Raw genomic sequence first — 122531 nt, forward strand, 5'->3', positions numbered from 1 at the left:
CCTGCCCCTTTAAGAGTGGGCACGAGCATGCGGGCGCACCCTACGGGATCCGGCTGAGGTGAGTGGACGTGAGCGCTGGCGTCTCCTGAGGAGGAGGCTGGGGCCAGCGCTTGCCGACACGTGACTGTGGCTGTCAGGAGGAGGTTGGATCTGACGGCCCGCAGCCATGGACATTACAACTCGCCTGTTACACTGCCTGGCCCCTGTCAATCAATGAAAGAAGGGAGGCAGAGATGGACTGGGGAAAGAAGACAATGCATTTTGGAGCAACTGTGATACCCTCGTGGCTCCAAAATGCTTATATACTAAATAAAACTACTTTCTCTGCAAAGGAGGCACCCATGTGAAAAAGGTAATAAACGTTAGATTCAGGTGAGCCTACACTATATTACTCTGTTGCTAGTTTGATAGGTACATTTCTAGTGACAGACTCCCGTGAACTCAGCATTAGAAAGTTTCAGCATGTGCCCATAACCTGCTCTCCATCTGCTCTCTAACCACCAGTCGGCAACTACTCTGGGAACTGGGCTTTAGGAATTACAGTATCTTGCAGCGAAGTCCACATCTTGGAGGTTGAAGGGTGAAATCCCTTAGGCTGGGTTCACACGACCTATTTTCAGGCGTAAACGAGGCGTATTATGCCTCGATTTACGCCTGAAAATACGGCTACAATACGTCGGCAAACATCTGCCCATTCATTTGAATGGGTTTGCCGACGTACTGTGCCGACGACCTGTAATTTACGCGTCGTCGTTTGACAATTGTCAAACGACGATGCGTAAAATGACTGCCTCATCAAAGAAGTGCAGGACACTTCTTTGGACGTAATTTTAGCCGTTTTTCATTGAATTCAATGAAGAACAGCTCAAATTTACGGTCGTCAAAGACGCCTCGCATAATGCGAGGAGGAGAAATTACGTCTGAGACGACGGAGCTGTTTTCTCCTGAAAACAGTCTGTAATTTCAGACGTAAAAGGCAGCTATTGTGTGCACATACCCTTAGACTCCGCACTCCAGATTAGTCAGTGCCAAGCTGAATGCAGTTCCAGCCATCTCAGCAGGTGAGCAGAACATAACAGTATTGTTGTCATTGGAGATTTTACACTGTATGTGTATAGAAAACGAAAATCCATTACTTCCAAACCATAGTCCACGATCACTATTAATCTTGGTTCTGTACTTATTAGGTACCATCTGTGCTATATACTGGTGGTTATAGATCTATACTTGGCCACACAGGGCATAAAGTAACAATAGTGATGTGTGTAACTAGTGGAGACCAAGCTCCTTGTTTTTTCTATTTTGTTGCACTACATCCTTGAATTAAAATCGATTTTTCAGTGGTTTGTACCATTTGATTTACACATCATACCAACTACTTTTAACCCCTTCCCGTCGTAAACAACTGTCAGATTTTAATTTTCGTTTTTTCCTCCCCACCTTCCAAAAGCCATAACGTCTTTATTTTTCCGTCGATTTAGTACTATGAGGGCTTGATTTTTGCGGGACGAGTTGTAAAAAAGAAAATTTATTTTGAGTCGCCAAATTCCGAGAGCCATAACTTTTTTATTTTTTCGTCGATTAAGTGGTATGAGGGCTTATTTTTTTGCGGGATAAGCTGTCGTTTTTAATAATACAATTTTGGGGTTCATGCGACGGTTTGATCACTTTTTATTTCATTTTTTTGTGGAAGATTAGGTGAGCAAAAAATAGACATTCTGGCGTTTACAATTTTTTTTATTACGGCGTTCACCTTGCGGGTTAAATAATGATATGTTGTAATAGTTCAGACTTTTATGGACGTGGCAATACCAATTCTGTTTATTTATTGAATTTTTTACTATGCTCTAGGGATAAAATGGGAAAAGGGGGGTTTTTTTAACACAAAAAAAAAACTTTATATAACTAATTTTTACTTTTTTTTATTAGTCTACCTAGGGGACTTCAACCAGAGATCGTTAGATCGCTTGCACGATATACTGCAATACTAATGTATTGCAGTATATCGTGACTCTGAAAGGCCTCTATTATGCCCTGCCGGAGGCAGGGCTTAATAGGTGTACAAAGATGGCGGACCCGGGGGTTTTCATTAGGCCCTCAGGCAGCCATAGCAACTATCGCCCCCCATAGCAACTATCGCAATCGCGGGGGGCGAGATGAGCTGTTAGAGGGGGTCGCCCCCCTCTTTCTAACAATTTAAATGCTGCGGTCGCTATTGCCGCAGCATTTAACGAGTTAAACGAGCGGGATCGCGCTCAAGCCCGATGCCGCTCATTACTCTGAAGTGTCGGCTGTAACATACATTCGACACCAGCATCGTATGGAGCGAGTTCACTCCGTGAGCCCGCTCCATACTTCCCCTACCCGGCTATGACGTAACTGTATGTCATATGTCGAGAAGGGGTTAAGGCACAAAATAATTTTTACTGTAACACAAACAATACTTAAGACAAAAAGAAGAATTTTAATGTGTATACGTATTCATCTAAAGATCGATACTTTGTGGAGTCAATTTTTTCTACAAATACAAAGTCTCTTTGGGTTTGTCTCTATTAGCTTATCACATCTACACTGGGATTCTTGCCCATTCTTTCAGTCAAAACTGCTCCAACTCCTTTGTTAAATGGGTTGCGTTGGTATACAGCAGTCTTCATGTCATGCCACAGATACTCAATTTAATCATGGTCTGGCCATTCCTAGACATTTATATGTCCTCTTTAAATGACTCCAGTTTAGCTTTAGCAGTATGTTTAGGGTCATTGCCATGCTGGACGGTAAACCTCTGTACCAGTCTTAAAGGAACAGTGTCATCACAAATTATTTTTTTATATGTTAAAGATGTTAGTGCTTTATTAAAAACGTTTATATTTATTTGTGTGTTTGTGTTTTACTTTTTCTTATTTTTACACTTTTTCTTCCCTATGGGGGCTGCCATTTTTTGTTCCATTTCTGTATGTGTCGATTAACGACACATACAGACATGGAATACGGCAGCCACAGTCCCATAGGGACTGCGAACGGCTCCCGTCCCATTCACTTGTGTGTACGGCGTCTGTGTGGGAACTGCGCATGCGCCGCTCCCACACAGTCCAATTTGAAATTGGCGCCGTCCGGCGCCATTTTCCTGTGGACCGGAAGTCGCGGCCGGACAGTAATATTACTACTTCCGGTCGCGGCTTCCGGACTTGTGCACTTGGACCAGCGGCAGCAGACGGAGCGGACAGGCCGGAGGGAGCCGCGGCGGCAGGAGCAGGTAAGAGATTTCAATGTATGTTCGTGTTTGTGTGTGTTTACTACTGTATGTAAACCTACTACACTGTGTGTTAGCTCAAAAAATGGCGACACACAGTGTAGGAGGTTACACCGTTCAAACCCCTCGTTTATCCCGGCACTAGCCAGGATAAAGGAGGGGGGGATGCTGAGAGCTCACTAGAGCGAGGGCTTTTTACCCAATTTTGCAATGCTGCAATTTTGGGAATAGCTCCATCTAGTGACCAGAAATGGGTAATATTATAAATTAGAATTAATTTATAATATTTCCTGACAGTTGAAAAAAATAAAAAAAATTTGAACAATGTTTAATCACCCACACACTAAATGTTTAATTAAAAAAAAAAAAACATGTTTTTCTGGCAACACATTCACTTTAAATCCATGGTGGACTGAAATAGGTTTTCCACAGGAATTGTCCAGTGTTTACTGCCATCTATCTTTCCTTCAATCCTGACCAGTTTTCCAGTCCCTCCCCATGAAAAGCATTTCCACAGCATGATGCTACCACCACATTTGTTCTTGGCGTGGTGGAAAGTGTTGGGTTTGTGTCACACATAGCAGATAACCAATAAGTTACATTTTGGTCTCATCTGACCAGGGAACCTTCTTCCAGGTGTTTCGGGAATCTCCTACATGATGTTGTGCTAACTCAAAATGTGTTTTTTTATGGGGTTTTTTAATCAATGGCTTTTTTTCTGTCCACTCTTGTAGAAAGCCCCACTCTGTGAAGCGTATGATTTATAGTGGTCCTATTGACAGATACTTCCACCTCTTCTGTAGATCTGTGGAGCTCCTTCAGTGTTCATTCATTGGTGTCTTTGTTGAATCTCTGATTAATGCCCTCCTTGCCCGGTCTGTGAGTTTTTGCGGACAGCCTTCTCTTGTCAGGTTTGTAGTTGTGACATATTCTTTGCATTTTGTTATAATAGATTTAATGATGCTCCGTGGGATGTTCATGTTTGGAATTTTTTTTATAACCCAACCCTGATCTATACTTCTCCACAACTTTGTCTCTGACCTGTTTGGAGAGCTCCTTGGTCTTCATATCGCTTGCTTAGTGGTGTTACAGACTCTTTCAGAACAAATGTATTTATACTGACATCATGTGACCGATCATGTGACACTTTGATTTCACACAGGGGATCTTATTCAAATAATTATGTGACTTCTGAAGTTAATTGGTTTAACCCGACCTAATTTAGGGGTTTCAAAGCAAAGGGGTTACATATGCACACATAACTTTTTATTTAGAATTATTTTTTTTTTTAAACAAGGTACTTGTTTTATTTCACTGTAACAATTTGGACTATTTTGTCAGGTCCGATATATATAAAATAAAATTTAAAATCCATTTTCATTTCAGGCTGTAATGCAAGAAAATACATTTTCACAGAATCAATACCGTAGTCGACTAAGGTATTGATTCAGTCAAAACAATAGAAGCCTTGCACAGCGGAGACAAACGGAAACCATTTGCACCAGATCGGTAACGATTGAAATGGTGATGCAAACGGAAACCTATGGTTTTCGTTTGTTTCAGTCTGGGTTCTGTTCCGATGGAAAGCTCAGACGGAACGTCAGACTGGAGACAGACAGATGTGAACGAAACCTCACTTGTACAGTATGTATCAAATTTACTATTGTACATACAGAATGCCATAAATGTCTTTGGTGGGAATGTATAACATCCATGGCCGCGGACCGTCGGGATTACTCACCCCTCGACGGCCGCAGCCATGGTCTGGTGAGTGCTGGCCGGCATCTCCTCCCCAGGAGACGCCAGCGCTCACTTTCGCTCCACTCTGCTGTGTCCTGTAGGGTGCGCACGCACGCTCACGCCCTGACTTAAAGGGCCAGTGCGCGCAAATGTAAAACATTAGTAATTAGCCCATGATCACCCTGGACTATAAAAAGGGCCCTGCCCCTTTGCTCATGGCCTGAGCGTTGTTGTGTTTTCCTATGTTAGTCTTGCAAATGGTCCCTTAGTGTTATCCTGTTCCCAGTGTTCCTGTTCCTGCTACCTGTATCCCGTGCTACCGTTGTTCCTGTGCCTTAAAAGTTGTGTTGTGTCTTCGGTCATGCTTGCTGTGTTACACCATGCCTATTGTCATCTGCCACGCTTTGCATCATCTTCCATCTGAAGTTCCATCTGTGCCTAGGCACTGCGACTATCTAGACTATTCAGGTACCCTTGTGCTGGACTTTGTATTTATTGGGTAGTCTGTTGTTTGGCCAGCTGCCTCCCTGCTACGGCGGTGCAGCTTAGTGGGTCCACATAACCACAGATCATGACAGAAAGTTCCTCTAAAAGCAGTTTTGGCGGCCTGGAGAAGACCCGTAATGACCTGAATAGTCTTTAAAAAGTAATAATCCTGTATATTATTGGTAATTTGCAAAACATAGCTGTTTTCCATGCAGGTGTAATATTTTTTTTGTGGCAAAAAAAGACACAAAACTGGCATGTGTGAAAATACCCCAATTTACAGCTAACAACTCTTATTGAAGCTCTAGGCCTCAGCACAAGTGACAATGACTACAGTATCTCTTTACCAGGTTTACAAATGTAACATTTTAAAAATCTGCTCACAACGCAATACATTATTATTCAGCCCCTGTATGTCACTTCAATTACTACCCGTAAAATACAAATCCTGCCAAATTAATGTTTTAAATGTGTGATGTTACCTGCAAAATATTTTTAATGCAAAAAATATTATTAATAAAACCTGATAAAACCTGACCTTTTATTAGTCATGTGCAATCATTGCTGTAAGCTGCAAGCTCGTCCTGTATGAGTGACCTTTCTGGAATTATTGTTTATGATCTCCCAGTGTGTATATGTGTATGTGAGTAGTTGTGCTAAAGTAGAGGGAGAGGATATTCCAATTTATTTGAAAGGTTACAGATGAAAGCTGAATGTACAACTATATCATCATATTGTATCCTTAGCATCTCAAAGAAAATAGTAGATTAATAACAATCAGATTATTTGTTTCTTCTTGGATTATCAATTCTAGAAAACACAAATAATATGAGAGTAAACAAGAAAGGAAAGGTTTTTCAAACATAATAATATTTTGTAACGATGGCAAATACAGATGTAGCAGAAGAGCTGATTATCATTCGACAAGATGTTTTATGATATCATGATATGCAGGGCTGGGGTCAGCATCAGACAAATCTGGGAAGTTGCTCTTGGGGAGCCTGTGGCGATCTGAATATATATGCTCTATAAATGCTAAGCCGAGGGTGGGGTAGACGAGGACCCACTGTGACTCTGTCACCTAATGGCTCGCATATACCTGGAGCCTTGCTGATGCGCTGCCAGTCATATCCCATAGGACTACAGTTTCTTTGAAATCAGTGAGTGCTACATCTGTATATAGTAAAATATGTTTCCATAACTAGTAATCATTAATATTTTGTATCAGATCTCTTATTTGCTAAGCTGCAAATACTCTGAAAATATTGAATTGTAAAATATATGATTAGATATTTAGATGTTGTCTTCTCTAATGATTCCCTGGAAGGTGAATTAGCCTGATTCAATGTGAACCTCCAACCTGTGTGAGGGTTTAGCATCAGGAGAGGTTGGTACAGCGGTTTCTTAGTAGCCAGAGACAGGGACACCGTGCATTAAAGTTCATAACAGGGCTTTGCCTGTGTTTTATTCTTGTCAAAGAAACAGCCTCTTGTACAACAAGGCAAAATACAAAATAAATCCTGCTCGTCTGAGCACTAACTAAACCAGATATTATCTAACTATACCAAGTGCCTTCCTACCAGGCACTGGACACAAAGTAACACAGGTCTTTACTCACATAGAATACAGGCTACTCCAGACTTAGTAGTCTCCGGTCTGGGTCAGGGGTGAGACTGACACACACTGTGTCTGCACCTTTTTATACACAGGCTGCAGGTGCAGCTAATTGAGCAGCAGCCTTGTCCTACAAACAGAGATGGACTAGGGATTGGGGAACCCGCCCTGCTCTTCCCCAATCCAACTCCAGGCCCTTTTTCCGTCTTTTCCTTAAGCCGAGATTGGAAGCTAGAGCTTTCTATTGCAAAAAATACTCATTCCCTGGAGCCTAGGATACATATGACAGGATTCTAGGGGAAATGTACCTTCCCTCAATGACTTTACCTGTCACTGTCTCACATACCCTCTTCCTCTGTTCGAGCCCGTGGGATCGGACACATTTAGCTACAAGGCAGTGTGTCCTAGACAAAGCATCAGCATTGCCCTGCAGTTTTCCTGCTCTGTGTTCCACAGTATATTTGAAGTTCTGCAAAGTAAGAAACCACCGTGTAACTCTTGAATTTCTCTCTTTAGCTTGACACATCCACGTAAGAGGAGAGTGGTCTGTAACCAACCTAAACCGACGACCCAATAAATAATATCTCAGGGACTCAAGTGCCCACTTAATGGCCAAGCACGTTCAACTATGCTATAGTTTTTCTCAGCCGGGGTAAGCTTTCTGCTCAAATAGGACACAGGATGTTCCTCACCACCCACCTCTTGTGACAGAACTGCTCCGAGCCCCACATCAGAAGCATCAGTTTGCTCAACTTAGCGATCCCACATTGGTAAAAGCCAGGGAAAATACTAAGATATTAAATGGAGTACCTCAACATCCAGGGGCTGATAAGGTGTTTCCACACATGGCGGTTAACCAGGATTTGCTGTATCGGATAGATAACATATGTGGGGAGGTTGTTGAACAGCTGGTGATACCCCAACCGTATCGTAGAACGGTGTTGGACCTGGCTCATAAACACGTGCTGGGTGGACATCTAGGTTGTGAAAAGACCAGAGAGCGTATCTTACAACGATTCTTCTGGCCGGGGGTATATACGGAAGTTCAGAGGTATTGCGAGTCCTGCCCGGAGTGTCAGATAACGGCTCCTATACCACATTTTAGGTGGTAAGGAGCAGATATATTTGTCAAGCACCACTCTCTCCACGACCTGCGCAGGGGTTGATTCCTCTGGCTGTAGCCATTTCCTTGCAAGATGGACAAGATCATACATTTGTGATCGGGCAGGTAGGTGTTCCACAAAAGTCCAGTTGTGCACCCGTCGAGCACGCACATTCATATTAACACCCAGACGGGCAAGGATCTCACCCTTCAGCTTGGAGTAATCCTTGGCATCCTGCTCATTGAGATCAAAGTACGCCTTTTGCGGTTCTCCGGTTAGGAAAGGTGCCACCACTGCTGCCCAATGATCTGAAGATAACTTCTCTCGTTCTGCCACTCGCTCAAACACCATGAGATAGGCCTCAACGTCGTCGGTGGGTGTCATCTTCTGCAGAGATGTCTGTACCGCTGCACGAGTGGATTGGCGCAAACCATGAGGCCCCGCTGACCTCTCCACTGAGGCCTGAATTTGGTCTTGCAAATGGCGATTAATTTGCTGCTGTTCTTTTAAGGCCAGTCTGTGGGCTTCACCCAGCAGAATATTGGTTTCAGCCTGTGCACGCATGGCTTCCTCATGCACCATTCGCTGAGTCGCGCTGGCTTCTTGCAGAGCTGTGCTTATCTTCCCCTGGTTGATATTAGCCTGAATCAGCTGTTTAAGTATTTCATCCATTTTAACAGTCTCTTTTTCTAGCCCTGTTGCCGCCTTCACCCAAGACATACACTTCCAAGCACTCTCGGGGGGAAAAAAAATTGCGTTGTTGCCCCTAACATCGATTTTCCGCTTGGAGCAGCAAAAGTCCTTTTAAATAGGTGTATGTCTCTTTAAGACCGTGCCCGCATCGGCCACCATATGTGAGGGTTTAGCATCAGAAGAGGTTGGTACAGCAGTTTCTTAGTAGCCAGAGACAGGGACACCGTGCATTAAAGTTCATAACAGGGCTTTGCCTGTGTTTTATTCTTGTCAAAGAAACAGCCTCTTGTACAACAAGGCAAAATACAAAATAAATCCTGCTCGTCTGAGCACTAACTAAACCAGATATTATCTAACTATACCAAGTGCCTTCCTACCAGGCACTGGACACAAAGTAACACAGGTCTTTACTCACATAGAATACAGGCTACTCCAGACTTAGTAGTCTCCGGTCTGAGTCAGGGGTGAGACTGACACACACTGTGTCTGTACCTTTTTATACACAGGCTGCAGGTGCAGCCAATTGAGCAGCAGCCTTGTCCTACAAACAGAGATGGACGAGGGATTGGGGAACCCGCCCTGCTCTTCCCCAATCCAACTCCAGGCCCTTTTTCCGGATTTTCCATAAGCCGAGATTGGAAAGCTAGAGCTTTCTATTGCAAAAAATACTCATTCCCTGGAGCCTAGGATACATATGACAGGATTCTAGGGGAAATGTACCTTCCCTCAATGACTTTACCTGTCACTGTCTCACACCTGGCAAATGAGTTCTACCATCTATGTTCATTATTCACTGCGAAAATATGGAGGTTACTAATATGCAGTCAAGGAACTGAGGGAAATGTAATGGCAGGGGGTAGGGAGACGGACAAGTGAGCCCTAATCTACCCGCCACTCTGTCCCTGCCTACTTGCAACGACCCGCCCTAGGCGACGGGGTACAACTGGGCGGCGGTCCCTGCGCTCAGTAAGTGCACGACAAACACGACAAACATACAAAGGAACACAAGCAAGGAAAAGGGGCCGTTGCCCACGGCAACACCGTGAGCAACCAGAGTGGTGAACGAGCCGAGTCAAGCCAGGAGTGTGCGAGGTACAAAACGAAAAGCAGAAGAGTAGTCGGTAAGCCAGGGTCTGTATGGAGCAGGATCAAAAATAGCAGGAGCTGTAGCTGGGCCAGGAAACCACAAGGAAAGAATCACAAGCACCGAGGGACAGGAAGTGCAGGCTTAAATAGACCGAGGGCGGGAGCTAGCTGAGTCTGGCCAGGTTACGATAGGCTCTCCCACTCCTAAGCCTGCCAGCCTGAATGGTGGAAGCAGGAGTCAGTCTCAGGGATGTATTCTCAGGTGCTGACTGATTAGTTCTGGGAGTTAACCCCGAAGCTGTGCCTGGCAGATCCTTTACAGGAACTTTGCAATACAGACCTCTAATTAGGGGTATTTAAAGCTTGTCATATTGTAGGCATTGCAGAAAAGTGTGCCAGCATATGGTTGACCAGTCATTCATATGGTCACCCAACAAACATAAGAATTTATCGCACTTATCCATTGAAGTTGTCATATGGATGTGTTTATTCAAAAACATTAAATGTGTTCCCCAGCACTGATAGACGCGGGTCTCGGCTCTCGGACCCGCACCTATATTGAAATATCGAAAGAAGTAATCAACCGACCCCTGTTATGCCTCGTGAGGCAGCCGCTGGCTACCGATTCCAGGCAGGAACTAGTGTAGAGGGGACCATGCATGAGCACGGCTCTTTCTATTCTGTTCTATGGGAGTTATGGAAGCAGTTGAGCAGCCTTTGCACAGCTGTTTCCACAACTCCCATAGAACAGAATGGAGAGAGCTCTGCGCATGCTGTGGCCCCATTTCCACTAGTCCCTGCCTGGAATTGGCACCTGAGCTGGGACCCGCATCTATCAAACATTTATGGAATATCCTGTGGACATGCCATAAATGTCTAAGTAGGGAATGCCCATTTAAAGGGGTCACCTCACATAAGAAATTGATGGCATATCAATAGGTTAAGCCATCAATGTCTTATCAGTAGGTGTTTGACCACTGTGGCCCCCACTGATCGCCAAAATAAAGTTGCAGTGGAGGTAGAAAAGCACCATGGACTTTCGCTCCTGTAGTTTCCTCTTGGCTTTTTGGTAAGCCGCATGCTTGGACCCTTAAAGTCAATGATCAACAATGCGGCCTCTGAATATAGCTTTCAGGAGATTTCCTAGCGCCATCATCATTTATTCAACTGATAAGTGGCGGTTACAGTGGTCAGGCCTCTACTGATCAGACACTGATGGTGGTATAATTTAGCAATATACCATCAATGTCTTAAGTTAGATAAAATCCCTTTGGTTGCTATTTATGGTCAGATTGTTTATTATTGTCATGTCTATGGCCATCTTAAAGGGGTTATAGCGTCCACGGCCGCGGGCCGTCGGGTTTACTCACCTCCTGACGCCCGCAGCCATGGATCTGGGAGACGCCAGCGCTCACTTCCGCTCCGTTCGGCTGTGTCCTAATTGCGCGCGCTGGCCCTTTAAGGCCGGGCGCGAGCGTGCGCAATTAGGAAATCGTCATCATCATCAACTGCCATGATTTCCTGGTCTATAAGAAGGCCCCTGGCCTTCTAATCCTTGCCTGAGCGTTGTTAGTTTTCCCAGTCTGTCTTGCAAATGGTCCCTTAGTGTTTCCCGTTCCTGTTGTTACCCGTGCCTTGTTCCCCGTTCCTGTTTCCCATGCTTTGCCTTAGTATCAAGTCGTGCCACGTCCTGTGTCATCTGCCACGTCCAGACGAATCTGCCACGTCCTGTGTAATCTGCCACGTCCAGAGGAATCTGCCACGTCCTGTGTCATCTGCCACGTCCGGAGGAATCCGCCACGTCCTGTGTCATCTGCCACATCCTGTGTCACCTGCCACGTCCGGAGGAATCCGCCACGTGTAGCGCAACTTGCGTCTCCTGTGTCATCCGCCACGTTTGGTGCCATCTGCTGCACCCATCTAATCTGTGCCAGAGCTGCGGCCACCGTCTGGACTATCCAGGTACCCTTGTGCGGGACATTGTATTTCTGGGGTTTCCGGTGGTTTGGCCAGATGCCTTCCCGCTACGGCGGTACGGCCTAGTGGGTCCACTAACCCGCTCCGTGACAGGGGTTGTCTTATGATGAAAACCAATGTCCATATGCACCATTCGGGCATAGGGAATTCATAGAGAGGGTTCAGCTGATTTCCACGGTTATGTTGTCTCTAATCTCGGTGACTTTTTAGAAAGGCGTGGTCTTTGTGAGACAACCCTTTAATGCAACAGACATGTTCCACAAGCAAAAAAAGATTGTGATTGCTGTTAATATAGAGAAGCATACACAGGAGAATAACATGTATTGCAGAGTTCCACTAACTAAGATAGAAGTAAAACAAACTGAAAGTTTGTTGCTATGTCACAAGAAAAAAACAACCAGCCTGCTGGTATAAATAGATAAAACGTGTTTATTCCCGATCTACATCTGTCTGCTGCTAAACTCTTCTCCTTTGTCAACTAATTTTACATTGTTAAACCTTGGTTAATAAAAAGGTATTTGTATTCCCCTGCCCTCCATCACAATATCGCAATCATCTTCCTACCTTATAATTTACAGTGTGACAAAGACATGCTATAAAAACAAAAGGATTTCTAGTTAGAACAGAATGTTGCACATAACAAAAACACGATGTAAATGACGGGAAAGAACGTGCAAAGAAATATACATGTGACAGTAAATGAGGGGCGGAGGTGAGTGTGAAATTATTATAGTTATGAAAGTTTGTCAGATTGCTTTGGGTGATCTTTAACTGGAATCCAGCTCATTAGAAATGTCCAATTAGCAATTGTAAACTCACTTCATTTCTTGAAATACCTAATTATATACATACATGTATCAAAGGTAAATTAGTAATTGTTAAGCATGGTGGTAAGAATTTTATACAACAGCAGCATCTAGTGGACATTGGCCGCATAAGTGAACACCAAGTCTTCGTTTCTTAACCGTTTTCTGTTTAATATACATTCATTTCAACTAAATTAATCTCTTGACGTACAATCTCAACATGTCCATAGTGTTACATTAGTCCGACCGAGGCCAAAAGAGTGTCCTTTGGGCCTCCATCTGGCCGGTATATGTCCTTATACCACAAGATAAAGATATGGAGAAGCGTAGTAAATTACGCTACTACGCTATTCTATGCAACAGTGTCCAGTAAAAACAACCTGTATACCGTGCAGCATTTGTTTTTTTACATTGGGAACCAATGGGTGGAGGATGCCTCTGTATGGCATGTGTCGGAGGCATTCGTTTAACGTATACAAGCTTGTCTTGGCGTATACATTAAACAGAGACCATAAATGTAATGTGAACAAGGCCTTAGATGCAGTAAAATTACTTCAGCCCAACTTGCAGGAATCCCAATGACCTGGCATCCGTGACCACAAGGTCAGTTTAAACCTGATGAGCCGGAATTGTGAGGGCTCAGAAACAGACGTGGTGGAAACAGAAGGAAGCAGCATGAAACATTTTTGAACATAATAAACTAAACATAAAAATTTGCCTCAATCTCAATTTCACCCAGGAACACATACAGAAAAAATACAAAATTGTACATGTTTAGTAGCAGAAATCAAGAATGGGAGCATCAATAAGGAAGATACAACAGGAGCATGGGACCTCATTGGCGACAGTATGTGTGATGTGATCTCTGTGGAGCCCCATGGGGAGAAAAAGGAACATAAGAAGAGGGTTGTATCCAAGGGAACAGTTTATTCTGCTGTTATTAGGGCTAGTAATTTTAGCCAGGTGATCCATAATTTGCAATGTACTGTATGTTTTCATGAACTGTATCATTATAAATAGTATAACTGTTATTATTTAGATTGTAAGCTCTTATGGCAGGGATCTATCTCCTTTTGTCTCATTATTTGTTCATTTGTTTTGATTACTTGTCATTTTACGTGTTTGTTACTCCCCAACTGTGCAATATGTTGGTACCGTAAGTCCCCTACAATTAGTTGTTAGTGCTGCATATAAAAGATAAGGGCCCTACAACAACAATAAAGAAATGGTTTCCTATTTGGCGATGGTTTAAGCAACCCCTTGCTCCTTACACGACCGAGTTCGGGCCATGAAAAGCGGTCTGTGTGCCGGCTGGATTTCCCGGCCCGACCACGGTACAGGTGAACAGGACTCCTGGCATCATAGACATTTTATGATGCTGGGAGTCCCTGCCTCCTCATGGAACTGCTGTTTCGTACTGAACACATTTATACAATACGGAACAGCAGTTCCACGAGAAGGCTGTTGTGACTCTGTTGTGATTTTGGATGTATGTGCACATTGGGGAAGGGAGGTATTTATAGGTAATGACTACCATGATTTTCCCCCATGAGGTTTATGTGTGTGTATATTATTTATTTAGTGCCACCAACTTCCGTTGCACTGTACATAGCACAAAATTGGATTAACACATTGTAACATTACAAAAGACTGTGTAAGGCTTTGTTCACATCTGCGTTGGGGTCCCGTTCTGACGTTCCGTCGGAGCTTTCCGTCAGAATGGGACCCTGAACAGACACAAACTGACACAGACGGAAACCAGAGGTTTCATGAAAACATGATTACAGTACGGGACAGTTGTCCCGCAGCGAGGCAGGGACTCCTTGCGTCGTACATAACTATGATGCTAGGAGCCCGGCTCCCTGCAGTGTGTTCGGTTCGGCATTTCCGGCCGAAATACGTTCCGTCCTTTATGAACCGAACATGCTCGTGTGAATCCAGCCTCACACAAAATCATATAGCATTTTTTATACAAAAATATGGAAGAAAAAAAAAACAATTACTGGGCTTTATTTTTTTTCAGTTCGTGACTATTAGATACAATAATGCATTGCGATTTCAGACCATAGTATACAGTGCATTATCTCGGGCACTCTAATGTATAAAATAGTGTTCTCAATCAGAGCTTCAATCAATAACCCCAAACATCAAAATCCTTCCACTAATCACAATGAGCCCAGATACTAACAAGACATATAATCCCATATGTACAATAACTGCTGGTTGCAGAGCCCTTTGATCTCAGCAGTATTCAGGCCCCTTCATGAAAAATACACGTAATCATTTTCATTGCAATATTAGTTATGCCTTTTTTTCATGTCATGTAATCATAAAAGATACAAGGAAAATACACTTATAAGATAATGTCGCTGGATTGAAAACTTAGATGGATACCAAAGAGATAAAACATTCAAACATGGGGTATAGTAAAATCGTGATATGACAGAAGACAAATAAGCAATACATTCACCGGTACTTTGTAGCGAGCCATACTCCTGTGTGATCCTCATATGACCAGGACAGATTTTCATGGAAATAAAAAATTGTCTTCCTATTCTCTGACAGCAAACATATATCTTAAAAACTGTGCCGAACTGATAAAGAAAGTATTACAAAATAGCAAGAAAAAAAAAGGCATTATACAACAAATTAGCTTTTTGCCTAAAACCAAAAAAGACCTCTGTAACAACAGGGTGGGTTCTTATAATACTGTATATTGATAGGAGGATGATAGATAGCGACATAAGCTGTCAGACGAGCTTACACAACAATTACACAAATATTCCTTCACATCCCCTAGGTCAGTAGCATTTTTATTTAGAGTAAAATGGAGAGCCCATGCGGTTTGACGGGAGAGAGGGCTCTTGTAGCCTTTAAAATCCTAAATACAGGTTTCTTGGCCTGGAAAAGGGTTGCGACTACAAAGGTTAGCTCTAGTACAGAGATATGTCTTCTATGATTCATAAACTTTTAGTTTCTGTACCAAGAAACACCTGACCCGGGTGCATACCAGAACAAATAGGTGAATGGATTCTTGGCATGTCTGGTGTACTTGGTTGGACTGCAATGGCTATAATACGCTCATTTCAAGATGTACAATTCTGTAAATCGTTCATTATAGTTCTTTGCAGTAAACCACATGCCTGTCCTAGTTAACTCTTTTCAAGGAGAGATTTATAAGTTTACTGCAAAGATCAGAATGGCCCTATAAAAAGAGATAGGGGATGTGGCTACATGATATTTGTGCACTAGTAAGGAGGTGAGCAAACATTTTTAAGCCATGGTGAAGATTTAGGAGGACTTAGAGGGGATTACTCAAGGTTTGACCGAAGTTAAATGTTAATAATATTTTTTTTTTCTCACCTCGAAAGGTAAATTTCATTACAATGACACTATATAGAATATGGTGTACACATCCTAAAGGGTTGTATGCAGCACAAGACAGGTCCTCCAAAGTGAGAGACACTCTTTGTAATCGCTCTCCACTCTGGTCAAGAGATGGGGATACTGGAGAGAGGACCCCCCCCCCCCTATATTAACTCAGAATACTCTAATAGGGTAAATGAAAATGGGTATTCTAAACAGGAAAGTCAAACTCAGCCAAACCAAGAGATTTCAGCGTCATTGTATGGGTATAGCTTGATATCAGAGGGAAAAAGGGTTGGTCATGTTGAATTTCATCCTTTGTTCTGTCAGGAAAGAAGTAATCACCAGAAGCATCTGGCAATGGCTTACTCTCTCTCTCCACACTGAAAAAAACATAAGTGCTCAGCAACATGTGTATGGATGGCCTCAGGGGCAGGGGCATAACTAGGCCTCATAGCAAACTTTTGACTGGGCCTACCCCTAGGTGCCACACGCAGTCCCCCTTATAGATAGTGCCCCCTGTAGATTGTGCCATCCAGCCCACCCTGTAGACAGTGTCACAACCCACATGTAGATAGAGTCTCCACCTCCCCCTTGTAGATAGTGCCATACAGCCCCCCCTGTAGATATCGCTATAAAGCCCCCCTGTATATAGCGCCATGCAGCTCCCCCTGTATATAGTTTCACACAGCCCCCCTCCCTTGTATATAGTGCCACACAGCCCCCCAATAGTAGATAGTGCCACACAGACCCCGCCTTAGTAGATAGTGCCACACACAGACCCCTGTGGATTGCGCCACATACAGACCCCTGTAGATAGCCCCACAGCCCCCCTAGCAGATAGTGCCACACAGCCTGACCTTAGTAGTGCCACAAAGCCCCTTGTGTATAGTGCCACACAGTCCCCGCTTGTATAGTGCCACACAGCCCCCCTCGTATATAGTGCCACCCTGCTCCCCCTTGTATATAATGCCACCATGCTCCCCCATGTATATAGTGCCATCTTGCTCCCCCTTGTATGTAGTGCCACCCTGACCCCCTTGTATATAGTGCCACCCTGCTCCCCCCTTGAATATAGTGCCACCCTGCTCCCCCCTTGCATATAGTGCCACAAAGCCCCCCCCCCTCCCCAAAAAAATATTGTACTTACCTTGCCCCGTTCTTGCGATGGACAGAGCGCTGCACAGGCTCTGGCTGGGACACATGCGCAGATGAGCGTGATGCAGTGACGTCATCATGCTGGCTTGCGCAGGGAGTCTTCCCAGCACCTAATGTGGCCTGCAGCCTCAGGACCAATTCTAGCTTTCCTGCTGCCTGAGGCCCAGATTTTGATTGACATCCCCCTGGCTGTTCTACATCACTACCAGCCTCCTCAAACTCTTGCTATGTGCCATTGCCTTGTACTCCCCTGGCATGCGCGGTGCAGTGATGAAGCTGGGCAGAGTACACCTCACTGCACAGTGCGTGCCCAAATAGTACAAGGCAATGGCGCATCCGAGAAAGTTGTATCAGCATGGGGGATGTAAATCAAACTGTCACGACGAGGGGAGTGGACCCACTGGGCCGTACCGTGTAACGGGATAGCAGCTGGCCAACTAGGTACAAAACAATGTCTATAGTCCAGAAACAGTACCTAAGGCAATGTACACAGGGGCGGAGACACAATTTGACTTTCACGGTAGATGGCACAGTAGATGCAGCGGAAGACACGACTTGACTTTCACTGTAGGTGGCACAGAGGCACGATAGCACGGGATACAGGGTACAGGCAGCAGGAGCGGGTAACACTGGGAACTGAAAAACACTGGGAGACCATTTGCAAGACAAACTTTAGGTATACAACAACACTCAGGCAAGGAACAAGTGGGCAGAGCCCTTTTTATAGCCCTGATTATAGACAACTGGATGCGTACTGGCCCTTTAAGGCCATGCACGCGCCATGCGGGAAACAGTCACAGAACCCGGAATTGCGTGCCGGTGTCTCCCTGGAGGGACATGCCGCCGAGAACACAGACGTCCATGGCCGGAGCTGTCAGATGGTAAGTCTGAACAACGGTCCGCAGCCATGGATGCTACACAAACATGGAAAGTGGGTTTGGAGGCAGGACGATGTGACTCTACAGGATAGCGGCACCGCCCCATGACCCTTTAATGAGTAATTAGCATATAGCGTGTACTGTTTCAAAAGTTAATTTTATAGATTTTGCTGCACCTGAAAGAAACATTCATTTGTAAATATTGTCAGGTCATGTATTACCGCATCGTGGCGGTTCAAGGGGTTAAAACTACCAGACAGGTTCCCATTAATATATAATGAATTGAAAACAATTCCACCTACCCTGCAATTTTGTTATTAAACATATATCCTGTATAATTACAGCTCCAGAACCAAGCTCAGTACATAAATACAGCCCCAGAACCAAGCTCAGTATATATATACGGCACGAGAGCCAAGCTCAATACATATATACAGCACCAGAACCAACCTCAGTACATAAATACAGCACTATAACCAAGCTCTGACATGTATACAGTATCAGAACCAAGCTCAATACATATATACAATAACAGAACCAAGCTCAGTACATAAATACAGCCCCAGAGCCAACCTCAGTACATAAATACAGCACCAGACCCAATCTCAGTACATAAATACAACACCAGAACCAAGCTCAGTACATAAATACAGAACCAGAACAAAGCTCAGTACATAAATACAGCACCCGCACAAAGCTCAATACATATATACAGCCCCAGAACCAAGCTCAGTACATATATATGGCCCCATAACAAAGCTCAGCACATATATACAGTACCAGAACAAATACAGCTCAATTTGGTGCAACCCCTTTGTATGGCATAAAACTACAGCTCCCAGTAGTGCCCTAACAATGGTAAGGATATGCTGGGAGATGCTGTTTCACAAAAAAAAATCATATCATAATCAAACCACCCATCATCTCGCTGCAGATCATACAGTGATTACATTACTGATTAGAGGCAGAATAAACATTTATATTAAGTGACTCACCGGTGACGTCTCAGATTCTAACTATTTTTCTCTTTTCTTCTCACTCCGTTCCAGCCCTCTATGATGATTTCTCCCGGCCACAGCTTATTTCTGCTGTTTTCTGCTCAGATCAGATGTCTTCAGCTTCTCATTTATGCACCTATTAATGAAGATAAAATTCTCAACACCCCTAAATATAATAGCACCATACACTGCACCTCTAATTATAATAGAACCATACACTGTGTCCCTGATTATAATAGCACCGCACACTGCACCTGTAATTATAATAGTGCCATACACTGTGTCCCTGATTATAATAGTACCATACACTGTGTCCCACACACACCGTACCCCCCTGTATAGTGCCCCCATAGCCCAATGTAGATAGTGACCCCATAGAGCATCTGTAGATAGTGCCCTACATACAGCTGCCTGTAGATATTGCCCACAGATGGACTCCAGAGCTGCAAGACAATAGTGCTAACCACTGAGCCACTGTGCTGCCCTACATATTGCTCTCCCTATTGATAGTGCTCCACATATAGCCCACCTCTGTAGATAGTGCCTCACAAATAGCTTCCCCTGTATATAGTGTCCCACATATAGCCTACCCCTGTAGACAGTGCCCTACATATAGCCCTCCTGTAGGTAGGGCCCGTAGGTAACCCACCCCTGTATATAGTGTCCCACATATAGCTCACCCCTGTAGACAGTGCCCTACATATAGACCCCCTGTAGATAGTGCCCCACAGGTAACCCAACCCTGTATATAGTGCCCCACATATAGCCCACCCCTGTAGAGAGTGCCCTAAATATAGCTCCCCCTGTATATAGTGCTCCACATCCCTACATATAGACCCCCCTGTAGATAGAACCACTCAGTTTTATTAGAAAAAAAAGCTTTGGCTGAACGACGCAAGTGGCGCAATTACGTCATCACCCCGATAGCGTAGTTGAAAGGCGCTGATTAACAGGGCAAAATAACTTGCCCCGCCAATCAGCGTCATTGTAAGGCGCTGAATGGTCGGGCACAGAACGTACCCAGCCATTCAGAGCTAATGCATGTATTTGTATCTGCGTGTTGTAGACGCAGGTACAATTACTGCAGGAGGGGGTGGCGGCGGCTGGTTTCAGTGGCGCCGTCGCCCCCTCAGAGAGGCAGCAGCAGCCTATTATATTCATTTGTATCTACATCCAGAGGACGCAGATACAAGTGAATGTGGCTGTCGCAAGCACCGGGGCCCCATAACGGCTTCTAGCGGCGCATGCCGCGTGCCCCATAACAGCTGCTACGGCTGCTAAAGTGGTAGTTACGCCACTGCTTAAGGGGGTAACTAGGAAACACTGGCCCCCAAAGCAAACTTTTGACTGGGCCCTCCTCCCCTCCCCTTGGTACTAAACACAGCCCCCTAGGTAGATAGTGCCCCCTGTAGATTGTGCCATAGAGGCCCTCCTGTAGACAGTGCCATGCAGCCCCCCTGTAGACAGTGCCATACAACCCCACTGTAGAAAGTGCTATACAACCCCGCCTGTAAACAGTGCTATACAATCTCCCGGTAGACAGTGCTATACAGGCCCCCCTGTTTACAATGCTATACAGGTTCCCCTGTAGAGTGCTATACAGCCCCCTGTAGACTGTGCTATACAGCCCCCTGTAGACAGCGCTATACAGCCCCCCCTGTAGATAGCGCTTTACAGCCCCCATGTAGAGAGTGCTAGACAGCCTCCCCCTGTAGACAGTGCCATACAGCCCCCCTGTAGACTCTGCTATACAGCCACCCCATAGACAGGTGCTATAGGGACCCCCGTAGATAGTGCCATACAGCCCCCTGTAAATAGCGCCATATATCGCCATCCCAAACAAAAAAAGTTCTACTTACCTAGGCCGACGGGATCCTTGCGTAGGCAGGCGTGATCCAGTGATGTCATCACGCCGACCTGCGCAGGGATCCCTGCTCCTAATTGGCTGCAGGCCGAACGTGAGCTGTAGCCTATGGCAGAGCAGGGAGGTATCAATAGTATCTGCGTCCTAAGATACTATCGAATGTGGCATCGCTAACGCTGTAGAAGACATAACAGCTGCTAGTGGATTCACAAGCATAAGGGGGGCTGCTACAGCGGTAGTTACACCACTGGATGGCCTCTTTGGGATTCCCAGGTAGATGTTGCTAATCCAATTGTAGCATCTAATTGGAACGCACATGCAGCCATGTTGATGAGCCATGTAAGAGGGGAGATTTCTCAGGGGTCTAAAGAGTTGACATGTAGTGTTCAGTCCACAGCCACACCATATAATATACTGTAGATACATTGGAGAGTCAAGTCTGTGATTGTCATTAGACAGGTGATAATAGATGTTCATTTTACTTCTCCATATTTTCATGACTTTTCCCATTAGGCCTTATTCACACGGGCCTGTCCGATTTGCGTCTGCAAAAAATGAAACGTTTTTCATGAATATGAATGTCCGTGTTTTGTCTGTGTGGTATCCGTGTGTCATCCGTTTTTCTCTTCTGTGTTTGTCCTCTACAAGCACTTCCTGGTTTTATTTTTATTTGCATTTTTTTAGCAACTTATCTTGGAAAAACAGACAGCACGTGACTGTCGTTCGTGTGCCGTTAGTTTCTTTTTTACGCATCCATAGACTAAAACGGACCAGAATTGGACATGCTGTGAGTTTCGCGCACACAATGGATGTGTGAATAGACCAATTGACTTGTAAAGGTCAGTGTGCCGTCATTGTTAAAACGGACAGCCCACAGACAAGAAACATATTTGTGTGATAAAGGCCTAAATATCGTTTCCTGATCAAACTTTTGAACCTCGTTTTATTTTTTGCTTATTGCATAGAGAATCACGAGTGTAAGGGTATGTTCACACGGCCTATTGTCGGCCATTTTTTGGGCCGTAAAAGCCCGAAAAACGGCCGAAAAATCGGAAGCAGAACGCCTCCAAACATCTGCCCATTGATTTTAATGGGAATACGACGTTCTGTTCCGACGGAGCATTTTTCGCTGCGTTTTTTTACGTGTAAAAAAACAGCCGCGAAAAAGAAGTGCATGACACTTCTTGGGACGTTTTTGGAGCCGTTTTCGATATACTCTATTGAAAAAAGCTCCAAAAAAGGCCGCAAAAAACGCAGCGAAAAACGCAGCGAAAATCGCGAGTGGCACAATAAACGTCTGAAAATCAGGAGCTGTTTTGTCTTGAATACAGCTCCGTATTTTGAGACGTTTTTGACTCTGCGTGTGAACATACCCTTAGGGCTAATTCATACGAGCGTGATTCTCGTCTGTGTGTTGTGCGTTGAAACAATGTACAGCACACAGACCCATTGATTTCAATGGGGCCATTCAGACGTGCTTTGTTTTTCACTTTTCACGCAGCGATTGTCTGGACTGCATGTCCTATATTGGTGCGTTTTCGCACACCTAGTCGCCCATTGAAGTCAATGGGTGCATGAAATCCACGGACAGCACACGGACACACATCCGTGTGCTGTCAATGTTTCACGCATCAATTACCTGGAAAAATATATAAAAAATTACTTATAGAAAATATAGAAAATTACTGATTACAATACACCATTATTGATGCAGATCTTAAAGAGTAAGGCCTCATGCACACGACCATGCATTTGTGGCCGCATACTATCCGCAATTGCAGATAGTATAGAACACATGCTATCCTATGGGCCAATGCACACGACCATGTACATTTATTTTCAAACTGACAAGAAATGTACATGTGAGAAGCCACCAGAGAGCACATGTATCTTCCAAGTACTGCACTGATATCTATGATCAATGCAGCGAAGAGAGAAAGGAGCTGCCATCTAATGATGAACACTCCCTACACTCTATCTGGATGTCAGTGTCCTAATTGCTGGGGGGCACTGAGAATGGCATAGTGGGCCTCAACTGGCCCCCAGGACACACTTTGTGCACCCTTACTCAAAACCCTATGTACTCAACCATTTTATATGTAACTAGGTTTTGTCCTCACGTTGTGGCGTTCTCATGCTTAAGAATAGTCTTTCTTGGCTACGCGTTTCAAGGCTGGACCAGCGTCTTCCTCAGGCCATAGATACAAACAGGGAGAAGAACACAGCCTTTATAGTGCATACACTTATGTAAAACATGTTCCAAAAGAGGCCAATACTGTAGCCGCCCAAAATGGGGTAGCCAATGACGTGTGGTCATGGGGTTAAATGTAATAGGCAGGAGCTAGGAATTTAAAAGCAGCAGAGATAAGATTAAAAATCTATTTGGCCATATAAGAAAGCGTCATGTACGATCATAATGTTTTCTTATATAGCCAATTTGACTATTCTTATTCTTAACATTTTGGCATGGTTTTTTATCTGATGACATCGGCGCGGTTATTGAATTTCCTGTATTTTATTCATTGTTGATGTTACATTTTGCGGTAACACTATTGTTCACCGGTAAGAGAATAGCTACAGTTGTCATCTCCATCCACTACAGTGTTTTGCCTGCTGTTTGCACAACCCCTCCAGGTGAGCATGGGTGGCCTGCATCATGAGGCGCTGTGCAATTTTTTCTTTCTTTCTCTTTTAGATTTATACCTTTGTTATGGTAGTAGAATTTGGTGCCCTAAAATTTTGTCCTTCGTAGCTGAGTAGATCGTTTGGATGGTGCATTAGCAGGGCGTCCGTTAGATACACTGTTACTGTGGAGATTATCTCCGGATCCAGTGGACTGCTCCCTGAAGTTATGGTGATAGACGCCATGCCAGCCGCAGCACATACAGTCCCAGCTTAAGCCGAGTTGCTATGGCGACATCCAAACAATCCGGAATGTCACTTCCGGTTTAATTGGACTGGGACCTTACCATGGTAACGAGGGACGCTCTGTCCTGCTGTACGATTTCAGGAGGACCGTTACCCCCTTTGGGGGAATGGAGTGATGTTTTATAAACACCTTAGGCTGTTTTATACTTCTTTAGTAGATGTGTACATTTTACTGTTCTGTTTTTAAGTCAAAATTCATCTGACCCTTTGCCCCAGAGAGGAAGTATATATATATATATACTCAAGCTTTGACTACTGGAGACATTCTATGCTGATATACGTGTTGTACCGACAGTACAACACCACACGGTGAGAGTTTATGACTACCTGTATTTACAAACCACTCCTATTTCCTCTAATAAACTAGGTGCGCTCCTTTGATTTTTTTCACTATTTTTTTTTTATCAGCTTTTGCTTTAGCCATATGATTTGGGAATGTCTATTCCTTAAGCATTTTGGAGTGTTAAAAGTACCTGTGCCCCTTGACACAAAAATATGCCTATTTGGAAACTAAGACATAGAGCAATGGACGCACTATGTCCGTATTTTACTAAGAAAAACACTGTTTATGGCAAGATAAGCCATCGCGCTAGGTTAGGCAGATAAATGAACCCGAAATTGCGCCATGTGCTGAAAAATGTCAAAAGGTCTGGGGCAGTTGATGTCTATCACCACGCACATTTTACACCAGACAGGCCCTTTCTGCTTCTAGCAGACAATTTACCCTATAACCTACTCATTAGTAAACATTGCAATTTTGGAATTTGTACCCCATGTTTCATATCGGTAATCTGTATTCTAATAAAGAAGTATGATAACAACTTTTTGTCTGCTGCACCCTTGTAGTTAAAGATATATTGTGAAACCATTACTGCCTATTTCTAGGAGTGACGTTATACCAAGAGGATTGATAATGACACAGACTGTTACCATTTATCCCTATGGTATGTATAGAATCCCGTCTGTATACCTGACCATATTTATTTTCTATAACTGTACGGTTTTTAAACCTTTAGTAAAACGAGTAAGGCTTCGTTCACATCTGCGTCAAGGCTGACTGACACAAACTGAAACAAAAGGTTTCCCTTTCCATCGCCGTTGATATTAATGGTGACGGATCCGGTGCCAATGGTTTCAGTTTGTCTCCGTTGTGCAGGGGTTCCGTCGTTTTGACAGGATGAATACTGTAGTCGACTACGGGAAGCTATTGCTCTCTGGGATCTGTCACCACTGGTGTTATATACTGCCCTATGAAGCACTATGTTTCTTTTTGTTCCCAGGTGCAGCATCATTTAAAGGAGTCTGTTTTATTGACAGGTTTACTTTATGCAGTTTCAAAGTGTCACCGCATCTCTACACAAACACATGACTCATGCTCTATGATACATGGCTCCGTTATCTGTGCACATTATGTGGTCTTTTCTTTTGCATGACACAAAATCTGCTACTAAGCTTTTTTTGGTTTAATCAGAAGAATTATCTAATTGCTTATCTCTGCTCTGACACCTGCTTTCTGGTCTTGTGACATTCAACATTACAATGCAGTTCAGTGTTGGAAACAAATGTCATCTCATCCAACTTTCTAGATTATTCGATGTCAGATTAAAGGGTTATTCCCACCTTAGACATTTATGGTATATCTATGGGATATGCCCTACATTTCTTGTCGATGTGGGTCTTAGCTCTGGGACTTTCAGCTATGTCAAAAATAGGGGTCATCTGACCCCCGTCCTTCCTGGTGACCCCTATTCTAAAAAAAGATGTGGGTCCCAGAACTGGGCCCGTATCTATAAGACTTTTACGGCATTTGCTGTGGATATGTCATACATGTCTAAGGTGGGAATACCCATTTAAAGGAATGTTACTGTATATTCTATACAATATAAAATAATATTTTGGAAAGCCATACAAATGTAAGCTGCACCTCCACAACATTCATTTTACTTGCATAGGCCTCAGACTCAGACAAAAATGTTAGGAATGTCTGAAAAGTATGCCGTTCAAGTAGGAGTATATAATCACAAAGTACAGAAGAAAAGATACCAGTCATAATAAGATTAAAGTGTAACTGTACACAAGAGCTACACCAGTCACTAAATATATATATAAGAGAACTGCTTATAGGACGATTTCCTAATATAAGTGTATTATGCTGATAAGATCCATTTCCGAAACCTGGTGTCTCAATGCACTGACTGAGAAGAGGCAGGAAATGAAGGGGTTGTACAGGGTTAGGCCCCATGTACACGACCGTATTTTCATCTATCCGTAAATACTGTCCGTAAATACGGATCCTTAGTCATCCGTATTTTGTCTGCATATATGGACCGGTGTACGCAAATACGGTCCGTAACGCATCTGTATTTGACCCATATATACCGATCCGTAAAAAAAGGGAGGTTGCAAATGATATCACCAACATGTTGCATAGCAACGCTTCTGTAAATACGGACAGTTTACGAATGCACATCCGTAGCCATCTGTATTTACTGTGCCGTAATTACTAGATTAAAATTATATCTATTTTTCTAGCATTTTACCAAAAACGCCAACATTTTTTTTACATTTAAAAAGAAGACAGGCAGCTAGCTGTATGTCGCAAAGATTGTTATTGAACTCTTTTACTGACGGAAAATGTGGGTCCTGTACTTCTGTATAGTCAGAAGATTATTTTTGTTATTGTCTTTCCACATTCGTAGCCATAACTTTTTTAAAAATGTTACGTCAACTTAACTATATAAGGTCATGTTTTTGCACCATTATTTATTTCTGTAACTTTACTGAAAAAAAATAATTAAACTTTTACTTGTCACCTTTTTTTAATCTATAATGTACAGACCAGAGTGCAGGGTCCCTTCATTGTGTAAATGTCCTTTGTAGGTGAAACTACACAGAACGCAAGAATATAGAAGTGTCCTATATCGCTTTTCTACTGTCCTGTGTCAGAGAAACTACTTGTAATGCAGGGCAGAGAGCAGCATTGGCCCCGGCGGGTGCTGACGCGGGCCCTAAATATATGCTATAACATTATGATTGGTGCGGGTCCAACCTCTAAGACCACTGCCGATCCAAAAAACAAACAGGCCAAGGTACCTTCAGCTGTTTTCCTGCACAGTGGTGCTTACAGCCACTCACTGTGCAGGGGACTGCAACACCGCTTCATTCAATTGAAGGGAACGTTGCTATGCAGGGACAAATGGTGTTTCTTAGGATCAGCAGGGGTTCTGGCAGTCGGACCCCAACTGATCCTAGTGGTGTATGTCATTACTTTATATTGAAGGAAAACTCAGGAACATCTCCTAATGCATGCATAGTAAGAATTGCCATAAAATCATTTTCCTAATATAGATAAAAGTGGAGAAGCTATTTTTCCACTGATTTCATAATAAATATTCAGAAAACAATATTAGGCTGGGAAGACACAGAGTTTTCGAATTTTGAGGCAGATTTGGCTCTGCCCTGCACGCCGACTTTCGTGGCGTTTTTCGCTAGCGGCTATTGAGCGCCGCAGGCAAAAAACGCCGCGAAATACGCTTTCTCTGCCTCCCATTGATGTCAATGGGAGTTCAGAGATGTAAACGCCCGATGATAGGGCATGTCGCTTCTTTTTCCCGATAGATAGACAGACAGACAGACAGACAGACAGACAGACAGACAGACAGACAGACAGATAGATAGATAGATAGATAGATAGATAGATAGATAGATAGATAGATAGATAGATAGATAGATAGATAGATAGACAGATGGATAATAGACACATAAATAATAGACAGACATATGAATAGATAGATAAATGATAAATATATATAATAAATAATCAGTTTACATTTTCCCAGATTATACAGTGTATGTAAAGCTGCCATGTACTAAAATTGTCCCTGTCTTTGCACAATATGAAGGTTACAAACACAGTATGTGGCTTTCCTTGCTTTGAAGGGCATTGATGGAAATTATGTTGACTAGACAACTTGGAAGCAGAACCATTCACTACCTAATTTTATCGGCAATTAACACACAGGAAACATTAAATCGTGCCCGCTCGCCTTCCAGACTACTTTAGGCTCCATTAGTTTCTGCCTCTTCCTCAATGTTTCCATACTTTCATTATTCTTCTGGGTTATGTCAGCATTTCTTCAAGCAGCGATGTTGTGGGGCTCTTAACAGTCTGCTTTTACGACACAGAACACAATATATATAAATATATATATATATATATATATATATATATATATATATATATATATACAGTGAAGGAAATAAGTATTTGATCCCTTGCTGATTTTGTAAGTTTGCCCACTGTCAAAGACATGAACAGTCTAGAATTTTTAGGCTAGGTTAATTTTACCAGTGAGAGATAGATTATATAAAAAAAAATAAAAAAAATACCATTGTCAAAATTATATATATTTATTTGCCTTGTGCACAGAGAAATAAGTATTTGATCCCTTTGGCAAACAAGACTTAATACTTGGTGGCAAAACCCTTGTTGGCAAGCACAGCAGTCAGACGTTTTTTGTAGTTGATGATGAGGTTTGCACACATGTTAGATGGAATTTTGGCCCACTCCTCTTTGCAGATCATCTGTAAATCATTAAGATTTCGAGGCTGTCGCTTGGCAACTCGGATCTTCAGCTCCCTCCATAAGTTTTCGATGGGATTAAGGTCTGGAGACTGGCTAAGCCACTCCATGACCTTAATGTGCTTCTTTTTGAGCCACTCCTTTGTTGCCTTGGCTGTATGTTTCGGGTAATTGTCGTGCTGGAAGACCCAGCCACCAGCCATTTTTAATGTCCTGGTGGAGGGAAGGAGGTTGTCACTCAGGATTTGACAGTACATGGCTCCATCCATTCTCCCATTGATGCGGTGAAGTAGTCCTGTGCCCTTAGCAGGGAAACACCCCCAAAACATAATGTTTCCACCTCCATGCTTTACAGTGGGGACGGTGTTCTTTGGGTCATAGGCAGCATTTCTCTTCCTCCAAAAACGGCGAGTTGAGTTAATGCCAAAGAGCTCAATTTTAGTCTCATCTGACCACAGCACCTTCTCTCAATCACTCTCAGAATCATCCAGATGTTCATTTGCAAACTTCAGATGGGCCTGTACATGTGCCTTCTTGAGCAGGGGGACCTTGCGGGCACTGCAGGATTTTAATCCATTACGGCGTAATGTGTTACCAATGGTTTTCTTGGTGACTGTGGTCCCAGCTGCCTTGAGATCATTAACAAGTACCCCCGTGTAGTTTTCGGCTGAGCTCCCACCTTCCTCAGGATCAAGGATACCCCACGAGGTGAGATTTTGCATGGAGCCCCAGATCGATGTTGATTGACAGTCATTTTGTATCTCTTCCATTTTCTTACTATTGCACCAACAGTTGTCACCTTCTCGCCCATCGTCTTACTTATGGTTTTGTAGCCCATTCCAGCCTTGTGCAGGTCTATGATCTTGTTCCTGACATCCTTAGAGAGCTCTTTGGTCTTGCCCATGCTGTAGAGGTTAAAGTCAGACTGATTAATTGAGTCTGTGGACAGGAGTCTTTTATACAGGTGACCATTTAAGACAGCTGTCTTTAATGCAGGCACAAAGTTGATTTGGAGCGTGTAACTGGTCTGGAGGAGGCTGAACTCTTAATGGTTGGTAGGGGATCAAATACTTACTTCTCTGTGCACAATGCAAATAAATATATATCGTTTTGACAATGTGATTTTCTTTTTTATATATATATATATATATATATATATAATCTATCTCTCACTGGTAAAATTAACCTAGCCTAAAAATTCTAGACTGTTCATGACTTTGACAGTTGGCAAACTTACAAAATCAGCAAGGGATCAAATACTTATTTCCTCCACTGTATGTATGTATATATATATATATATATATATATATATATGAATACAGTAGATTACTATACTGTATGCTATAACAAAGCTACATTGGTTGTGTAAATGCAGTCTCAGTTATTTTTAACTTTACTCAATCAATATTACCTATTGTACGTTTATGTACTGCAGAATCCAATACAACATTAAGATGCTAACAGCTCTTTCATCATTTGAGATTGATTTATGTTAGTCCACTAAGCTATAAATATACTCCCTCTATTCTGCTATGCAGCATCTTCATTTAAAGGGGAGTAGTGACCAGACAGGCCCCTTTAGAAGAGACCTTGTATAAGATGTGGATAGTATTGTGCTTCACAGCTGAACATCAAAAGTGAGCTACTTATGCTAGATATGGCGCCTTTCAACTTGATTGGCTGAGAAGCCCCATATGGTCGCAGCTGTGACTCCTTTCCGGTACACAATGTTGTGTCCGGTAAAACTCTCTAATAAAATGGTGACAGATTTCCTTTAACCCCTTCAGGACTGAGACATTTTTTGATTTTTCACTTCCCGCCTTCCAAGAGCCATAACTTTTTTCTTTTTTCGTCAATAGAGTTGTGTGAGGGCTTATTTTTTGCGGCAGGAGTTGTATTTTTTATTGGTAGCATATAAAATACCATATAATGTACTGGGAAACTGAAAAACAATTCTTTGCGGTCTGAAATTGGGAAAAAACTGCGGTAAAAACAACCACTTTATTGTGTGGCTCATTACAATTACGGTGATACCATTTTTTTATTTTTTTTATTTTTTACTACTTTAGAAAAAAAACTTTTTGTTAATTAAAAAAAAAATCTTTTGTTTCACCACATTCTGAAAGCCATACCTTTATTTTTCCGTGGAGAAACGTGAGCGGTGTGAGGGCTTATTTTTTTGCGGGACGAGCTGTAGTTTTGTATCGGTACCATATTTTAGTATATACAACTTTTGATCACTTTTTATTACATTTTTGTTTAGAGCCAAGTTGACCAGTTGACCAAAAAACAGCAATTTTGGCGGTTTAAATATTTATTTTACAGAGTTCACCGTGCACGTTAAATAACACGATATTGTAATAGTTCAGACTTTTACGGACGCAGCGATACTAATTTTATTAACTTTTTTTATTTTTTACATTACTTTAAACGAAAAATCGGAAAAGGGGGGTTTTGAACTTTTAATATTCTTTTTTTTTTTTACTACTAAAAACGTTATTTCACTTTTTTTTATCACATTTTATTAGTCCTCCTAGGGCACTTGAACTAGCGATCATTAGATTTCTGCTTCAATACACTGGAATACTAATGTATTGCAGTATATTGTAATTTTACAGGCTTAACAGAGTCTTCATTAGGCCCCTGGGCTGCCATGACATCCATCGGCACCCCACGATCGCGTTGTGGGTGCGCCGATGAGCTGTCAGAGGGGCCGCCCCCTCTTTTTAACATCTCAGATGCTGCGGTCTCGACCGACCGCAGCATTTGAGGGGTTAAACAGCCAGGAACAGTGCGAACGCTGTTCTTGGCCTTTAGTCCCGTGTGTCAGCTGTAAAACACAGCTGACACCCGCAGCTTATGGAGCGCGCTCTGCACGTGAACGCACTCCATACATCACCCACACACCAGGACGTAAAGGCACGTCGTGGTGCGCAAAGGGGTTAAGGTTGTATATTTGTATAATGACTATAACTAAGTAATTAGTTATACGATAACATATCCATACTTTTCTCTAGATGATGTAGTGTACTTAAATGGAACCTGTCAATATCACAGATCTCTTTAATACCTTAACACGCTGAGCCATACATAGACAGCCGCCAACCCACTGCAACGTCCAGGAACAGTCCTTTAATCTTTTAAATGCTGTGGTCAATAATGATTATGGCACCTACTATATGGGTAAAGAAAATAAGAGGGGCTCCCTTTGTCACCCCCCTGGCGGCCTGATGAATACAGAACTTAGACCCCCTAGAAAAATACAGGCTCCAGACAAGACCCTCTAAATAAATGCAGAACCCAGACCAGACCACTTAAATACATACCTCAGAACAGACCCCCTAAACAAATACAGACCCCGGAAAAGACCCCTTAAATAAATACTGACCACAGATCAGACGATAAACAATCACAAACTCGAGAATAAATACAGACACCAGACCCCTTAAAATTAAATAGACCCCAGACTAGACCACCTAAAGTAATGCAGACCCAAGCCCAGACCTTCCCTAAAGTAAAACAGACCTCCTAAATTAATATAAACACCAGACCTTCTAAACAAATACAGACCCCAGAATATGGACACCATACCCCCTAAACAAAAACAGAAGACCAGACCCCCTATAGTAATACCGACCCAAGGCCAGACCCCCTAAAGTAAAACAAACCCCCTAAAGTAATAGAGCCTAAAACCAGGCCCCCTAAATAAATACAGACCCAAGACCAGACCCTCTAAACCAATACAAACCCTAGAACAGACTCTGCAGATCCTCACCTTTCCGGCGGCTGCTGGCCATGGTGTCAAGATGTTGTCCCCAGTGGCTCCCAAAAGTGAAGAGGACTGCAAGAAAGTATTTAGAGAGAACGCGGGGCACCCCGGATATCTGCCTGCTCTTTTTGGAGTCTCCCAATCTTTCCAGGAAAGTATGAGTTAACAGCTCTGAAAAGGATAATGTGACATATACTCCACAACTCAGAAACAGGAGTCATAGACTGGATCACATGACCCTGTTCAGAGCGACTCCACAGAGACAAGAAGAGTTTCTCTTTTCATGGTTAGGAGATTACTTGAACAGGTCCTAGGTTTTGAGACTCCTTTATCATTTCTTTAATATAAACTTAATGTACCTCCAAAATCAATGTCTTGGCACGTCGCCAGGTTGCATCTTCATCTCCTCACTGCGGGCAAATATCTTATTACCCTGTTCTGAAAAAGAACAGATACACCATCTCTGCAGGACTTACTCCACCGTATTGCTGATGTCAGATCAATAGAATTTCTTACTGCAAAATTGCGGAATACTTGTGAAGGGTTTTCCTATAATAATTATTTATCACCTATGCATTAGATAGGTGTTAAATATCTGATCACGAGAACATGATTACCTTGCTGTTCCTAGGAGCCCTATTAGGAATGGAGCGGTAGTGCGCATGCTCGACTACCGCTCCATTCTTTTCTATGGGGTTGCCGAGCGCTATCTACGGTAGCCCCATAGAAATAATGATTATGGGAAAACCCCTTTAACTCTATATGGTCCCTCTAGCCATTTGTGTGCAAACACGGACACCCGCTCAGCTAACTACTGAGGCTCTTTGGGTACTGCATCTTGTCTTCTGGTTCCCTCAGGAACATGTCCCTTGGTCCTACGCACATCGGTCTAAGTTTCTTTTCTTCCATGTTATAGTACTGGTACGTTTGCAAAATGATACCCCTTTTTCTTTTCTTTTTATTTTTTCGGTCTTTACTCTCTGATGTATACATATTCTCAAGTGTGACCTGAGCCTGAAATGTGATTACATTGCTTATTCTGTACTAGATCTGCTGACTGCTTGGGTCATGTGACCTGTTCTTGCGCATGTCTTTTTTATTATGCTTTGAAAAAGTTAATTACAAATTACATTAAAAAAAAATATTTTTTTAAAAAATTCTAATAACAACTCATTTAAAGGGTTATTTCCAACTCAGAAATTTACGACATATCCACATGTTTTGCGGGGGGGGGGGGGGTGTGAATCGCCTGCTTTGCCACCTCTTAAATCCACCGATGATTAAATAGTTATTCCCATGATAGAAATTTATAGCATATCCACTGGATAAATATATGATAGGTTTCGCCGGCTTCGTCTCGCTGGCTCTATCCATTTATTTCTTTGGGAGTTATTGAAACAAGCGTGAAGGTGTGCTTGGCTGTTTCTGAGACCGGAAGCTATCAGACATTTATGTGATATCCTGTGACTATGCCATACATATTTACAAAGGAAATACCCCTTTAAGTCAGTGTATGCCCAAAGGAATCTTGATAATTTTACATTTGCTGATTATATACCCAACGCTTGTGAAATTGGGGGCTTCAGTTTAAAGCCTTTGAATAGCCCTAGTGATTTCTGTTCTGCATTTGAATCATTTGGTTTGCAAACAAAAGTTTCCATCAGTGCAGTTAAGATATAATTTTAAATAGTTCAGCATATTCAGTCATCCATAATTCAGGATATTTGCAAAAGGTATTAAAAGCACTTTGTAATGGAAAATTGATTGAATTCTGAAACCACATCTTCCTTTGGAGCGCTACTGTAACAGCTGCCAGCTATAATGTCACCATTCGGCAGCACTGCGTCTTCACAGCATTCAGAACATAAACCGCCACATAATTAAAGGCCACTGCTGACTTAGATGCAGGAGGCACAGACAACGGCTCCTTTAATTCTGAACCTAACAGACAAGGCAACTGGCAGGAGAAGCTTCCGAGATGCTTATTGCCTGTGTGTTTCTCTTAAGAAAAAGTAATTACCATAAAGGTTTTACCAGTCTGCTGACACTTGTTACGACTGCATATTTGTTACCATTCTTCACGTAGAAAAAGTATGCTTATAATGGGATTAGCTCCGCAGAACAATAAAGAACAGCAGAGAACAAATGTGGATGCAACTTTCTTGCAGCTAGTATTATCAGCATATAAAATAAAGTTTATTGTTCACCTGCTCCAGGGCCCGATGTACAGACCTGATGCAATATTTAGACCCTTTAGTATGCAGGAATGAAGGATTTGTTCTTGGCATTATTGTAATGCCAGGGGCTTTCCTGTGGGACTCCTGCCATCATTTTTATCACATACTAGTAACTGCTGAGGGGGTGCCAGGTCACTCCTTCCTCAGCTGTTCTATGTGTCAGACTACACCTGCCCTAGCTCTCTTGTATCCCAGACAATTTCTTCCTTAACCCTTCTATGTGCCAGACCGCACCGACTACGGAGCTTTTCTATGCCAGGCCATTTCTTCCCCAACCCTTCTATTTGCTAGACTAAACATATTCCAGCTCTTCTGTGTGTCAGACCACTTCTACCCCAACCCTTTTATGTGTCAGTCCACGTCCACTCCAGCTCTTGTGTGTCAGACCACTCTTACCCCAACCCTTGTATGAGTCAGTCCAAGTCTACTCCAGCTCTTCTGTGTGTCAGACCACTCCTACCCCAACCCTTTTATGTGTCAGTCCACGTCCACTCCAGCTCTTCTGTGTCAGACCACTCTTACCCCAACCCTTGTATGTGCCAGTCCAAGTCTACTCCAGCTCTTCTGTGTGTCTCACCACTCTTACCCTAACCCTTTTATGTCAGGCCACGTCAAGTCCAGCTCTTCTGTGTGTCAGACCACTCTTACCCCAACCCTTATATGTGTCTGTCCAAGTCTACTCCAGCTCTTCTGTGTGTCTCACCACTCTTACCCCAACCCTTGTATGTGTCAGATCACGTCCACTCCAGCTCTTCTGTGTGTCAGACCACTCTTACCCCAACTCTTGTATGTGTCAGTCAAAGTCTACTCCAGCTCTTCTGTGTGTCTCACCACTCTTACCCTAACCCTTTTATGTCAGGCCACGTCAAGTCCAGCTCTTCTGTGTGTCAGACCACTCTTACCCCAACCCTTATATGTGTCTGTCCAAGTCTACTCCAGCTCTTCTGTGTGTCAGACCACTCTTACCCCAACCCTTCTGTTAGTCCACGTCTACTCCAGCTCTTCTGTGTGTCAGACCACACCTACTGCCAGTCCATTTCTTCCCCAGCCCTTCTATTTACTAGACTTAAAGGGAATGCGTCGCTAGAATTTTTTTTTTTTTTAGTTAAACAATTAATATTTAAGTGATTACACATTGTTTTAATTTTTTTAATTTTTTCACAAGTGAGGAAATATTATAAATTAGATTCTAATTTATAACATTTCCATGTGCTGGCCACTAGAGGGAGCAGTTCCCAAAATTGCAGCATGGTCAATGTGGTAAAGCAACCTCATTGCTTTATGCTGCAAATTTGGGGTAGACACACTCTCTCTAGTGTCCTCACACAATCCCCCCTCCCTTATTCTGGCTATTGCCAGGAGGAGGGGTTTGAATCTTCAAACCTCCTACACTGTGTGCCGCCATTTTCTGAGCAACTGCACAGTGTAGGAGGATTAGATACAGGGCTCAGCAGAAAGTATCACACGAACATACACGAACATAATACACACATCAAATACACGAACATAAATTACCTGCTCCTGCCGCCTCCACTCCTATTCCTTGCGCCTTTGCTTCCTTGAACATATGGCCGGAAGCCGCGGCCGGAAGTCGTCATCTTACTGTCCGGCAGCGGCTTCCGGTCCACAAGAAAATGGAGCCGGATTTCGCTCTGCAAACGAGCTTCGTTTTGGTCTGTGTGGGAGCAGCACATGCGCCGTTCCCACACAGACGGCGTACACTGCAGAGAATGGAACGGCTCCCGTTCGCATTCTCTATGGGGTTGTATGTGCCGCATTCCATCTCTGTATGTGTCGTTAATCGACACATACAGAGATGAAAAAAAATGTCAGCCCCCATAGAGAAGTAAAAGTAAGTACAAAGTAAAAAGTAGAACACGAGAGCACAAATAAATAAAATTTATGTTAATATCATATTAAAAGCAATATGATAAAAAAAAACATTTTCATGACACCTTCCCTTTAACTCCTTCCCGACCGCCCACTGTCTTTTGACGTCAGGCGGTGCGGGTGCTTAGTCTACAGAGATGTCTTTTGGCGTCGCTGTAGATTAGGCTGATGAGCGCTCGTGAGAGCGCTCGTCCTCTAAGCAGGAGCTGTAACTAACAGCTCCTGATCTTAGAGCAGCCTCCTGAACACAGCTGGGGTCGGCAAACATTCGGACCCCAGCAGTTTAACCCCATTGATTACCGCGGTCCGTGACCGCAGCATGTTCAAAGGGAATTCCCCTCTTTGATTGCATCACCGGGATTCCAGTGATGCGATCAAACACTGGGGAATCCCTCTGCAGTCAGCCTTGGGGACAAACAAAGGACCCCAGGGCTGTCTGTTCCGTGTGCCTGCTGTTCGGGCACACTATGTGCTGCCCGATCAGAAGCCTGTGTCCAGTGGCGTAACTACCGCCGTAGCAGCAGTAGCGGCTGCTACGTGGCCCGCGGCATGAGGGGGCCCGTGTCGCCCGCTGGCACGGGCCCCCACCATGGCCGGAGGCTCCGCTAGCAGCCGCTATGGCTGCTACAGCGGGACGCCACTGAACAGTACGGCAGAGCAGAGAGTGATCTCCCCGCTCTGCCATTAAACAAAAGACATGTATCCCCCTATCCACAGGATAGGGGATACATGTGTGATCGCTGGCAGCGATAGGGAGAACGGGGGACTGAAAGTCCCCTGAAGTTCTCCATCACAAACCTCAGACTTCCGGGGTCTGTGTCGGCAGCTCCTTTGAAATGAATGGAGCGCCGGTCCCGCTTGTGCGCATGCGTGACCCGCGCTCCTTTCATTTTTAGTGAGCTGCGCAGAAGCAGGAAGTCAGAGGTTAGTCATGGAGAACTTCGGGGGACTTTGAGTCCCCTGTTCTCCCTATCGCTGCCAGCGATCACACATGTATCCCCTATCCTGTGGAGAGGGGATAAATGTATTTTATTAGGACACACTGTAGGTCGCATTTTTTTGGGAGGGGGGACGCTGTATGGCGTTCCCTACAGGGGGGGACTGCATGGCGTTCTCTACAGGGGGGGGGCTGTATGGCGTTCCCTACAAGGGGGGCTGTATGGCGTTGCCTACAGGGGGGCTGCTGTATGGCGTTCCCTACAGGGGGGGGCTGTATGGCGTTCCCTACAGGGGGGGGCTATATGGCGTTCCCTACAGGGGGGGGCTGTATGGCGTTCCCTACAGGGGGGGGCTGTATGGCGTTCCCTACAGTGGGGGCTGTATGGCGTTCCCTACAGGGGGGGCTGTATGCCGTTCCCTACAGGGGGGGCTGTAGGGCGTTCCCTACACGGGGGGCTGTATGGCGTTCCCTACAGACCCCCCCCCCTGTAGGGAATGCATACAGACTCCCTGTAGGTAACGCCAGATAGCCCCCTCTGTAGGGAACGCCATACAGCCCCCTGTAGATAACGCCATACAGTCCCCCCTCTAGATAACGCCATACAGCCCCCCTGTAGATAGCGCCATACAGTCCCACTGTAGATTGCGCCATACAGCACCCCCTTGTAGATAGTGCCATACAGCCCCCCTTGTAGGGAACGCCATACAGCCCCCCTGTAGGGAACGCCATACACCCCCCCTGTAGGGAACACCATACAGTCCCCCCCCGTAGATAACGCCATACAGTCCCCCCGTAGATAACGCCATACAGCCCCCTCTGTAGATATCTACAAAGGGGGCTGTATGGCGTTATCTACAGGGGGGCTGTATGGCGTTATCAAAAGGGGGGGTTTGTAAAAAAGACACTATCTACAAGGGGGGGGTTGTGTGACACCCGGGGAGGGGGGGCCCCAGTCAAAAGTTTGCTATGGGGCCCAGTCTTTCCTAGTTACGCCCCTGCCTGTGTCATAGAGACACAGTGTAATGTATTAGCGTACAGAAGTATGCTAATACATTACAAGTAAAAAATAAAGTTACAAATAAAGTTATCCCTTGATGGGATAAAAATAAAAAAAAGTCCCAAAACGAGTCTTTATTTTGCATTAAATACACTTTATTGCCCCTACACTAAATAAAAACAAAAAACCTACGCATATTAGGTATCTACACGACCGTAATAACCTGAAGAATTAATCTAATGGGTTATTTAGCATGAAACGTGAACGGGATAAAAAAGAAACAAAAAAAACTATTCAGAGAATCGCTTTTTCCTATATTCACGTCGTAAAAAATTTTTTTTTTACCCCCAAACTGTGGGGAAAAAAAATACTATTTCTCTCGCATAAAACAAGGCCTCATACAGCCACGTCAGTGAAAAAATAAAAAAGTTATGGCTGCTGAAACGCAGAGAGGCAAAAACAGAAAAATCTTTTCAGGCCCGGTCATTAAGGGGTTAACATACTGCAGCTCTTCTGTGTCAGACCACTCCTTTCCTATTATCTCTATGTACCAGACTAAACGTACTCCAGTTTTCCTGTGTGCCAGACCACATCTACATCAACAGTTCTGTATGCCAAAGCAACTCTTCCCCCAACCCTTCTATTGCCAGAATAGACGTACATAGCTATTGTGTCAGACCACTCATTCTACCTCCGATATGTGTGCAACTGATGGCACAAGAAATCCCTGCGAAGTCAATGGGGATGTTGACAGAAATTTTCATTGACATTTTTCTGTAAAAATAACAAAAGATGAACAAAAAAGAAAAGAGAAAAGCATCTGTGTGAACTAGGCCTAATTAACAGAATAGATAGATGATAGATTAGATAGATAGATAGATAGATAGATAGATAGATAGATAGATAGATAGATAGATAGATAGATAGATAGATAGATAGATAGATAGATAGATAGATAGATAGATAGATAGATAGATCTCTCAAGGGATTGCTATTTATGCAATTGACCACAATTTTCTGGTAGGGTCACCATTAAGCTGTAAACTTTGTATGTTTGTCAGTGACTGCTAAAAGCTTTCTGAGCTGAAGACCCTCTAGTGTAATGTACTCGCTGTCACCAGATCATCCCGCCTGTGTAGAGCTACATATTACACATGGCTGTTGCCAAGATGGAAGGATGCATTTAAACCTAAAAGCAGCTCATGCCATCCTCTATACATGAATGTACTGCTTCAATAACCTGTGTGCCATCTCACAGCAATGCATTAGTGATTACTATGGAAACTGAAGTTCTGCTCATATGAAACATGGAGTATAAATTTGTTGTGGTTGTCAGGACTGTGAAAGAGCAGAATAGATAAAGGGACAATAAGTCTAAAGTCGATCTTAAAGGGAATGTGTTGCCAGCAAAACATGTTTTTTTTTTTTAGTTAAACAATTAGTGTGTAGGTGATTAAACATTGTTCTAATTTTTTTTTTTTCAACGAGTCAGGAAATATTATAGATTGGATTCAGTTTATAATATTTCCCAGCACTGGTCACTAGATAGAGCCATTCCCAAAATTGCAGCATTGCATGTGGTAAAGCAACCACATTGCTTTATGATGCAAAATTGGGTAAAAATCCCTCGCTCTAGTGAGCTCTCAGCATCCCCCCCTCCTTTATCCTGGCTAGTGCCGGGAGAAACGAGGGGTTTGAACGGTCTAACCTCCTACACTGTGTGTCGCCATTTTTTGAGCTAACAGACAGTGTAGTAGGTTTACATACACTAGTAAACACACACTGAAACACGAACATACATAGAAATAACTTACCTGCTCCAGTCGCCGCCGCTGCCTCCGGTCCATCCGCTCCGTCTGCTGCCGCTGCTCCATGTGCACAAGTCCGGAAGCCGCGACCGGAAGTAGTAATCTTACTGTCCGGCCGCAACTTCCGGTCCACAGGAAAATGGCGCCGGACGGCGCGCATTTCAAATTGAACTGTGTGGGAGCGGCACATGCGCCGTTCCCACACAGCGGCGTACACGATAGTGGATGGAACGGGCCCCGTTCGCATTCCCTATGGGACTGGAGCTGCCGTATTCCATGTCTGTATGTGTCGTTAATCGACACAAACAGAAATGGAAAAAAAAATGGCAGCCCCCATAGGGAAGAAAAAGTGTAAAAATAAAAAAAAGTAACACACAAACACACAAATTTATCCAAACGTTTTTAATAAAGCACTAACATCTTTAACATATTAAAAAAAAAAATTTGGTGACACTGTTCCTTTAAAGAAGAACTACCTGACACTCCAGGGCGACTTAGTGTGTTTTAAAACTGTGCAATGTTATCGAGGTTAAAGTCGCCGTGTACTGTGAGAAGAGCTTCTCTGTCTGTTTCCCCATGATAACACTTCCTGCCCCGGTTGTCTGGTAGCCTGGGCTTTTCCAATACTTAGCTCCTATTTTATTTCATAGACGGGTTGTAAATAGCAAAAGAAAGTTCTTACACTAATATATTTAATCAAGTATTTTACCCAAGGTGCCGTCTGTCTCTGTAAAGTCGGCTGTGGTGACATGTCTTCTATGTGGTCACGTGTCACCAGAGCCGGCCTTAGGCTACAGGGTGCCCATTGTGGAACTGACCTTTGGTCCCCCCACTCCATTTATCATTGTTATGTATTGTCAGCATTTGGTGCTTTTGTTTGTGCATTTGTCACGCCTAAAAACGTGTCAAAAATTGTTTGGTTTAAGCGTCCCATTGACATCAATGATATAGCGCGCCATACGACACGTTCTAGTCTATGAAAAACGGCCCCAAAAACAGCTGAAGAAGTGACATGCACATCTTTTTCGTGGTCGTATTTTTCTGCGCCCGTTTTTCTAATTCAATGTGGCCGTTCACACAGCCGTTGTTTCAATGGACCGTGTGAAAGGTCCGTGAGAAAATAGGACATGTCCTATTTTTTCACGCTTCACGCATCCCTCCATAGACTCTCATCTATGGTGGATGCGAGACATCGCGTCCCGCAGCGCCGAGCACGGATGCACCTCGGGCGTGAAAAACTGCAGTTTTTCACATCCAAGATGTGCCACGCTCGTGTAAATAAGGCCTTAGGCTGAGTTCAAACGGGGAGGATAGGCTGTGTAAAACAACGCAACGTATCCGTCCTGTGCGCCGCAGGGAATTTGGGGCGAAAAACCGCACTAAACTGTGGGGCAGTTTCTCGCCTGGAATGTCTGCTGCGGAAAACTGCAGCACTTAGCGGGCCTGCAGCGGCGGTCACATGGGAAGCGCCACCCCAGGAGGCCGGCCCTCTGACGTCATCCAGGCCGGCCTCCTGGGATGACGTTTCATCCATGTGACCTCCGCTACAGCCTGTGATTGGCTGCAGCGGAGGTCACATGAGATGAAGCGTCATCCCATGAGGATAAAAAAGATTCCTAGGTAAGTATAATATATTGTTTGTTTGCTGAGTGGCGTTTTTTGCGGCAGGATCGCTGCGAACCCGCCGCAAAAAAACGCAACAACTGCTATTTGTTGCGGAATTTACCGCCCCATTGAATACAATGGGGAAAACCCGCAACAAATAAGTAGCGTTTACGCGAATACAATTGACATGCTGCGGAATAAAACTCTGCACCGCAGGTCAGTTTTTTCCGCTCAGTATTTACGCAGCGTGTGGAGATTTGTTTTATCTCATCCACTTTGCTGCTACTGTATTTGCTGCGGATTTTCTGCAACTAATTCTTTCTTTTTTTGACCAGTTTCCCACTGCGGTATATGGTACAATAAATGGTGCCTTGAAAATTATACAACTCGTCCTGCAAAAACACACAAGCCCTTATACGGCAATATTAATGGAAAAATAAAAAATGTACGGCTTTTGGAAGGTGGGGAGGAAAAAACAAAAGGGAAAATCTGAAAAATGGCTGCGGTGGGAAAGGGTTAAAGGAGCAAAGATTCCAGGAGAAATATTAATAAATAATAGAAATCATTTTAATTGCAGATTTTAGCTCTATAAGCAAACATGAAGTAAATAGCAAGAGGGTAAATCCATCACCTGCCCCGTCCGAGCCTAGAACACTCCTAGGACGGTGGGGTGTGACGTCATGAGCAACCACCAGCAAGGGGGCTCCCTTTGTGCTATGGTATCAGCTCTGTTCTATGTACGTCACTGCTCATGTCTCTATCACTGAGACATACAGTATAAACATCTCGTCCTACACACATCACTGCGCGCTCACATCACTGCGCGCTCACATCACACATCACTGCGCGCTCACATCACCATTCTTTCCCCGCCACGTTACTACCCGGACAAAGTCCCAAAGTGATAGTAGTTGCTTAGCAGCGAGAAGCCTCCCCTGTGGCACTTCCGGTCATGCGCAGTAAACATCTGTAAAAACCAATAGAGCGGGGCGGGGAGGAGCGTGCAGCGCCGCCTACCTGTCACACGGGAGGCGGGCAGCTTTGGCATATCCAGCCAGCAGTGGAGATGGAGCCGGAGCCAAGTGCACCGTGTTTATCCGCGTCCCCTGGCTGCATCACCCCCGGGCACAGCGCTCTGCTCACCGCCCTGCCGCTCTCTCCGGACGCGCTGCGGTTTGACGAGGATGATGACCTGGAGGTGTTCAGCAAGGTACAGGCTCCGGGGCGGGGACAGAAAAGTTTCAGGCACTACAGAAAGTTTTCTGTGCTGAGATCATGGAGTCCTGGATCAGGATGCCTCATCATAGTAGAGATGTTGGAGCAGCAGGGATGAGCTGGAGAAGACAATGTCATTATCTGAGGGTCACCGGGATAAATGCACTAAACCACAGGTCCGTCTCCTGTACCAGGTGGGACCGTGGGTGATCCATCATGGAGAACATCTGTACACTGTGGTGATAAAGCTAGTGACACTTTATAAAGATGAGTAATTCCCATCTGCATGTAATGCTGACCGTGAAAAAGTTACCATAAATGAGGTTCTGATTCTTCAGGTCCCTGACTGGGCAGTGATTGTGGGCCCGCGTAGCTTGTGGGATATGTGATCGCAGGTGCTAAAAAAAATAAATAAAAAAAATTCACAAACAAAATAATACTTGCCTAGCCACTGTGCTCCGCAGTTCCTCTTCTGGTCAGCTGCTGCAGAATGGTATGGGTGGGAATACGCTGGTAAAGGTTGTCACCAGCTGTGCCCGCCTGCTCTTTTCACTTAGACTGCACTGACCTCCTAATTTAAGTCTAAGGGTGTGTGCACACGTAGTGTTTTCAGTCGTCTTTCGGGGCGTTTACGGCTTGAAAACCGCCTGAAGAAATGGAAGAACGACGCCTCCAAACGTCTGCCCATTGGTTTCAATGGGAAATACGGCGTTCTGTTCCGACAGGGCATTTTTCAAAAGCCTAATTTTTGAAAAACGATGTGTAAAAAGACGCCCGCGAAAAAGAAGTGCATGTCACTTCTTGAGCCGTTCATTTTCTCTATAGAAAAACAGCACCAAAAAACAGACGTAAAAATGTCTGAAAATCAGGAGCTGTTTTCCCTAGATCCTTAGGTGCTGTCTTATACTAACACATTAACAATACTGAAGTGAATAGACATTCCACGGGATGTCTATTCAGTCTCTGCACTTCGTTACTGTTTTTGTGGTAGTTACAGCAGAGCAAAGCGTAATCTCGTTGTAACCTGTCATTTACCGCGAGATCTCGCTTCCTCTTCTGTAACTACCACAGACAGAGTAATGAAGTGCAGAGATTGTGAATAGACATCCCATGGAATGTCTATTCACTGTCTAAGCACTTCAGTATCGTTAATGTGTTAGTAGAAGACAGCACATAAGGATCTAAAAGGATCCCTATGCGCTGATTAAATGAATGGAGAGGAGTGCATGACGCTGATTGGTCACTGATTGGTCAGCGTCATACACTCCTCTGTACAACGCCCACTTGGTCTAAAGTAAAAATACGCCCACTTGGGTATTAAGCAACTCATTAGCATAAATCTAAAATCGCTAATAAAGTGGTGAAAACAGATCGTTTTATTAAATAAAAAGCACTGCTGTCCCCTACATTACAGCGCCGATCTCCTTATGTAGGAGACAGGGCACTTATAATGTGGTGACAGAGTCTCTTTAAGTCGATGGTCGCTATTGATATCCGTCATGTGATGGATTTCACAGCTTGAATTACATTTTAGTGCTTCTGTGATAGAACAGAAATAATAGAATTCACAATTAAGATTTGAACTTCTTGGACTACCACTTACCCCGAAATTGTCACTGGAGGGAAGCCATAGTCTGAAAGTCACAACAACGTTTTTCAGATCCGATTGGAGAGCGGATGACAGGGCTGGCTGTAGTTAAGTCCTCAAATCATATTTGATTTGACTATCATCCCACCAGATAGTTACTTTTAAAGTAATTGTCGCTTATTTATCAAGAACATCTGTAAGATACTCGTGGTATTGTTTGGAATGCCATTCTAAAGCTTGCGGTGTATGCTGATTATGGTGCGTCCCAGTACTGGTGCGCAAGAAGGAGTTGCAGTTGCAACCACGTCATCCCTCTTGGCCGATCTTGGCAGGATGTGCCATAATTAGTAAACCTCATGCGCTTTTGAATGTCGCCCCAAATAGTAGCATCTCATTACTATGAACAACTTATAGATGCTCTTTATTAAAGGGACAGATTCCATATCAAAAGCTACAATCCTCTCATTCAGTCAAATAGTGTACTAGAAAGTATGTGAGCAGCAAGGTAAATGAGAATCAACCGGAATCCCAGTAGTAAAAAATATTGTTCCGTTGAATTGGAGGTTGAAGAGGACCAGTCACCTCCCCTGACATGTCTGTTTTAGTAATCACTTTTGTTCCCTACAAAATAACAATTCTGGAACGTCTTTTCTTAGAACTCTGTCTTGTGGTTCCTCCTCTATTCCTCCTAGAAATGTCCCTACACAGTCTCATTCTGTCAGCACTGATTAGACATTGTCAGACTGTAAGGATATACCTCCAGCTGTTAACACCCGCTTATTACTTTATTCATTAATTTCTAGGAGGAATAACAGAGGAATAACACAAAATAGTGTTACAAGAAAAGATGTTCCAGAGTTATTTCATGGGAATACAAATATTTACTAAAACGGACATGTCAGCAGAGGTGACCGATCCTCGTTAAAAGGGGTTTTCTCATCTTTGAAATGTCTGATAAACGTGAATCCCACCTCTAGGACTAGCACCAATCTCTAGAACAGGGCTGCCTGACCCCGTCTTACCCTGAGATAGATGGCTCGATATGAGAGATAGATAGATAGATATGAGAGAGATAGATAGATAGATAGATATGTATAACCACAGTTCTACATCCACTTTGTTCTTTCGGTTATCTTATGATCAGGAGGCAATAAACGTGATAATGGTTGTTCTCCATTAATGTCCTGGTATTTATGGAAATCTCTGATCTGTGTAAGATTTTATTTATTTACGTAGTGATCTAGTCACTTGCTGGGTGTGTATGTGAATTGGTCAGGTACTGCTATATTCTGAGTCATAGAGATGGGTAATCGTTATTAGAGAAGATAAGAGTTAACACGTTCACTACTCATTTCTGCTCACAAGGTGCATGTCTTGTAACCATAAAGCACAGTGCACATATTTATTCTATTGAAAGATACAGATATGTATTGAGTTTTACTGCTGCAAGAGTGAACATCTATAAAGAATATAGATCTCTTCCAATAGTCACTGTAGGAGTTATCAGCGCTAGATTTATAATGTTGTAACCCACTTCAACCTCTCCAAATTAAAGGTTTGTGCGAATTCATTCTTGGGAAAGGGAGCGTGAAAAGGAGGAACACATGACTGCAGGATCAGACTACATTGGGTTTGTTTGTAGTCTTTAACTATAGGTCTGCAAAGGAGCCGGAACTAATATAAGAACTCAAAGATTTCGGAACATACGCTATTATGACCAGAACAACCAGACCCCCTGTGGTTCTACTAAACCAAACAGGATTTTATAATATGTTTGGCTCAGTAGGGTCAAGGGGTCCTGGTGTTTTGGGTGTAATACCCACACTGAATTGTGACCATGTTGGGGTTCTGTTATAAAGGCCTCAGTTAGGACAGAGAGCCCCTAGAAGTAGCAGTGCCTGCTATAACGGACTCCGCATGGCCGTGGTTGTCCAATTATTTAAATATATTCTTTGTACTACTACATATCCCCTATAGATCAGCTGATCGCCTGGCATTTCATGATCTGATCTCTCTGCCAGCGACAGACCTTCCATTTGTGCAACCTGAATAGTTAAAATGGGGCTCAGTAGGTAAGAGGGTCTACTGTCCGTAATATTGCTTATTAAAAGACTAACCTAATGAATTCATGACTTACGATTAGGGTAGCTGCACACGAAGCTTATTTTCCGCAGCGAATCCACAGCAAGATCTGTATTTGCTGTATATTCGCTGTGGATTTCACCCCTTTTACATTCTATGGTTTCTGTTCGGAAAATGTTCAGCAGCGTGTGAATAAAATTTGTTAAATCTCATCCACTTGCCTGCAACAGTCTTCTGCTGTGAATTTTCCTCCTGTAAGGCCAGACAAAAAAAATAAAAAATCTGCAAAAAATGTTCTACTTGTGTGGGTACCCTTACTGGTGGATTGTTAAGGGCCTTTTACACCTGCTGTTATTTGGCCGCTGCAGCGAGCGCCGATCAACGAGATATCGTTGATCGGTGCTCGTTTGCTCCTGTCATACGGAGCTATGGACGGGGACGAGTGGTCGTTACTCCGATCGCTCGTCCCCATACATTATCATCATGTCGGCAGCGCGTCTCCCTGGGACATGTGCTGCCGACAACGATAATATTTCAGTTTTTTAAAACGATACGACCAGCAGATGATCGAGAGTTTGCTCGTTCATCTGCTGATCGCTGCCCTGTTTACACAGGGTAATTATCGGCAACGAGCGTTATATGAACGCTTGTGTGTGCCCGATAATCGCCTAGTGTAAAAGGGCCTTTAGAGAAACATATTGGGGTGGGGGGGAGGGGGTTTGCTTATCTATTAAAAAGTAAGGGTCCCATATACTGTTCTTGACTAATAAAGTGGCGTCCTGATTGAGGAGCCCCTTCTGATGTCCCAATAATACGTAAGTACAGGGGAGTCCTATCAGCAACTTTGTGCAGCCCTCTCAGCATGGATCAAATAGAAGTGACAGACTCGATTTCAGTGACTTGTCGCTCATGTCTGATAGTTATGTCATTTTAGAGAAAAATTTAAAATGTTGCATCGCTCGCATCGTGCTTGGAGGAGGAAGTCCTGTGAATTCATGAGTTCCCACTTGCTCCACCGAGCTGCTGCTGATTGACCGTTTTCTCCCGATTATTGTACATAGCGAGAAAGCTGTCAATCAGCTGCTGGGCGGAGAGAGAGGCAGCTCATATATTCGCCAGACTCCTTCCTTTTAGTTAAAAACTAAAAATTCTCTAAAATCACATAACTATCAGACATAATTGACAGACCGCTGAAATCATCAGGTCTGTCACTACTTTTCGATCCACACAGGGAGGGCAGCATAAAGCTGCTGACCAGTTCCCTTTAAGAGCTTGGCCACACACAACGGAATTGCTGCAGAAATCCTGTTGATAGTATGAGACTGGGTTTACACGACCTATTTTCAGACGTAAACGTGGCGTATTATGCCTCGTTTTACGTCTGAAAATAGGGCTGCAATACGTCGGCAAACATCTGCCCATTCATTTGAATGGGTTTGCCGACGTATTGTGCAGACGACCTGTAATTTACGCGTCGTCGTTTGACAGCTGTCAAACGACGACGCGTAAATTGACTGCCTCGGCAAAGAAGTGCAGGGCACTTCTTTGCAACGTAATTTGAGCTGTTCTTCATTGAACTCAATGAAGAGCAGCTCAAGATATACGAGCGTCACAGATGCCTCGTATATTACGAGGAGGAGCATTTACGGCTGAAACGACGCAGCTGTTTTCTTCTGAAAACAGGCTGTCATTTCAGCCGTAAATGCCTGCTATCGTGTGAACATACCCTCAGACTTTCCGCTGCGGCAAAAATGCACAGTTTCTTGCGTTTTTTTTACGGCAGAAAGTGGCGCGTGTTTTCTGTGTTTTTCACAATGCTGAGAGATGGTGACATCTACTCTGAAAAACGCAGCAATTATGTCCACTTTCCGCGGCAGGAATGGACATACCGCCGTCCAAAAATTATGTATCGCAGGTCAATTTCTGCACAAAATATTTACTCAGCGTGTGGATGAGATTTCTTAAATCTCATCCACTTTGCTGCTACTGTATTCTGCATTTTTTCCGTTCGCAATCCTGGACGGAAAAAACGCAGCAATTCTGCTGTGTGTGCACAAGTCCTTACACAGAGAAAATGTTCATGGTTTTACCCTGGGATTACATTTCACTGTTTTCATGTATAATGTTTCCAGTGCTTTGAAATAAATGTTTTCTTTACTGTATTTGGAAAATGAGAATAAATAGATGCAGGAAACATAATATTGTGATTATAGATAGACACAATGTTTCCAACAATGTCTGTTTGTCCTGGGGCAGAGAACTTGTATAGGACCTGCCTGCCCCAGTTCTGCACGGCTTCTTTCCTCCTTTTTATGTACGGTCCTGTTTTCGGTGCCTGCGGTGGACTCCGCACCCTGGGATTTCTGTTTCATATGTCTTAAGTTGTGTCCAGCTGCTGCAGCCTTTGTCTTGTGGCTCGTGAGGATTAGTGCGGCTGGTGGTCAGTGGGCCGGTATGTGACGTCTCAGTCTTATCCTTTGCTCGTTCTGCACTTTGCACTGGAGCCTTAAGATCAGTTTGCCTGCGCTGCTGATGTGACAGGAAAAGGAGGGTTTTCAGTGGCAAGTATCTGAATTAAGGCGGCACAAGTATCCTTGTTCTGAAAGGTGTAACCAACAGATGGTTTGGTTCTTAACTCCTAACATCCATATGTTCTCTATAGTATACACCAAATTATACTGAACTTGTAAATCAGCAAACGGATACAGACAGAAGTGTTTCCGGCGCGACTAGATCTGTACTGACCTCTTCATATTGATTAGAATAATAAATCAGCATGACTCAGAAGTTTTTCCCGTGATTGAGTAAAGTTTTTTTTTTTCTTTTTTGTTTTTCCTCATTTGCAATTTTATTTGAAATCTCATCCACTCTGCTGTTATTGTAGTGTGCTGCGGATTTTCCGTAATTAAATCCGTTGCCGAAAATCTGCAGTGTTTATGCTATGTGTGAACCTACCCTAATAATAAACTTTTATTTGTATATCGGTCTGTCTGTTGCTGGGCTTTACTTAACTTTTTTTTTTTTTTACAGTATGGGTCTATTATACATAGATTAGAGAATAATAATGGTGAGGAGGCAGTGCCTCTAGGGGAGTAAAGCTCTAATACGGGATGTGATGGAGCATGCGACAAAAAAACAAGAACTACAGTACAATAGTTTATTGTATCTGGCTGACTATGAAAATGGGGTGGACCCCACATCATTTTTTGTTTTTAAAAATCATTAGTTGAAGAAAACGACCTGGTGTCCCCCCACCCCCCCCCCCCCCCCCCATTTTCATGACCAGCCAGATACAATAACTCAGCCGCAGCCTGGCATTATCAGGGTGGATCATGCCTGGCTCTTTCCAGCACCCCTGGTGGCAGTGGGTACCGGGTAATAATGAGGGGGGCTAGTGTTAGCCTCTGTACCAGTTAACACTAAGCCTCGCCTTAGTAATGGACGCTGTCTATCAGACAGACACCGTTACTAAGGCAGTAGAAATATAGTTTAAAATACAGCCACAGAAAAAATATTTTATTGAAATAAGACCCCCCCCCCCCCACAACCCTCGTTAACAAATTTATTGAAAATAAAAATGCTGTCATCGAAGTACTCCTCAAATCCTATGTAGTCCAACGACCAAACCTTTCGAAAAAAAAATTAAAAAAAAACATTAACGTTTATAAGCAAAAAAGCAAAACCAAAATCATACTTGCCTTCCTGTGACCATTAACTAAGCAGTGACAGCTCTAAGCTGTCATTGGTTCATTTACATCATGTGGTCCCAGGTTACCTCAGTTCATTGGCCATTGAACTTCGGTAACCGGCAACCACGTGATGTAAACTAACCAATGACAGCTAAGAGCTGCCACTGCTTAGTTTACTAAGCCTTGTAAGTGACACAGGATCACCCGAGATGCGCCAGAGTTTTGTTGCATCTCGTGTGCGTATGCCACATTATACCTCATGCGGGGACTCCTTCAGATACAAAGGAATCCCACACTACGAGGCACTAGCATCGACGGGGCTCAGCAATAAAGTTTCCATTGATGCAGACCTGGGTTTTTCTGATCAGGCCTGTTCCAGCAAAACTACGGCAGGCGCCACGATGATGTCATCGCACCGCATGCGCTACAAGAAAGAGTCGAATTATGAGGAAGGGAACTAAATGTTCTGTGGCTTCACCAGCGCTTTTAATTGTATCCGCTTCCTAAGGATTCGGATACAATTGAAGACCGTACATTACATTAGAGTTGTCACGATACCAGAATTTAGACTTCGATACCGATACTTTGTGTAGTATTGCGATTCTCGATACCAAAACAATACTTTGCCAACAATAATAAAAAAGCTCTTCCGTTTTCTGGTGGGAGGCACGTGGTGTGATGAATTTTGAACCTCGGTGTGCCTCACATTAATAGTAGTTAGCCCCATCGTGTTTCTCAGTCATAATGGACAACATTGGGTTAATGTGTGAGGTACATAATGGGGTTAATTACTATTGAGAGGCACATGGAGGTATAAAATTTGTAACACCTCATGCCTCACAATAAGTGAAAAACTGTTTATTTTTTTATACTGTACACATTATGAATAACGCTATAAATTGTGCAGGTAATTACGGTAGCGACAATATCGAATGTGTGTATTTTATGTATTGAGACTTTTATTTTATGGTTTATTGTAAAAAATGAGTGTATTTTTTTTAACATTACTTTACTTTTACTTTCTTTTAAACTTTAAAGGGGTATTCGAGTTACAACAAGTTACCCCCTATCTGTGGGGAAAGGGGTAACTTGCTGATCGGTGGGTGTCCGACAGCTGGGACCACGCTGTTTCGAGTACGGGGTCCCGTACCACTTGTTTGAACAGAGCTGCAGGTCGCTCATGCGCACTGTTGCTCCATGCATTCTCTATGGGAGCGCCGGCGATGGGCGAGTACATCATTCGTAACTTGTAACTGGAATGCCCCTTTTAATGTACTGTTTGTGTGTGTGTGTGTGTGTGTGTGTGTGTGTGTGTGTGTGTGTATGTATATATATATACACACACACACACGCGCGCGCGCTTTCGCGAGCGCGCGCGCGCAAGTACGTTATCCTGTGTACTGATAGTACACAGGCAGTTGTAGGACATACCGAAGTATGCCCTAACAGGAAATATGCATGGAACGGAGGAGAAACAGTGATCCAGCGCCAAAAACTGTAAAAGGAAACAAGGTTCCAATTTTATTTCAAGACTTCTTAAAAAAATTCAAAATGCAAGGATGGTTAGCAATACTAGATTGTGCCTAGCGTTTCAGACAGGACTTGTGTCCTTATTCATGGCGCGCTTGTGTCCTTATTCATGGCTTATCATAATTAACCATGAATAAGGACACAAGCGCTGTCCGAAACGCGTAGGCACAATCTAAGGGCCTGTTCATGTTCACATCACCGTTCGCTTTCCGTTTACGGGGTTCCGTCGGAGGTTTCCGTCGGGTGAACCCCGCAACGGAAAGTGAAAGTGAAACCACAGCTTCCGTTTCAGTCACCATTGATATCAATGGTGATGGAAACATCGCTAATGATTTCTGTTCGTCACCATTCTGTCAGGTTTCTGGTTGTCCGATGGAATCGATAGCGCTATTGATTCTGTCGGAAAACCGGAAACCTGACGGAATGGTGACGAACGGAAACCATTAGCGATGTTTCCATCACCATTGAGATCAATGGTGACTGAAACGGAAGCTGTGCTTTCACTTTCCGTTGCGGGGTTCACCCGACGGAAACCTCCGACGGAACGCCGGAACGGAAATGAACGGTGATGTGAACAGGCCCTAATATTGCTAACCATCCTTGCATTTGGAATTTTTTAAGAAGTCTTGAAATAAAATTGGAACCTTGTTTCCTTTTAAATTATTTGGTGCTGGATCACTTTCTCCTCCGTTCCTTGCTGATTGTCTCCTGCGCCGTCACGGAGATCTGGGCGCAGTCTGCACTGGAGATCTGCTATTGGTGAGCTGGAGGATTTCTTCCACATTTTTTAACAGCCCTGAGGTCTTTCAATGGACCCTGGGCTATCTGCCCATATATGGTATGTTCCTCAGTCGTGTCACAGGTTTCTCTGATCTCCGCCGTTAGAGGCGGGCTGCGGCTGTGTAATACAGCCGTTGCCCCGCTGCTGACAAGTGTGTGCGCGCGGTCAGCATAAGGTGATGCGGCCGGCGCTGCACTAACGAGCAGTGGGGCCGACCCTAAAGACAGAGAACGTGTTTTTTTTTCAGTGCGCCCACCATGTTCTCTGTCTTCAGTGCCGGCGCTCATTAGTGCAGCGTCGGCCGCATCACCTCGTGTTGTCCGCGTACACACACTTGTCAGGAGCGGGGCAATTACTGTATTACACAGCCGGAGCCCTGCTCACAACAGTCATGTATAACAATACTAAGCTCTGAGGCCGCACAGCTTAGTATTGCATTACATGAATTAACGGTATTGAACCGTTTGAGGGTGCACGGCATCGAAACAGTATCGATGCATCGTGCAACCCAACACTACACCACATTCTATTACAATACATTACATCAAAAATTCTGACGACACGTTCCCTTTAAGATTACAGCTCCAGGTTTCTCATGATCAGATCTAAAACATTAGGGCTTTATTCAGATGGCTGTAATGCAGCTGCATTTTAGCATCCGTATTACGGCCGCAAGTTCTGGCCCAACCGCAGGTCTAATGCCCACAGATCTCTATGATGCTGTTAGTTCGAATCATGAAACCCTCAGTCGGGCTGGAACATGCAGCCGTAAAACAGATGCTAAAATGCGTCCGCGTACCGACTGTCTTAATGAGGCCTGACTGTGTAAAACTAAAATTAGAACTCCAGTCAAACGTAATGCTTTAGCTTTTTCCGTATTTTTTTATTTTTTATTTTTTTTATAACATGGGCTGATGTTTACTTGGATAGATCTAGGCTATATGAGAGTTTGGCACATGATGGTTCAGAAGTCCCACTAGTCTGAAATAAATTCCAAATAGTCCCAAATTTTGACTGATAGCGTTTCCAGGATGTAATGACTAAACGGTCCTTTACTATATTATACTAGTTCCCATATAGCCAAGGTGGCTCCCAAGCCACAAGGGGCCTCTGTGGCCTATTTCATATGTCTTCTGACTCCACAAGTCCGTGACAAGGTCTCGGGATTCAATTATTGAGTCATAGATTCTTTACACCCTGGTCTCCTAATGCCACACATCTGCCGTGATAGAAGAGATCAAGCATATAGATAGTTTATGCCAGATTAAGATTTTCCAGTGCCGATCTCTGTAGTGACAGTGCAAGAGTACATTGTGTAGGTACTATGTTCGCCTAGCGTGGGACTGCTGGGGGGCATCCATTGCCCAGGACTAGTACAAAGGGTCTGTTTATTTTCCCCAGAAACGGTGCTACTTTTTTCGCTGGGTTGTGTCTGGTATTACAGCACATCAAGTGAATGCGGTTGGGCTGCAGTACCAGACGCGGTACATGGACAAAAATGGTACTGTTTCTGAAAACCGACTTTTGGCCGACTGCTATGCCTGCCTAAGTCTGGGCAACCATGTGCTCTACTGTGGCTCCCAAAAGGCAGTTAGCGACTACTCCTGCCACATAGAAAGCGCCTGTGTTAGCATAAAGCACCCTATGTTTCGGGGGTTTTAAGAGAACGTGTTTTGGGTTTTTTTGTAAATAAAAATCGTGATTAAGTACCTCATTCACTCCATGTACCCTCTGCTGGCACGCTTCTCGCTAACTCAGGTCTCCAGTATGAGGAAAAGAGCACCGCAGGTCTGGACTTTAATGACCAGTGAGCAGGATTTAGGAGAAGAAAGATACTGGGATCATCTGCGTTTTCAGGACTGTTCAGAGATGTGCTTTTAAGTACATCTTCGTAAATAATTGGTCAGAAATCGTCTGATGTATTACAAATGGATTATTGACCTTGATGAAAATACGCACTACTTTGGAAAAATTATAAAATTAAATCCTATTAAGAAGCGCCTTTTAGAAACTTTTATAATGCAGAGCTTGAACCTGGAATAGTTCCTTTTTACAGAGGGTTTACACTGTAGGGGACTTTTGCATATTGTACTTCTGCTCACAGTTTCCAAGGCAATCTGTTATCTCTGTGTTAAATGAAGACTAGTGGATAAATCAACTTACAGTTAATTGCCAAAAATTCTTCAGAAAGGACTTTTCATAAGCGCGGTACAATGAAATACAAAAGACTGACATTAAAGGTGCAATCCTACAGAGATCTAAATGTGTGCTAATAAGCTGAATCCGCCACGGACACGTTTTTTCTGGAAAGCACTCTGATACTGCATTAAAGGAAGGGAGGCTTCTTATCTCGCCAGTAGTACATTCTATTCTATTGTAGCTTTAAAGGGGGAGACTGATAAAACGAGCGCTTAAAACTTGTGGCCAAAAAAAAAGCTGAAGAGTTTATTATAGCAACCAGCCTTCATATTCCAAAGGACCTCGGAAAAAAATTAGACCTGGAGTAGGACTGGGTGATTTTGCCCAAAAATTAAATCTAGGGTTTTTTCAACACTTTGGGCGATTTTCGATTTGAATGTCGATCTTTCTTTTTTTTTTTTCTCTTTATTTAACAGTAAGACCAAGAGATAAATTATTACATTTTCTTTATATAAATAACTATTTAACATATATTGCTATAATTATTGTACATAACTTCACAGCTTTTAACCTCTGTAAATACTTTATTTTATCAGAAATACAATTGGAAAAATGTATATCGAATTGATTGATTAGAACTTCTGTGTTACCCGGCAGGGAACAGGTTAACAGAATCTATAATCAATTATGCGCTGCGTGCACTAACATCCCTCTCTACCCATCACCACCTTAGCCGGTCTCTGACATCGCCGGATTCACATGACCGTGATTGGACCGTGAAAAATGGTCCGTGTGTCAGCCGGGTTTTGCGGCCCGATCACATACATGTGAACGGGAGTCCTGGCATCAGTCATATAGGCTACAATCCCACGACCGTGAAAAAAAAAAAACGACCATTAAAAACTGATCAATTGTCAGTTTTTCATGTCCATTTTGCATCATTGTCTCAAGTCTCTTCTATTTCCAGTCTGTCTTTCATGGCCGTAAAAAAATAAATAAAAATAAAAAGGATGTAATTCACTTGTCAGGGTAGACAGTGCCCACATGTAGTGACCGTGCCACAGTGCCCACATAGTGCCGCACCCCATGTAGATTGTACCCCACCTTGTAGATCACAGTACCACCCGCCTCCCTCGTAGATCGAACCCTCTTCCTTATAGATAGCAGAATCCCCGGCCAGAGGTTACTGACGCTTAGAGGGAGCTACAGTGGCGCAATCTATAAGGGGGGGTTGTGGTGCGATCTACAGGGTACATGGGGGGGGTGCGATCTATAAAGGGGGGGTTTTGGTGCGATTTACAAGAGAGTGCGATCTACAGCGTGGCTGTATGTACAGGGCGGTGTGACTATGTACTAGGAGTGTCTGCTTCCCCTGCTGTTCCATACTGTATTATTTTGTTCAGTACAGAACAGCAGTTTCATGGGGAAGCAGAGAACGGGGCGGACCAGGAAGTGACGAGGGGGTGGGGCGGAGCTTCATCCTGCAGCACGGCGCGATGGCGCCACTAAAGAATCCATCCTACGACTCTGTTAAAACGATTAATTGCCCAGCCCTAACTGAGAATATGTCTTGCTATTGGCAACGCCACTATTGTTACTTTGCATTTGTTTTGATATGCTCTCTAGTTATGTGCACTATGCTGTATGGTAGCACGCGGTCTCCCTACAGGTCACTCTTAGACCCTATGCACACGACCGCAATAATCGTCCGTAATTGCGGACCGTAATTACAGACCCATTCACTTCTATTGACCACAGACACCTTCCTGTATATTTGCGGGAAGATGTCTGGGCCGTAGAAATGTTCTGAAAATTATGGAACATGTCCGTTCTTTTCTTTTTACGGGCCGTACTCCCATACTTTGTATGGGAGCACGGGTTCAAAATGCGAGTGGCTGTCTGCGGCCACCAGCTAAAGGCCATGCCTGTAGTCGCGGGCTGTGATTACGTGCACGGCCATGTGCATGGGGCCTTACTCGGGAAATACTCCCAACCTATACCGTACTTCCGACGGAAGCCTCAGACATGAATTGAACAGAGCCTAACTCCATAGAATTACATTGGCACCATATTCAGGACCTGCTCCATAAAGACAGAATGCAGTGATAAAATACACCGGTATCAATAAGGCATTTTAGAGCCCTGTCCTAAAACTATTCTGGCGATTGTTGGAATCTTTTTTTAGAACTCTTCATTGTGCCATTCCTCTGTTATTCCTCTTTGAAAAGTATAAATAAATTGACTACTAGGTGTTACCATTCCTCTTGTCAGTAGGGTTTGTGCCTACACACTCTGAAACTGTCCAATCAGTCTTGACAAAGTCAAACTGTAGGGACACGCCCTATTATAGGAACGGCAACACCCAGTTGTAGATTTATTTATACATTTCCAAGAGGAATAACAAAGGAATGGTGCAATGAAGAGTTCAAAGACAAGATTCTCCAGGGTTTTTTCATGAGGAATTCCAGTATTTACTAAGCCAGACATGTCAGGAGAGCTGTCACCTTTAAACTTGGTTATGGGAGCTCTTAGCATCTACTTGTTGAAACAAGTTCATCTTTATACTGACCGGTCACCACAGAGGTGATTTAATATTTTACAGTTCTCTACTTTGTGTTTATTTATAGCAAATCCACATTTAGTTTAGATTCCTATTTCTAAAACCGCAGTATAGCGGTAACAAGGGGCTTTGTAGAGTCCAGTATATGTTTTCTGTTGCAGATCACTAGGTCTATGAAGCTAAAACCGTCTTCGTGGCCAGACAAAATTTGATATGGGTAATTACCTGGTGCCCACATGTCCATTCATCAGTGAACAGGCCAAAAACGCTGATCTGCTCCTGTTCCTGCATCTTATTACAGTCTCATTAAATCTCTAAGTTTAAAATCTAATTGATCACGGTAAGAAATTTGTCACAAATTAAATGGGAACGCTTCTGAAACACTTGATGTCTCACTTAATTGCTGCAATTAAACGGAGAGCGATGTGCGCGTCTTATAATACTACATTTTCATGATCTGAGCTTTGGGACGTAAGAACATCAACATTTGTCTACAGTCGAGGTTATGGGATCTTTGTCTTGATATAACTATATTCTGAACATTTTTTTAAATTTAGGCCCCATGCACACGAATGTGCTTTTGCGGCCGCAATTCCCCCGGGAGAATTGCGGCCCCATTCATTCCTATGGGCCCATGCACACGACCGTGGTTTTCACGTTCCATGCATAGCCCAGGAGCCTGGACCGCAGAAAGAACGTGAATGGAAGTTCCGGGAATAGCTCAGCAAGTTACTCTCCCAAATTCCAGAAACCGTGTAGCTCGCTGTGTTACGCTTTTTTCGTAACGTCCATTCACTTCTATTAGAGTTTTGGAAACTGCGTAGTAAAATGGGCACGACTATTTCCAGAAAATCTGTGGTTTGAGCGAACGGACAGCGCAGAAGATAGGACAGGGGTTAGGGGGCCCATTCTAGAGATGGATGCGAATCCCACCTCTAGGACCCAAATCTATCGGACATTTATGGCACATCCTTTGAATATTACATGAATGTCTGAGATGTGAATACCCCTCTAAAGGGGTGTATTCATGAGACCACTCCTCTAAAGCAGAATTCCTGTTAGTGCTTAAATATTTATTTATTTTTAGACCTTAACTCATGGGTAATGTCCTCCTGTTATTCATTTTCTGTTGCGGTTAATGCTTGGCTGCTCTTTAGTTTTGCTCCATTGTGTACAACTATGATCAGTCACTTCAGCTTATTAGCTGTATGGTAGTCTAATTTGTAAAGGAAATCTGAGGTTGTCTGAAACGCACCTCCAATCCTATTAGGGGTGTGACGCCAGACAGCGATTTATTCACCGTGGGTAAGCTGCCATCATGCATGCGTGCTTATTATATATGTATCTTTGTTGGACAACCGTTAGTTGGTTCGATTTCTCTGTACCTTTATACAGGATTTCCACCTGATACAATCTTGGATAGGTTTAATAGGACTATGATAATCTCCCTGTTCCTTGCATCTACCCTTTCATACTAATATATACACTTATATATGTAGAAAAAATTGGTTTATTGAAATAAAAAAAAACCCACACATCATTCATTAACCATTTTATTGATAAAAAAAATAGTGCAGTCCACTGCGCTATTGATTCTGTCAAAACAATGGAACCCTGTCATATCGGTGACAAACGGAAACCTTTAGCAACCTTTCTGTCCACATTGAGATCAATGGTGAGGGAAATGGAAGCTGAGGTTTCAGTTTGCCTTTCCATTGAGGGGTTACCAAACGGAAACCTCAGACGGAACCCCTCAATGGAAGGGCAGAGGTGATGTGAACAGGCCCTTACTAATGTGTTTTTATTTTTTTTGTTGTTTTTTTTTTTACATGTTTGGTCGTTCGGTTTTACAGGTTCGATTCGAGGACCACTTAGATGACTGTTTTTTTTTTTTTATCAATAAAATGGTTAATGAATGTTGTGTGGGTTTTTTTTTTTCTTATTTCAATAAACCTATTTTTTCTATGTCTTTGTATTTTTTTTTAAAACTTTATTACTGCCGCCTTTAGTAATAGCCGCTGACTGACCACGTCCATTACTAAAGCGGGGCTTAGTGTTAGCCGGTGAAAAGGCTAACACTTACCCCTATTATTACCCTGAGACCCACCGCCACCAGGGGTACCGGGAAGAGTCGGGTACGATCCAGTACCCGACCATCTGCAGCGATGTTCGGGTACTGGGGTGGTTGCAGGCTGGTGTTATTAGGCTCGGGAAGGCCAACCACAGTGGTCCTTCCCACCCTGGTAATGCTAGGCTACTGCGTTGTAGCTGGCTGGTTATGAAGAATGGGGGGGACCCAACATCACTTAAAAATAAATAAATGATTGGAAAGAACGATGTGAGGTTCCCCCACTTTTATAACCAGCCAAATACAACATAGCGGCAGCAGCCTAGCATTACCAGAGTGGGAAATGCCACTGTATTTAGGCTTTGCCAGCCTAATAATACCAGCCTGCGGGCGCACCAGTGCCCCTCCATCAATATAGATGGTTGGGTACTGGATCGTATCCGGCTCTTCCCAGGACCCCTGGTGGCGGTGTGTACCGGGTTAATAATGTTCGTGTTAGCATTAAGCCCCGCCTTAGTAATGGACGTGGTCAACCAGCCAGCAGCTATTACTAAGGTGGTAGTAATAAAGTTTAGAAAAATATAAAGACATAGAAAAAATATTTTATTGAAGTAAAAATCCCACACACAACCCTCGTTATCCATTTTATTGAGAATAAAACAAAACTCTGTTATGTAAGTAGTCCTCAAATCTGAAGTAGTCCAACAACCGAACTTGTAAAAATACACAAACACACAAAAATAATTAGTAACACATAAAAAAGCAAAACAATTCTTATACTTACCTTTCCTGGGTCCAGCGCTGGAGCCGCAATGTCAGCGAGCTGGGCCCTATATCTAATACGATCACGTGTGATACTGTCTGCTAAGCCACTGTATCTAATTTTTATCCATAGCTATAGGGTCGTAGTGCTGTAGATATGCCGTCTCCTATATACACATATACATACGCGCACACACATTTTTTGGGGGGGTATATGTATTGGGGCTATTTCCCCTGAAGTTTCAAGAATTTAGTGACCCTGCAGGCGCTGCAAGGTTGGGTCACTTAGGAGACCCAGCGATGCAGCTTAAAGCTGCGGGCAGTCGGCCATGAGAAGTTTGGGTGGGGACAAGAACAGCCTTTGCATTGGGGCCCATGAGCCTCTAACTACACCCCTGTCTATATGTGTCGTTCATCCGGTCACAATGATTAGAGCAGCCGTTGATTTCCAAATACACACATCTACATTGCCTATATTAGCACATCTTTGCCAAAAGAGCATCTTGGTTTGTTTTCTGCTGAACAAGTCGATTGACTGAACCTAATACTCTAGGGGAATGAGGTCAGGTCACACATTTCGGATGATTTCGATCTCCCTCTGAGCCCCGGTTTTTCACCTATAATCTGTGCCGACTTCACTTAGTTTCTTGTGACTGGACGTGAAACCTCCTTATTAATGCCCATACTTTTAGATCCAGATATTTAAGAAGTAATATTCAGGTGGTCATATACTGTGGCAATCTAATGTTTGTGTGTATTGAGGCTTGTTGTACTAACAAAACACCAGCAGGGGGTGACATTGCACTACTATAGATTTGCGGTTTTTCTTCTTTTTTGTGTTTAGTGTTCTGTACTCGGGATGAAAAAAGGCAGAGACGCTTCCATTGTAAGCCACAACCCTGTAACCTATAATCTTCCAGCTAATATAATACTTAAAGCTCCAGTTTAACTTGCGGCCAGTTGATGTCAGGGGCCTACATGCATATCCTTTACAATATACTTAATGAAAGAGAAAAAAAAATCTATATTATTGGAAAACCCCCTTAATTTTTGTGGACTAAAAACAACTACTTCACACCTTGTGCAGCTGGAGATTCATATATAAATCTATAAAATCAAGGCCTTCCAATATGGACGATCTTTTTATTGTAAAGTCCTTAAAGGGGTTGTCCGAGATCCCAACATTTTTTCAAAAACTCTGTCATACATTACCCCTTATACAGACAACCTAAATAAAGCATTATTTTTTAAAAAAATTCTACTTAACACATTTCTTCTTTGAATTCAGCACAGTTTGTTTACATGCAGTTCAGCTCTGGTTTGTTGATCTTTCCTTGTGATGAAACTTTTTTCACGTGCACGCTCATTGCAGGCTGCAATGAGCGTGCACGTACCTTCCAAGAGTTCATGTGAGCTGTCCTTGCTCCTCCCGCTGACCTCCTTCACTGGACTTGTCTCCTTGCTGACATTCTTGAAGGATGATGAGCAAATGTTCTCCCCCCCATTATGTTTTTCACATTTATGTTTTATTTCTCTTTTCACCTCTTCGTGTCTACCCTAAGGGTATGTTCACACGCACTAATTACGGACATAATTCGGGCGTTTTTGCCCCGAATTACGTCCGAAAATAGCGCCTCAATAGCGTTGACAAACATCTGCCCATTGAAAGCAATGGGCAGACGTTTGTCTGTTCACACGAGGCGTGTATTTACGCGCCGCTGTCAAATGACGGCGCGTAAATAGACGCCCGCGTCAAAGAAGTGACCTGTCACTTCTTTGGGCATAATTGGAGCCATTACTCATTGACTCCAATGAATAGCAGCGCCAATTACGCCCCTAATGGACGCGGCGTTCAAGCGCCTGCACATGCCGTTATGGCTGAAATTACGGTGATGTTTTCAGGCTGAAACATCCCCGTAATTTCAGCCGTTACGGACGCCCTCGTGTGAACATACCCTAACCCTTGTCCGCCCTCCTCTATCTCATGTCTCTCTCCACTAAGGCTATGTTCACACAGAGTTTTTTGGCAGGAACAATATCTGCCTCAAAATTCCGTCTTGAAGATTGCGGCAGATTTACCTCTCCCTGCACGCTGTTTTTTGCGTCGTTTTTCCCGGCGTTTTTTGTGCGCTGTTTGCGTTTTTCTTTGCCGATTTTTTTCGGGGCGTTGTTCGCTTACTTTATCTTGGCGTTTTTTGCTTGTTTGTTTGCGTCTTTTTTTGCGATGTTTTTGAATGTGTTTTCCGTTTCGTTTATCGTATCCTTTTTTTCGCGTCGTTTATCGTTTCTTTTTTTGCGTCGTTGTTGTCGGAAATTTTTTATGCGTTTTTCGTTGCGTCTTTCGTGTGGTTTTCCCCGTTTTTTTTCGCAGCCTTCTTTGCCTCTTTGTTTGCGGCTTTTTTCGCGTCATTTTCCACTATATTTTTTTCGTCGTTTTGCGTGTCGTTTATCATAGCCTTTTTTTCTACGCTTTTCGCGTATTTTTGGGGGGTTTTTCATTTCTGCGTTTTTCGTTGCGTCTTTCGTGGCGTTTTCCCTGTCGTTTTTCATGGCGTTCTTTGCCTCTTTGTTTGCTGTTTTTTTCACGTTTTTTTTTTAATGTTTTTCCCCGCGTTTATCGTAGCCTTTTTGGCGTTGTTTTTTTATTGTTTTTTGCGGCGTTGTTTGCGGCTTTTTTTGCGTTCGTCCAGCCCCGTCTTATGCCTCATGCACACTTGCGTGTAAGATTGACGCCCGTGAGAAACGCATATGAAAACAGGCCAATTTAAAATAATGGGTCGCGTGTGCTGTGCGTGGTTTTCACAATCAGCACACGGGCGAGATTCACCCTGTTGAGAATGGGGCCTTAGGCACGATTTACACAAGCGTGAATCACGTCCGTGTGCTGTGCTTTGAAAAAACGCACAACACACGCGACCCATTTATTTCAATGGGGCCGTTGACACATGCGTGACTTTTCACGCAGCGAGAGTCCGCTGCGTGAAACATACTGCATGTCCTCTATTGGTGCGTTATCAATCACCTACACTCACATTGAAGTCAATGCATGCGTGAAAACCACGCACCGCACACACGTGTTTGGTGCGTGATTTACACAATTTGTTAGATGAAAAAAATGTGCTGGCTTTGTGAGTGCGTGAATAACACATGACAATCGAAAAGCACACTGATGCATAAGGGCGGATTTACACGAGCGTGTGCGTTTTGCGCACGCAAATACAGTGGCGTTTTGCGTGCACAAAATGCACTTGACAGCTCCGTGTCATGTTCATATGGTGCGCAGCTGCGTGCTTTTCGCGCAGCCACCATCATTATGACACTACGTTTGGATGTTTGTAAACAGAAAAGCATGTGGTGCTTTCCTGTTTACATTCATACTTTTTACTGCTGTTGCGCGAATCACGCACGTCCCACGGAAGTGCTTCTGTGTGGTGCGCGTGATTTTTACGCACCCATTGACTTCAATGGGTGCGTGATGCTCGAAAAACGCAGAAATATAGAACATGTCGCGAGTTTTACGCAGCGGACTTACGCTGGGCAAAACTCACGGACAGTCTGCATGCCCCCGTAGACTTGCATAGGTCCGTGCGACCCGCGTGAAAACCACGCGGGTTGCACGGACGTATAGCACGTTCGTGTAAATCCGCCGTAACGCACACACAGACATGATTGACGCAAGTTTTTCACGCGTGTAAAATACACACGCTCGTGTGCATGAAGCCTTACTAATGGACGCTGTTAGACAGTAATGAACTAGTAATACATTTTAAAATAAATGAGGACATAGAAAAAATATTGTAATGAAATAACACACACAACACTGGTTAACGATTTTATTAAAAATAAAAAAGGGTGTCATTGAAGTAGTCCTTGAACTGTAAAAAACACATAACTAAGAAAAAAAAAGTGATGCTTAGATACACTGCTCATGTGTGATACTGTCTGTTTGACCATGTATCTAAGCCTACCACAAGGTAGCCTTAGATACATTACCCAAGCAGACAGTGTCACACATGGGCCATGTATCTAAGAATACATGTTAGGCTTAGATACAGGGCCCCAAAACACAAATCTTATACAGGAATAAAAAGAATGTCATCTGGGGTCCTGTATCTAAGCGTACATTGTGTTAGGCTTAGATACAGGCTCCATGTGTGACAATTTTTTTTAGCCACTGTATCTAAGCCTAACAATGTAGGCTTAGATACAGGACCCCAGAAGATCTTTTACAGTTTAATATTATACGCTCTGCTCCGGGACTCCTGACATCGTAGCAGAGCCTATAATAGCGTAGTGCGGCTCCTCCTTGGGCCTGCTCGGTGCTACGGCGCAACGGTGTCCCGCGGGCCGCAGATAACAGCCTCAAGGGCTGCATGCGACCCGTGTACTGCATCGAGTTGTCTGATCCCCTATCAAAGCCTACTATGTGTAGACTTTGATAGGGGAAGAACTAAAAGTACAGAGGTCACTGTACCTCTCTAGTCCGCGGGTGCCGTCCCTCTTCACTTTTTTCACTGTGAACACGCATAGGCGCGCTCACAGTGAAAAAAAGCTGCATAGGCTGGGCGGGCACCCGCAGAAACGACACATCTCCAGTGACGTGTCGTGTCCCATCCGAGGTCTCGCTGGGGCGAGACCATGTGATCGGGACACGACACGACAGTGGAGGAGGAAGAAAACGTGACGTCAGAAGACATGTGATCGGCAGAAAAGAGCTGCCAGAACGGAGAACAGAAGCAAGATTGCACAGGTAAGTATATTAGGGAATAGTTAATGTGTGTATTGTGTGTTTAACTTTTAAATAAAAATATATCTCGGACAACCCCTTTAAGTTTAATCCCGTATTTAATTCCAGTATTTTGGACTCCAAATACATAAATATACAGCTAAGATACAATATAAATAAACAAAAAGGCATTAACCCCTTAATGACAAGGCCATTTTTTAAGTTTTTCCATCGTCTCATTCCAAGAGCTATAACCTTTTTATTTTTGCGTCGACTTAGCTGTATAAGGTCTTGTTTTTTGCGGGACAAGTTGTATTTTTTAATAGCACCATTTTGGGGGACATATTTATTGCTTAACTTTTATTTGGGGGGAAATAGAAAAAAAACTGAAATTTTGCCACTCTTTTTCGCGTCTTAAATCTACGCCGTTTACCGTGTGATATAACTAACACAATAACTTTATTCAGCGGGTTGTTACGATTGCAACGATACCAAATTTGTATAGTTTTTGTATGTTTTACTACTTTTACACAGTAAAAACGCTTTTTTTTTCAAAATTATTTGTTTTTGTGTCTCCATATTTGAAGAGCCGTAACGTTTTTATTTTTTCGCCGATGCGGTTGTATGAGGGCTTTTTTTTTTGCGGGAAGACTTGTAGTTTTTCTTGGCACCATTTTGGAGTAGATGCGACTTTTTGATCACTTTTTATCACATTTTTTTAAAGTCAGTATTCACAGAAAACAGCAATTTTTCAATAGTTTTTTATTACATTTTTTACGACGTTCACCGTGCGGGTTAAATAATGTAATAGATTTATAGTCGGGGTCGTTACGGACGCGGCGATACCAAATATGTGTAACTTTTTAACTTTATTTAGTTTTTTTAATAGTAAAGCATTTTGTAAGGGGAAAAGCTGTGTGTTTTCATTTTTTTTTCACATTTTTGTTTTAAATTAACTTTATTAAACTTTTTTTTCACTTTTTTACTAGTCCCACTAGGGGACTATAATATGCGATTCTGCGATCGCATTTATAATACACTGCAATACTTTTGTATTGCAGTGTATTACTGCCTGTCCGTTTAACACGGACAGGCATCTGCTAGGTCATGCCTGCGGCATGATCTAGCAGGCATTCACTCCAGGCAGACCTGGGGGCCTTTTATTAGACCGCCGGCTGCCATTGGAGACAGACACTCGGCGATCGTATCGCCGGGTGTCGGTGGGAGAGAGAGGGAGCTCCCTCCCTCTCTCCAAAACCACTCAGATGCGGTGCTCGCTATTGAGCACCGCATCTGAGGGGTTAAACGGGTGAGCATGGACGCTCCCAGCCCTCAGCTGCCTCTAGCAGCTGAGAGCAGGGAGATTTGACAGCTCCCTGCTCTGTTAACTTATTCCGATGCCGCGACATAAAAAGTCTATGGCATCGGAATAAGGCCCGTTAGTGACCGACGTAGAAACACGATGGGCCGGTCACTAACGGGTTAAAAGAATGCTCATTTTAAAATTATGGCCACCGATCGGGGGGGGGGGTCGAACTTTATAATATCCAAAACGGTACTGTCAAGATGCTCTGCAAGGTCGTCATGACAACCTATATACAAAACTTCTCATCCCAGGTTCTACAAAAGCTAATGAGGGAACACTTATTGTTTTCTTCCAAGCTAAATCCAGTTTTTCACTCAACAGAAAAATACGACATGCTAGGCACTGGTAGGTCATGTGGACATCATAGAAGGGGGTCCTATTCTAGTTGGTCCTGCCATTAAAATAGTATGGGTTTTGTTTAGGTTCAGCACAGATGCGAGAGTCCTCATTAGAGAATCCACGGACAAGAATGGGGCCACAAGTCAGAATGGGGCCATATTTCTTTACGATTGTCTGCAAACATGACAAAGCAGCGGTGCTAATGTTATGAAAGACGAAACCTGGTTAATTTGGATATCAAATATGTGGACTGTAATTGTTAGGTATGCCTGCTAAACTTTTTTTGTTTTAATTAATTTATGCTTTAAGGGGGTTTTAAACCACATATCTGGATCTTACTAGGACTCAGGACTGCCTCATCGCCAAGGAAACCTCAGTGATTAATAAACCACGGTTGCCTTGGCAACAACAACAAACCACTTCACTGAAAACGGTAAAGATGTGAGTTTTTACAATGTCACGGGAAGCTTGGGTTATTGCTGACAGCGAGCTTTCTCCCCTGGTGCTGCGGGCACAAACCTATTGCCATCCAGAACACACGGTTTATATATACAGATATAGCTGAGCTGAATTGGTCTTTCAACTGTTTCAGATGTGGACCATGATAACACTGAAGGTTTTACCTGCATCATATGGAAAACCACAGATAAACCTTTGATGGTACAGTGAGCTGTGCCAAATGACAAACTCAGCTCTGCTCCAATTCTAAGGTGTAAATATGTATGGTCTGCTGTACTAAAAGATTAAAGAAAAGCCTGAATGTTCCCCATATTAAAAAATAATAAACTATAAGCCAGAACTAGGGACCCTATATATTTACAAATGCAACAAGGGCATAAATAGGACAGCTTAGAGAAACAAAATGTAAGTGTAGGGCAATATATATTCCGGGCTTGTCCACATGTAATGAAATTGCTGCAGACAATTTCTACAGCAATTCCGTTGAAAGTATCAGATATTGAAAAAACCTGCCATTTCCAGTGGTTTTTTTTTTGTTTTTTTTTTTGTTTTTTTTTAAAAGTTTTTCTCAATGTTGGGAGATGGTGACATCTCCTCAAAAATGCAGCAAATCAGTCCACTCTCCACAGCAGGCATTGACATTCTGCGGTACGAAATACACGCACCGCAGGTCCATTTCGGGTCGGAATTTGTACGCAGCGTGTGGATGAGATTAGTTAAATCTTACCCACTTTGCTGCTACTGTATTCTGCTGAGCATTTTCCATTCGCAATTCCAGACGGAAAATTCGCATCAATTCCTCTACGTGTCGACAAGCCCTAAACATAAAGCGCAAAGCAAGATCCGTCTGATCGAATTAATCTAAGTCTGCGCACGTGTGCACTTCAGTGAGATACGGGGAGAAATAACTAAAGAGTAGGAACGTGCACTAAAAGCCCCCCACACACATTAGATTAATGTTGGCCGAACTCGAAAATTTTATCAGGGCTAACAAACCCTTTAATGTGTATCGGGAACTCCCGATTCTCCAAGACAGATGATCGGGGTAAAGAAGGATCGGGCATGTTGAATTTCCAAGCCTGATCCTTTTGTTCTCCGGGATGATAAATCTCTGCCGGACTTGTCTGGCAGTGGCCTATTCCTCTCTCCCCATTGAGAACACAGGCACACTCGTCCGAACCGCACACGTATGTATATGGGAACTTCGTTAGGAATAGCTGTCGGCCGACAGTTATTGCAAGTGTATGGCCACTGTAGGTATATATCCTTAGTAGTGTCTGATACCAAGGACCATTGAGATTAAACACAATTTATTGGCCGCATCCAGCTCCATGCATTCGGCACCATGTGGAAGCACTTGGCCACCAAATGTTCAAAGTGCATGGAGCAAATCCTAGCTGCCAGGACTGAATTTTTAAGTCGCTGTAACAACGGACTTTGATTTGCCTGGCCCTGCAATAACAGGTCATCCATGACATCACATAGCCGCAGTGGATGGCAACTGCTATGGAATATCATGTCCCTATGGACCAAATACCGTTGTGTGGAACCAAAACTAAGGAGCGTTGGAAACGGTCAAACAGATTTTAAAAGTTTATGATTTGTTAAGATGGGGATCTTCAGCTTCAAGAAATTATTGGAAAATCCCTTTTAAGTCTTGCGTAATACAGACCATAAGTTGAAAAACGATTTCTAATAATATTTTTTTTTTTTATTAAATTATATTATTTTTTGGGTTCTTCATTGGTTAAAATCGAGAAGATCTGGAGATTTTCAGAAAAATAAGACACTGCTGTACTTGTGCCTGTAAATAGGAGTGGGGTGACTCATGTGACAATGATTGACGGGCCCATTCTGTTATGCCACAGCACAGGGTATAACAAGCACTGCGAGAATCCTGACTGATGCTCTAATTAGAAAGCTCTATACATTCAATTTTAGATGCACGGCTTAAACATTTCATAGCAGTAACCATGGCAGCACACAGTTTAGCATTTTGAAGGCTGTGAAAAGTGCAGAGACCCTTTCTCTAAATATATTGAGAGGTAGGAAATGTAATTAGTAGCAGAAATCTTCAACGCTGACACGTATGATTTTTGAGATACATATATATTCTATAAAACAAGGACTGAAAATCTGGCTGGTGCTGATAAAAGAGCGCCGCTGTACCTGCCCATCTACTGCAAATAACCTCTATTACAATTGTCGGGTCTGTAATGTGGATACTACCATGAGCTAGGATGCCTATGTCCGCTTTGTTACAATGGTGAGCCATTCACTAAAGCTTCCTTTATTCCACTTTTTGTCTCAATAGTTTTTTTTTAAATATTTCCTTCAAAATGTATGCGGTTATAATTTAGCCTTTTTCCAAAATACATGAAAATAGGCCAAAATCAAAAGTTCGAAACATAAAAGATCCAGTGACGCAATCAGAATTTTTTTTTTTATTTTTTTTTTACCACGAATACAATGTAAGAACCGTGGCCAGGTTCGAAGGAAATAAAGGACCAGACCCGCACAGCTGCTTGCTTCCACAGACTTCTTGGTCGTGCCTAAATGTGTTCATAAACATTGGCCAAAACTCTCCCGACCCCGTTGATTTTGGCGGGTATGGGCCTATGATCTAATGATCCTCCCCCCCGTTCTTTTGTTCCCACGAGACATAACCTCAGCGACAGACACGTGTGTGGCAACCTTTTATTCTTCATTCCTCATTTTTAAAAAATACACATTTAGCTCAGGGGAGTCGGGAGATTCACTATATGGACAAAAGTATTGAACCACCTGAATTTAATGATTAAGAGATATGTGTTCCATTTAGTCCCATTCCCATAGGTGTATAAAATCGAGCACCTAGCCATGCAGTCTGCCTTTACAATCACTTATGAAAGAATGGGTCGTTCTAAAGAGCTCCCTGAATTCCAGCGTGGTACTGTAATAGAATGCCACCATTCAACAAGTCTTCCTAGATATTTCACAATGAACTGTGAGTGGTATTATTGCAAATTGGAAGCATTTATGAACTACAGCAACTCCGTTACTATGTGGCAGACAATGTAAAGTTAGAGCGGGGCCGCCAAGTGCTGCGGTACATAGTTCATAAAAGTCGCCAATGCTCTTCCTAAATAACTGCAGAGTATCAAACCACCTCTGGCATTAACATTCTCACAAAAACTGCGCTGGGAGCTTCATGGCATGGGTTTCCATGGGCGAGCAGCTGCATGCAAGTCTTAGGCCTCATTTACACATCCTTCACCATTTTCACGTCCGTTTAAAACTGGTCCGTTGTGACATCCGTGTGGTTTCCGTTGTCACTCCGCGCCCGTTCCGTTTTAAACTGATGCTGTGCTTCTGTTTGTCTTCCGTTTTAAACGGTCTGTTAAAATCCATCTTGTGTGTTGAATGCAGGGAACTTTGGCACGCCCTGCCGTTGCTTTGCAACGGATCCGTGAAAAACGGAAGGCACATGAATGCACACGTTTTTTTGACCGACCCATCGACTTCAATGGGCCCCACGGTCACTGAACGATGGACAAAAGTAAGACATGCACTACTTTCGACGGAAGGGACGAACGGAACAGTCAAAACAACTGATGTGTGCATGGCCCCATAGAAATGAATGTGTGAGGGTGCTAGCGGTTAAAAAAACTGATAGCACCCTGAAGAAAATAACTGAAGTGGCCATGAGGCCTAAATGCCAAGCGTTTGATGTAGTGGTGTGAAGCACGTCGCCACTGGACTCTGGCACAGTGGAAACGTTCTGTGGAGTGATGAATCACACTTCTCCATCTGGCAGTCTGATGGATGAGTTTGGGTTTGGTGAATGCCAGGAGAACGTTGCCTGCCTGACTGCATTGTGCCAACTGTAAAGTTTGGTGGAGTAGGGATAATGCTATGAGGTTGTTTTTCAGGAGTTTGCCTAGGCCCCTTAGTTCCAGTGAACGGAAATTTTATAGGGGATATGTGGGGAGCGAAAAGTATTAGCAGTGTACTCCCTGCAGTATGTGAATACACTTGCTAATATATATTCCGGTCCCCCGTCACGCTGATTATGAGTTTTTTTACTAGACTTTTATAGCGCTAGCGGGGGACCAGAAGTCTAGTTGCACAGTATTCTTTCATGATGACACGACTCTTCGTCATGTGACCGGCCCCGCTGTACTCCATGTACAGTACAAGCAGTAGTTACTGCTTGTACATAGATTACAGCGGGGCCGGTTACATGACTGGAATGTATATTCGTGAGTGTACTCCCACGCTGCTAATACTTTTCGCTCCCCACATAACTCCTTTAATGCTTCAGCATGACCAGACCTTTTGGACAATTACATGCCTCCAACTTTGTGGGAACAGTTCGGGGAGGGTGCCTTTTCTGTTCCAGCATGACTGTGCCACAGTGCACAAAGCAAGGTCCATGAAGGCATGGTTGGGTGAGTTTGGTATGGAAAAACTTGATTGGCCCACACAGAGCCCTGACCCCCCCCATCAAACACCTTTGGGATGAAATCGAACAGAGATCTGACCTCCAAAATGCTCTTATGGATGAATGGGCAAAATTTGCCACAGACACACTCCAAAATCTTATAGAAAGCCTTACCAGAAGAGTGGAAACTATTTTGGCTGCAAAAGGGAGACCAACTCCATATTAATGCCTTTGTATTTAGGGTGGGATGTCAATTAAAGCTCGTGTAGTTGTCCAAATACTTTTATCCATATAGTGTATAACTATCGGCCAAATGGGTGTTCGGCTGACCGTTATTTAATGTGTATGGCCACCTTGGTCAAATTGTTTAAATCATGTATGAACCGTTTGGGTTATATGACCAGAAAATGAACTGCACAACACTGGCTGGATGACTAAAATTAATTGGTTGATTGCCCTTGAAAAAAAGTGTCTAAACTAAGAGAGACTGCCTTAACGGGGTTTTCCGAGAATTGTTTTTTTTTTATTTTCTTAACTAGTCCAAAAAGTACTTATCTTTAAATTTGTAATTTACTAATGTTTTGATTAAGTCACCAATACAACGATTTTGTTAGCGGTCATGAGACCCCCATCCCCGCTGCTCAGATGACGCAGTAGATGCTATGCCGTGCATTCTTCACATGATCATTCCTTGCTGGTCTACTCCCACCATGTTTGGCACCTTAAAAGAGACGTCATGTACTTGAGTTGACACAAGTGGTGACTCCCAATGCACATGCATGGTTTTCAAACTGAGCAGACAAATAAGGCGGGGAAGGGCCGGGTTGTGAACAAGCCGAGGATCAGGGAATGAAGTAATGAATTTACACTGTGAGAAAGGTAGTTTTAGTCTGTTGGGCTACAGACATGCCCTGGGCAAGGAAGTAGAGAAGCAGCGCCACGAATATCGGTTGGAGGAAAAAAGGACAAAACTCCCAAACACCCCCTCCTCCCGTGCGAACACAAGAATTGACTCCATTTGCGTTAAAGATAGGATACTAGCTAGATGGTTGTAAAGAAATTTCTCATACGTATATAGAGCAATGAAACTTATTTTTTATTGCTCTAATTGCGGTTTGAGATGTTGGTATTATGTTGTCTCTGGTATGAAGGCATATAAAGTAACGAGCATACATCAGTTAGGAGGTTCCTACCTCAAAGAAGCTTTGTGTAGTGGGAATAGTGCATTGTAAAATTCTTGCCCAGTTCTATATTCTGGCCTAGATTTGTTGGCTGCTTTGCCAAGGATCTTTGAGCAGGATGAAAGTAGTCCATCCCTACTGAGAAAGAAACGTCTATTCCTGCTGTTTTCTTCTGAGGATCTCCTTTCCAGGTGTAACACCCATGGCCACGGGCTGTCGGGATTACTCCCCTCCCGACGACCGCAGCCATGGATCTGTGAGCGCTGGCCTGCATCTCCTCCTCAGGAGACACCAGCGCTCACTTCTGCTTCATTCTACGGTGTCCCGTAGGGTGCGCGTGCACACTCGTGCCCGGCCGTAAAAGACCATCCTGCGCACGTGAAGTAAATATGTAATTCTCCCATACTCGTCCTGGACTATAAGAAGGGCCCTGCCCTCATTGCCTTGGCGTTAAGGTCCCTACCTACGAGCCTACTATCGCTACTGTCTGAATTACCACAGGTACCCTTATTCGAACTATAGACATTGACTTGGTATCCTGTTGGCCAGCTGCTATCCTGCTACGGCGGTACGGCCCAGTCGGTTCACATACCCACGGATCGTGACACCAAGTTCCAAGGATACCATCTTATGTGTGTGTGTTTGTTTTGTTTTTTTTTTTTGTTTTTTATGTCATGATGTCACATTATATAATATTTTTGGCTAAACACCTGGTGAAGATTAGCCTCTTGACCACACGTTTTTTTTCACTTGCTAAGGACTTGAGAGTGCAAAACACATTGAACTTTTTCTTGGTTATGAATACTGGTCATATTTTTCTGAGATATATGTTCTAACTATTTTATATGTTGTATATGTTGTGATCCCAATGTACCTATGGCCCATCCTGTTCACATTTTCTACATGTATGGAGGAGGAATGGGCTACAGGGATTTTTGTTTTTGTAAGTTAAAATGCTAAACCAAAAATAATACATGATTTTATAAATGCATTAAAAAAAATTCAAATCCATACGGACTATAGAACAATGTATCCTTTTTATATTGTTTTTTTTTCTCTTATACCCTTTATTTGTTATTTATGTTGTTTTGATGACCACATGTAGCATCTTCAAATCTATTAGGTTTGATAGCAGTAATCCAAATTGTACATGAACTAGAATGCCCCCGTCTGTGCTGAGCTGATAAGCGTCCTGGAGTGAATTCACCTGACAAGCCTTCTGCAATAAAGTTGCCACATGTGAGGTAGGAACACACAACGTAAACACCGGGGATGTTCCGCAATAGTTTTATTGCGGAAAATCCGCAGCTTAATACAGTAGCAGCAGTGTGGGTGAGATTTTAACAAATCTCATCCACACGCAGAGTAATAAACCCGCCTCGAATAAACGTTCATAAATTGACATGCGGTGCGATTTTCGATGCTACATCATGTCAATGCATGCTGTGGAATCGCTGCTCCTCTGTTGCGGGACTTTCCCCATTGAATTCAATGGGGTGGTAAAACCCGAAACAAAGTGCTTTGTGTTGCGACGTTTGCTGCGGAGACGCTGTGAATCTCGCAAAAATCACATGAAAAAAAAAATAATATTTTTAATTTGTTTCAAAAATAAAGCTCAAACTTACGCATTAGTTCTAGCGACGCAGTCCTCTCTTCTGAGTGCAGCCCAGCCACCTGGGATGACGTTTTATCCCATGTGACATCTGCAGCAGGAGGCTGCGCTCTAAAGAGAGGGAAGCGTCGCCATGACTCCGGGCGGGTAAGTCTAAACTTTTTTTTTTATTGCTGCGGGATTTCCACAGCGGACTTGCCGCCCGAAAAACCACTCAATTCGGTGCGTTTTTTCAGATGGAATTCCCTGCGGCTACTAGGGTGGATAGTTTTACACAGCGTATTCGTTGCCATTGATTCCGCCTAGTTTGTTGCTACCCTAAAAGGTGACCACACATTAAATAACTGTCAGCCATACACTCTTTACCCAATAGTTATATCTCCCCACTCCCCTGAGTGGAGCGTGCGTGTTTATTTAAAAATGGAAGGGAAAATAAGCCCCTGCCAGACTTGCTGGCATCTGCCCTAACGTTAAATCGTCGTCTGTAATTGGCTGGTTCTGCCAAGCTTTGCCTAATGCGTATGGCTCCTTTAGCCTTGCTGTATGTGTCCCTTTAGTTATTTACTATAAAGGGGCTCCAGACTGTTGTAGTCTTTTATCAAACAATCCTCAAAGGGCATTTGAAAGAAGGAGCATGTAAGTGGAAAGCCTTTTTAAATCCGTATAGGATTACATAAGTTTACCTTTTTTATGTCATTTTAACCAAACAATATTGATAGCAATACCAAAAATAATTTATTTACTGTTACTTATTGTCTCACAGATTGTATTGAGTGCGGAGCGCCATGACTCCTCTCTATGAGAATAATAATACATGAAGTGACAAGTCCTTTAGACAGGCGGTACATCATTTTTTTTAAGTTAATCTAGTGACTGCTGAGCGCTGCAAAGAAATTAAATGTGGCTGTTCACAAACTGTCATTATTATTATTACTGTCTCCATAAAGTTAGGGGAGCCTTATGTTACTGCTAAATGTGAAACTTTCTCACTCCTATAGAAGGATTTATGCTGGAAATATGTTTCATAATTTACCCAGGCGAGAATTCTTCAGCCATATGGAAGGGGAAGGCTAGCAGCAAACTTAAAAACAAGCTCCTCATTAGTGTTCTAATTAAAACGGAATATTTTAGAGCCAGTGAATATTTATATGACCTAGAATTTTCTAACATTAATTTCCATCATAGCAAGACATGAACCTTCCAACTTCGGGTCTAATTCAGGTGTCTCTCTCTCGCTTTCTGGCAAGTCTGTACATTTTAGTCATTTTCCAATGTTCCATTCGTCCAACACTTTATATTTATCCGACAAAAAAAAACTCCTTTTGCAGAAAATAATGACTTAACTTGCTACTTTTATTGCAAAACTTGTACAGGCCCCTCCAGGTATAAAGAACATATGCGACCTGCGTTATTAGACTGGGGTGCAGATCTGACCAGTACATGAAGATTTTTGAAGGCCTTATAAAGCCCCCATTTCCCTGAGGCTCTCCATAAATGCTATAATGACCTTTCTTTAACTATTTGGCTTTAAAATACCCAAGTGACTGTAACCTTGGAGGAGCAGACTGGCTCTCTATGCGTATGTTCAAACTTAGGGTTTTGAAAATCATTAATGGAGATCATTAGACAAGCAAATTCTTGTAAATTGTACATTCTTCATATGGTTGAGAAAGTTTACATGTACTGTATATGCACTCAAAAAGCTGGCTAATAATCTGATGTGTAAGGGGGCTGCCCAACAGTACTCTGATTGCAGATGTAGTAGGAAAAAAAGATGGGATCTATTGGCCCTGATCCTTTTCTTCCTTGGAAGATAAGCCAGTGCTTGGGAGTATACGACCTGTGTGGCATGCATTCTCGGCTTCACAGCGGCTGAATACCCAGACGTGAGACCCCCACCTACCAGATATTTGTTATATCCACAGTATATGCCATAAATGTCTGACTTGTGAATACCCCTCTAAGGGCAGCATATAACACGGACAAGGTCACTATTATTAGTCCAAAGAAATATTGTGCTGTTTGGCTAATAGCCAGTAATAAATATGGTGGGGTCATAGTCATGAACTATGGGTAGGAGCAGACCTAGATGGAGGACACTAAGGAGGAAATGAGAGCGAAGAGGCGCAATAGTGTAATATCAATGGGCTAATAGAGAAGGAGTTTAAACAGGTGAAGTTGCGCTCACCTTGTTTTGGTTACATTGGGAGGTACAATAATATTTCTGGGTAGAGGTGCAAGCTGTCTGTGACCGGGTATCTTGTCCATTGTGCCCAGTATCGTCTGCAGGGGTTCCTTTTGACACATAATAGGAGAAAGAAGAAAGGGCACAGACGCGCTCCCTAGTTTGATAACATAATGGCAGTAGGTCACACCGTGGTCAGTGTAGGTAATAGGCTTACCACATTTACACTTGACTGTAAGCGTTGAAGTCTCCCTTGGGAGGTTTTCCGGATCTTCAGTAGGAATCCACGATTATCCAGATGGACGTCTCTCCCAGATGGGACAGGGGCCACTGTTGGTCGTGATCGTTAGTTTTTTCCGTGTAAGGTTCCGTGAGTTTTTACGTTAGTGCGCCGACTTGTGCTTGAATATTCCAGCGGATGACATCCAAGGCTTTAAAGAGGTGTACAGCATAGAATATGGATACAGTATTTATTTAGACAAAAAACTATGGCACATTTCAAGCTCTGACCGAGCTCTTCCTCACTCCAGTATAGTAATTAGTGTTGTCCTGTTAGTGGCTATTTAAAGAAAAGTATAAGAGAAGGGAAAACACAAAAAAAGCGTGCGAGTCCACACAGGAATTAGCATAATTGAATTAATTACGTTTCAAGTGCGATAATGGTTTGGTGAAGTGGGATAATGAGGAGAACGTAATTGAGATATTGCTGTGAAGTGGTGTTGATAAACGGCTGGATTCATAATGTATTGCTGTGTAGAGAGCAACGGGAGTATCCGCATATATACGGAGTATGTAGATCTTTGCGTAGGAACATAGTTTATTTTGGTTAAAGATAAAGAAGGAATGTTATTTGACACATTTATGTTACATTCTTAATATGTTTAAAATAAACAAACATCAGATTATAGATAAAATATATGAATAAAAAAAGCGGAGGTGTTCTAACCCAGTGAGAATAATTTAGGTTTGGCGGTGCAAAGGTGGTGTAGGAATTTTCATAGAAGACAGTGTTGTATCTATTTCTGTACAGTATTACTAATGAATAAGTCTGTATTTTCCAGACACTATTTAAGTAATGGTCGCAGTTTCAAATCCAATAGTCTTCCTGTTTTTTGGGTTGTTTTTTTTTAATAAGCGGGAGTACCGTTCTGCTGTATTCATGTTTGTGATCTGCCCAATCGGGGTCTTTTGGACACAGTCTGGGTTTTTATCATGAAAGCGTAAATTGTATTTGGAGATACGATGTTCCAGGTACACTGACAGGATATTTTATCGTATAGTCCTAGCCACAGTTCATGAAGGATTTTTTTGTTGTCTAATAAAACAAATGTGACGCTTGATCGTTAGATTGCGTATATGTGTGTGTGTGTGTGTGTATATATACACTACCGTTCAAAAGTTTAGGGTCACTTAGAAATTTCCTTATTTTTGCAAGAAAAGCACAGTTTTTTTCAATGAAGATAACATTAAATTAATCAGAAATACACTCTATACATTGTTAATGTGCTAAATGACTATTCTAGCTGCAAACGTCTGGTTTTTAATGCAATATCTACATAGGTGTATAGAGGCCCATTTCCAGCAACCATCACTCCAGTGTTCTAATGGTACATTGTGTTTGCTAACTGTGTTAGAAGGCTAATGGATGATTAGAAAACACTTGAAAACCCTTGTGCAATTATGTTAGCACCGCTGTAAACAGTTTTGCTGTTTAGAGGAGCTATAAAACTGACCTTCCTTTGAGCTAGTTGAGAATCTGGAGCATTACATTTGTGGGTTCGATTAAACTCTCAAAATGGCTAGAAAAAGAGAGCTTTCATGTGAAACTGGACAGTCTATTCTTGTTCTTAGAAATTAAGGCTATTCCATGCGAGAAATTGGCAAGAAACTGAAGATTTCCTACAACGGTGTGTACTACTCCCTTCAGAGGACAGCACAAACAGGCTCTAACCAGAGTAGAAAGAGAAGTGGGAGGCCCCGCTGCACAACTGAGCAACAAGACAAGTACATTAGAGTCTCTAGTTTGAGAAATAATCGCCTCACAGGTCCTCAACTGGCAGCTTCATTAAATAGTACCCGCAAAACGTCAGTGTCAATGTCTACAGTGAAGAGGCGACTCCGGGATGCTGGCCTTCAGGGCAGAGTGGCAAAGAAAAAGCCATATCTGAGACTGGCTAATAAAAGGAAAAGATTAATATGGGCAAAAGCGCACAGACATTGGACAGAGGAAGATTGGAAAAAAGTGTTATGGACAGACGAATCGAAGTTTGAGGTGTTTGGATCACACAGAAGAACATTTGTGAGACGCAGAACAACTGAAAAGATGCTGGAAGAGTGCCTGACGCCATCTGTCAAGCATGGTGGAGGTAATGTGATGGTCTGGGGTTACTTTGGTGCTGGTAAAGTGGGAGATTTGTACAAGGTAAAAGGGATTTTGAATAAGGAAGGCTATCACTCCATTTTACAACGCCATGCCATACCCTGTGGACAGCGCTTGATTGGAGCCAATTTCATCCTACAACAGGACAATGACCCAAAGCACAACTCCAAATTATGCAAGAACTATTTAGGGAAGAAGCAGGCAGCCGGTATTCTATCTGTAATGGAGTGGCCAGTGCAGTCACCAGATCTCAACCCCATAGAGCTGTTGTGGGAGCAGCTTGACCGTATGGTACGCAAGAAGTGCCCATCAAGCCAATCCAACTTGTGGGAGGGGCTTCTGGAAGCATGGGGTGAAATTTCTCCCGATTACCTCAGCAAATTAACAGCTAGAATGCCAAAGGACTGCAATGCTGTAATTGCTGCAAATGGAGCATTCCAAGACCAAAGCAAAGTCTGAAGGAGAAAATTATTATTTCAAATAAAAATCATTATTTCTAACCTTGTCAATGTCTTGACTATATTTTCTAGACATTTTGCAACTCATTTGATAAATATAAGTGTGAGTTTTCATGGAAAACACAAAATTGTCTGGGTGACCCCAAACTTTTGAACAGTAGTGTGTGTGTGTATGTATATATATATATATATATATATATATATATATATATATATATATATATATATATATATATATATATATATATATATAAAAAAAATCTTTTTTTTAAAAATCTAACTCCTGAATACCTTTTGCACTGCCATACATGTCCTCACCGAAATACTGATTATATTTATTTGAAACATATGAAGAATGTGACATACAGTAAATGTATAAAAAAATGTTTTTGTCTTTAACAAAAATAAACTATGTTCCTATGCAAAGATCCATATACTCCATAGGTACGTGGATTCTCCGTTGCACTCTACACAGCAATATATTTTAAATCCAGCTGTTTATCAGCATCACTTCACAAGTTCTCCTCATTATCCCACTTCACCAAACCATTATCACACTTGAAACGTAATTAATTCAATTAGGCTAAGTCCTGAGTAAGCTCTGTACACTTTTTCTTATAATTCCTGCTCCCCTCTTCTTTTCTTTTAAATAGCCACTAAGGCCCCATGCACACGAACGTGTTTTTGCGGCCGCAATTCCCCCGAAAATCCACGGGAGAATTGCGGCCCCATTCTTTTCTATGGGGCCATGCACACGACCGTAGTTTTTACGGTCCATGCATGGCCCGGGAACCCGCACCGCAGAAAGAACGGGCATGTCCTATTACGGACATATTCTGCGGTCCGGGCTCATTGAAAACAATGACGGCGGCCATGTGCATGTCCTATGATTTGCGGGCGGCCCGCGGCTGACAGTCCGCAGCCGGCCGACCCGAAAATCACGGCCGTGCACACGGCTACGGTCGTGTGCATGAGGTCTAACAGGATGACACTTTAAATACTATATTGGTCTGAGGATAAGCTCCGTCCAAGCTCGAAACTCGTCGCCATTGTACAATTAAATTTTTTATTTTTTTTGTCCTAATAAATACGCCGTGCTAAGGTTACAACCCACGGAACCTTGCAGAGCAAAATCTGAATCTCACGGCAGACGGTGGCTCCCTGCCCCATCTGGGAGAGACTTCTATCTGGATAAATCGTGAATTTTTAGCCAAACACAGGAGTGGACACACACAAAAAAAAAGATGCATCAATCTTTTCTTTATACCTTTCCTTCCGTTTGGATCCACTTCCGTCTTTGGTTCAAAAAACTGAGCCAAAAACTTAATCAAAACTGTGTTTGTGATCCTGGCCTATAGAGTAGTTCCTCTGTATCCCCTTTTCACAGCTTAAATCTACACACAGAGCTAAGTAACTTTGTTTTGCTTTACTGTTTTGTGCTGATTTTGCGTTTTTTTTTTTTTTTTCATGCATTTTTGCTAATTTATAACAATACTTGTTTTAAAATTTGGGTTGGATGGCCTTGGAAACAAAAAAAAAACAAAAAACGTTCTCTCCGCTCTCAGACATTTGACATAATAGCTAAGCTGTAACTGTAATTTGCTCTTCCACAATGCACGGTTTGAAGGATTGTGTAAGCTGGCAGACCTTGCTGCTTTTTATTTCTAAAGCTTCTTCCCATTGTCTATGGCTAGTCCGTTATCTTGTTTTTCAATTACAATTATGCAGCCTGCATTGTAATTTATTGCCTATATATATTCTATCTCATCACAGCAATCCCCATTATTTCGAAGAGCAAGTCAGGCAGCGCACTTGTTTATTGTAGGTATGGCTGGGTGCCAGATATCGTGGTGAACCCCTTCACCACGTAACAATCACAAAGACGGAAAGTAGATCAGCACTCCATGGCCAGGTGAGAATAAGTGTTTCTTTTATTTCAGCTTTAAATGTAAAAAGTGATACACCACTGTAGGATCATCAAACATTTTAAAGCAACGTTTCAGGCGAGATACCCTTTATCAGGCTGGCCAAGTTGAAGGATGCTTTGTTTAGGATTTTCTCAAATTTGTTGCAATAATCGATATAGTGCGAGAACCGCACAGGTCGCAGGTTACTTCTTAGTCCTCTAGGTATTTTGTTAGTATGATCGTATTCCGATAGTGTGAGGGTGTGTAGTTCGAGAGAGATCTCGTTTCTCTTTAGACTTTCCACATCTTTGGAGTTTGAATCTTTGGAGCTTGAATCCTGGGAAGAGTATCTCGCCGAAATGTTGCTTTAAATGCTCAATACTGAAATAAAAGTAACACTTATTCTCACCTGAGCTTGGAGTGCTGATCTACTTTCCCACTCTATAATTGTTACGTGGTGAGGGGGTTCGCCACGAGATCTGGCACCCAGCCATACTTACACTAAACAAGGGTGCTGTCTGACTTGCTCTACGAAATTGTGTTCAGCCCCCACAGGATCCTGCACCTCCTACAGAAACACAGGTGATCAATCAATTATTATAACCACATCCATGTGTCTCCTTGGAAATCAACCAGCATCTACTGTCCCTGACAATTATTTTTTTTCTTTACCGAGGAAGACTTAATCTGCATCACATCCACAATACAAGGTACCAGAGGACCTGACGACCCCAACTCCGGATTTAATCTCCAAAGATGTGGAAAGACTAAAGAGAAAGGAGATCTCTCTCAAACTACACACCCTCACACTATCTGAATACTATCATACTAACAAAATACCTAGAGGACGAAGTAGTAACCTAAGACCTGCGCTGTTCTCAGATGGTATCTACTGTTGCAACAAATTAGAGAAAATCCTAAATAAAGCATCCTTTGACTTGGCCAGCCTGATGAAGGCTATCTCGCCCGAAACGTTACTTAAAAATGCTCTTATTCTACAGTGGTGTATCACTTTTGACATGGAAATCGGAAATAAAAGAAACTCTTATTCTCACCTGGCCATGAAGTTCTGATCTACTTTCCTTCTCTATAGCAATCCCCATTTTGACATAACAGTATATTGTATGTATACATATATATCACGGAGGTCGCAGATACAGTTGAAACTGGAGAAAAAAACGAAATCCGCAAGATTACCTCAATTATCCATACTGAGTTGTGGTTTTGGGTTTTTTTCCGATTTAATTGCCCAGCCCTATCCTAACCACTGCATATGGGAGCAGCCCACGAGACTTGTCGTTTTTATAGATGCTCTGACCCAGTTGTCTGGCCATCACCAATTCGCTCTTGTCAAAGTTACTCCGATCCTTACACTTGCTTTTTCTTTTTCCTGCTTCCAACACATCGACTTCAAACACCAACTGGTTACTTGCTGCCTAATAGATCCCACAACGTGCCAGGCGCCATTGTCCTAAAATAATCAACCTTCACTTCACCTATCAGTAGTTTAAATGTTCTGGCTGAGTGGTGTATATATTTCTTATTATAATAAAAAAAATGATTCATATCACTGCAATGATGTAACCATTTGTAATTTGCCTTCTAATAAATTTTCTCTTTTGTTACTTAATTTCTCAGCTTAATGTAAGTATCTGCACCTTATAACCATAGTAACAAACGTGACTGTCTCTACAGAGGCAGAGATGCATTTTGGCATGAAATAAGCTGACTTGATCTGTTTTTAGATTGAACTAGCAAACCATTACACTCTTCCTGGCTGTTGTCAAATGCCCCCTAGATCTAAAAGAAAATAATGTGTAATTGAATTGTAGTGATACAACAAATGCTATAGAATTAAAGGGCCAGTTAGACCTTTATGATAACTAGACTTATTTGCTTATTCTTTTATTCTTCTCCGATATTGGCCCTGATACTGTCTTGTAGTTTCATATTAAATTACATTAATGATATCTGATGCATAAGATACATTAAAAAGAGTGTGTGTGTGTATGTATGTATGTGTATGTGTGTATATATATATATATATATATATATATATATATATATATAGAAATTTCTATTTCATTTCATAGTATGTTGGAGCCATGGTTAGATTTATAATCCAGTCGTGTTAAAATTTTTGTGGAGGATTATCGAGTTTGGGGAAGCTTAACTGATGTCACAGATTTTTTTTGCAACTATACATATGCTCACATTATTTTCTTCAGTTACTTCATAGACCAAATTATTTGGTGGTGTTTGTTTTTTTATGTTTGTATGTATGCTGTCCACATTTATATAGTTAACTGCCTTTATGTATCAATTTTGGTGCTGCAACCTTTTTGTAAAAATATGTATTTCTTTATTATAGGATGCAACTCTGAATGATGGCAATTCATTTAGTCCATTGATGTTGGCCTCTCCATCATCCATGATCAACCAGGTTAAGTTTGAGGATGAACCTGAAGTCAGAGACCTCTTCATTACGGTTGATGAGCCTGAAAGTCACATCACAACCATCGAAACATTTATTACTTACAGGATTGCAACAAAGGTTTGCATTAAAATTCTAAAATGTCTTTAATCTGTTTTGTCATACCATACCTTGTAATTTAAAAGAAACCTATATCACTGAAATCAATTTGTTTTGTTGATCGTTGCATTCTCGTTCCCATTACACTCAAGGCTCAAGCCCTACATGCGGATTATGCGCCGGGAGAGCTCCCGCATCAAGTGCCAAACCTATTCGTAGGTCTCCATTCCCACAAAGGATGCTAAAAGGGGCCAGTATACATATAGAAAAACATTGTTGACTATGTTTTCTTCCAGAGCCATCCTGCAAAAAAACATCTATACCATGCTGTATAGCTTTTTTTTTTTTTTTTTTTAAACAATAGAGCCTATTATACATCACAGCCTTCCAGCCAATGTGTACGTTAGGAAATCCTTTCGACAAACCTCTCCAACGGAAGGTTGAAATGCAGTGGGAGCAGAGCCTGATAGATGTCATTGGTCTATTTATACACTAGGGCGAAGTAAAAACTAGTACAAAGCCACTACGATGTTAGTCCGGTTATGCGGTTCACCAGTGACCATCCTCACCCTTGTTCTGCAGACGTTGCTGAGTCTTAAATCAGTAGAAGTAGCGCGCAAAGTTGGTTAGACCTAATCTACCGTATAATAAGAAAAACTTGCTGTGCTCTTATCCGCTCATTGTACTGGGCATGAGAATATATTTCTGCTGTATAACTACTACATAATTCTTCATCAAACAATTGGGATATATTTTTTATCTGTTATTTTTAGACTACTCGTGGTGAATTTGACTCAAGTGAGTTTGAAGTTCGAAGACGATATCAAGATTTCTTGTGGTTAAAAAGCAGACTTGAAGATGCCCATCCAACTTTAATAATTCCAGTAAGTACTGACTAAATAATTTCTGAGCTTCGATGCTTAATGTAATCGTACGATCAAACAAATGTTTAATGGGAGTCTGTCAGCCCGTTTTTGGCTAACAAATGGCTGGCACCACGAGTTAGCAAAAGGGTAAAGGAAGATGTACATAGCAGAGAGGGGGATCTTTATAAATAAAAGTAATGAACAAAAGGCCTCATGCACTATGGTAGAGCCCCGCAGGCAGCTGTGTGAAGGCACTGCCCCCCTGCCGCTCCGTTTGGATATGGTATCTGCGAGAGAGAATAAGATTTTGAATTAATATCCTCCACTTTGCTGCTATTGTAAAACGCTGCAGAGTTTCCACAGCTTTACTGTCCCATGTGCCTCTAGGTTATGTAGAGTATTTGAGTTTTTAGCATTTTCTTTTTTGTTAATGATGTCAACTACGACTACAAAATGATGTGATTTGAAACCGAGCAATATTTGGCCGCGCGTCTTTTATGATCGTTCCAAGCTCTGGTTTCAGTCATTTTGCCTGAGGATCTTGGCACTTAGAATCATATTGATATTCCAGAAAGTGTAATTCCTTAGGGGACATTCCAGCATCTCCAAGACATTGCTACTACATAGTCCTAATGGACAGCTATTAATAAACCATAAATGGATTGTGTATTTACGAGGACTTATCATTTATGTTTCTATTTCTAAGCCGTTACCAGAGAAATTCATAGTCAAAGGAATGGTGGAAAGGTTTAATGACGATTTCATTGAGACTCGGAGAAAGGCACTGCATAAATTTTTGAATAGAATAGCTGATCATCCCACATTAACTTTTAATGAAGACTTCAAGATTTTCCTTACAGCTCAAGCATGGGTAAGAGTTCTCTAATAGTTTAAAAAGTTTTTAGCCTTAATCATTAGTCCTTTAATGGGTTATGTTTTATTTCTGCACAAGTGGTTTCCTTTTTATGAATTTTAATTTTTAAACACTTCTTTCCAGGAAACTGAATAGAATTTGCTCCATTTTAATGAGGGTTTTGATTTAAAATATAACTTTTAAGCATTATAAGATTTTTATAGAGATCTAGATGTACAGTTGGGTATATTGTGGAATTCCTTTAATCTAGGATGGAATAATCTTAAAAAAAAAAATCTGATACTCTATCACTTGTTTCTAGCTCTGCAATATATAATATAATTCTGCAAGACTACAATTCGAAGGCTGAGTTAGCAGCATTTTATGTTATCGTTCTATTGTTTTCCTCAATCTTCTCTCTGAATTCCTGTGACCGTGTGATAAGTATCGCGTACGATTGATGCCAGATTTGAAGGCTATAGGCACCTTTGAGACTGAAAAAAAAAATGCATAGGTTAGTGGTAACCTTGAATTAAAAAAAGTTGCATTAGGAGTCGGGCTACAATCTTTATTCCTTTTAAAAATTGTCGGACCTCCTGATATGCAACATCCTAGTTTCAAGCTTTTTTCATGTGGGCATGTCCTCCCAGTAATACATGGATACGAAGTCTGTGTGTCCAGGATGCTGCTCCCTTTACTAGCTATCATGTGTACTGGCTCCGCTTAATTTCTGTACTGCTTACCCCTTCTACAGCCCATGAAGAATCTCTTCTCCCTTATTCTGACCCAAACTGATGTTTGTGTGTGTGTGTGTGTGTGTGTGTGTGTGTGCTTCACCCCCTTGAGACTGCCATGTGTGCTCTCCTCCCTATCATCACTCTGATACGGACGTCCTGTGGGATCTGCCCACCCTGAGCAATTGGAAGCTTTCCTCCCTCCACAATGGGGTTTTCCCATAGTCAATATTTATCACCTATCCACAAGATAGGTGATAAATATCTGATCGGTGGGGGTCCGACCGCTGGGACCCCCACCGATCACGAGAATGGGCTTACTTTGTTGTGAGCCCGATATGAATGTAGCGGTAGTGCGCATTCTCGGCCACCGCTACATTCATTTCTATGGGGTTGCCAAAGAAAGCGCTCGACAGCCCCATGGAAATGAATAGAGAAGTGGTCAAACATGCGCACTATTGCTCAATTCCTATGGGGCTTCCAGGAAGAGCAAGGTAAGCCTGTTCTTGTGATCGGTGGGGGTCCCAGTGGTCGGACCACCACCTATCCGATATTTATCACCTATTCTGTGGATAGGTGAAAAATATTGATTATGGGAAAACCCCTTTTAAGTGCTCTGGATTGGCTCTGCTTTTGCACTCTGATGTAATATATGTGTAATTGTTGCATTGTGTTCTCTCTTTATTACATGTTCTTGATCATAAAAGGGGTTGGAAGGTACTGCATTTCAGCTGTTATGTCATATTATGTTTCATATGACTCCAATGTATTGATATAATAGTTTTGAGGGTATTGGGTGGAAAGGGTTTATGGTTTGTATTTGTAACACAAAAGTTGTAAAAACTCAATAAAATCTACTTTCCCAAAAAAATAAATTATATCATTTTGACTTCTGTCTGTTCGACTCGGCCCATTATAGTCAATGACCAACTGTGCAGCCACCCGGTAAGGGCAAAGTTACCGCTGTCACTTTGTTCTAGTGATGTTCATCCTGAGACATGCAATATGGATGCATGTAAACAGTAAAAATATATTTGTCGAGTAAATTTGGCATTATCTCTACACTTGATATAAGCTTAAAGATCATTCCCCCTAAAATTAAAGTCCTGAAGTTCTCTCCTATTAAATTGTTAAACTATGTGTTAGTTGTATTGGTTTTTAAAAAAAAGCTTTGTGACAAACAAGCCCCCACGGGGCTTGTCCACAACCTCTTCTGAACTCCTTAATGGTAAATTTGCATAGTTATGCAGCAATACATAAATTGTGGATGTATCCCTACAAAATTGGTGGCGTTGCCATTTACAAGTGTCAGAAAAGCAAGTGACTATATTGTTGTCAGCCAGCTTTCCCAAAAACAGATATAGCCAAGAAATGGCTAAATACAATGTTTAGCACTTGACAAATCGAACAGTAAAAAGAATGAAGTGATTTTTTTTTTCTTTCACAAACAGGATGGCTAATTTTGTATCCTTACCCGTAGGAGCTGACGTCTCACAAAAAACAAGGTCCTGGCTTTCTTAGTAGAATGGGGCAGACTATCAAAGCCGTAGCGTCTTCTGTGAGGGGAGTTAAAAATCGCCCTGATGAGTTTACAGAATTGGGAGAATATGTGGAAGCTTTTGGCCAGAAAATATCTGTATTAGACAAAGTGTCTCACAGAATTCACAAGGAAGAAAAAGGTATACAATATTAAATTGCATAACATATATTAGCCAGCGGCTTCTCTTTGGACCACCCCTTAATGGGTAATTATACTTCTAAAAAAATCTTGCATGTCAGAAGTTTTGATCGGTGCGGATCTGAGCACTGAAACCCCCACCGCTAAAACAAAGTGGCACAAGCGTTCAGGTGAGCGCTCTGCAGCTTAGTTTCTGATCGACTTGCCTCGGAAAGCCGAACGAGCGGTCTACGGACTCGTAGACTTTCTATTCAGCCCGTACACTGCTAACTTGGCTTTCTGAGGAAAGCCGTTCAGAGACAAAGTGGCACAGCCCTCACTCCAGTGCTTCTGCCGCTTCATTTTAGCGATGGGTGGAGTCTCAGTGCTTAGACCCCACCGATCAAAATTTCTGACATGTCACTATCACATGTCAAAAGTTTTTTAAGTTTAGTTACCATTTAAACTGTTTACGTTGCAGTTTAGCCTTTTTGTCATGGGAGTGTTTTAACAGAACTATACTCCTTGCTTGTAACGTATTGAATTCCACCAGTCCCCCTCCAAATGTAGTCTAGCCCAATTTAGGGGAGGTAGTCGGGAGGTCACCTACAGAACCTGCAGTCAAGAGCGGCAAAAGGGAACACGTTTATGGGTTGATTTTCGCATTGTTTTAGTTATTGGTGGGAGTCTCAGAACTCGGACCCCCACTTCTCAAAACTTCTGGCATGTCACTATGACATGTCAAAAGTTTTTTGATAGTTTAGTTACACTTTAAATTTGCACCATTGTTAATGTTTGGCATGAGGTTAAAGCCTTTGCTTCTGTAAGCAGGAGCTGTACGTCTGCCCGGCTGGCAGATACACACAGCCCATGGATAAGAGTGGTGCCATTTATCAGGAAAATTCAAAACACTCTTTATCTTCTTATCCAGGACAAGAAAATCAACTGGAAATGGTACAGAACAGCAAAAGGGGCATATTCTGTTCAACTATTAATTTAAATGTTATGTATTACTCCATAGATTATTATGAGGAGATGAAAGAATATGGTCCTATCTACACTTTGTGGTCGGCCTCTGAAGAGGACCTGGTGGACCCCCTGAGAGGAGTGGCAGGCTGCATAGACAAGTGCTGCAAAGTCACCGAAGCCTTAAATTCTAATCTCTCCAGCGATCTGATTCCAATTATTCATGAATATGTTCTATACAGTGAAACACTTTCTGTAAGTACTGCTTTACTATGTACGTTTTATGTTACACAAGGGATTGCATTGAATCCGTGGCAGTAACATGATGAGCAGATTAGGCCTGTGACTTGGAAGTTTTAGTCGCATTCCTCTCCTGATACATTTTTCAATGCTTCTAGCTATTCTATGACTGTTAAAGTGAACTTGTCAGTAGGAATTATCATATCTGAATTAGTAGTACATGAAGAATGCCCCATACATCTGTCTAGTCTTTTATTAGTTATATTAATTTTAACACTTATTCTTCACATGTAGATCAGGCTGCAATCGGCAGGCATCGTAACTGTTTATATAGATAGATGGCCCTTCGTAAACCAAAAATATTGCATGTTGGTCACTGCGCTGATAACAACTTTATTTTCAGTTCATTGGGTATGTGCATTGTCATTTGTGTGACAGCATTACTTTTTTTTACAAAACTTCTCAGTGTCGCAGTTGGGCGTTTTTATTTTTGTTCACGTTTTTTGTCTAGGGTTTTCACGCTATTGTCATAAAGTTTCTATTGAATTTGTATTTATTTAGATTATTTTGTTGGTTTGTGAACATACATTCATCATTATCGTTTTTATATTGACCCCTAGATGTCCGTACAAAGGTTGTGTGACAAAGGCCCTCAATGCCTTGGAATAAAAAGTATTCCAAAGTATTACGTAAGCGGTCAAATGACCGCTGCTTCAAGTCCCCTATTATATGTACCAATAAAAACAATTTGAGCAGTGAAATTCCACGGCGCTCACTGTTCAGTAAAATCTACTTTTATTGAGGCAAACGAAGGGCAGCATGGACATGGAGCACAAGCCTACAGCCGTTTCCCGTGTACCCACGCTTTGTCAAGGAGACCTTGACCAAGTGTGGGCACATGCAAACGGTCGTAGGCTTGTGCTGCATGTCCATGCTGCCCTTCGTTTGCCTCAATAAAAGAAGATTTTATTGAATGGTGAGTGCCGTGGAATTTCTCTGCTCAAGTTGTATTGCTAGCTCTTACTCTATACACCACTGAGCACCATCTATTGTGAATTCATGTGAAGCCGTTTTAGGACTGTGCTAAGTGTATGGTGCTGGGACTTCTAGTGCTCCAAGAGCCGGAGCAGTGCCGGTCTTCTTTGCCTCTTGGAAATTTGTACTAATAAAAACTACAACCCATCCTGCTAAAAACAAGCCCTTAAACAGCTACCTTAATGAAAATATAAAAAAGCTATGACAGCGGCTACACACAAAAATGTCCTTTTTTTTACCCCCAAAAAACTAGCTTTTATTGTGCAAAAGTACTATGACTAAACAGATTTGATATTGCCGTATTCGTTCCGACTTGTAGAATAAAGTTACTTTTTTTTTTTTTTTTATACGCACGGTAAATAGCAAAAAAATAATGGCGGAATTGCTGGGTTATTTGGCACCACAATAAAAAAAAATAACACAAAAAAAAAAAATATAACCAATAAATTATATCTAGCCAGAAATTGTGCTACTGAAGAATACAACACGACCCGCAAAAAAAACAACAAACTACAACGACAGAAAAGTAAGAGCGCTATGGCTCTTGGAATGTGATGATGAAAAAATTAGAAAAGAAAATTGCATTGTCCTTAAAGCGGCTCTGTCACCAGATTATAAGTGCCCTCTTTCCTACATAATCTGGTCGGCGCTGTCATGTTGATAACAGTGGTTTTTATTTTGAAAAACAATAATTTTTGACCAAATTATGAGCAATTTTAGATTTATGCTATTTAGTTTCTTAATGGCCAACTGGGCGTGTTTTTACTTTTTACCAACTGGGCGCGGTACAGAGAAGTGCATGACGCTGACCAATCAGTGACCAATCCGCGTCATACACTTCTCATTGTTCCAGCCCATTGTTACAGTGTGATTGTGCAGTGAAAGAATCTGGGCTGGAACAATGAGAAGTGTATGACGCTGATTGGTCACTGATTGGTCAGCGTCATACACTCCTGTGTACAATGCCCAGTTGGTTAAAAGTAAAAACACGCCCAGTTGTCTATTAAGAAACTAATTCGCATAAATCTAAAATTGTTTATAACTTGGTAAAAAATGATCGTTTTTCAAAGTAGGCTTGCCATGTCAAACTGGTCCTACTCCAATGACTGCACAGTCACAATTTAGGCTGCTCTGATGAATGAGTAGTGTTCTACCCACTACTAGAACGGTGCACCCAATATAGTGGTCATTATTGTTTGGTTTTTTTTCTTCGTGAATTTATACAACCCCCTAAAATCCCCCTTTATCTCCTTTCCTCTGCTCTTGGAGTTCTCATCAGGACAGTAAATGTATATTTGCTCCTTGAATGTTAATTCCAGCAGCTTTTTCTTTTAATTCACATGTTCCTGGGTTTTCTGACACTCTGGTGAGCTCATATAGACATGTCCACCCTCTAACATTCTTCGTTACGGGCTATAAGGCCTTCGTATTTTTTGGAATCTTATAAAAGTTGACAGGACTTAACTGTAAATATTACTGAAGCGATCTGGTTAGATTTCAGTATCCTGTATAGGGGTAATACCAGTGGGAAAAATAACTTATGAGTGAAGAGTATAGAATCTCTGAGAAGCACACACTATTAAAGTATGACTCCGTTCACATGTGGTAACCCTCCCTTATCTTCCGGTACATATTAACATCTATAGTGGCAATTGTTGCTGATGTTTTTCAAAACCTTCCTGCACGCTACCGGATTGACTGGTTGTCCAGTTTAGAAAACCCATTTTCATATACTTTATTAGGGAACTCTGGGTCTATAGATGGGGGTCTCCTGTTAAGGATTTTTATCGCTTGCCCAGATTTGAGAGTGGTTACAAAGAGCGTCGTTCGCTCTGCAGGACGTTTTCTGTCCTGCATCACACATACAACCCATTGATTTGAATGGGCACTATGTAATGTTTAATTTCCCCTGTGGTGGCGCTGCAGGCAAATTCAAATTCAACTGATCACAGGGGGCCCAGCAGGGAACACTTTGTAATATTTTAATTGTCAAGGGACCATTCTAACGAGTAGGGATTGTCCAAAGCGGACAACCCCTTTTTAACTATGTCTTATATAACATTGTTACAGATTTAGTGGTTGAAAAAGGACCTTAAATCCATCAAGTTCAACCTTTTATACTTACAAACCCCAGTTTATCCAAAGGAAGGCTGTGATGGTTTATTGCAGCCGTGCTCCTATTCACTTGAATAGCGGCAGAGCTGCAGTACTGCAGCATGGCTGCTATATAGTTGTGGGAACCTTCTGCTTCCGTCTCCCACCCGTGCAGAGTTTCCGGCACCAGGTGGCAGCTGGGATAGCTCATCGGTGCGGGGTCCGGGTGTCTGATCCCCACGATCATATACTGAGGACCTATCCTGCGGATAGGTCCTCAGTATAAAAAACAGCCCCCGATCTGGACAACCCCTTTAATTATAGACTTTAGGTTTGGTCTCCCTTCAGGAGACCTTTTTATCAAGTTGGTAACTGCTACTACTAGGAGGAAAATTAATATTACATTTTACTCTTTAGCCGCCATTGGGAGAAATACAATTTGCATCAATATGGCATTTAATTAGCTGTAACAAAAACGTTCTCCTCCTACATTCGTACAATTTCTCTGGACTAAATAAATGGAGATTAAATGTCAGCTTGTGAGTTATCTGATATCCACATACTTTTGCAGATGCTATCAATAACATTAATTTACAAAAATCTCATTCACACTCTTATTGGGAAGTTGTGAACAAAAATATTGAGATATTTTGATGAAAAGTATTAACCTGACTTCATGGAAATTAAATCATATTTAAAGGGGTTATCTGACAGCTATTGGAAAAAAAAAGTCCCCAAACACTAGTAGCCACAATAATCCCTCTGTATATGTAATATTTCTTTTTTATAAAAAAAAAAAAAAATCAAAACAGAATTCTGACTTGCCAAGCCCAAATATGATGCCCGTGCTGCTGTTTTGCTTCAGAGTCAGGACTTTTTCTTGCAGCGCATGTTGAAAGCCTACGTGTCCCAGCGTCCTCCTCTTCCCCCCCCGCCCCTTTACAGGGCGCTGTGTGGCGCTACCCACAAGGGGGCTGTGTGGCGCTACCCACAAGGGGGCTTAAGTAACATAATAGCTTTGTAGTTGGGGTTGTTACGGACACGGCGTTACCAAGTATGTGTAACGGTTTTACTTTTTTTTTTTTCATAATAAAGAATTTTATGAGGGGGAAAAAGTGGGTTTTTCATTTTTTAATTTTTTTTGTTTTTTTATTTATTTAACTTTATTAAACTTTTTTACTAGTCCCACTAGTGTACTTCACTATGCAATCATCCGATCGCTTTTATAATACACTGCAATACTTCTGTATTGCAGTGTATTATTGCCTGTCAGTTTTACACTGCGGATAAGCCAGTCCCTTTCACACACGTGATTGAAAATGCACCGATAACCCAGACCGTTTTTTACCTGTGACCCTCCAACACGCCAGCCCCATTCAAACACAGGACTGAAGATACGCCAACGCACCAGCCCCTTTTATCCCATTTGATGAGAGAAGTTACAACACAGACTGGAAGGGGAGGCACGGGCAGTAACGTGAAGCTGATGACATGTCGCAGCTTTTAAAAAAGCTACAACGGTTCCGGGTTCACATGACCGCTAGTTGATTTGGGGGAACCAGACCTTCGGCTACAGCAGATGAATTAGTAAATGCATTAAATTATCTAATGGTTATAAAAACAATGGGCAACAGTTTTGTCTCTCTGGATAACCCCTTTAAAAGGATAAACTAACCACAAATGTGTTAGTAATAGGGTGCCAATAGGCTGGGCCTACACAGAGCAACATTGTCATCACGGATTGGACGGTTTCAGTATATAGTGACACTCCCCTTTGACAAGTGGAATGATCGCATCCAGTTGTCAATCTATTCATACATTTTCAGGAGGAATAACAAAGAAACGGCTCAACACAGATTTCTAAGAAAATATTCCCCAGAGTTGTTATTTTATAGTGGTCAGCACTGTTGTCTTGCAGTGCTGGGGTCCTGGGTTAGAGTCCGACAGAGGGCAACATCTGCATGGAGTTTTCATATTCTCCCAAGTTTGCATGGGTACCCTCTGGGTGCTCTGGTTTTCTCCCATATTCCAAAAACATACAGATAAAAAATTTAGATTGTCAGCCCCACTGGGGACCGTGAATGAGGACAATTTTTGTACAGCTCTGTGGAATATGTAGGTGCTATACAAGCAACAGACATAAATATACGGAATACAAATAATTACGAAAACCTACATGTCAGAGCTGGCAGGATCTCTAGAATTAGCATCTTGTATGCGCTCCATTCACTTGCAGTCTACACACATTTGTCTAAATAGGACACCTTTGTACCATGCTTTTTTCTCTCTCATTAACCATATTTTGTCAAATATATTTGTTGATCACCTCTTTACCACAGATTGTTAGAACATTCGAGCATTGCATATGTCATTTTATGCTAGCCATATATGTAGCGATGTGGTAGACAAAAAAATTCACTTTTTAGATGTCCGATATGTCAGTCGGCACCAAAAATATTAAACTTAGTTGTTACAGCCCAAAAAAAAACCATATAATTACAGATTGATTTGCAGTACGTTAATGTATTAAGTTTAGCTCTATTTTGTCTTAGGGAGTGCTGAGGAGGAGAGATCTAATCCAGACAGAACTTGATACCAAAGTGGATGCCCTGGTGAGCAGAAAAGCTGACAAAGACATTGTAAGTAAAAGCATTTTTGTCTGGCAACATCCAGTGCTGTTCAGTTTGATTGATGAACTTCTATTCCTATAGTCCGCACATGCACAACGTGCTGCCTGTGGCAAGAGACGCTCACAATACGCTAAGGGCCCCATGCATCAAAGCTGTCTTGGAGAGAAAGGGACCTTGTTGCCCATATTGACCAATCATGTTTTATTTCATAGCCGTTAAAGATTTCCACTGCACGTTGAAATAGTTTACATAATTCCCCAGTAAAATATACTTAAAATAATAAGTCAATTTTGTAAATACTTTTCCTTTACTTTATCATGTTTTTCACTATTTGAGGTTGTCTTCTATGGTCATGTATAAAGCTAAAATTCTGCTGGATTTATTTTATAATGGAGAGGTGCATTGTGGGACTGTTACCGGTATTGCCAAGCTGTTTGGTCAATTGTGTGACATGAGCTCAACAAGGAGATTATAAAAGCAGCTATGCATATGAATGTAGAAAACATGACAACTCAAAATCTGTATAAAACCGGTAAAGCAAAGTGCCTCAATTTTTATAGGCCGTTCGCGAATCGGTGGAAACTGGAGCCAGTATTTCATATGTAATGTAATAATTTGTAAGAACGCGGTAGTACATTTTGTACCCTGACTAAAGATGGCAATTGATGTATTCTTGGTATTCAGACAGGTGGTGTTGGTCAGACTGCAAAGCTTGAGTTTAAGGATTTTGCCATGATTCTTGCAGCTTCTGCATTAGAATGTCGACTTTGAAACCGTAATTGTCCTTAATGTTGCAGGCACAGGTCTGTGTGTATTGGAGATTATAGGCATTGTTCACACTACCTTAAGAAGCTCAGTTCAGAGCCTCCTTCAGCAGTTTTGTCGTATTTTGATGGGAAGAACAGCGCAACATATTCTTCCTCTCAAAACAACGGAACCATAGTTGTACGATGAATCCGGGACTTCGTCATTTTAGTTTTCTGTTCTTATGACAGAGCAGAATGATTGACATCTTGACGATAATGTGAACTAATTTGAAGATTGACAGGCCCAGGGATTTTCATTGGTAAGAAGAATTTGATACAGGCAACCGGTTAAAACCGGCAAGCAACTAGCCCCTTAAATGCGCGCTCCTCACTCTGCTGATCAGTAGGAGTTGTTCTATCTCTGGAAACCACTTTTAGTGATCACAGTCTGAATGAATGTTATTAGGAAAGAAACCTGTTCCAAATACAGTAACTAGCTCATGCAATTGTAAAATGTCAGCCCATTATAAAACCCCGTCACAGACCACATATCCGGGGAACATCACAGAATGAGGACGTCCTGATTAGACGTGTTTCTATTAACGTTGGAAGTCGGATGCTGACATCACTGGCTGTACTTTCAAATGGAAAATGTCTTTTGAATTTTCTTTTCTTATTAGAAATTCATGAGCGGAAGTTCAATAAACTGCGGCCTGACTGTAATTCGCTTGGACTATTTTCTGAAGACATGCAGAGCAGCCTATCGGTTGTTTGATGTTTTTGTGAAGAAAGTCAATTTGATGTTTTTTGATCCTTTACTCCCAAGTCTTCAGCTGCCCTCTCGCTACCCGTCTTTCATTTATGTCTGTTACTGTGCACGTTATTTTCCGGTTACATCTTCCGTGGCTGTCTTATTAATTTGCTGTCACTGGAGTACTTGCTTTCCAGATGTATTAGCCTTGTGTTAGTCATTGGTTGTTACTGACCATTTCTTCTAATTGACCGGCAGATGGTCTTTTGAGCTTTTGCAGTTGCATAGATCACTGATCAGATTTCAGAAGATGTGAGTTGTTAGTAAAGTATGTGTTTTCCCATCATCCTATACAACCGTGACTTTACAAGTAACACAAATCTTAACCCTTTCATGACTAGTGTTGTCATGATACCACAATTTGGACTTCGATACCGATACTTCGTGTAGATTCTCAATACCAAAACAATACTTTGCCGATTAATAATTACAAAAAAAAGTTCTTCCATTTTCTGATGTGAGGCATGTGGTGTGATGAATTTTGAACCTCCATGTGCCTCACATTTAATAGTCATTAACCCCATCATGTATCTCACTGTCATAATGGACAGCATTGGGTTAATGTGTAAAGTACATGATGGGGTTAATATTAATAAGTGAAAGAAAGCGGTTTTTATTTTCCTTTTTTTTTTTTTTACAGCGTACATCTCATAAATGACACTATAAATTTGTGCACGTTATTACAGTCGCAATGATACCAAATATGTGTATTTTATTAATTGAGCCTTTTATTTTAAGGTTTAGTGTAAAAAGTTTTTTGTTTTGTTTTACGGTTTACATTTTTTTTTTCTCTGTCCATATATGGACAGTGGTGTCAGGGGCTCCCTCTAGGAGCAGAGTTCCCAGCCAGAGTGTTGCTCCCTAGAGGGAGCTTAGGTGGTGCTATCTCTAGTGGGAGATGGTGTGATCCACCGGAGTGGAGATGGTGCGATCCATCGGAGGGGAGAGGCGTCAGGGGCTTTCTCCGGGAGCGAAATTCCAGGCCAGAGCACTCTGACGAGGGATTCCGCTCCTAGAGGGAGCTTAGGTGCTGCTATCTACTGGGGGGTGTACTCTGGGTGTCTCAAAGTCCAAGCAGACATAAATGTGCAGCACTGCACTCATTAAACTCTGTTCCAGGCTGCCAACGTTTATATACGTGAAAACTGCATGGGGTATCGTCAGTTGGAACGTATAAAGCCGTATGGCTGTTGTGAAAGGGGTTAACTAACCGGAGAGAGTGCATAACATTTCTGTAATCCAGCATTAATGGGACCGGATTGGAACTGTATTAAGTCTTATCGGATTCCTTTTCAATGGAAATTACTCTTTGTAGTATCCTTTTTGCTGAAATTCTTCTTCTGTCCCCATAGTCAGTCTCCATCGGTCCCGTGTAATATATCACATGACCCATGACATCCAATTGCTGTGGTTTATTAGGGACACCCATCTAGTAAACGCGTTTAGCCTTCAGTACCGCAGCAATTTGTCGAAGCATAGATTTCATTAGGTGTTGAAATAGTCTTCAGGAATATTGGCTCATGCGAACAGGGTAGCTTCTCGCAGTTGCCACTACACTCTCCTTCTGCCATGGGATAAACAGCGGCGACAAAGGTATGAACATTGCTTATGTAAGTCCTACTGTTCAAACGACAATCCACAGATATTAGAGGACCCAGGGTATGTCAAGAAAACATTCCCCACACCTTTACTCCCCCCTCCACCATCCTAAACTGTTGACACCTCACAGGAAGGGTTCATCGATTCATTCTGCTTGCACTAAATTATGTCCCTCCTATCAGCATGGTGCCACAGAAGTCGTGAATTTCTGTTTCCATTAGACAGCAATGGCACTCGAACTGGTTGTCTACTATTATAGGCACGTTTGTTGGCGCACCAGTGTTGAATTTGACTGCAATTTGCATGACTGTGCCTGTTCGTAAAAACGATTCTTGATGTCGTCCTCTGACCCTTTTCGTCGACAAGTTGAGAAAAAACATCCATCGAAAGGGGATCCTGTGGACGTCAACAATCACACTATTCATGGTATACTCTCAACAAAATTGCAAGGCAAAACCTCACAAAGTTGGCACTTTTTTTAAATACTGTCCCCGGCTAGTCTAACACCGATGACCATGCCTTTTCAAGGTCTCAGATCGCTCGATTTTCCCATTGTAATATGAATTCATGCTGAAATTGATCCACAGAAAACATGCTCCATTGATTTTAAGCTGTACTTCGGGGTCACCTGTCTAATTTCCATAGAGGGAAGCTCCAATCGTGAAATGGCGGGTGTCTAATAAAGTGGCCATTTAGTGTATTGTGCAGTGAAATCGCTTCAATTCAATGTCTGATAATCCGGCACATCTTTCCAACACAGAATATATGGAATATAATGTGCAATTTCAACAAGCAAAAGACTAAACCGAGAGAATCAATTAGCAAATTCTATTAAAAACATGTTATGAGAACATATAATTTTAAACATGTTTTGTATCGACACCTATTTAATTTTTTTTTTTCCTGTGGCAAGATATTACATTTATAAACTTCTTATAACGCCACTTAGTCAGGTGGATGCACTATAGAGGGTAGTGCTAAAACACTAAGTGTTCAGAGGTGGACACGCATGCACCGTTTCACTGCTCCTCTGGTTTCTCTGTGCTGGGTCTCCTCTTTAGGGGTGTGGAGGGGTGCTTGCTGGCGAGCAGGCTGTCAAATTCTCTTCAGTGCTTGTCAAAGAAGGAGAATGTCATTGTGCATGCTCAGCATCTCCCCTAACTAAGCTGAGAACGCTGAAAATGGCCCTCTCCTCCTCTGGCAAGCTAAAGATTGAGACACTCCTTTGCCAGCAGGTATCCCTCCGCACCGCTGAAGTTTAGACAGAGAAGCAGTGAACGGCACAAGTGTCTCCGCCTCTGAACACATTGTATGGTGGATGCGCTTTACCTTTATGTCGTCATAGAAAAAAACGAGTGTCATTTTGAATGGGTGTCAATACAAAATATTTTAACCAAGCATATTATTTGTAGGATTACGCATTCAATTTGACCTTCCTTCATGAAAGTCCTCTATCTTTTTACAAGTGAATTTTATATGCCGTTCTATAAACCTCCAATATTATAAAATATCTGATTAAACAGCATCTATCAGGTCTCAGTGATCCCGGATAAATGGAGTTTTACTGTATATAGAATTTTTTTAGATATGATTTTTTTTTTTTTTTTTTTTTTATAAGAGACTTCACTACAGAGCCCATCCAATATTCATAAATCAATGCCACAATTTGTACGTTTACTGATGTACATGTTTAATATTTGCAACTGGAACCTTGTTTAGAAATTATCGCTTTGCAAACCCCTATCCCTTCAGAGACTGCAAGTCTAAAATAAAGCTGTATATGAAAATATGATCATTCAATCTGTCCAATTACTAAACAATTGCAGATGCCAACGTAATGTGCAGTTTTATTCTGTGCCAGTTTTACTCTGCTATTCGGAAAACACAATCTGTGAGTACATTTCGGGCTGTTTCCACCCAGGGGACGTCCAGTAGCTCAAAGATTATTTTTTTTCTCGTGTGTATTTGTAGACAACCGATGCAGATGGTCTTCATTGGGGGGGAGAAAGCATTGCATTCAGTGTGTGTTACAAAAACTAACATTATATGAAATAGCTGCACTCAGAATCAGGACTAAACTATGAGATATAAGTATTGCAACTTTTTTTAAATGCCCTCATCCCAGGTTTTCACCAGTCAACATGTCATACATTTTGGAAAAATGTCTTTAAAGAGAGTCTATTGTCCGAAAAGAACTGGCCACTAAGACCTTTCAATAGGATGACACTTCTGAACTTATACTGTGTACACTGGGGGCAGGGGCAGCATGGCTGTGTACACTGGGGGCAGGGGCAGCATGGCTGTGTACACTGGGGGCAGGGGCAGCAGGGCTGTGTACACGAAAGAAAAAGTGTTTCATACTTGTGTAGTCATGGCAACGCTCCCCTCTGCCGTCCTGCAGCCCGGCCTTCTGGAATGACGTTTCATCCCATGTGACCGCTGCAGCCTATGATTGGATGCAGGTGTCACATGGGATGAAACGTCATCCCAGGAGGCTGGCCCGGATAAAGAGGCACAGATTTCTGGGTAAGTGTAAGATTTTTTTATTTTCTGAGTTGCGATATTTGCGGCACAATCGCAGCTTTTAAGCCACAAAAATCGCAACATCTGCTATTTGTTGCAGGTTTTACCTCCCATTGAATTTAATAGGGAAAACCCGCAACAAAAAAGCAGCGATTACACAAATACAATTGACATGCTGCGGATTAAAAAACCGCACTGCAGGTCAATTTCTGAGAGTCTTTTTCCGCTTCTCATTTATGCAGCGTTTGGATGAGATTTGTTCAGATATCATCCACTTTGCTGCTACTTTATTAAGCCCCATGCACATGACCGTATTTTCATCCATCTGTAAATACTGTCCGTAAATACAGATCCGTACTGCTCTGCACCTTATCCGCAAATACAGTGCGTAGTGTATTCGTAATGCATCTGTATATACAAAAAGAAAGCCACAAATGATGTGCAACATCTGAAAACCTGGCGTCGCCTAGCAACTCTTCCGTAATTATGGACGGCTACGGGTGCACATCCGTAGCCGTCTGTAATTACGGAAGCGCCCATAGACTTCTATGGGGAGTCCGTGCCGTAATTACGGACAAGAATAGGACATGTTCTATATCTTACGGATCATTTCTACGGAACAGACACCCATCCGTAAAAATAGTCTGTAGCTTATATGAATGGGTCCGTAATTACGGATAAAAAATACGGTCGTATTCATGGGGCCTTATGCTGCGGATTTTCTGCGACAAAATCTGTTGGGGAAAATCCGGAGTATTCACGCTACGTGTGGACTTGCCCTTAGAGTTTTTAGATTTATTTTTGTCACCGCCAATGATTTTGATTTTATTTTTCTCATTTACTTGTGATCCGAAGTTGCAGTAGATGCTCTGGCTATTTTATACGTTACCTGTATTGTAGAAGTATGTGCTCTTGTTGCAGCTGAAAGGAGAGATTGAAAAACTTGAAGATAAAGTAGAGTGTGCCAATAATGCTTTGAAAGCGGACTGGGATCGATGGACAAAAAACATGCGGACTGACTTAAAAGCGACATTTTTAAACATGGCAGACCGTAGGATCAACCATTATGAAGAGGTAATGTAGCTCATGTGTTTTAATTGAAGGCTTAATACATACACCACGTTTAATAAACCGTCTTTCGAATAGGTTTTGTTTTAGTTTTTTGCGCTCTTTACTTAAAGAGGCTCTGTCACCAGATTTTGCAACCCCTATCTGCTATTGCAGCAGATAGGCGCTGCAATGTAGATTACAGTAACGTTTTTATTTTTAAAAAACGAGCATTTTTGGCCAAGTTATGACCATTTTCGTATTTATGCAAATGAGGCTTGCAAAAGTACAACTGGGCGTGTTGAAAAGTAAAAGTACAACTGGGCGTGTATTATGTGCGTACATCGGGGCGTGTTTACTACTTTTACTAGCTGGGCGTTCTGATGAGAAGTATCATCCACTTCTCTTCACAACGCCCAGCTTCTGGCAGTGCAGACACAGCCGTGTTCTCCAGAGATCACGCTGTGTCGTCACTCACAGGTCCTGCATCGTGTCAGACGAGCGAGGACACATCGGCACCAGAGGCTTCAGTTGATTCTGCAGCAGCATCGGCGTTTGCAGGTAAGTCGATGTAGCTACTTACCTGCAAATGCCGATGCTGCTGCAGAATCAACTGTAGCCTCTGGTGCTGACACGATGCAGGTCCTGTGAGTGACGTCACAGTGCTGCACTGCCAGAAGCTGGGCGTTCTGAAGAGAAGTGGATGATACTTCTCATCAGAAAGCCCAGCTAGTAAAAGTAGTAAACACGCCCCGATGTACGCACATAATACACGCCCAGTTGTACTTTTACTTTTCAACACGCCCAGTTGTACTTTTACTTTTCAACACGCCCAGTTGTACTTTTGCAAGCCTCATTTGCATAAATACGAAAATGGTCATAACTTGGCCAAAAATGCTCGTTTTTTAAAAATAAAAACGTTACTGTAATCTACATTGCAGCGCCGATCTGCTGCAATAGCAGATAGGGGTTGCAAAATCTGGTGACAGAGCCTCTTTAAATAAAAGATGGCCATCCACAGAAGAGTCCTTTCACTGCTGAATCTTCAGCATTTATTTTGCTCCTTTTTTAGATATAATTCTTTTATTTTTTTGATCTAGTGTGAAATTAGCCGCGTCTTTGGAAATTGTTTTTACTAACCCAGCACAGGGAGTGCTGAGTGAAAACTATTCAAGATTAATACCATGAGGTTGTATATCCCACAAATTACCTCACTCCTCGCTGAAAAATCTAGTACTTATATAGTATACATATTTTATATAGGCCTCTAGTAAATGGGAAATCTCTTATGCATCGCCACAAGAAGGTGCGCTAAATGTAAGTTGTCAAACAACTTCTAGACCCCACCACCTACCAGACTCGGCACTGATGAAAGTTCACTGGTCCCTATTAGATGCCCACTTTCAGTGACCATAAAGAGCAAGATATTGTGCCCTAAAAAGGGTCTGTCAGCTCTCCTGACATGTTTGTTTTAGTAAATACATGTATTCCCCATAACAATTCTGGAGCATCTTTTCTTGCAGCTCTGTGTTGTGCCATTCCTCTGTTGTTCCTCCTAGATATTCATGAATAAATTGACAGCTAGTTGTTACCGATTTGGTGGGTCTCCCTACAGTCTGACATTGTCCAATCAGTGCTGTCCGTGTCCGGTGCAAGATCATGCCCCATTGACAAGTGGAATGGTAATGCCCAGTCGTCTAATTTAATTTATTTGTACATTCTTTAAAGAATAATAGAAGAACGGTAAACGGAGAGTTGACAGATCCTTTGCTGTAGGGTTAATCTCTTATGTATAGTCATGTGGTTCAGTGGCCTCAGGGGTTCCTCTGCCTCTGCACAGAGTTGGGTCATGAACCATCCACATTATTACGAGATTTTCAAAACGCTGCATCCTGTAATAGCGTCGTCCGTTTTTATACCGATTAGGGGAGTTTAATGATTCATACTCTAGAGGAAATGAATAGGAAGAACCCATGAGGTGTTCACATCACTGAACCCCTGGTAAGTAAAGGAGGTAAGGGGGTTCAACCAGAACTCCTTCATTAACTCATCTATATTTTTTTTTTCTTTGGACTGGTGAATACTCTCTGTTTGTATTTTAGAGATCACCTCCAGCAGGGACAAGACTTTCCATCACTGCCTCCCACGTGATTGTCTTTCTCAGCTTCTTTTTATGTATGTTTTACTCACTTTCCTGCAGTCCGGCCTCCTATCTTCTTCTGAACAGACGCCATCTTGAATTTTACATTTCATCCCACTTACTCTTTTTGTGCTATGCGTTCAATCCCATTATGTCTCTGCACAGCATCACATGAGCAGCTACAGCCAGTGCCGTCTCTGCCTGCTGGGAGAACAGTGGGATTATCCCTTGAAACATTTAAACACTATCACACGGACGTATTGTGTCCCTACTAATAAAATCTTAAGCATCACAAAGCTCTAAACAGATGTGCGCCTTGATTTTTTTATTTCTTCACTCACAGCTTGAGATGTATCCACCTGTCTCTAATAATGAGGACACAGTGAAAATCCTAAAACTAACAAAGAAACTGACTAAAGCCACCGGGAATTTTTCCGGTAAAGCCGATGGCCAAATACTAATTAAGACGTAAAAGTCTGATTTTTGGATGTTACACACAGAATATTTAATTAAAATCCCCATTGTTATCTAGGTTCTGTCCGTCTGTCTTTGACTTACTTTATACCTGAGTTCATTATATGCCAAATTGAAATGTCGGAGCCTAATTAGGAATAACATACAGTCATAGATTAAGTAATGGAATCATGGTTGATGATTGGCAGTATTGGAAAGAGCACACTTAGCCCAAGGTTAACCGCCTTCCCTCACATTATTACCTCAAGCATTTTAATTGTGGGTTTTTTATTTTAAAATACAGCAAGACAGAGATAATTCATGATATATTTTATAGAAGCTGTCAGGTAATTTATCATACATGCCAATACATAGTGTAGTTAATTATCCGTAGGCCAGGTTAATACTTGGGCGAGTCTAGAAGATAGATGGTGCTGTAGAAAAGCTGATACTGTATTATAACCCACTACTTTCATTTCATAATATTTGTGTATTAAAAATCTTGTGGAGATCTTGGGTTCTGTACCTACACATATACCCAATACTAAGTTCGTTGAACAACAGCCAAGGATGCACAAATCTCAGCTTGAAGGGGTTTTCCCAGAATAATAAATTAACCGGCTGTTGGAGCGGCAGCGTGCATGCTCAACAGCCACTCCATTCAATGTCCTCCTTTACTTCGGTTGAGGAGGAACGGCGGTTCGCGACCAACGGTGCCCCCCTGTTCTCACGATCGGTGGGGCACCCAGCGATCAGAAAATGATCACCTATGATGTGGATTTGGTGATCATTTATGATTCAGGGTAGCCCCTTTTAATAATTCAGGTTTAACTTTTAATGCAAGTGTATAAAAAAATAATGTAGCAGTTTTCATGCTGGGTTATATCAAATTTATTTTAAAGAAATTGGAGAACCATTTTCTAGGCGATGTACACCTTAGACATTTTTGTTTAAAAAACAAATTATTTCAATCAATGTGATTGGTGCAACTTTCAAAATACTTTGTTAAAAATTATTTTTACTTTTTGAGATATAGCTACTTTGTATACTGTATACAGAGCAGCTGTATCTAGTGCTGAATCCTGTATCTGTCAGGTCCGAGGGACTGACTGGTTTAGTGTCAGCGGGTCCTGCGTTCCAATCGCAGGAGCCACATGTAATCGATCACATCTAAGTCATGAATTTGGATGTAATCTGTTACCGCTCGATCCTGCGTGTCGGAAGCAGGACCCGCTGTCACTGAACCCGTCAGTCCCACGGACTTGTCACACGTTTCAGCGCTAGATACAGATACTCTGTTTACAGAATACAAAGCAGCTGTATCTCAAAAAGTTAAAATTTTTAATAAAATTGTAATTCGAAAGTCTCACAAAACACACTGAAATACTGATAGACATTTTAATTTTTTTTAAAAATCGCTATCGAAAGGTCTACATAGCCTTTAATATGTTTTAGCATGATATTAAATATTTGTCTGGGATCTCTTAGGTATACGTGCAGTCTTTCCATCCTACTTTTTTCTTTCACCTACAGCTATTCCTCAAGGTAAATGGAGCTTTTTCCGGGAAAAATTTTGCATGCTGTATTATGGAGGTGGTCGAACTGGAGCCTTTTTCAGGTCATAGTCTCACCTGATGAAGGCTCTGGTTAGGAGCTGAAACGCGTTGTCTATTGAATCTCCAATAGACAACGCTCACATTTTCTGAAACAGAGCTTCAATTCTACCGCTTTCCTTCACACCACCATAGAGTTAAGTAATAAAATACTGGCTGTCTGCAACCACAACTAGAGTTTGCTTACTCCATACTGTTTAATTATTGCGCTCAATGTATAAATATGTGTGTAATAAGCGCCTCATATTGGTGGCAGCAGGCAGACAGAATTGTATTATGCAACTATGTCTATGCAGAGGATTTTAAGCAGTGTATCAGAAAATAGATCAAATACACCTGTTTGTGCAAAGCCCCTCCATATACAATGGACACAAGCAAGCTCCGTGTAGACAGGACTGGAGTTCAAATTGGCCCCACAACCCCAGTACTGCATGGCACTTTACCCCTCCCTAACCGTTTTTTTAGTCTATCTCATGAACAACCAGTTGCCCGGCCCTAATGTATATGAAGAATATAACATGCAGTCACCACATCAGTAATCTATATTGCTTGCATTTTCGTTGATAAATTCCATATTGTGACTTATGGATAATTAAATACCACAGTCACTAGGCCTTTTCAGTCCAATTCCTACCTTATCCTGGGGGTAGGCAATTGAAAAATGAGTCTGCACTTTGCACCTGGTATTAAATTCACATTTAATCTTCTAGATGTGCCTGATGCCATTTGTCTTAGTAATATGGCTGTCTGAAAGGTGCACAATTTCATATTTGATTTTTGCTAATGTTACATTTTTTTCCTGGGCAGGCAGCCATTCTATAATTTCAGATGCAATAAATGTATCTTAAGTTTTACCAGTTGCCTTAGTCTCCCGAGTTCAAATAGATCAATGTAGATTTTTTCTTTTCAGTGTCTGATTAGATTCAGTTGGAAATCTGGTTGGCAATGCTTTATATTATGAAGTCCGCGACTACACGCCGGGGCTCCCCCTAGCTGTTAGCGTGAGGAACTGACTTAAAATTAGAAGACCTTCCTCATCATTCTGCCTATTCTTATATCCTGTTTTGGCATCGCATCCTCATAACGTCAGCTGTCTGTCTCCAACTAGTCATGTTAAGGGGGCAGTTAGAGTGCCGTGACCCGCACTACCTAAATACTTTTTGCTGTGCAGTGGTCCCTGGTGACAATCGGGGAGCTTGTTAGACTCCGCACCTTGATGCTGCCAGCACTAACCCTAAACGGTCTAAAAGAAATCCAATATGTCCGGCCAGGTTTGTGAGACATCTTTACAGGCATCGGCCCCTTTTTCTTTTGTGTAGGATTGTGATATTTAGTAGCCTTGAAGGTGGCAAAATCCATGGAGTGTCAAGATAATTACAATTTACAAGAGTGTCATTTTACGGCACTTTTTTATTTTTTTGGGGTAGGAGAGATACTGAAAATAGCTTTCAGTCTAAAAGGTACTGCTATTACAATCAGTGAAGATCTTGGTTGATTTTGATGCCTCATAAAGAGCTATTCACATTCTAATGATGATAAATGGGGGCTGCGTGCCATCAATTACCTTTTTTAATGCTTTTTGTGTTTGGTGGTTAATTTTAATACATGCGATTTACAACGTTATCACTTTACTTTTTAGAAATTTTTTTATTTTTGAGCTAAATAATAAGCGAATGCGTGTGTGTACAGTAGTTTTACAAAACTTGCCAAGGATGAGCTAGAAGGCACTTCTGACAGTGATGTGTGTTGTGACTTCTAAAAACACGCAGCAAACACATCCATAGGAATACATTATGTGTGTTACACAATGCAGTAGACTTCATTAAAGGGATTTTTCAGCCTTACATATATAAAGCATTATTATTGTGTAGTGAAAAGTCCTGCAACTTTGAAATATATTTTCTTCAATTCCTCACCATTTCCAAGATCTCTACTTTCTGTCGGTGAGCATGTGCTTGTTTATATCCAGAGGCTGAACAAAAAAAAAAACTTGTACTGGCCGAATATTTCTCAATGCTGACGGTTTGTCATGGTTGTATCCAGTATAGAACGGGGCCTCTCAAACTTTTTTTTTCCAGGTTCTCACCTTGCCAGACCATGCCAAAAGAGGGGCATGTAGATGTGTGGATAATGCGCTGAGGGTCATTTATAACAGTGCCCTATAACTGACAACCATGGTACTCCAGAGTTGGCCACAGTACCCCCAGTACTAGCCACAGACCCCCAGCAACAGCCAATTTTCTCCGCACCCCCCCCCCCCAACCAGACAGCACAGTACTTATCCTTACACACTCTTGACTTTTCTGCCGCAAGATGGAAGGAACAAGTGCTCGCTTGCGGGTTTCTGGATGGAGACCGTAAACAAGCGTATTACCTACACTGAAAAACCAAGTACCGGTATATTAGAAAGTTTCAGAGCTTTTCATCATACAATGATTAAACATTATATTCATAAAACTTTAAAACTTCTTATAAAAGTCTTATTTTCCATAACAGGGACCACCATGCAACATTTCTATTGACCTTCATTGCAGTGCAAGGCGAGAAAAATAAATAAGTGAATTGGGTTTCTAATTTTAGATAACGGTACTTGAAATGTACCGATTTATGCACCTACTGAATAATTCACTTCTGATCTGCTGATCTCAAACCTGTTTTATTTAAAATCTTAAAGAATTTTCATCATTTTTAGTTCTCCATGTCTCAAGTCTACAGGTCGTCCGTCGGTGGAAGGTTTCAGTAAGCGCTGTTTTGTATAAGGGCTTATTCAAACGAACGTTGCGTTTTTGCGCGCGCAAAAAGGGCGGCGTTTTGCGTGCGCAAAAACCACTTGACAGCTCCGTGTGTCATCCGTGTATGATGCGCGGCTGCGTGATTTTCACGCAGCCGCCATCATAGAGATGAGTCTAGTCGACGTCAGTCACTGTCCAGGGTGCTGAAAGAGTTAACTGATCGGCAGTTAACTCTTTCAGCACCCTCGACAGTGAATGCTGATCACAATATCGAGAAACCTGTTAAAAAAAAAAAAGTTCGTACTTACCGAGAACTTCCCTCCCGGCCGTTGCCTTGGTGACGCGCCTCTCGACATCGGGCCCCACCTCCCTGGATGACGCCGCAGTCCATGTGACCGCTGCAGCCTGTGATTGGCTGGAGCTGTCACTTGGACTGAATTGTCATCCCGGGAGGTTGGACTGGAGGAAGAAGCCGGGAGTTATCGGTAAGTCAGAACTTCTTTTTTTTTTTTTACACGTTCATGTATATTGGGATCGGAAGTCACTGTCCAGGGTGCTGAAACAGTTTAACTCTTTCAGCACCCTGGACAGTGACCATCTCCTGACGTCGCGTACCGGAAATTTTTTTTTTGCCGGGTTCGGCCGAACCCGGTGAAGTTCAGTTCGGTTGTCTGGGTTCGCTCATCTCAAAGACACTCCGTTTGGATGTTTGTAAACCGTAAACTGTTTACATTCATCCTTTTGACAGCTGGTGCGCGAAACAGGCAGTTCGCACGGAAGTGCTTCCATGCGACCTGCGTGGTTTTCACGCACCCATTGACTTCAATGGGTGCGTGATGCGTGAAATACGCGGAGATATTGACCATGTCGTGCTTTTTGCGCAGCGGACAAACGCTGCGCAAAAAGCATGGACTGTCTGTACTGCCCCATAGACTTGTATTGGTCTGTGCGTGGCGCGTGAAAACCACGCGGCCCGCACGAACCCAATACACGTTCGTGTGAATCCACCCTAATTCTGTCTTCTGAGTGGAGCGAAGGGAGCAATTTTAAAAATAACTTTTGTCAAAATGATACCAGCGTCTCTACCTGAGATATTGATATTAACTTGTCAACATACATAATTGTCTCTCCAAAAGTAGAACATAAAATGGTGCAATTTCATATACAGCCGTGGTTCCGCCACACCATGTAATTATAAGGTAGAAAGGGGTATATCTTGTTTCCTTTAAAATAAGTTATATTTGATAAAATAGTAAATTACACGGTGAATACCGGCTGTCCGGTGCATGGCCTAATGTTTACCAGAGTATTGTGTCCTAGTCAGCCGAGTAATGCAGTTGTTATACATTTTCATCTAAATTGGTTTATGTTCTTTTATTCATTTTACAGTATGAGCCCCAATAGAATTTATTTATTATTTATTTTTTTTGCTGTAAAGTTAGATGTCTTTTTTAAAAACAAAATTACTTTTTTATTGGACATGTTTTATTTCAAGATAAATACAGATGGCAGTAGTCCAGAGTATGTGTATTACACACAGTGCAGGGCTCCAGGTGGCGACTAAAATGGTCTACAAAATATAATTTGGCTCCAAGTTTATTAGACTTAGAAGCCAAATGGTTCCCCGAATGATATTTTATTTTTCGCCTATTGGGCTATTTTTAAAGTACCCTATTATTGGTACCCCACAGATCATTAAAATGCAGGTCTAGAAAAGCACAGAGGCCACATGCACAATGCACAGTGCCCGTCCTAGCAAAAAATCATATTTTAAAAGAAAAGCATCAGCGCTCCAAATTGTAGTGAAATGTGAATCTTTATTCACCCATTAAGCAGCAACTATTCAGCTCCCCGTGTAGACTTTTTTTATTTTTTAAGCTCGAGAGAGAGAGCTGCCAGCCATGTCCCCCCTGTGATGCCTTCTATTAATTTAAGTATGCTACAATAAAGGAGAATTTTATACATTTCTACTAGATGGGTGAGTTCCGCATTTCTATTGTCTGCTTCATTTACAAAAATACTATACGTTTTTTTGCTAAGCACCAACCTAAGTGAAAAAGGAACCACTGATTGAATCTGCTATATTTTTTGTGCCACGTTTATCTTTCAGTAGTGCCAACTGCTCCTTACCAATACTTTTTAGATCTGCACGCAGCATGTTATAGAACAGGAAGAGCTGAGCAGATTGATATATAGCTTTGTGGGACAGATACAGGATAACCTGTATTTTATTGATCTAACTTTCTGCGCACTCTGAGTAGGATTGCCCGCTGGACACTGAATGCCAGTGATTGCCCTATATTTCAGTGATTGCCCGATATTTCTCTATTCCTACTTCTACAGGGACGGCTGTCAATCAATGGTTGAGACAGTCTTCTGGTCTCTTTAGCCCAGAGTGAGCAGGGATGTAGATCAATAAAGTTCATCTTATAATATTTTCCCACAATGCTATATATCAATATGCTCAGCTCCTACTACGCTATAACAAACTTCTTACAGATTTGACAGCATATACCACGTGATAGGTTCCATTTAAATTTATACTTCAGTCAAAACTTAATATACAGTATTACTAAAAGGTCCCCCTGGGGTAAATCTGCATACCTTTACTCACTTTTTGTATTAATGTGCCAACAAGCGCTTGTATTTTAGGGGATTTACATCTATAATAGTCCATAACTCTCATAAAAGACATCCGCTGCTGCACTGTTTGGAGACCGCAGCAGTGGTTGTCAGAACTCCACCCCCTGAGTCGGTGCTTTGCAGCTGTTGGCAATAACTCCAGAGCAGTGATGTCACTACTGCCCAACTTCATTGTAATATGCTGTAGTGCACGGAATACCAGAACGTAGAAGTAAAGAAACGAACGTATGAGCATCATGCTGCAGTGGGTGTTCTTATACTCTGGAACATATAATTGGACTGCATGGCCAGCTTTACACTGACCATGTATTAAAATTGTAATATACAGAATATTATTCTAACCAAATGCCAGTTTTATCATTTCTGCTGTGTGCAAGTCCTTTCTTTCAGATCTTTTTTTATACTTTTATAATCCTATACAAATGTATCTATACAAGTCATCAAACATTAATAATGGTTTCCACTATAGCCCCCAACCAAATTCTGCCTCCTTCCCAACAACCCACAGGCCTGCGCAAAGAAGAAGCTAAAAATAAAAAAAGGATTTTATTTATTATTTTTGCAGCCATCTTGGTCATTTTATGCTTTTTAAGAATTGTCTTGGATTGTACTATACTTGTCCTCTTAGGTGTTTTATTCAAATCCACAGTTTCCATTTTATTTTATTACATTTTAGCAGATAATTTCCAATCCTCTCTGTGAATAAATACAATTTTCATGTGTACATCTGTCTTCTTTCCTTGCAGTGCCTTGCCACATGGGAATCCTTCCTATCATCTCAGTCATATGACGAACAGTCTGACTCACAGCAAGAGGATGGGTCCTGAATACCACGAACAAGCAGCATATGTTGTGTTATATCCTGTGTGTGTCCAACTGACCAAAGAAGTGACCTTTCTTATATAAGGACCAATTGGAGAGACACACACAATGTATCATGTAATATGAAGTTAGCACTGCCAAGTCTTCCAGGCACCAAAATAATCATGGATATTCGTCTGCCAAGACTTTTATATGCATGAAAGGCATTGGATCGGGCTGTGTACATTACCTGTTATGTGTACTATTCAACGTTTTTGTATTTAGTAATTGTTTTAAGCACAATGTAAGTCAAAACCTTTTAATTAAAGTGTTTAATAAAACCTGTCTCGTGAATGCGTGGATTTATTATTCTGTACACAGAATATTTGTATTTGATTATAGTACTGGGGGAAAAAAAAGGAAGCAATGTCAGTGTGACCTTAAGGTTGATTCCAACAACTGACAAGCAAGTAAGTGCTGATTCTGAGGATTTTTATTATTTTTTTAGTTTGAAAAAAATTCAGTAAAACTAAATCGCTGAAAAGAGAAAATATTAATATTTTCAATTTTTATGTTAAGTCCTTTAATCTGGGACAAGTTTCTAGCAGAGCACTCGGAGTACCTATAGTTCCACGGTGTTGTGCCTCCATATTACACAGATATTCTACCCTAGTAGCACTGCTTTTAGGGGGAAATACCTGCATAATATGGCATCCAATGGAACAAATAACATTTATTTATTTATTTATTTATTTTGGTTTCATATGAAATCAGACAGAAAAAAAATCTTCATATGCCTCAGTATAAAATATGAAGCATACAGAGGTACAGTAGGGTTGTATTATGACTCTATAGAACGCAGATGTTTTATTGAGCCGTAAGAAGTTGACTGCTTTGGAAAATACCTAATTGTTAGAAAGGTCCCTTGACCATAAGCAAATCACAAATTTGCCCCCTGCTCGGAATCCTAGTGATCATCTGTAATTTGAAGAGAAACCTGGCAGTGTGTGTCTAATGTCCCCGCAGTGCCACCACGAGTGGGAATTAAGCATTACACAGTGCCCATTCATATAAATGGGTAATGCAGGTGTAACGTCTGTGGTCGCTGACCACGAACTTCTTCCATCTGGTCGACGCCCTTCTCTCCAGAGTTGTCTGCACATGCGGCTGTCCTGTTCCACAGGAACCACCAGGGTGCGCTCACAAGCTCAGTCCAGCCTTGGAGCGCACTCAGGTGTGAAATTGAGCTGATTGCTCCCAGAGCACCCTGGACTATAAGAAGGGCTCTGCCCCTTCCTGCTTTACCTGAGCCTTGTTGTCGTTATCCTAGTATGTCTATGCAAATTGCCTCCTAAGTGGTTTCCAGTTCCCCGTTCCTGCTACCTGTTAACTGTATCCCGTGCTATCCTGATCAACTGCCGTGTTGAGCTGAAGACGTGCTGTGCTGTGTACCACGCCTGTCCTGCTATGCCACGCCCGGCGGCTGCCTAGTCCCTGCTGAGCCAGTCTTACTACTGTCTGAGCTACCACAGGTACACTATACGAACTATAGACTGTGTCCTGTTGGCCAGCTGCCATATCGTCAAGGCGGTACGGCCAAGTGGGTCCACATACCCAACGTGACAGCAGGACAGTATAGGTCCTCCAAAGAGAGGGATCTTGTAACAGTTTTCCCCTTTGACCAAGAGATAAGGATCCTGAACAGAGGGACCCCTTCTATTAACTCAGAATGCCCTAATAGAATGTGTGAAAATAGGTTTTCTAAACCGGACAACCCTTTTAATAGGTCAAGGTCCTAGTATAAATTATAGTATATTAACATTTTATTTTTGGCTTTCTTCCTGAAAGTTTTCTGCCATTTACAGGTAAGTTTCATATACTCTACGACATCCAGAATATATTGTACGGTGTTCATAGAATTTTATTATAAATTCCCCTTTGTACATATGCACTAAATTTGCTAACCTATGACAAATTTCTACAGTGATAATCAGCAATAAACTTTGCTGTCACTTGGCATTGTGCTGATGATACAAAGGGCCAACTAATTTAACCTTAGTGTTGTGGTGTGAGAGGCTACATTACGTGCCAGAATATATTGAACTAATACATTGATAAAGTTTCTAAAAAAAGTTATCCTTTTTTACATATCCAATCCTTTAATCTTCGTCATATAAATGGCGATTTATATAAAAAATGGATATTTTAATTTCTTGTTTTAATTTGGACTTAAACAGTTTTGTATTTATTCACATCATATCGCGTGCTGGAGATCTAACTTTTTTTCTTGGATTTCTACCTACCCCCGACGTAGCTCTCTTGCCCGTGCACCCAATAATCATGGAATGTGGCATCTTTACTTCGAATGAGTGGTGAGCGGACCAATTTTTCTTGTATATTTTTTTTACTTGATTGGTCCTAAAAACCATGAACAAGCCGCATACTAGTCCGTCTCAATGAATTAGAATATCATCAAAAAGTTAATTTATTTCAGTAATTCAATTCAAAAAGTGAAACTCCTATATGGATTCATTACACACAGTGTTCTATTTCCAGCATTTTTTTTCTTTTAACGTCGATGATTATGGCTAATAGTTAATGAAAACCCAAAATTTTGTCTCTCAGAAAATTAGAATATTGGGTAAAAGTTCAAGATTGGTGTCACACTCTAATCAGTGAATACACACACACACACACCCCCCCCCCCCGGACATGGGCTACAACTGTCGCATTCCTTGAGACCACATCCGAAGCGTCTTACCTGGGCTAAGGAGAGAATGGACTGGTCTGTTGCTCAGTGGTCCAAAGTCCTGTTTTCAGGTGAAAGTAAATTTTGCATTTCATTGGGAAATCAAGGTCACAGAGTCTGGAGGAAGAGTGGAGAGGCGTCAATCCAAGTTGCTTGCGGCCCAGTTTGAAGTTTCCACAGTCCGTGATGGTTTGGGGAGCCGTGTCATCTGCTGTTGTTGGTCCACTGTGTTATATCAAATCCAGAGTCAACACTGCCGTCTACCAGGAAATTTTAGAGCACTTCATTCTGCCCTCTGCTGACAAGCTTTATAGAGATTGCTGATTTCATTTTCCAGCATGACTTGACACCTGCCCACACTGCCAAAAGTACCAATACCTGGTATAATAACCACAGTATCACTGTGCTTGTTTGGCCAGCAAACTCGTCTGACCTAAACCCCATAGAGAATCTATGGAGTATTGTCAAGAGGAAGATGAGACACCAGACCCAACAATGCAGACGAGCTGAAGGCCGCTATAACAGCAACCTGGGCTTCGATACCACCTCAGCAGTGCCACAGACTGATCGCCTCCATGCCACGCCGCATTGATGCAGTAATTCATGCAGAGTCTGAGCCCTCGACAAAGTATTGAGTGCATATACTGTACATACTTTTCAGTAGGCCAACATTTCGGTATTAAAAAACATTTTTGAAATTGGGCTTATTTAATAATCAAATTTTCTGAGAGACTACATTTGGGGTTTTCATTAACTGTTAGCCATAATCATCAACATTAAAAGAGAGAAATTCTGTAAATAGATCACTCTGCGTGTAATGAATGTATATAATATGAGTTTGACTTTTTGAGTTGAATTACTGAAATAAACTAACTTTTTGATAATCTAATTCATTGAGAAGGACTAGTATGTGTATATATATGTGTGTGTGTGTGTGTGTATGTATGTATGTATGTATGTATGTATATATATATATATATATATATATATATATATATATATACAGTGGATATAAAATGTCTACACACCCCTGTTAAAATGCCAAGTTTTTGTCATATTACAAAATCAGTACAAGATGAATCATTTCAGGACTTTTTCCACCTCTAATGTGACCCATAATCTGTACAATTCCATTGAAAAACAAACAAATCATTTATTGGGGAAATAAAATAAAAAAAACTACAATAATGTGGTTGTATAAGTGTGGACCCCCTAATTGGGGATGTGGTTGTGTTCAGAATTAGCCAATCACATTTAAACATGTTAAATAGTAGTCAGGAAACAGCAGCCGTTTTTTTAAAGTGAGTAAGTAACTCCATCGAAAGTTCAGCTGTTCGATTAAGATTTTCCTGACATTTTCTTTGTTGCATGTGACCGCAAAAGCCATGGTCCGTAAAGTGCTTTCAACACATCAAAGGGATCTGATTGTTGAAAGGCATCAGTCAGGAGAAGGGTACCAAAGAATTTCCAAGGCATTAGATATACCATGTAACAGTGAAGACGGTCATCAAGAAGTGGATTACATTGGGCACAACAGTGACATTACCAAGAACTGGACGTCCCACAAAACTTGATGAAAAGACCAGACAAAAATTGGTCTGGGAGGCTACCAAGAGCCCTACAGCAACATTCAAGGAGCTGCAAGACTTTCTGGCAGGTACTGGTTGTGTAGTGCATGTGACAACAATCACCCATATTCTTCATATGTCTGGGCTGTGGGGTAGGGTGGCAAGATGGAAGCTTTTTCTAACAAAGAAAAACAGCCTTTGCAAAGACCTCCATTAAGTCTGCCAAAATAATGTGGGAAAACGTATTATGATCTGAGACCAAGGTTGAACTTTTTGGCCAGAATTCCAAAAAGTATGTTTGGCGCAAAGCCAACACTGCACATCACCAAAAGAACACCATACCCACAGCGAAGCATGGTGGAGGCAGCATTATGCTTTGGGGCTGTTTTCTGCAGCTGGAATTCGTGCTTTAGTCAAGGTGGAGGGAATTCTGAACCGTTCCAAATATCAGTCAATATTGGCACAAAACCTGCAAGCCTCTACTAAAAAGCTAAAGATGCATTTCACCTTTCAGCACGACAACGACCCAAACCATACCTCCAAATCAACAAAAGAATGGCTTCACCAGAAGATCAACGTTTTGAAATGGCCCAGACCTGAATTCCATTGAAAATCTGTCAGGTGACCAGAAGAGGGCTGTACACAGGAGATGCCCTCGCAATCTGACAGATTTGGAGCGCTTTTGATGGGTCATTCAACAAAGTATTAGTTTAAGGGTGCGCAACCACATTGTTTTTGTTAATTTTTACTATTTTATCCTAAAAGATTTCCGTTTGTTTTTCAATACAATTGTACAGATTCTAGGCGACATTAAAGATGGGAAAAGTTCTGAAATGATTCATCTTGGACTGATTTTTTTTTTTAACATGACAAAAACTTGGCATTTTAACAGGGGTGTGTAGACTTTTTATAACCAGTGTGTGTGTGTGTGTGTGTGTGTGTGTGTGTGTATATGTATATATATATATATATATATATATATATGTGTGTGAACACACACACACTTCGGCTGCGTTGACTCTGGACTTGATACAACACAGTGGACCAACACCAGCAGATGACACGGCTCCCCAAACCATCACTGACTGGAAACTTCTTCATACTGGACCGCAAGCAACTTGGATTGAGCCTCTTCACTCTTCCTCCAGACTCGGACCTGGATTTCCAAATGAAATGCAAAATTTACTTTCATCTGAAAACAGGACTTTGGACCACCTGAGTAACAGTGTTGTCTCTTCTTTATGCATGGCCAAACGACTGGACCAATCCGCACCAAATTTGGCACACAAGTAGATCAGGCACTCTCAAAGGTTTTAGACTGGGTTTCAGCTCTCTAAGGCCTACTGTTCTCTATATATTCACAAAAAATTCCAATACAAAAGCAAATATGGCACCACTGGCTTCCACATCAGGGGTCCTCCTCCATATCATATCAGGTGACTTGTATTCGCCAATAGAAGCTCGCAGGTTCTTCATTCTTAGCCTCCCTGACCTACACACCGTTTTACACCAGGTTTTCATAACGCAGTAATTTTAGTTTTACACCAGCTTCCAGAACAATCCAGCCATCTTTCTTTACTCGCCGTGAATGGACTGTACCTATACTACACTGTACCTATACTGGATTTCAGCATTCTCATAAATTGGAGCCCTTTCAAACCAGTCATGCATCCAAATAGGAACTCTGCATTTGGACAAAAGATTCCTGCAGCAAAGCGCATGGCTGCTGCCCGAGCTGCATCAGTAGGAAGCAAAGTTTTTAACCGCCCACACAAACAACAAACAAATGGACCCGTGCAAATCCGGGTAACTCTGCTAGTATAATATAAAGTAAGCGCTGCCATGTCTTCCAGGGACCAAAATAATCCTGTTAATTATAGATCAAATATTCAGCTGCCTACCCTTTTATATGCGTGCAGATGGGGCTGTGACATTACATATGTGTACTCCAACTTTTTTTGCATTTAATAATTGTTCGGTCATTAGTTCATGCAATTTATTATAAATTCCCGTTTGTATACAAAAGTATCTAACATATTGCAAAAAATTGCTTCAGCGATAATTAGCAAGAAAAATTGCTGTCACTTGACACTTGTGGCATTGTGCTGAAGATACGCGGGTACAACTAATTTCCCCTTGGTGTTGCCGTGTAAGAGCCTACATCACTTGTCACTGTATAAGTAGAATTTTTTTTTATCTGCTATTGAAATTAGAGAATTGATTTAAATTACAGTTAAAATTCGAAATAAACCCTGAATGTGATTTAGTGGAGGAGATATTGGAAGTAGATTAACCCCCGCAGCCAATTTTTTATTTTCGTTTTTTCCTTCCCGTCTTTCAAAAGCCATAGGTTTTTTTTTTTGGTTTTTTTTTCTCATCGATATAGCCATATGACCGCCTGTTTTTTGCGGGACAAGTTGTCGTTTTTCATGTCACCGTTTACTGTACCATATAATGTATTGGAAAACCTTGTGGGGTCAAATGGGCAAAAAACAGCAATTACGCAGTTTTTAGGGGTGGTTAGTATTTAAGTTCATTGTATGGTAAAAACAACATATTCACTTTAGTCTATGGGTGGATATGGATACGATCACGGTGATACCAAATTTCAATTTTTTTTTTATCTCTACCACTTTTATAAATAAACTATTTGTTAAAAAATAAAGATTGTTTTGTGTCGCCATATTCTGAGAGCCATAACTTTTATTTTTCTTTTTCCGTCGATTGAGCGGTATGAGGGCTTATTTTTTGCTGGGCGAGCTGTAGATTTTCTTGGTACTACTTTGGAGTACATGCGTTTTTTTTTAACACTTTTTATTCCATTATTTTTCGGGGAGCTAAGGTGACCAAAAAACAGCAATTTGGGTGTGATCGCGAGAGCCCGCTCCATATATAACCTCCCACACTTTGATGTACCTGGCACATCATTTTGCGGGAAAAGGTTGTCTGGATTTAAATGGCTAAATAGAAAGTAATAGTATCATAAGCTAAAAAGTGCTCTGTTTATAAAACTGTATGTAATATATATAAAATATTATATAGCGTATGTGTCTGTTGTAGGCTTCGGTTACATCAAACACCTTTGACTTTCTCAGCCGCTGTCTCAAACCTTTTTTTTTTTTTTTTATTATTCCATGTTGGGAGTATTTTTTCCAAGGGAAGTGACAGCCTCATAAAAGTGGCATGTACAATGGACAGCCATGTGACTGTCAAATTACTTTATGGTGGAAGAAGCTGCACAACTGTCTGCCAAAATGTTGTTGTTTTTTTGTGTAGAAAATGTACACATTTAATACATTTTCCATCACATTCCAAATTAAAAACAGTCTTACGCCTCATGCACACGACTGTGTGTGCTGTCCAATTCCCGTCAGTGATCTGAGGAAAGATAGGACACGCGGACCATTTATCACGAACACGATTCACCCGCTAAAGTGAATGGGTCCGTGAAGACTATCGGTGGCCACTTGGATGCTGTCAAAAACGGCCCGAGTGGCACAACGGTCGTGTTCATGAGGCATTACACAAGATAAACCTGCAAAATAGGGACAGATACTTTTTTTTTCTCAACTTGCCTCATATGCTTGCATCTCACATTTTTAACTCTAAATCTGCTACTAAAATGTCTTCTGATTGCCCTAGGAAATATTGATTTTAATACGTACCATTAATAGTCATCTAACCTTACAGCTTGGCTCTAACGCTGCATGGATTACATTATGGGTCTATAATACAGATCTGTATACATTCTGTTCTGTCTTATGGTCCCTCCATGAGCAACAGTAACTCTCCATAATATCGCATGTAATGCTGCATACCCAAAAAAATTTCCCCCTCGTGGAATATGTGAGAAAAAGTTTTGTGAAATCAAAGGCACTCAAATGTAGTCTGGGCTCATAGGTTTTGGGTCCCTAAGTACTCTGACACTCGTGCTGAAAGTGTCAGACTCTGTAGACTCTCCACTGGTAAGGCTGCTGTAATTGGTCCTGTTGTCAATTTATTCATACCTTTCCAGGAGGAATAAACTAGTAACAGCAGAACACAAACTTCTATAAAAACATGCTCCCAAAATCTTTTATATAGGAAACGCAAGTATTTACTTAAACAGACCTGTCAGAAGAGTTAACAGGTCATATTTAACTGTTTAAGCTCTAAATTGTTATTATAGTAATTGTTTCCTTTTATAGATCGGTCTGGTATATGGATCTCATAGCAACCAATCCGATAAATTCTTTTGTTTTACAATTGTTTGGTTGGTGTGGACAGCTGCTTTACTTTTTGTACTTATACATGAGGTCTACTACATATTAGTTTGCACTCACATCAGGTTTTTTGAGTAGAACATTATGCAAGACTAAAGAATTTTTGCTCCCTAAACCTAACAAGACATTATAAAAGACCTAGTAAGGTCCTTGATAAAGCAAGCGGACCATTCCACTAGATGAATTCTGCATCAGTGCACACAGTTACATAAACACACAGTAATATGAATATAATGAATCAGGCTCATTGAGCGTGTAATCACAACCATAACAAGTGATTCCGCTTTATAAGCATATTACAAAGGCAGAAAAATGTTACAATGTTTGGATGCAGTATAAGTAATCCTGAATCGCAACATTTAATTTACAACCCAGTGTTAAATACAATGTAAAACTAAAAACTAATGAAAGCAACAGTACTTTATATACAAGCATAGACCTGTCATTATGGTCATCCGGTATGATTAGCATTAAGGCCAGGATCACACACATAATTTTTGTTGCCGTTTTTGGGTCTGTTTTTTTTTTAGCCAAACACCATAGTGGACACAAAAGAAAGGAGATGCATCAGTCTTTCCTTTTATACCTTTCCTTTCTTTTGGATGCACTTCTGGCTTTGTCTCAAAAATTTAGACAAAATCTGTATCAAAACTGTGTGTCTGATCCTGGCCTAAACATTCACTTTTTAGCAACGACTGCCCAATATGCGACGCATAAAAGAACAAAGAGACCGACAATATCTGTTTGTTTTTCTGCAATCATAGGGGCTGAGAACATTGAATTGCTGCCGGGACCATCAGCAAGCAGTATAACTCCGGTAAAGGGTATTCCAAGAATCCAAAATGATCACCTATTCACAAGATATATAACAATTGTCTGTTTGCTGGGGGAGCCACCTTTATAATCCCCCCACCGATTGCGAGATCAGGGATCCGGAGCTGCCTGTTCCTTATCGCTGCTTTCATTCGATATAATGGTTTGCTATTTATATTAATATAGATGTTTTAGAAACCTCTAAATCCTAATAAAATTTAGTACTTTTGCATAAAAAAAATATATGCATACAAATATTTTTGTGTATCCAGATATATCCCCCTCTTCATGATATTTAGAGATTCTCTAGTGACTGGTATAATGCCTAGGGACTGGCATAGAGCAAATGTGGTGCCTATTTTCAGAAAGGGCTCTAGGTCTTCCCCGGGTTATTATAGACCAGTAAGCTTAACATCCATCGTGGGGAAAACTTATGTCCTAGGGGGAGCTACACTGGGGGAGTCACTTGTTGAGAAGGATCTGGGTGTACTTGTAAATAATAAACGACATAACAGCATGCAATGTCAATCAGCTGCTTCAAAGGCCAGTAGGATATTGTTGTGTATTAAAAGAGGCATGGACTCGCGGGACAGGGATGTAATATTACCACTTTACAAAGCATTAGTGAGGCCTCATCTAGAATATGCAATTCAGTTCTGGGCTCCAGTTCATAGAAAGGATGCCCTGGAGTTGGAAAAAAATACAAAGAAGAGCAACGAAGCTAATAAGGGGCATGGAGAATCTAAGTTATGAGGAAAGATTAAAAGAACTAAACCTATTTAGCCTTGAAAAGAGAAGACTAAGGGGGGACATGATTAACTTATATAAATATATTAATGGCACATACAAAAAATATAGTGAAATCCTGTTCCATGTAAAACCCCCCTCAAAAAACAAGGGGGCGCTCCCTCAGCCTGGAAAAAGAAAGGTTTAACCTGCAGAGGCGACAAGCCTTCTTTACTGTGAGAACTGTGAATTTGTGGAATAGTCACCAAAAGAGCCCAGAACTGTGAATTTGTGGAATAGTCACCACAAGAGCCCAGAACTGTGAATTTGTGGAATAGTCACCACAAGAGCCGTTCACAGCAGGGACAGGAGATGGCTTTAAAAAAGGCTTAGATCATTTCCTGGAACAAAAAAGTATTAGCTCCTTTTCCCGTCCCTTGGTTGAACTTGATGGACACGTGTCTTTTTTCAA

At 42.0% G+C, this 122531-nt stretch overlaps 1 protein-coding gene across 3 annotated transcripts; it reads left to right on the plus strand.

The window, feature by feature from the left end:
- The first annotated feature begins 42568 nt into the window (after positions 1 to 42568).
- SNX7 (sorting nexin 7) lies at positions 42569 to 112282 on the plus strand. Of its 3 annotated transcripts, none has more exons than XM_075833176.1 (9): positions 42570 to 42985; positions 83597 to 83779; positions 84532 to 84642; positions 85331 to 85495; positions 87692 to 87890; positions 88890 to 89089; positions 94756 to 94842; positions 101434 to 101586; positions 111887 to 112282. In XM_075833176.1, the coding sequence occupies exons 1-9, from the start codon at positions 42842 to 42844 to the stop codon at positions 111965 to 111967; spliced, it is 1323 nt and encodes a 440-aa protein (XP_075689291.1). In that variant the 5' UTR covers positions 42570 to 42841; the 3' UTR covers positions 111968 to 112282. The 3 variants fall into 3 exon arrangements, with proteins under 3 accessions (XP_075689293.1, XP_075689291.1, XP_075689292.1); XM_075833177.1 differs by having other exon boundaries at positions 42893 to 43166; XM_075833178.1 differs by lacking the exon at positions 101434 to 101586 and having other exon boundaries at positions 42569 to 42985.
- The last annotated feature ends 10249 nt before the right edge of the window (positions 112283 to 122531 follow it).

The sequence above is a fragment of the Rhinoderma darwinii genome, chromosome 7 (genome assembly GCF_050947455.1).
Source record: "Rhinoderma darwinii isolate aRhiDar2 chromosome 7, aRhiDar2.hap1, whole genome shotgun sequence".
In the NCBI taxonomy this organism is placed as follows: domain Eukaryota; kingdom Metazoa; phylum Chordata; class Amphibia; order Anura; family Rhinodermatidae; genus Rhinoderma; species Rhinoderma darwinii.

Bases quoted from the DNA above. Each gene is read 5' to 3' on its own strand.
- SNX7 (XM_075833176.1), top strand. From the start codon at position 42,842: ATGGAGCCGGAGCCAAGTGCACCGTGTTTATCCGCGTCCCCTGGCTGC. The intron at 83,780-84,531 runs GTTTGCATTAAA...TGTTATTTTTAG, and splicing joins CTTACAGGATTGCAACAAAG to ACTACTCGTGGTGAATTTGA. The intron at 94,843-101,433 runs GTAAGTAAAAGC...CTCTTGTTGCAG, and splicing joins GAAAAGCTGACAAAGACATT to CTGAAAGGAGAGATTGAAAA.